This window comes from Gobius niger (assembly GCF_951799975.1).
Source record: "Gobius niger genome assembly, chromosome: 9".
In the NCBI taxonomy this organism is placed as follows: Eukaryota; Metazoa; Chordata; class Actinopteri; order Gobiiformes; family Gobiidae; genus Gobius; species Gobius niger.
Window position 1 is genome coordinate 31,611,140 of NC_136860.1, and position 109,508 is coordinate 31,720,647.

Consider the following 109,508-nt stretch of genomic DNA (forward strand, 5'->3'; position numbering starts at 1 on the left):
AATTTCAAAAAAGTGATGAAAATGTGACGAAAATACAGCAAAAGAAATGAAGACGTGACATGTGACAAAAAACGCGACTGAAAAGTGACCAAAAAGCAATGGAAAAAAAGACTTAAGATCAGTTTTGTAGGTCTTTCAAAGGGGCAATACTCCTATACTGCCTGCAGGCTGTAAGCTCTCCAATTAAGAAGCTTATAGATTTGGGTAAAGCTGAACTGGAGAAAATGTGCTCTGTTCAAGAGGCTAAGTCGAGGTGGTGACATTTTTTCTTTTGGTTAGGCAGTGAATTACATATTGCTTATTTTCTATCCTGGACTGTTCACATTGTAATTCTGTGGGGGGGGGGGGGGGGGGGGGGGGGGGTCTGAAAAGTTAGAGACCCGTGGTTCTCAGCTGGTGGGTGAATTTCATACTTTTTAATTTGTGTTACAGCTTGTTGTGAGGTGTTTAAAGTGGGCTACACCAGTGGAAAACAGCTGCATTAGACTGTACTTTATACAGTATTTACCGTTTTCCATGACTTCAGTGTCAAACGTTCAGTGCCTTCACTCTGCGGGCAACTTTAGTCGCAATATACAAGTACCAAATACAACCTGTGTGCTTTGTGTATCCCTTTAATCTAAAATCCTGAGTTAATTTACACATGTGCTGCCAACACCGGGGAAATTAATGCAAAAGCAAAAACTAGGAATGCAAAGTGCAATGTTTTAGAATTATATTTAACCAAATTTCATAGAACAGTCTACGCACTCATACATTGTGCTGTTTATTCAATGCTGCTGTCTGGCCCTATAATAATAATAATAATAATAAAATGCTGGTATAATAGAGAACGTTTCTATTGCTTTACTCTGTTAAAGTTTAATTTAAAGACGTTTAAAACTTGGCGTATTGCATAGAAAAACCCACAGAATACTCAAAATACTAGCCTTCATTCGAACAGGGACGACTAACACTCAGCCAGGAGTGGGTTTACGAATCCCCTTTTTTCTTTTTTTTTTTTTTAAATATCAATAACATTTTAACAACTATCATTAAATACTTTAGACAAACAAGCTGCGCTAAACCCGCAAATATGTACAGTTCAATCAAGAGGTGAAGATAGTCAAGTGTTTGGTAACTCGAGGTCAAAGAGATGATATATTCTTAGACATTTATCTTATTAGGAAGATCAATGCCCTTGTACGCTATCGACTTGCTAACCACGTGCTGTTGTTATAGGAAAATGTGCTAAAATGCAAACAGAGAAATCCTTGACTGTGTTTAGAGACCTATTTAACGAAACACTTGACTATCCCTAGATCATGAATGCATCTCAATGTTATCTTTGGCTGAAATGCGTAGCTTAAAACGATTATAGTGAGTAAATGGGCAGTGAGCGTCGGGCTGCTGGTTCGCACAGTCCTCATGAAACCATATAAAAGCTTAATGGATAAACCCCGTCGACTTCTCCTCGTCTCAAAAGTCCCCGTCGTCTTCCAACCTGAACCTTTTGAAGTGCGGCGACTCCAGGACGTTCTCCTTGTCCTCGGTGTCCTCGGGGGGGCTGGCCCATTTGGTGCCGCAGCTGCGCTCGCGCACGGGCCGCGGGAGGCAGGACGGGTCCGGGCTGAAGCAGGGAGGCTGCTGCCACAACCAGGGGTGGGTCATGCACTCGGCCGCGCTGGGACGGTCTCTGAGGGGAGGGGACAGAGGAGTGAGACTGATATTGTCATAATGATCAACATTACATGACCTAAAAAGGCTAAAATGCATATGTGGTTTTAATTGCACATGGGTGGAAGTGTTTTTATGGGTGGGATGGGCAGAGAGGGTCTGAGCATTAAAGGAATAGGCCACCATCTGCACAGTAAAGTGAAGATTACTGCGCAGTAAAGTGAAGATTACTGTGCGGATTTCGAACTACTCCTGGTATTATTACGCCTTACAATATAGTTCCTCCTTTTATCCGCTTAGAAAATCCACATTGTTTAATTTTGTGTAATTATAATTTGTAGTGGAACACTTCACGTAACCATATTAAAATAGGGAAAACGTGGAAGAGTTTGGTAGCTTCTATCTTGACCTGTTTTGGAGCTATAGAGGAGAGAGGGAGAGGCTAAATGCTAACGCCGTCTGCGCTGTGTTTACGTGATAGAAGGCACGGGGGAAGACCAGACAGGTCCTAAAGAACTCGTCAAAGCTAAGGTAAGAACATATCAGTATGTAAAAACGGTGGCCTATTCCTTTAAGAATGAAAGTATTCACTTTGGAAACAAGCTCTAAAAAAGTCCCCAAGTCTTTGGAACATTGAGCGTTTTCTGACCACAGTCATATTTTTTATTCAATACACAGAGTTACTATTTTATTGACAAGGTTCTTGAGCAGGACCGCGCCTCAACCCAGCAAACCACTCCTGCCTTTGCCTAACCACACATCTAATTACCTGGATGCCCTATTTAAACCAGACATGCCCATTCAACACTGTTTGTCGGAAACTGTCTTCTGAGCTCATCTATGTAAACATTTCATCCACTCTTTTCATATCGTAGCTGTTTCTTCAGTGACCAGGTCTAGCCTCTCTGACCATCAGGGGCGGATCTAGAAAAAAAATCACGGGGTGGCAAGCAGGGTCAGGGATCATTTCTGGGGTGGCAGCACATTTTACAATGTCGAATGTTTATAGCGGGGAGTACGCAAGTTTTGCTTGATCGCGAGGTAATTTTTTCCGTTTAGATGCAGACTGAGCCTCCCCAAAATTAAACAAATAGTAGCATTGTTCATAATATAAGTAGGGGGCTTCTAGCTCAGGTAAAATTGAAACTTTTGTTATAGAAAAAAAAAAATCATCATCTTTGGAGCCACAGAAGCTGCACCTGGCTCCTTATTTAGCTCTAAAGTTGTTATAATTCTTTGTCCTGTCAACAAAGTAAGAACTGAGAATGAGGCCTCTGTAAGCACCAAAGTAGCTTCTAGAACAGATGTGAGACAACACATCACAATGGGGTGGCAGCTGGGGTGGCAGGACCTTTACTAGGGGTGGCAGCTGCCCCGTGCCACCACTCTAGATCCGCCCCTGCTGACCATACAGCTCAGATGCTCGGTTGTTGGTCTTCCCAGGCCTATCTCTGTTCATTCGCCACAACCTCGATGATCTCCGTCAAGCCCATTTTGTTTTATGATCATACCTCCTTTTTTGGGAGATCCTGAAGAGCTGGGATCACGCCTGAGACGGAGCCATAGTCTCACCCAGTGATCATCATCTCACATTGAATCAATTCTTAATCACACCTTCTGCTGTGGCGGGGTCCTTGCTAGTGAAAAGCTCCTATATTGATATGCGTAATAGGGTGTTTCCACTGTTAAAGGGACCTTTTTAGGCAAGTACATTACACTCAGAACAGGAACTCTTTAGTGGCTACATAGTTAGAGATGAGTCAAGCGCAAGTACATGTGCACAACTACCATTGGCAATAACTGTAATGCAAAAACTGTAAGGCCAGTTTGACTCACGCCCTTTCATTTTTGTAATACTCTTTGGCGTGTGAAGTAACAGCAACATAAGCTCTCACGGTGTCCTCGTCTTTCTCTAAACTTCCAGACTCAATACACGCTGTGGTTCTCGCTCCATTATGGTTTTTCCGTGATGAAAAGTGTGATTTTGGCTGCTTTCCTGGAGCATGTTAAACAGTTTGTTTTGCTAAGAGTAGAGCAGCAGGTTGCTCCCTGAAGTCACACGCAGACACACACGGTGCTGATGTCTGTGAGCCACTGTGCAACGCTGACTGAAGAGAGGTTGGGGGGAACTGTAGCAAAAATGCCTCAAGTGACCAGGTCCCTTTAACCTCTTAACTCCTGCCTGAACCGAGAGCATTTTCTCCAGTTCAGCTTTACCCAAATCCTGTAGGCCAGTGTAACACCTCATTTGAAAGCTAAGCCCTACAAAACTAAATTGATCTTTTTCCTCACATTATCAGATGTCAGCTCATTTTTGTCAAATTTTCGTGACTTTTTTTTGTCACTTTTTCGATTTTTTTTGGTAACTTTTTGTCACTTTTTCGTCAAATCATTCGCATTTTTTCATCAAATTCTTATCACTTTTTTGTCCATTTTTTCTCAATTTTTAGTCAAATTTTTCTCACTTTTTTGACAATTTTTTCTCCATTTTTGGTCCGTTTTTTCTCACTTTTTTCACATTTTCATCCTTGTTTTCGTCTCAGTTTTGTTGCTATTTTCACACCTTTTTTCCAGAAGCTTTTAGATTGGGGTGCTTGGTTCAGGTGGGAGTTAAGGGGTTAACTTTTGCTACATAAAGCAGTGCTGGATAGAGAGCTTGGGACCAGTTTTATATGAGAATGTAAATTATAATACAATACAAGAGTGCAGTATATAGTTTTCCCTCCTCCACTCACTCTGGGGCTTTGACGAGCAGCTTCCTGATGAAGTCCACGGAGAGCTCGCTGACTCTGGAGAAGGTCTCGCGGCTGTAGTCCACGTTCACCTGGGACACGTTCAGATACGTCTCCTGTTTGTCGTCGCCCACAAACGGACTCTCGCCGGTCACCAGCATGTACGCGATCACCCCCACGCTCCTGGAACGAGACGTTAAATAAATGTCAAATCTAAAAGCAGCGAGGGGCGGGTTGAGTTTGGATTTGAGGTCGGTAAAAGAAATACACGGCTTAGAAAAGTTTGCCCTAATTGTGGTTTGACTCACCATAGGTCTGTGGCTGTCGTGATGGGCTCATAGTTCAAGATTTCCGGAGCTAAAAGCAAAGGATAAACTTGAATTTGCATGCTTCACTTGGACATTTTTAAACAGGGTTTCTACAGGCAGCAGCAAGTCAAAATTCAAGCTTTTTAATACCATTTTAATGCCCAAATAATATCACATTTGTAATGCCACAAAGGGAAAAATCTGTGCATATTTAAGGCGAGACACTGCAGGTGAATAGGGAAAAAATGTATATTTACAGATATCAATTTGAAACGGTTGCTGTCGATCACTGGCATAAATGTGAGAAAAAAATACATTGCAAGTTTTCTGTCATTTTATCTTTTCATATAAGAAAAAGGTGTTTTATGCCTAAAAATGCCCCAAATTTCCCATCTTTTCGGCGACGAAATCTGAATAATGGATAGAGCTACATTCAAATTGATGGCTTCATTTTATTGATGAATGAGTTACCAAGACTTTTTCAGATGGGATTTTGGATAAAATAAGCTGTTTTTTAGTGGAAAAATTTGTAAAAATGTAATTTTCGCCTTATTTTTTGACATTCAAAACTCAATAAATGGGGCTTAGGGATTAAATAATAAAAAATCCCTCTGAAAAAATCTTCCAAATATTGTTCAGTCTAAGGCTGGAAAATTTGAAGTCTTTAGGTCCGACTTATGTGGACACAGCGTCGCCACAATGACTGAAAAATGTGTTTTGAGAAAAAGGCCCTTGAAATTGCATTGTCCCATATAAGTCTTTGAATCAGCGCAATATTTAAACAATATAATATTTGAAGATTAGGCATATTTTCTGTTTCCGGGTGAAAGCTTATATGTTCAGAGACCAATTTGGCCCAAAACCTGAAAACTTAAAAAATTGAGTTTTGCCTGTAGTGTCTCCCCTTAAGATTTGAAAAGGTACATTTTGATATTCCTTAGCACAGCCGTTCCCAAAATCAAAGACATCGCAGCCAACTTGTCGATTGGAAATTATCTAGAGCCCCCAATAATAGTACACTCTATTCAAAGGAATTTTCTTAACATTTTTACAGCTAAAATTACATTGAAAGCAACATCTCGCAATGATTTTAGGCTAAAAACTGTTTTAAATTAATACGTTATATCAAATAAATGTATTTTTCCTTTCAAAATCATTTTTTTTTCAATGTACTTGTTTTGTCGACGAGCTTTGGGCCCCCTCTGTAGTGCCCCTGAGGCCCCCCAATTTGGCAAACAAAACATTGTTTCCAATTTCAGCCAAAATCGCAGCAAAATGTTTTTTTTTTTTTTGGACAATGGTGTTCATTTGCAAGAAACATCTCATTTAATACCTATGGAAATCGAATTGAATGCTCTTTAATGACATTTAAGGCCTTATATATGGCACATTTCATTTACTGACTTTTAATGCCCTGTGGAAACCCTGTTAAATACCTCAACATAACAAAGATTCCAAACCATACCCTTAAAAATGTATTTCTGCAGGTAACTATTAAATCCATAAAGTGCAATGTTTAGTCTATCGAGAAGGCCTAAACTTATGCCATGCTTAATCATGCTGACAGCAATTTGGAAAAGAGAAAAGTGATGTAGCTGCCATATGACTAATTACAAATACAGTTTCAGCTTCAGTAGAATTACATTCACAGATGCCTCACAGCTTTCACCTCTTTTTTTTTTTTTTTTTTTTAACTAGTACCACCTTTCTTCGACATATCCCAGAGTTCCGCACTCTTTCTCTCGCCCGTCGATCATTTACTCCTTACCCACGTATTCAGGTGTGCCCAGGATCTCCCTGAGTTCTCCGACCGCGCCCAGCCGCCGAGCCAAACCAAAGTCCACGATTTTAATGTCGCCCACCGGAGTCAGGCTGGTCAGGAGGATGTTCTGTGGCTGCACAAGTCACAGAGGAAAAAGAAAACGTTACAGCAGATTTACACAGGCTGCAATAAGAAAGGTCTACAGCAGTTCCTTAACAAATCAAATGCGTTACACTCTTTTTATGTTTCTGTCACTTATTAACTTGGGTCTCTGAATGGTTTACACTAAGTTAAGTCATGAGCTAGTCCTGTTTTAGACCAGGCTTTGGTGTTATTGGAGCAGCTGAATCTTTTGTGAGGTGCCAATTTGAGATTTTCTGATCTTTAAAACTTTTCTCATGGCTAAAACGCTATTCCCATACACCAGGGGTAGGCAACGCCAGGCCCGGGGGCCAAATCCGGCCCTCCAGCACAGCACCTCTGGGCCTCAAGATGATTTTGGAAAACATTATTACACAAATCTGAGAGTACTTTTAACATTATTAGAGTTAAATGGGAGAAAAAAAAGTAGAAATACTGTCAATACACCAAATTAGGTCATATATTATGTACAACACTGGCATTTGAAAGAAGTGCACAGGAAAAGAATAATCGTTAAGGTAAAAATGACATAAATCTACTTGAATTAAGAGATTAAATCGAAGGTTTGAGTAGATTTGGTCTGGTCTTAGATGAAATGAAGCCTCTAGTAGTAGTTATTCTCTTAATTCAGATATTTTTTGTGTCATTTCAAGTGTAATACAATTATTCGTCTGATTTCAAGTGGGTTTTATTCTTGTTCCATTGGCGCTACAGCATTCGTATCTTAGATTAGTTCAAACCGAGTCAAATTCAACATAAAAGAACTTTAATTCAAGCAATTTTAAGTCATTTATCTAATTTAAGATGGTCTTTTTTCCAGTGTTGTGCTTTACTTTGGGCCAATAATCAGCGGCTTTGGCCCTCAGTCTATTTACATTAAAGAAAGTCGGCCCTCCGCTAAGTAAACTTGCCTAACCCTGCCATACACGGTTGACACAGCAGATATACCATAATAATTTTATGGTTGATCCATTCCCTAAGTATCTATCCACATATCTATACTACTAGTTCATAAGATGCGTTTTTCAACTCCAATACCCAAAGAGAAGAATAATCAAGAATGGCTCGGGGACATCTCTCTGCAAAATACCTTTAATTGCTTAGCCTGGCCAGCCATACTCACCTCTTTCTCATAATATTCAAAAGAAAGTGATGGAAAAGTACAGTTTGACAGAATCATAGACAGAAAGATGAAGGCAATAGCCGCAATGACTCATAAAGATAAACAGAATCATAACAAAGCCGTTCATTCAATACTGTAATCACCATATAGTTTGCATGGTGACTATATCTCAAGGCCATAACTGGTTTGAACGGGTGACCTCATCGTTTCCTCCCACTGTCTATTGTGCAACATTAAGCACTGCGAAACATTTGCCTGGAACGGATTGTTTTAACAAATTACGCAATATCCGTTCTAGGTGGGGCGACACGTTTTGCTTTTATAGTGAAATTGCGTTTGATCCATCTTTCAGCCAGCGCATGGTGACCGCTGTAATTGAAATGGTAGTTAGTTATGAACACTGAATACTTGTCTTAAAATGTGTTTTGCCAGTATTCCACTACCTTGTCCAATCAGAGTGTGGTATTTCTCTGATCGGACGATTCTGAATACTTAAGATATTGAGTTGCAAAAGAGCACAAGCCAGGAACAAAGCACTTGACGCCCAGGGTCTGTTTTGAATTTTTATCTCGACTTGGGGAGTAGACGCAGATAATGGCTTATTGGGAAGCAAAGGAGCATTGAATGTGCCGTTGCATCATGCTATTGAACATTTGTCTGAAAAAAAAAAGTCTTTTGACCGTTACTTCCTCATTAATGCAGTGCAATAGCAAGCTAAAAATGTAATGTAACTTACACACTTGCACTGTTTTGGGGAGCTGTAGAGTGTCGACAATCCAGACCATTTTTCATGATATTTGTAGCACCACAGCGTATTCTATGTTATAGCTATGGACGCATGCTGTGGCTCGTTTGAAAGATGAGACTCTAAGCTCTCAGTGGGTGAAAACGGTTTAATTCTACGTGCCAAGGCGTTCCTGAGAAATCCTACGTTAACAGAGGCTAGTTTTGAACATAATCACCGTTTTATTTCTAGAAACAGAGATAATGCTTGTTTTATGAAACACAATCGTCTCCCTCATTTCACTCTCTTCACTGGGCTGTGATTGAAAACAGGTGCTTAAGAAAAGAACATCGACTATTGCACATGTTTCACGTTGTTTAAAGGGGGGGGTATTATGCAAAATCGACTTTTTCAAGCTTTACATCATGTTATTATGTCATTCCCTCATTAAAAACATGCCTGAAGTGTTGCCTTGGCACATTCACGTATTTTTGAGTAATCTGTAAAACTCTGATGGCGGCCATTTTAGGGATAGGTTTGCCTGAGTCCTCCTAGGAACGCCCCCACCTCCTGGAGACGCCTCCGAGCTTTCGTCACCAGCCGAGTAACCAACCACTGCTCCTCAGCAGAACCTCCTCCCCACTGATGCCACAGACAGTGTGTGGAGGGGGCGTGTCTGAAAGGGTCAGAGGTTCTTAAAGAGACAGAGGCCTATTTCAAGACATTCACTACAGCCATTTTGAGAGAGCAATTTTATACAAGGCAGTTATTCTAATTTACTGCATTTACAGACCAACAGAAGGTTTCGTCATCATTGTAGTGTGATATAGACTGGTGCTATGTGATTGAAAAAAGCATAATACCCCCTCTTTAAAGAGAACGTAGAGCTAAAATATTGAGAGAAAAATACTTTGTGAGCTGAGGATGCGGTGGTGACCTGCGGTAAACGGTGCTCGCGTCTGACACAAGGTTTATTTTTAGATCGTACAAAATTGTCGGCTTGTTGATCTCATTGGTCTTCTGATAAAAAATAAAAATCTGATCTGAAGCACAAGGTGTGGAGATTCCCTCTGCTCTCACTTCCTCCTCTCTCTCTGAGCACCGCGATGCTGCAGGACGGCTGGGCGGGGCATTGAAAACACACGATGAACTAACGAGGGGCGTTGTGAATAAATGCCCAGATGAAATGTGACTTTTCACAAGTTGTTGTTCATCTAAACGCTCCCAAAATCACGCACAAGGTGTATTAGAGTGTCTAGTTTTGTAATTGAAAAAAACCTCAGCAAAAAAACGTTTTTGGCACTCAACGCATGGGAGCGAAAAACGATGTAATGTGTTCTTGACAAAACCTGCTGAAATGTATCATTAAAGTTCTACCCCAGTTTTTAAGTGAGTTGTGACCAAATGAAAAGCTGCAAAAGCCCTGAATTATCAGTTGTTTTTCTCTGTTTAGTTCAGCCTTGGCAAAGATTTTTCCACACACGTCTGTCAGCTCAGTGCAAGGACGTAATTGACCGTGATAGTTCCCAAACCTTGAGGTCGAGGTGCACCAGGCTGCTCTGGTGGAGGTAGTGCACTCCCTCCAGCGTCTGTCGGATCAGTCGTGTGATCTGAGCCTCAGGCAGGAGCTCGTCGGAAATGCAGTGGTCGAAAATCTCTCCTCCGGCAGCGCTGAGGACAAGAGCACATTTTATTTGGTGATAACAGGCTCACTTTAATGAACTTTGACTGGGTAAAAGACCAGACGATACATACGAAAGACAGAACAGATCAAAACTACCGGTGAGGGTGAACATTTAAATAACCTTTCAAAATCTTCCACATAAACAATTTATCTTCTTGTTGTTTGACCACAATCAGTCATTGTTTATTACTCATGTTTCTGATGAACCAGTTGTGGCACATGTTTAGCGATTAAGAGCAGTTTCCTTCCTGGTTACTCACTCCTTCTTCATGATAATCAGGTTTGTATTAGGTTTATCATGGCTGTGAAGGACAAGAGTTGATAAGCTTTAACCTTTTTATCTGTTTAACTTGATATTAACTTATTACAGCGAATTCCATAGCATCAAATAAATAATAATCGAGTCATGATATAAAACTGGAAAACGTATTATCAGTGTTGTTTCTGGCAGCCCTCAGGCTCGTTTTAGTCACATTTCTAAATTTTATTGTTTTAGTCTTGTTATAATCGACAAAAACTCTAAAGGTTTTAGTCTATTTTTAGTGAAGTATTACTATCTCAACAAATGAATTCAGGTCGATAGGTACTGACAATGAATATTGGAAATTGGGATGAAGGTTGACAGGATGTACTAAGCTTTTGACCGGCAGATTACACCACAACAGGCAGAAGTGCTTTTCCCAAAAGCGGCGGCTCGCCTCAGCCTCTGATCATCGCTTCAAGATTTTTCATCAACAGCATCGTCTGCAAATCAAGATGCTTTCAGCGTTCATACTGCTAGTGTTTTCAATTTGTGGGAAAAATGTACTGAGAAAAGATACAGTCTCAGTTTGGTCACTGTCAGTCGCGCACTCAGACCCTGGAGCTATAGGAGCAGACTGTAGAGAGAGCGAGCGAGCGAGGGGGCGCAGCCTGTCATGTGAGGGCATGTGCCTTGGCAGCGCCTCTTTGTGCCCCGTGTAGCAGTGTGTTCTGCGACTCCGCGCTCAAGCCCCGGTTGCAAAAAAAATCGGATAAACCACGTTCTCCTATTTTAGTCTCGTCAACAAAAACTCAGAAACGTCTGCTTATGTTTTAGTCGCCAAAGAGCTATTTTTAGATAGTCATAGTTACGTTAGCGTCATTAAAAAAGGCACGTCAACATGATGATTTTGTTATAGTCTATTGACGAAAAAACACTGGTTCTTATTAGGGACCAGTATCGGGGCTATACCACACGCTTGTACTCATTAATGAAGTCCCGATACCAGAAACCGATACCACTTGACGTGCGGTCAGCGCTCTTATGGCGCTGAGAAAATAGCAACAAATTGGAGAATTCTTTAGTGGAAATACAATATTCCACATAGAGCTGACTTTATTACAGACGACACTCCCTAAATCAGAGTCTGTGCAGGATTTAACCAGAGCTTAATGTAGTTAGTGCTGCAGTGTAGAGTCTGCAGTGTTTACAAGACACGGGCTAATGTTGCTAACTAGCCGTTAACTCGCGGCTAACAGTTTGGCCGATTCTTACGCCGTTTTATGCCCAGGGGCAAAAACTAACCTAGAGACTAAAAAGTACTCCGAAAATCCAAATTAAAGAAATACAGCATGTCCATATTGAGCGATCTGCAGTAATAAGTAACATCTCAATACTATTGTTAAATAAAAATACATGATTGAATAAAGCACAGGCATTGAGGAGCTTTTGGACATGGGCTGTTCTGTCTATGATGGACAATGCAATAAAAATTATATTGAATGAAAATATAAATAAATAAAATGGCATCTGTACAATTTTGATATAACTTCTCTTAAACGTGTAGCTTACTCTACTTAAGGAAATGTAAATGAGTAAAAAAAAAAAAGTAAGTATGTTGAAGAAAATGCCTTGTACTCTTATCAGTATTCGGTATCGGCAAGTACTTAAATCAAAGTTATAAAAAGTGGTATCAATGCATCCCTAGTTCTTATGGGTTTAGTTTGATAAGATGATTCCTAATTACAGTATAAACGTGACTAAAAAGCAAAGTGTAATAATATACTGTAAAGATTGTTGCTAGTAAAAAGTAATTACTAATATAGCTCGTTAACAGTTACATACACAATACTTACGACAATCTCAGTATACACATTTTTAGCCTAATGGCACGTGCCTGTCTGTCCATACCAACTAATGAATGCACAATGATCTGATCTCAAAGCAAACCAAGAAGTTTAGGTGTGTTTGGGTGAGTCAGAGTGTCTGTGTCAAGCTCTACACAAATAAGATTTCATTCCTCCTGAATTTCACGAAGCACCGGAGCTGTCTGAGACGCTCGGTTAAGCCCGTCTGGTGTTTTCGGAGCAGTATGGCGTCCACATTTCAATAATCTTGTTTGTGTTTAATAGTGTTTTGTTTTTTTTTTGTTAAGAGATTTAGAAAACATAAGCCACAACAAGCTCCGAGCACGACTTAACACTAATGACGGCGCATTGACCTATTGAAGTCCCGTCTGTCAATCTGTTCCTATTGTACTTTTGAGAGACGTGATGAATTATGAGTCTGACAGGGAGAACGAGTCGATTTAAAAGCACAAAGGATTGAGAAGGGCAAGTCGGGTCAAATACAGTTCAGACTAATGGAGTGAGAAAGTTTCAGTTTTACAAAAAAGCACAGCAGGCAAAGAGTGGCGTCTCCTTTTGAACAAATAGGACTTTGGACTTTCATATTTGAGGAGAAACTGGTGAGATAAGCGTAAAGGTTAATACTATGGCTGCTTAGGTAACTGCGCACGTAATCAGCGGAGGCGGCTTTTTGTGCTTTTTCATCAGTATTGCGATAAGCTTCACGTTTGAAAATCATATTAACCTCTTAACTCCCACCTGAACCGAGAGGATCTTTTTCCTCACGTCAGATTTTTTTTCCATCATTTTTTTGTTGGGTGTTCAACTCATTTTTGTCACATTTTTGTAATTTTTTTTGTCAAATTTGATCAAATTTTTGTTATTTTTTCGTCATTTTTTTATAAATTTTTTGTCATATTTTTTGTCACATTTTGGTAATTTTTTCGGCAATTTTTTGTCAATTTCTCATGACATTTTTGTGACATTTTTGCCACTTTTTCCATACATTTTTCGTCACTTTTTTGCCAATGTTTTCTCACTTTTTTGTCACATTTCCATCATTGTTTTCGTCTCAGTTCTGTCGCTATTTTCACAGCTTTTTTCCAGAAGCTTTTGGATTGGGGTAAAGCCAAACTGGAGAAAATGTGCTCGGTTCAGGTGGGGGTTAAGGGGTTAAACATGAGAGCTCGGAGAGAAAGGGGTTGAAGCGAGGAGAAACATCCAGCATATTAGCAGCCTAAACCACTGACTAGACTATCGGCAGCACGGGAGGATTAACATTTAAGAGAAGACTGAAAAATGAACTGCTAATCACTAAATCCATATGGAGACAGAGTTTTTGTTGTTTTCAGAGGACATTTTATGAATTAAACAATCACAGTCTATTAAAATTCCAGCTTTGATTGGCATTAGTTATGCAGCCTTATTGTTTCGGTTTCATAAGCCAGACTGTGGGGGCGGTGGGCTTTATAGTAATTTGCTTTTTGATTAGCACAGTATCAGGGTTCATACAGATAGCAACAAGTCAAATGTAATGATTTTTAATGCCATGTAATCTTAATGGGGGAAAAGAGAAAAGAAAAGAGAAAAGAAACTTCTGCCAAAACTGTGGTGAACTTTAAAGAGACTAGATGCAAGTTGGTCATTTTATACTCACTACTGCCACCTCAGGTCTTACGCATAACTGCAGTCTCTATATTAAACTCGTGCAACTTTTTGAGTGACAGGCAGTTGTGGAGAACAGGTCTGGGCGCATTCTACACATTAGCACATTGCTGGAACACGTGGAGGGATGAAAATACTTAGTTTTAACATTTTCAACTCTGTATAGTCTCTTTAAGACCATATTTTTTGTATTTGTGTGTATTAAAAATAGTTATATCTTTAAATAAATTAAGTTTGAGTCAAATTGAATGCGTTTAATGACATTTAAGGACTTTTAAATGCCCAGCGGAAACTCTGAGTTTGATATTAAATGTAGAATATTACATTTTATATGATGGAAAGGTTGTTCATGTTTTCATTTTTGTGTTTCAGTTCTCAAGACATTCAATCAGAAAGCAGAATGAATCTAAGGGTTGCCAGATCCTACAGCTAAAACATGAGAGACCAAATAAAAACAAAAAAAGACCTTAACACTTCTAGAACTTCTAAAACTCAGGAAGTTCTTAGTTTTCCTATGCGTGTCCTCATATGTAGCTTTTGGCAAGTTCAGCTGTAGTGCCTTTTTTGAGAAACATCATCTTTCAAAAATATAAAATGGTGTTTTGAACTCACTACTCCAGCACCAGGACGATGTCGTGGTCGGTCTCGTAGGCCCCGTGCAGGTTGACCACACGCGCGTTGTTTCGGGTCATCTCCAGGACGGCCATCTCGTGGACCACCTCCGCTCGGCAGTCGCGCCCTCGCCTCCTCTTCTTCAGGAACTTGGCAGCAAACACTTTACCAGACGCCTTCTCCACACAGCGCTTCACCACCGCAAACTTCCCCCTGGACGAGGAGGAGGGAGAGGGGATCAGTGGTGGGGCAAAACATGACAAATGGCTTTAATATAAATGTGCTCTACTGCTGCAGCTCTCAAAAGTATCACTTAAAATTACAGCTTTGCATGGTTGCTTCTCATCCAAAAGACAACCAGCACACATGACTTTTTTTCTTTCTTTTATAGTGCTTTCCCAGACAGTACAAATCAATGTGCAAAAACCTAATATAATGATTTTCTTAGAAGCCAGATCACTAATTTTTTTCACATCATAAAATTAGCGTAACTAAAACTATCTCCAGCTTCTGAAAGTTCACACTTTCTCCAACTAAAACTGGGATCATTGTTTTTGGCCCACAGACACAAAGACAAAGTGTATCAGTCACTTTGAGTCTCTCTCTCAAAAACCAAAAAGTCAGGTTTGAAATCTAGGAGTGATCATGGACTCAGACCTGAACTTAAACAGCCACATCAAAGCAAAAACATCAGCAGCTTTTGACCATTTGAAAAACATCGCTGAGATCAGAGGAATAGTGTCAAAACCAGACTTAGAGAGACTTATCCATGCATTTGTCTCCAGCAGGTTAGACGACTGTAGCGGCCTACTCACTGGCCTCTCTAATCGAGCTATCAGACAGCTACAGTACATCCAGAACGCTGCTGCTCGAGTCCTGACAAGAACAAGGAAATATGACCATATTAGTCCAGTGCTCCGGTCTCTGCACTGGCTTCCTGTCACTCAGAGAATAGACTTTAAAACAGCTCTGCTTGTGTACAAGTCATTTCATGGTTTAGCTCCAAAGTACATCTCTGACATGTTACAGCCGTATGAACCATCTCGGGCCCTGAGAACTTCAGGGAGGGGCCTCCTGGTGGTTCCCAGAGTCAATAATAAACACGGTGAGGCTGCGTTTCAGTTTCATGCAGCTAAAATCTGGATCAGTCTTCAAGAGGATGTGAGACAGACCTCAACTCTGACAATGTTCAAATCCAGGCTGAAAACAAATATTTTTGCCCATGCATATAACTGAAAGTATTTTATCTACACTCTTGCCTTTTACTGTAATTGATCAATTTTTATGTTTTAAAAAAAATCTGTTTTCTTGTCATTTTATGCAACTGTGAAGCTCTCTGAATTGCCTTATTTATGAATTGTGCTCTACAAATAAACTTGCCTTGCTTCTTCACTATAGGCTTGGTTGAGGCCTGTCACTCACTCAGAGCAGGACAGAGCCTGATGAACAGAAGGACTGAGAAGAGAGAAAAGTGCATAGAGCTGAATCAAGATGCTAAGATCATCGTCAAATTGTTGTCACGAAAACTTTACTATATCGACTTATTGTTCAATAATACATTTTTGGGCTCAATATTTATTGTCTGAACAGATAGGTAGAAAGGTATTGAAAAGATGAAGAGGTGACAGAGTTAGAAAATATCTAACAAAGAAATCATTCCAGTACTTTCCGACACTGAGCTCTGTGAAACTGCAAGCGACTGATCAAAGCTTCAAACCATCAAGACATCAAGGCCGTGTATGTCGTATTATTAAGCCTTCGTGTCACTGCAGATATTTGGGGGTCCACACTGTGTTTGTTTTCACTGTGACATGATGAACAAAAGCTATGGCCCACATACTGCATGTATTACAGGGCCGAGGACCGAGGGGGAAGGGAACAGAACTGGGTCATGAGGACTGGTGGGTTCAATAGAGGTTTTACATGCAGCCGGCCTTCTGTGTACGGTACAAGAATACGTTTTTTAATCAGTGAGTGATAAAATGTCAGAGAAATGCCATTGAGAAATTCAGTTACAATAATATATTGGTAAGAATTAGGGCTGCACTGTATAATCATAAAGCTTTATTATTATCGTTATATTAATTTAGGGCTGGGGCGATACACTTTTGTCACATTCCGATACGTACTGCGAATCGTGACAGAGTAGGTAATTTATAAAAAGTAATATGTTTACCTTAAAAAGTGTAAAAAAAAAGTCATGTGTCCCTAGTTTACTGAAAATAACCAAATTCCTCATGAAACAGAGATGGTTATATCGCTTTTGTTTTAGTATTTAAAGCAGTATTGACTAACTCTTGCCCCTAGAGGCCAAAAGCGCAACTGCGGGTGTCGTAGCAAGTTGCGAGTTTTTAACTTATTAATTGTCTGTGAGAGTAAATATATTGTACATCCAATTACACAATGGAAATAATTTTTTTCACTCAAACTTGGCTGTAAACACTGCTTAAGTGGCGCTAGCCCGCAGTTAGCTTTGCCCATTAGCCTAATAGCTTCTTCTTCATGATTCTATTAGTGTGTATTGGTGACTCCGACCCGGTGGCAGTCAAGTTGCAATTGTGGTTTTCTGGCCAGACATGTATTACCCCCAGAGGGACTACAAAAATGATGTATTAAGGTAAACAAGATAGTATTGCTTTAATGAGATGAAAAGTTGACAAAATGCATGAAAAAAATCCTGAATGTCTGGATCATTGTAAGTTAAAGGCCCAACACCTGATTTGTTTTTATAAATACTGAAAGAGGAAGCCACTGAAAGAGGAAGCCACTAAATTAAAAAGTTGTAGTCCGGACTCAACCCGAACTTTCCTAACATATTTGCAGCATCTGATGAGTTTAGATCAGGGGTAGGCACGTTTTCTTGGCGGAAGGCCGATTTTCTTGATTGTAAACAGACCAAGGGCCGAAGCCGATGATTATTGGCCCAAAGTAAAGCACAACACTGGAAAAATTACCATCTAAAATAAGATAAATGACTTAAAATTGCTTGCTTCTCTGTTGAATTTCAGTCGGATTGAACTAATCCAAGATACAAATGCTGTAGCGCCAATGGAACAAGAGTAAAACCCACTTGAAATCAGACAAATAATTGTTTTTCACTTGAAATGACACAAAATTATCTGAATTAAGAGAATAACGACTACTAGAGGTTTTATCTCATCTAAAACCAGAACAAATCTACTCAAACCTTAGATTTAATTTCTTAATTCAAGTAGATTTATGTCACTTCTTCCTTAAAACGATTATTCTTTTTCCAGTGCACTTCCTTCAAACACGAGTGTTGTACATAATATATGACCTACTTGGGTGTATTGACAGTATTTCTACCCTTTTTTCTCCCATTTAACTCTATTATTGTTAAAAGTACTCTCTGATTTGTGTGATAATGTTTCTCAAGAGGTGCTGTGCTGAAGGGCCAGATTTTGCCTACCCCTGGTTTAGAGGCACATTTCACAACTTGCAGGGTAAATTTTCAGGGTCATTTTCACCGAATTGCAAGAAAATAACCTGCAAGTTCATAAAACTGATAATTAGACGCACTGTTTCTCCCACAAATGTCTGAATTTACAATATACTAAATGAATAAACACATTACAAAACATACAATCCAAAACACATTCTAGCAAAAATCTTTAACGGCTTGTATTACAGTACGGCTTCACCTCCATCACGTAATGTCACGTCTTGTGGCCCTTGAGCTACTGTTATACAAAGGACACGGAGGTTTTCATGGACACTCGATACAAGGACATTCCTATCAGATTATGCTGCGGTGGTTTTGTTTTCATCGAATAATAGTTAGTGTTATGGTAACGCCAAAGAGGAGACCTGCTGGAGATTAACGTGACAGAACTCAGAGCTGGCGGTAAACCAGAAAGTCCACAATCCAAATGAATGAGGCACATGTTGTTTATGATACAATATAGGCCAATTAGCATAGAGTTTATCTGAGCAGCGGTTCGCACGCAAGAGGCAGGTGATAAGATGTAAACAAGAAGACGTAATGGACAAGGTAGGGCTTCGAAAACGTCTCTGCAAGATAATCAAAAGACAAATTGACTGTGGGTATTAAACATTATCATTGATCCGTAACACTGACGCCATCACCTTCACAAGTGTCAAATCTGGTGGAAAACAAATCAATCATTTAAGCACTTTGAACTGGTCGGTAAACCTTCAGCAACAACAAGGCCGAGGAGGAAAGATCCTTGTCATAACCTCGTGACTCTTTTCCGTTTCATGACACTTTCCCAAACTCACTTCTCCCATTGGTCGGTGACTTTTCAGAAGCACCACGTGGGTCAAGGCAGTGGTTCTGAACTGGAAGACAAGCCACAACCAGCCACAAACGGGCTACAATAGGTACTCAAAGCGCTTTACAGTAAGGATCCATTCACACTCTCATTCATACACCAATGTATGCAGACACTGGAGGCAAGGTGGGTGAAGTGTCTTGCCCAAGGACCCAACGACAGTCTGCACCTTCAGGAGGCAGGATTTGAACCCCCGACCTTCCGATCATGAGACGACCCGCTAGGGCTGTGCAATTAATCGAAATTCGATTATGATTTCAATTATTACACAAAACGATTAAAAAATTAGCATAATCAAATAAAAAGTTGTTTTTTGTTTGTTTTTTTCAATTTCTTTTTTGTCAATTTAATTATTTTTTTTCTTGCATTATTTCATGGCGCTGGGATTATTTTCCCTTCGCTTTTCACCTCCCATGGCTCATGCTTTTGCCTGACATAATAAAAACAAACGGCGCTGTTTGATGATGTCATCAGGCCGCGCTGCTCAGTTTACTTGCGCAGGTGTGAGGGCTGGCCAGCAGGGGGCAGGTGTGAAACAGAGACCTCTCCTTAATCGAGGCAAACTTGAAATAATTTGTACTTTTATGACTGTTCAGAAAACAGAAAATATTCAGCATAGTTTTTTTTTTTAAATAAATATATAAATAAAATAAAGTCGTTTTTTTAAAGGCAACAAATAATCGTGATTTCAATTATGACAAAAATATTCGTGATTATTATTTTTTCAATAATCGAGCAGCCCTATGACACGCTCTACCATCTGAGCCACTGTCGCCCCAAGTCATTCATTCAATCTATGGTGGTGGTAAATGGTAAATGGTCTGAACTTATAAAGCACTTTTCTACCTTACATCAGGTAGAAATGTAAGGTAGAACATTTCTACCTGATGACCCCAAAGCGCTTTACAGTAAGGAACCAGTCACCCATTCACACTCTCATTCATACACCTTCAGGAGCTGGGATTCCTTCCAATCACGAGACGAAGCACTCTACAATCTGAGCCACTGGCCTGTTCTCAGTTGACCATTGGTTTAAGTTCCCTTTTAACCTCGTAACTCCCACCTGAACGGCTCCCATTTTCTCCAGTTTGGCTTTACCCTAATCAAAAATCTTCTTAGGAAAAAAGCACCAAAACAGCCACAAAAAATGAGAAGAAAACAAGGATGTAAACGCAACAAAAATGTGACAAAAACTCAACCAAAAAGTGACAAAAATTCAACAACAAAAATTACAAAAACTCAACAAAAATGTGACCTAAAAGAAACAAAAAAACATGAAAAAGGTGACACAACACAGCAACAACGCGAGGAGGTTAAAGGCAAAATAAAGATATTATAAGCCCTATACCTTTTCTCCTTTTTACAAACAATGGAAGAGGAAGCCACTACATTAATACGTTAGTTTTGATCCAAACTAATCCCTAACTTTTCTAACATATTTGTAATATCTCGATTCTTCACAGGGACAAGTTAATCGGCACATTCCAGGGTCACTTTTCAGGGTCATTGTCACAGAAATGCTAGAAAACTTGCCTGAGAGTTCATGAAATTGACACAAAAGCTTTGTAATTACATGGACAGTGTTTTTCCCACACGTGTCTGAGTTTACAATATTCTACAGGAGGACAAAGTAGAATGTGTTCCACTACTAGAAATAAATCAGGAATAGTGCCTTTAAATAAATTAGCAGCACTTGTTTTCTACCATGACTTTGCACAGACATATTCCTTCTTGGAATTATGCAGAAAGCGCTGACAAATATTCCTTTGAGACAATACATTTTAATAGTAATAATGGCTTACACTTGCATTGCGCTTTACAGGCCTGTATTAACCTCTTAACTCCCACCTGAACGGATCCCATTTTCTCCAGTTTGGCTTTACCCTGATCAAAAAGCTTCTTGGGAAAAAGGCACCAAAATGAGAAGAAAACAAGGATGTAAACGCAACAAAAATGTGACAAAAACTCAGCCAAAAAGTGATAAAAAATTCTACAAAAATGTCAACAAAAAATCAACAAAAATGTGACAAAAATGAAAAAACAATAAATAAAAAATTAAAAAAACATACAAAAGGTGACAAAACACAGCAATAATGCGAGGAAAAAGATCAGTTTTGTGGGTCTTAGCTTTCAAATGAGGTGTTACACAGACCTATATAATGGCCAAAGAGGACAGAATGCATTTGGTTTAGGCGGGTGGTAAGAGGTTAACCTAAATGTACAGGAATTGTGATAAAATTCCAAATTAGGAAACCGGTGATATGACATGGCAGGACCAACTTCTCTTTTACACTTTTCTTGGTTATAGTTTACAAAAATTCACACACACTTTGCAGAGGCTGATTTCGTCATTCCTTCTAAAGTTTCGACATGAGCGCACTTCCTTCCTCGTGCTTTGAAACCGTCTGAAAACCCACAGTAACAACATCACACAGTATCACATCATTGTGGTCGTGGCCATCACAGGTTCAGTCCGTGATCACGTCAGACCACACAAACCCATCTTTGTGCCGCTTCTGTGGCGCATTCAAAGACACTGGGATTACAAAGGCCTGTAATGACACTGCATGAGGTCAGGCATTACATGGAGTTCACAGTCCGATTGCTGTTTACATTTGGGTCTGTGGCGACGGGGAGACGTTAATTGTATGGGCTTGAAAAGCTGCTTAAAGGCACAGGCACCTAATAGGGCTGCGGCCTGAACCACTATGAGGAAAAAAATATAATATTCAGTAACTGTCTTGAATGTGGAAAAGTCATCATAGCAATACTTAAACAGATGGAGCTCAGGGTTTATGCTGTTGGCAGAAATTAAAATTCAAGGCTTTTCAATGACTTTTTAATCTCCAAATAGTGTTAATGCCACAAATGTAAGAAGTACATGTATTGCTTCTTGCGTTAATCAGAGGAATTAAGGAAAATGTGGATATTTAACCCCTTAACACCCACTTGAACCGAGCATATTTTCTACAGTTTGGCTTTACCCCAATCCAAAAGCTTCTGGAAAAAAAGGTGTGAAAATAGCGACAGAACTGAGACGAAAACAATGATGAAGATGTGACAAAAAAGTGAGAAAACTTTGACAAAGAAGTGCCAAAAAATGACCAAATAAAAGCAAAAAAAAAGCAAAAAACAAAAAACAAAAAATGTGACAAAAAATGTGACAAAAAATGACAAACAATGTGACAAAAAATGACAAAAAAATGACAAAAAATGTGACAAAAAATGTGACAAAAAATGACAAAAAAATGACAAAAAAAATGTGACAAAAAATGACAAAAAAAATGACAAAAAATGTGACAAAAACTGACAAAAAAATGACAAAAAATGACCAAAGAAATGACCAAAAAAGATGGAAAAAGATCCATTTAGATGAGTTGTGTAGGTCTTAGCTTTCAAATGAGGTGTTACACTGGCCTACAGGATTTGGGTAAAGCTGAACTGGAGAAAATGCTCTTGGTTCAGGTGGGAGTTAAGAGGTTAAAGGGGCTAGATGCAAGTTGGCCATTTTATACTCACTACTGCCACCTCAGGCCATATGTGTAACTGCAGTCTCTATTAAGCTCGTGCATGACGGCACTTCAGACCCAAAGTAACAAGTTTTTGAGTGACAGTGCAGGATTTTAGAGGCAGTTGTGGTGAACAGGTCTGGGCTCATTCTACACATGGCTGGAACATGTAGGGGGAGGAAAATACTACTAAACTCTGTATAGTCCCTTTAAAATTGAATTGGTCTCTAACATCTAAGCAAAAATGTGTGTTAATCTGAAAGACAATTGAGTATTATTGACAAACTTGTATGGCTTCACACACATAAATGTTTCTGGTTGGCTGCACTGGTACGTTTAAGTGTTTTCATTCAGGTCCAGGATATCAAAGTTCAATCAATCAATCAATCAAAGCACTTTACAACAGTTGGCCGACCAGAGTGCATTCCATAAAAACATACGGACAGAATTTAGAAATGTCTGATTCACAGCCAAAACTTACTTAATATTTGTTTGAACATTACACAGCTCTAAAAGGGAATGTAGAAACTATTTTATATTTTTAAAGTCACAAATGTAAAAATCTTCACATATTTTTATATTGCTTGAGATTAACAAAAAAATCCTTCAAACAGAGGAAAGAGGGTGAAGTGAAATTCAAAAGCAGTGAAACTTTGGAGTGAAACATTGTATTTTTGGACTTTCATTTTTGTCTTTTTGATTAACTTTGCCAGTATGTGGATCCAATTTAATGCTTTTTAATGACATTCAATATCCTACTTTTGGCGCAGTTAATTTAATGACTTTTATGATGATTTATAAATGATTTAAAAAGTGGAGGCATCTTAGCAAATTATGCTGAAGTAATGTATTTAAAATCAATGTGTTGAGATCAGGGCAGTCGTACCAGTGCGACCAAGGAAAATTGTCGCACCAGGGAAAGTTTTATGCGAATGTGCCACCTGGAATAAAAACTGTTGAGCAATAAAATGATTTCCAAAGAAGTACTCCCTGCTAGAATCAAATTCAATGCTTTTTAACCCCTTAACTCCCACCTGAACCGAGCACATTTTCTCCAGCTTTACCCCAAACCAAAAGCTTCTGGAAACAAGGTGTGAAAATAGCAACAAAACTGAGACGAAAACAAGGATGAAAATGTGAAAAAAGTGAGAAAAAATGTACGAAAAATGTACAAAAAATTGACAAAAGTGAGAAAAATTTGACGAAAAATTTAGAAAAAATGGACGAAAAAGTGACAAAAAATGGACGAAAAAGTGACAAAAAATGGACGAAAAAGTGACAAAAAATGGACAAAAAAGTGACAAAAAATTGACAAAAAAGTGATAAGAATTTGACAAAAAAATGCGAATAATTTGACGAAAAGGTGACGAAAAAGTGACCCAAAAAAAAAATCGATAAATTTGACCAAAATGAGATGACTCCCCAACAAAATAAGTGATGGAAAAAAATCTGATAATGTGAGGAAAAAGATCTATTTAGTTTTGTAGGTCTTGGCTTTCAAATGAGGTGTTACACTGGCCTACAGGATTTGGGTAAAGCTGAACTGGAGAAAATGCTCTCGGTTCAGGCGGGAGTTAAGAGGTTAATGAAGTAATCTATTTTGGCACAATTAATTAAATGTTTTAAGTTCCCAAGTGTTTTTGTCTGTGTTCAATTCCAGTCGGGTGAAAGACCTCAGTGATATTGCAATAACAACGTGATCATTTCTGCGACCCGGCGTTTGGGAACCACGACATTAGCATTTAAACTAACATCGCTAATATCCGTGTTGTTTTTGTAAACAGAGCTTTACAGTGAAACCATTGAACCGCTGAGATTAAGGCAAGTTTGTGTGAATTCATCAAAGGGGGCAGTATAGCACCGAGTCAATGGGGGTCTATGAGTTCTTTGGACTTATCTTTTTCCGTACACTAGTTAATTGTGCGTCTCAGTTTGAAGTAACAAACGGGGGCAGTGACACAGGCGACATGCTCTTTACAGTACGTGGATTGAAAGCGGTAATCCGTCCGAGGGTGTGTTACATATGGGGGTATTAACGTGCATTTCGCTCGACATATGACGGATTTTCCTCATAAACCCTTGAACTCAGCACTGCCCTGTACAAGCCTCTTCAACGTGGCCTGTGTTTGAAGGTTTATTCACTGCACCTTTTTGTGAACGTGGCATATGGACTGTACAACTGAATGGGAATCAAGGTGATGTGGCAAAAAAATAAACAAATGAAATTATCTACCTCCATTTTTGTGCTTTGCCTGTATATTTTTTTAGTTGGTTTAGGTCTATAGAAAAATATGGCTTCTACTAATATGGTTCATGAGAAAGATGCTTCAAAATAAACCTTAAGCTAAAAAATGAACGCTTTCCACTGCAGTACACAGATGGTTTAACATAAAATAAATAGTGTCCAACCTGGCCAAGCTGAATTAGTAAAACAGACAGAAATTTAGGAGTAGTGTTTATAACCAGGTTTCAGGGCCAAAGACTTAGACTGAGAGCAGAGGAAACCTTTGTGAAGACATGAAACTTCCTCAACAAGAAGAAACCTGTCCAGTAGGGCTGAAAGACATGTCGTTATCGTATTGATATAGAGATATAAACATTCAAAACATTAAAATCGAAAAAGCAAGATATAAACGATATAGATTTTCATCAATGAAACTGCACTCTTTTGTGTTATGTTTTGAAAATGAAATTGTGTCCACACTGTTCAGCCCTACAGTCCAGTTGTACAAAAATAGTAAAATAGGTCAGTAGCCGTCACGTACATGTTACTAAGCTAGAATTCAAAATTGAGACTGAGCGGGAAGTGATTTTGGCAACAAATCTACAACTGCAATCCAATTATGTGTGAGTCTTCACTCGCTTAACCACTGCCATGTCACACCGATACAACTAAAAGTTGGGCAAAAGCAGTAAACGGTAATATCAAAATTGGAGTTTGTTGGAAGAAATGCAATTTTACATTTTCGAGTATATCTCCAATGTCAAGAAAACAACAAAAAAGCTACAATAACGGCTGCTAGAAAATTAAATAATACAGGGCTTGTGTAATCTCTCAAAAGATGTACTTTTTTCTATACTTTTGTAGTTTAGTCAAGATTATCATTTTGATCGACAAAGCAATCTAAATTCACGATTGCTATTTATTCATTATGCTACCTCTTTTCAGTGTTAATTTTCACAACATATTTTAATTTAGTTTTAGTTTTAGTCTTTTGACGAAAATGTAATTCAATTTTAGTCAAGATTTAGTCAAAAAAATATCTTCAGTTTTAGTCTAGTTTTAATCGACTAAAATTGCATGTAAATTTAGTCGACTAAATTTAGTCGACTAAATTTAAGACATTTTTTGTTGACTTTTCCTTTATAATAATTATATAATCATATTTAATCTTGTTCCTCTGCTTCATGGAGCTTTGTTCCCACATGAACAAAGCTCAGAGCTGATCCTTTGGCAGAGAATTTACATGATATGAGGCTCTTTCAGACGCTCAATAGAAGTTTGGATGATTTTAGTCTCTCCCTTTCATTTTTATTTAGTCTTATTTTAGTCGACTAAAATATCTGGACATTTTATTCATAGTTTTAGTCTCAAGAAACACTTTTAATTTAGTTTTAGTCCAATTTTAGTCGTCAAAAATATCACTTTGACTAAAATTAAGACTAAATATTTTAGTCGACGAAATTAACACTGCCTCTTTTAAGTGCCAGTTTTTAGAAAATTGCGAGTACAAGGCAACAAAATGTCCTTCTGTGTACAATGTGCATTTGAATGAAAAATAAAGTCTATCTATCTATCTTGAACAGAAGATTTGCATATTTCCGATGGATTGCAAAAATATTGCTCCATCATTATTATCAAGACAAATGATGTCTCGATAATAATGATAAAAGTCACCGGAAAACATTGATATTTTTGTCCATATCGCGCAGCTCTAGGTACAGCAGCCATTCCTAAATCCTGACCAATACTAAATGTTCACAGCCAGCGGAAGTTATTGATGTTGCTTTGGTACTTTTCTAACCCCAGAGGATTTCCCCTGTAATCTGCTTATTGTTGTGTTGAAATATTGATTTCCTGGGATTGAAACAAAACTGATCTGATTATTTTTTTATATAATATTATGTTTACACGTTCTCAAAAAAAAAAGGTACACAGAGAAGCATGTCTGTGGAAAAGTAATCGACTCTTATGCAACGGTCACTACGCTGACGTGACATGACACGGGAAAAATAAAACGATTATCTGTCATGTGCAGGTGTATTGAGAAGGGAGCTGCTCCACACGTGAGCAAGTGTACGTAATGACAGCACGACATGGAAATATGAGCTCTGTGATATCACTGCTAAAAAAACGACGCACTTTCAAGGTTCAATTAAAGCCACACAGCGAGCGAGTTCAAGCTCAAGGGAAAGCTACAGTAACATTGCGTGGAACCTGTTTAGTTTTCATAACTTCAGAACATTAGATAATAAAACAGATTGAGAAACACTGATTTGTAGCACCAATAAAGATCTTTTATGACGTATGACTAAACAACTTTGACAGAAAAGTAAACTATATTTTTTTCAGCGGCCAACACCTTCGCTCTACAAGAACGTTTACTTTGAAATTCAAACATTTTCTGAAGACGTCATGCATAAATTTCTTGAAACGGTAACTCAAACATTAACTAGGGAGAGAGCAAACACAAGGCAAATCACATGCTATGTTCCAATACCACAAACCTACACTTTTACATTTTAAACATCCTAAGTGTTATAGTAATTTCCCTGTCTTATGGTTCAAGCAATGATTGAATGCAAGTTATTTATACGTTTCATTACGCATGGAAACTAATAGAATAGATTTTAAATAGATTTTTGCTGCTAGGATTAAGACAAGGACTAATAGGAGGGTTTACCACTGTAATTCAGAACAATAACAACTTATGATGAAACAATATTGACAGAAAGGTAAACAATACATTTTCCATGAGGTCAACACCCAAGTATGTAATGCAAGAAAGTGGTAGACTTTACTTTATAGGCAAATTCTGACTCAAACCCCCAATATATGCTATGTTGGGGCTGGGTGATATATCGATGTTTAAGATATATCGATAAAAAGAGATATGGAATTAGACCGTATCTCGTGTGTATCGGGATATTCCAAATTCGGGGTAAAATGCTTATTCTTAAACTGAGCACTTTATTTTGTTATCTCTTTATATATAACTGATGCCCTATTTTATTCCCTAGGTTATTTTTATTTCAGATTTTTTTCTTTATTTAAATGTGCACCTTACGGAGCTTTGTTATACAGCGTTTATGATATATGCTATAGTGAGTTTTCAATAAAACGACTCGCATTTGGCTTTGACTTTGACTAAACATTTCATTTCACAGCTCTCACTTTGCGGAAACAATATCGGGATATATATCGTATATCGATATTCAACCAAAAATATCTCGGGATGTGAATTTTTGTCCACATCGCCCAGCCCTACCAATACCATTAATCTACATTTTTATATTTTAAACAAAAATCCTGCGTGTTAATAGAGTTCGGGAATGTGACGTCATATCGCTAAGCATTATGGGATTAACAGCCATTGTAAACTAATTTTAAAAGTTAAAATACTGGAGTTATTGTTCACATTAAAACATGTGGAGACCACAGTGTGTTAGATGTATTTACCAGCAGTAACTCAGCAGCTAACGGAGTCGTTCCACTGGTTTTGTCTCCACTTTTTATACTGTCTTTAGCTAATGTTAGTCTATGGAAATGTATGCTAACAGCTGCAAAGATGACTGGTAACTGTGGACATTCCCGAACTCTATAGTAATTTGCCTGTCTTATGGTTCAAGGTGATGATTATAAGTTATTTATACATTTCATCAAGCGTGGAAATTAATAGAATAGATTTTAAATCGATTTTTGCTGCTAGGATTAAGACAAGGACTAGTTCGAGGGTTCACCACAGTAATTCAGAACAATAATAAAGCTAATCTTCCATCACTTATGGATAAATATTGACAGAAAAGTAAACAATACATTTTCTAAAAGGTCAACACCCAAGTATGCAATGGAAGAACATGGTACTTTATAGGCAAATTCTGACTCAAACACCAAACATATGCTTAGGGCTGTCACGATAATATATATATATATCGACTTATCGTTCAATAAATATTGCATATACGATACATTTTTGGGCTTGATATTTATCGTCTGTACATTTATTAGCGTTCCCCCTATTTTTTCATTGTAAAACTTTGATTTCTACCTGAAGCAAATTGAGTTCCATTATATTCCATGATTATTGTTGCTTGTGTGATATTTTAGGATACTTTTAGAACAAAGGTTTACTGTCATTTTTAGTTGGCAGTTTCGAGTATCGCTAGAGTCAATGATATCATTTATCGCGATACTTCCCTGCCTCAATATATCGAACTTCAAATTTGTTATCGTGACAGGCCTACATCTGCTGCTATGTTAAAATATGCCAATACTTGCATTTTTCACACGAATCCATAAGTTTTCCTTGTGACACTTTGCATGAAACCCGAAAGTACCAACGCTTGAGAACCACTACACTGCGCAAAATATCGGCTTAAGAGACAGACAGTCCATAGTCCATCTACAAACCACTTTAAACGATTATTTGATGTCTTCCACACTCACCTGCCCAGCTCTCCGGTGATTTCGTACACACTTTCGAAAGACTCCGTGCAGATGGGGGTGTGGATGTCGTTGAGGAGCCCCGTGATCGTAGCGGCTCCACTGCGACCGTGTATCCGCCTTCCAGACATCATCCTGGGCTTCGTGTGTGATCGCGCTCCCGCTGATCAGACCGACTTCCAGCAGATTTTTTTCACTCGCGAATTTAAAAAAAAAAAAAAAACACGTACACAACCTAACCTACGTGCTAACTAAATCAAACATCTCTCGTCTTTTGCAATCGTTACATATTACCGCTAACAAAGCCGGTGCTATTTGTTCGGGTTAGTTCGCCGACTACTCGGGTTAACGTTAGCTCGCCGAGTTAGCACGAAGGTCAGCGATCCAAAAGTGGCTAAAAACAAACTTCAAAAGCTGCAGAACGCGATAGCTGCCGGGCTTAAAACTCCCGAACCTATACAAGAAGCCGGTGAGTTAATTTCCAGAGTCGTAGCATGGAGAGGGTCGCAAGTTTAGTAAGTTTTTGCGGAGACTTTTCGCTCATCTTCTCGCATCTATCTCCTCCGCTGTTTGACACTTTCTGGGACACGTCACGCGCCGCGCATGCGCAGAGGGCGGTGCCGGTTTGAAAAGATTTGAAAGTGTGATGTTTTGTTTGGACCTCCTCTGACTGGAGGCAGGATGAGGAGCCTCACTGGGCAGGGTGAGGATCATGAGGGCAGGACTGCGCTGCTGCTAATGCACGATGACTGTCTACAATGCGACCGTGACCTATATACGGCCCGCTGAAGTGGCTTTAGGCGATAACAAAGGATCTACTGTAAACACGGGAGAAGCAAGATTAAATCTGCACATAGACAGTGGCCTATGTCATTGTAGAGTAATAAGAGAATAATTATTACAATAAGCCCGCAAGGGTGTAAGAAAAAAAAAAAAAAAAAAGTGTAATAACCAGTGTTAATTTCGTCGACTATAATATTTTGTCTTAATTTTAGTCAAAGTGATATTTTTGATGACTAAAATTGGACTTAAACTAAATTAAAAGTTTTTCATGAGACTAAAACTATGACTAAAATGTCCACATATTTTAGTCGACTAAAATAAGACTAAATACAAATGAAAAGGAGAGACTAAAATCATCCAAACTTCTATTGAGCGTCTGAAAGAGCCTCATATCATGTAAATTCACTGTCAAAGGATCAGCTCTGAGCTTTGTTCATGTGGGAACAAAGCTCCATGAAGCAGAGGAACAAGATTAAATATGATTATAATGAATATTATAAATGCAAAGTTGACTAAATTAGTCTTAAATTTAGTCGACTAAATTGACATGCGATTTTAGTCGACTAAAACTAGACTAAAATTGAAAAGTTTTTTTTTGACTAAATCTCGACTAAAATTAAATTACATTTTAGTCAAAAGGCTAAGACTAAAACTAAATCAAAATATGTTGTCAAAACTAACACTGGTAATAACATTATCAAATACCAAATCCCAAATGATTCAGTGTAATGCAGTCTACAAATGTATTACTTATTAGAGTAGTTATATCATCCAGTGGCTACTTTCTACTTCTACTTGAGTAGCCTAATATCCATCCATCCATTTTCTTCCGCTTTATCCGGGGCCGGGTCTCGGGGGCAGCAGTCTCAGCAGAGATGCCCAAACTTACCGGTCCACACACACCTCCTCCAGCTGTTCTGGGGGGACCCCGAGGCGACACCAGGCCAGCTCGGAGACATAGTCCCACCACCGTGTCCTGGGCCTTCCACGAGGCCTTGTCCCACTAGGACATGCCTGGAACACCTCCCGCGGGAGGCGACCAGGAGGCATCCGAAACAGATGCCCGAGCCACCTCAGCTGGCTCCTTTCGACGTGAAGGAGCAGCGACTCTACTCCGAGCTCCTCCCGGGTAACTGAGCTCCTCACCCGATCTCGGAGGGTGCGCCCAGCCACCCTGCGAAGGAAACTCATTTCGGCCGCTTGTATTCGCGATCTCGTCCTTTCGGTCATGACCCAAATCTCATGACCATAGGTGAGGGTGGGAACGTAGATCGATCGGTAAATCGAGAGCTTTGCCCCGACTCAGCTCCCTCTTCACCACGACAGACCGATACAGCGACCGCATCACTGCTGACGCTCGATCTCACGCTCTGGTAATAACATAATCAAATCCCAAATGATTCAGTCCACAAATGTATTACTTATTAGAGTAGTTATATCATCCAGTGGCGACTTTTTACTTCTACTTGAGTAGCCTAATATTGCAATGTTTAATTTTGATTTAAAGGGACACTGCGTAACATTTTGGACTATACTGTTGCCATCAGTATAAAAAGATACTCCTATGACCAGCTCAACGCAGAAAACGCTATTGCTGCAGTGAGTAAATCAAAGAATGGATCTGGATGAGGACCTAGCCGCTTTACATCTTCAAATCCGCTGACTTTAGTCGACATCTCCATGGCAACAGGCTGGAGACGTACGCACTCCCAGGAAAGGTACAGTCGTGTCTTCGGAGAGGTGAGTCGCTCACAGCAAAAAAAGTGAATAGTGAAAGTGAAAAAGTGGCAAAAATGTGATAAAATGTGACCAAAAAAATGACCAAAAATTTACAAAAATGTGATAAAAATTTGACCAAAAAGTGACAAAAATGTGACAAAAAATGACTAAAAATTGATTTAAAAAATGGTCGAAAAAATGACAGAAATGTGACAAAAAATGACAAATAAATGTGACAAAATATGAAAAAAAAAGACAAAAATGTGGAAAAAAAAATGACGAAAAATGGAAAAAAAATCTGATGACTTGAGGAAAAAGATCCTCTCGGTTCTGGCGAGAGTTAAGAGGTCAAGACTCACAATGAAATAAACACACAGCCAAGTGGTTCATTAAAATTAGCCATTTGTTCTCTTTTATTACAATCATCTGGGTGAAATGAAGACACATGTACAGGAGCTTTGCATAGAGTGGAAATCTGGCGTGGATCCTGGTCAAATGCACGAGAAAAGAAAACGAGGTGGTGCAACTTTGTTCTTTTTTTTGTGTGTGTGTGGGTGTGATTTTAAGTAACCGATTTGATCATTTGCAGCAGAGAGGCAGAGACGTGGAAAAATGCGCTGTTCGCTGTAGTTATTGTGGACTTTTTGAATAGTGGTATGTGTTTTGAAGAGTGAAAATCGATCTAAATACGGTTGCAAGCCCCAAACTTTGGTACATTCGGTGCAAAATATAGTTATATCATCGACACACGACGTGAGAAGCAAGATTAAATCTGCACATAGACAGTAGCCTATGTCATTGTAGAATAATGAGAGAATAATTATTACAATAAGCCCGTAAGGGTGTAAAAAAAAAAAAAAAAAGTGTAATAACCAGTGTTAATTTCGTCAACTATAATATTTTGTCTTAATTTTAGTCAAAGTGATATTTTTGACGACTAAAATTGGACTAAAACTAAATTAAAAGTTTTTCATGAGACTAAAACTATGACTAATATGTCCACATATTTTAGTCGACTAAAATAAGACTAAATAAAAATGAAAAGGAGAGACTAAAATCAGCCAAACTTCTATTGACCGTCTGAAAGAGCCTCATTTCATGTAAATTCACTGCCAAAGGATCAGCTCTGAGCTCCATGAAGCAGAGGAACAAGATTAAATATGATTATAATGAATATTATAAATACAAAGTCGACTAAATTGACATGCAATTTTAGTCGACTAAAACTAGACTAAAATTGGAGAGATTTTTTTTGACTAAATCTCGACTAAAATTAAATTACATTTTCATCAAAAGACTAAGACTAAAACTAAAATAAAATATGTTGTCAAAATTAACACTGGTAATACCATAATCAAATACCAAATCCCAAATGATTCAGTCCACAAATGTATTACATATTAGAGTAGTTCTATCATCCAGTGGCTACTTTCTACTTCTACTTGAGTAGCCTAATATTGCAATGTTTAATTTTGATTTAAAGGGACACTGCGTAACATTTTGGACTACACTGTTGCCATCAGTATAAAACATACTCCTATGACCAGCTCAACGCAGAAAACGCTATTGCTGCAGTGGGTAAATCAAAGAATGGATCTGGATGAGGACCTAACCACTTTAAATCTTCAACTCCGCTGACTTTAGTCGACATCTCCATGGCAACGAGCTGGAGACGTACGCACTCCCAGGAAAGGTACAGTCGTGTCTTCGGAGAGGTGAGCGGCTCACAGCAAAAAAAGTGAATAGTGAAAGTGAAAAAGTGGCAAAAATGTGATAAAATGTGACCAAAAAAATGACAAAAATGTTACAAAAATGTGATAAAAATTTGACCAAAAAGTGACAAAAATGTGACAAAAAATGGACGAAAAAGTGGCAAAAATGTGACAAAAAAAGGACAAAAAATTGATTAAAAAAATGGACGAAAAAATGACAGAAATGTGACAAAAAATGACCAAAAATGTGACAAAATGTGAAGAAAAAAGAAGACAAAAATGTGGCAAAAAATGACAAAAAAATGTGACAAAATGTGAAAAAAAAAGACAAAAATGTGACAAAAAAATGACGAAAAATGGAAAAAAAAAACTGATAACTTGAGGAAAAAGATCCTCTCGGTTCAGGCGGGAGTTAAGAGGTCAAGACTCACAATGAAATAAACACACAGCCAAGTGGTTCATTAAAATTAGCCATTTGTTCTCTTTTATTACAATCATCTGGGTGAAATGAAGACACATGTACAGGAGCTTTGCATAGAGTGGAAATCTGGCGTGGATCCTGGTCAAATGCACGAGAAAAGAAAACGAGGTGGTGCAACTTTGTTCTTTTTTTTGTGTGTGTGTGTGTGTGATTTTAAGTAACCGATTTGATCATTTGCAGCAGAGAGGCAGAGACGTGGAAAAATGCGCTGTTCGCTGTAGTTATTGTGGACTTTTCGAATAGTGGTATGTGTTTTGAAGAGTGAAAATCGATCTAAATACGGTTGCAAGCCCCAAACTTTGGTACATTCGGTGCAAAATATAGTTATATCATCGACACACGACGCGACGGACATGTACAGTTATATACACAGAGACAAACAGGACTGCACTCAACGTACACGGACATGTGCTCTTGCAAGGATCAGAACAGCCCTATACTTTTAGCATCAGCCCATTCCAGAGATATGGACAGTACCTTCACCTATTACTAAGATAGGCAGACTTGCACATGTAAAACTAATATCAAGCGTGCTGCCATGGCAACTCACCCGTACACGGCCGAAAGTATTACATCACGCCGTTTAGGTTTAAAAATATTTCAATATCTTCCATCTTTGTGTCGTTATCTGAAGAGGTGGGTAATGGCCGAGAGAGCCTTAAAAAAATATTAGCCGACTGAGTAATAAACCCCTCCACACAAAAAAATCATTACAAATAAATACATAAATAAATAACAGAATATAGAAAGAAAAAAAAATGAAATAAAACAAACTTAAAAGAGCTGTACCTGATTGTACAAAGAAACAGGGTCACTCAAATTTAAAATTGTTATTATCTGGTCCAAACTCATCTCAAACGTTCCTAATGCATTTACAACATCAGAATTCATCACAGGGACTGAGTTTAAACCAGGTTTCACAACTTTCAGGAGGAAAACTGTCACTTCACTGTAAAGTATACTGATATTTTATGTTTAAAAGGCTTTAAAACCAGTGTTTTTTGGATAAATGTCTAAATGTATAATAAAGCAGTGGTTCTCAACATTTTTTGTCTCGCGTACCCCTTGGGTCGTTCCTTTATACTCTGAGTACCCCCTGCCTTGAGGATCTTACCAGTGTTATTACATTGTGACCAACGAAACTAAGATAATTTGGTATTTAATAATAATAATAATAATGTCTTGTGTTCAAAATAAGGCACAAATCCACTCAAGTTCAAACCTGTTACTGAAAAACATCATTAAAACTTTTGAAATTTCACTTTATTGTTTAATCTGAAATTATTCCAAGTACCCCTGCTAAATGCTCAAGTACCCCCAGGGCTCCCTGTACCCCTGGTTTGGAAACACTGTACTAAAGGACAAAAGAAATTGTATTCCAATAACAGAAAATTTAAAAAAAATCAAGGATAGCTCCTTTAAGATGCTGTCTGGAGGCCTGGTGGTTCTAAGACACCACCAGACAGAATTCATTGTTTGACCCTATTAAAATAAAATATAGAAACTATAAATTTAGCTCAACTAAATTGCTTTTTATAAAATGTATGACTTTTGTTTTCCACTTGTCGTAGATAATGAATAATGTTAAATAGCAGGTGCCAATAAAAGTTTCATTCAGGGACCGTTTCCGTAAACCAAGAACTTTTAAAGTACTGGTGCTGAAAATAGAATTGAAAGAGACTGTGCCATAAGTACTTCCTGATTATATGGTAAATTATCAGAATAAAAGATACACTTCAAATAAAACTAGGCCACAGTGGCTGAGGCTTGCGCTCTCCCTCACAAATAGAACGTCTTGGGTTCAATTCCAGGACTGTGTTTCTTCTGAGTGCTCCAGTTATATCCCAATCTAAAACATGCACGATAGGCTAAATCACTGGTTCTCAGACTGTGGTATTTGAGCTTCATCTGCAATTTTAGTATGTATTCATTTCAAATAGACAATTGGACAAGCAAGTCAGTTGTTTTTCTGGTTTACACCCAGTTTAGACACAATGTAGATTTATTTTTGGACTTTTAAGAGCCCAGTGGTACTTGGAAGGTCAGTTATTTCACGACATGTTTGCTTTGTGTCGAGCCAATTTTCTTCCTTTTCAAAAGATCAGGGACGAACTTCCCAATTTAAGCCAAAGTAAAGCATTGCCGTCTCCAAATCCCAGTGTTGTAAATCATGTATAACCTAACAGGCTTTTTTTTTTGTGAGACTTCTTGTAGAAATGTGTAAAGGAAATGGCAATATTGGAGTATTACTTTACTACTTTTACTTTTACTTAGTATTTTCACATCATAATTGCATAACGATGCCAAAGGAAGAGTCCCAAAAGAACCATGTGCAGTGTTGCATTTGTCATGTCACGTAAGAAACGAAAGAGAACTCGTGTGAGCGAGTGGAAATCAGCTTATTCATTTGTTTAGGAACTCTTTTGTTGTTAGAATTTTATATTTTTTTACACAAGGGTGAACTCATGAAAGTAAAACATAACACAGGCTGAATGTTTTCCAATTAAAACAAACCTTAGATTTTTTTTAAAAAGTGCATTTTAAATAGTCTTGTTTATTTTTTGGCAAACATTTAGTTTAGAAGTTTGGAGAAATGTTCTGTATTTTCTTTCCTTAAAGTGGCTAGATGCAAGTTGCCCATTTTATACTCACTACTGCCACTTCAGGTCATACATGTAACTGCACCGACCCGAAGCAACAACTTTTTGAGTGCAGGATCTTAGAGGCAGTTGTGGTGAACAGGTCTGGGCTCATTCTACACCTTAGAACATTGCTAGAACATGTAGGGGGAGGAAAACACATACTTTTTAAACATTTTTAAACTGTAAAATCGCAATATTTTTCTTCACAATAATCGTGATTGAATCGTGACATCCCTTGACCTCGGGCGCTGCACTGATGTGGGTCACGTGCAGAGAACAAATTTCCCTTTGGGACAAAAAAGTACCCACAACCTTACTTAAAAAAGACGGGACTAATAACAGTATGACACGTTTTAAGTAAATTAAACTCAACATCACCCACCTCTTCTACGACAGCGTACGGTTGGGCACGAGGCGGCACGCTTCAGTGTAAGTAAAAGTGACACAATATGACCAGCTCGACTGTTTTTGAACGGACGGCGATATCCTCATGCAAAAAGCTAGTAAGGACACTATTTCAGCATGCAAATACCGAGCTATAGCACAACGCCACCTAGGGGAGAGTCTCTGCCTTAGGTCAACTCACGGAGCTGACCAGGCAGACCCCCCGTCGCATGCAGTTAGTTAGTTTTGGGCAATAAAAAAAAGGGGTTGGAAATGATTAACCAGAGTCTCGCGAGGCTTTAGTTAGCGATTCCCCAACCCCTTTCTGTGGTCTTAGCTCAGATAGACTTTGTACAGAAGGTGTAACCTTGCATGCACCTCATAGAAAACACTGTGTCTGTGTCGTGTGTGTGGAAGTCTGAGTGAGACTGTACTTGGGTTGTGCACTCTGTTCATATTGTAACATAACGGGTGGACGATTATTCACTCACTACAATTATAGTTTGTTAAAGGCAAGTGAATAAGGAGCGCAACAGTAAGTGGACATGATTATATTTCTTGTAGACTTTTCAGAAATTAATAAAACAGGCTATGTTGTGCCCGATCGGCCATGGAGTTTCACAATAAAAACTCCAATTAACCTCTTACCACCCGCCTAAACCAAATGCATTCTGTCCTCTTTGGCTATTATATAGGCCTGTGTAACGCCTCATTTTGGTCACATTTGTGTTCGAATTTTTGTCTTTTTTTTGTTGAATTTTTGTCACTTTTTGGTTTAATTTTTGTCACATTTTTGTCACATTTTTGTTGAATTTTTGTCACTTTTTGGTTGAATTTTTGTCACATTTTTGTTGAATTTTTGTCACATTTTTGTTGAATTTTTGTCACTTTTTGGTTGATTTTTTGTCACATTTTTGTCACATTTTTGTCATTTTTTTGCTGACTTTTTGTCAAATTTTTGTTGATTTGTTGTCACATTTTTGTCACATTTTTGTCTTTTTTTTGCTGAGTTTTTGTCACATTTTTGTCAAATTATTGTCACATTTTTGTTGATTTTTTGTCACATTTTTGTTGACTTTACATCCTTGTTTTCTTTTCATATTTTGTAGCTGTTTTGGTGCTATTTTCCGAAGAAGCTTTTTGATTAGGGTAAAGCCAAACTGGATAAAAAGGGTTCCGTTCAGGTGGGAGTTAAGAGGTTAACATGTATGGGAAATGCTATGAATAAAAGCTTGTGTCGTATTTTATCTAACTAAATCCCCACCCAGTGTTGCGCTCCACTGTTGAAAACTTTACACTCTTTTTGTGCACTGTAACATACAACTCTGGTGCCCCCACATGGTTAAACAGTACAATAATGCAGACACATTTCAGTTCGCCGTCATTCACAATACATACATAAATAATGAGCTTTCTCCATTTGAGCATGTAATAAAAATATCAAATTCACACATTCAGACCCTGCTTTGGTACTTTCAACTTCACCAATCACCAATGAAGTGAGGAGGCCCAAGTAGTGAGTTATTTATGAGTTGGGCATTCATAAATACATCTTGCATTGTTTTTATCTTAAACTATACCTTTGATAAAGTGTTTTAAGCTAACAGAGTGATATGACTTAAGTACATCAAAACTCACTACGTTCATGTAAACAACTAGATCCGTGGTTCTCAAACTATGGTACTCAGAGTCATCTGCAATCTCAGACTTAGTTTGTTTTAATTAGAGGTCAATCAATCTATAGATACAGCCGGCATCTCGTAATAGGAGGGCCGTGGCTTTGCCGAGGGGGAAAATAGAATCTTTTGGGAAACAGTTTTTCACTCTTTTTAGCCATTTTCTGGCGAAATACAAACTTATTTTTCACATATAAATAAAGTCAAGTCTAAATTGGGTCCATATGGATATTTATTCACAGCAGATTGTTCAGTAGAAGCGTCAGTCATAGCAAGCACTAGCTAGCGTTAGCGTTATCATTAGCACAACGCTAACCTGCTGCATCATGTTAGGATTCTCTGTTTTTTTTATGTAGGCTATCTATGGGCTGTTGAACCACTTTGCTCCTTCCCATGTCTTTTTATCTTTATTTAGTAGAAAACTATATAGAGTTCGGGACTGTGATGTCATATCGCTAAGCATTATGGGAATAGCAGCAATTGTAAACTAATGGAGATATTGAAAGTTAAAATACTGGAGTTATTGTTCACATTAAAACACTTGAACACCACAGTGAGTTGGATGTATCTACCAACTGTAACTCAGCAGCTAACGGAGCTGTTCCACGGCTATTTTCTCCACTTTTTATACCAATATTAGCAAATGTTAGTCAATGGAATTGTACGCTAACAGCTGCAAAGATGGCGGATCTCCATGGTAACTGTGGAATTTCCCAAACTCTATTCATAATTCAGCATTTGTTAAAAAAAAAAACTACTTAACAAATGCTGAATTAAGAACATAGTTTGCAACTAAATAAAGATACAAAGACATGGAGAGGAGCTAAGTGGTTCAACTGCCCATAAATACATAAATAACGGAGAATGCTGCATCGTGCTAATGCTAACGACTAGCCAGCGCTAGCTACGACTGCCATTTTTTCACTTATACTGAATAATCTGCTGTGAGAAAATATCCATATGGACCCGATTTACACTTGACTTTATTTATGTGTGATAAATAAGTTCATATTCCACCAGAAAATGGCTAAAAAGAGTGTTATGTTTCCCAAAAGATTGTATTTTCCCCCTCTGCCAGGGTTGCCAGGGTTGCCAGGTATGGGCGCAACGGCGCAACTAGAATTTTCAATATTGTTTACTAGTTAACAGAGCCCATGTGCTCCTACGATGATGAGAAACCGCCCCTACTCCCCTCCCTTATTGAAAAAGCAGCTTACAGAGCCTTGGATTTGCCTTCGAAATAGTGATTTTGATCAATTCAACATTGATTACAGCAAGGCAAAAACCGCGGACAGTTTTTTTCACCCGCGGAATGGCTTTAAAAACCGCCCAATTCCGCGGTTTAACCACGGACCTGGCAAGCCTGCCCTCTGCGAAGTCACGCCCCTTTTATGACGCGATGCCGTCTGTATGCTATGCTTTAGCCTTGCATTTAAAGGCACACTGCGTAACATTTCACCCAAAAACTAGAAAAATAAACCTATTTATTTACTGTATTATATTATTACAGATATTTCTGTCGTTGAAAAAATCCCTGAAAAAAATCAACGAACAAATGTATCTTTGCTGTGAGCGACTCCCTCTCCTGAGACCTGACTGTAGCTTTACCGGGTAGGTTTGGTCCTCATCCAAATCCATTCTTTGTTTATACACAGGAAAAATAGCATTTTCTGTGTCTAGCAGCAGGAGCATTTTTTTTTATATTGCTGGCAACAGTACAGTCCTAAATGTTACATAGTGTACCTTTAAGTAAGTGGTTATTCTGGTGAAAACACCCAGTTTGAGAACCACTGGACTAGATCATAGAAAGAATGTAAAACCACTACAGATTTTAAAGGATATTTGGGGGCATGGAGTAGTCCTTTGAAACGTCACTACAATAACAGTCTTGACCAAATCTTGCGATCACAAAGTTAAAGCAAAACAACGTTGTATTTAAACATCTCTAAAACTTCGGTATTTTGATTTGACCTTCTCAAAGTGACTACTACTGCTAATGCTGGACCTTTGTCTTTAAAGTTCTTGTAATCATTGGTTTAAATTCAGTTTAGTCACGATTTGGTCCACATTGAGGCCCATTTTAGTCATGAAACAGTCCAGATCAAGTTTGGTATAGTCCACCAATATTATATGGAAATCATCACAATACATAATCTTTATTACCAATCCCAAGTAGTTAGTAAGAGTTGCTTTACTAGTAACAAATGTGTGGTTCTGTTTCATGAAATTCACTTAAAAAAAACCAAGCAATAAACCCGTTTTACTCCAATCCTCCTCCGTGTTTGACGCACTGGGGGCGACACTGTGTAACTAAATGCTCATGATGAGAGTTGGTTGACTTGTTCGTCGTGTTCAGTGTATGCTCGTGTGTACTGTAGGTCGTTTTACATCACTGCAGCCCAAATGCAGCAAGGACACAGTTTTCAGGTCCAAAAGAAAAGGAGAAAGAGGGAGGAGTTTGTGAAAAAAACGATCAGTCTTTTTCCGATGACGAGGAAGGAAACGTAGTGCCGTGAATCCAAGGCCGAAAACTCAAAGCACGTGTGAGGGCAGGAGGGGAGGGACAGAGAAGACAAAACAAAAATAGAAAATTGCACCGTCTTTCTTTCAGTGAGCGTTCAGAAAGAAAAAAAGAAAAAAAGGCATAAAACGTGAAGAGATTTTGGTGCCGTCGGCTGAAAAAAAGTCAGTCTTATATGTCCTGCTTCGTTCGTTACTCTCCTCCCGAGGATTTACTCGAGGCCAAAAGTGCTCGTCTCCTCCACAGCGGTGACCAGCTTCTCGTACAGCATCGAAAAGGATGGATACGGAGGGAGGTCCAGGCGGTTAAAGCAAGTGTGTGCCCTGAGGAGAGAGAGAGAGAGAGATGATCAAGATTAATGTCCAGCAAGAGCAGCATCAAGACAAACAGTAATAGCTCTGTGGTTAATGTGCATTTTGAGCATCTTACAGCAAAGACTTCAATAGGACATCGACAGAGCTTAGCAGCGAAATGTTGCCATTATCATTGTAAGTTAAGCAGCTGTGGGAATCACTGAACACATTGAGTGCCGCGCTGTTTTGGGGATTTAGCTGTTGAATGCCATCAATCCAGACTGTTTTTCATGATATTTGTAGCACCACAGTGTATTCTGTGTTATTGTTATGGACACACGTTATGGCTTGTTTGAAAGACGAAACTCTAAGCTCTCCACAGGTGAAAACAGTTTATTTTTAGGTGCCTGAGAAATCTAAGCTAAACAGAGGCCAAGTTGTTTCTAGATTCGGAGATAACGTTTTTTTTTTTGCAACACTCTCCTTTCTGATTAACTCCTCTCTCCAACTTTCTCCTCCTCTATATTCTCTGGACAGACACTAACGTTATGGGAAGAGGCAAATGCCTAAATATATTAGATTCAAGTAAATTTTCAACAACAACATTGTTGTTTGAAACACCGCATGTTATCAAGCGCTTGTGCATTTAAACAGCCTGGTTCTCGGATTAAAGACTTTAACAGGATGTTTCTCAGTCGTCCTTGGATTGATTTTGACCATTTGAAAACTCAGAGAAACGTTAAAATCTCAACTGTTTCGATCTTTCCAGGGGAAGCTGCTCTGCTTTGTCAAATACACTCCAGAGAGTGAGAGAGAAGTGTCAGGTTTACAGCTGTTCACTACGCAACATCACGCCCCCGCGGACAAAAAAAAGAAAGAAAAAAAAACCCATAATATATATGTATAAAATGTCCAGATTTTGACTCTTCACAAGTTTTTGATTGTCATTTATTTCACTTCTGTTCACCCCAGAGCTACCAAAATCACACATAAGGTGTATTAGTTTCGCTATTTAAAAACAAACAAACAAACAGCAAAAACAAGTTTTTCCGTTTTGGCACTCAGTGTGTTAATCTGATCAACGTTACCTGCTTCATTGCACTTACACTTACATATCTGCTCTTTCTTTCTACTAAATATGCTTCTAACATCAGATTTACTAAACTCAATATTGAAATATCCACACCAAAATACCTGGGTAATGAGGTTATTTTGCCCCACTTTTCCACACAGAATCTGCGAGGTCCGTTGCTCCCGCGAAGAGAAGCAAAGCCCTCATAGGGAATACTGGATGTGCCTGTCACAAACTGGAAAGAACAAGATTTATTCCACACAATTAAAGCCTTACTGTCACATTTATCTGATAAATTTAATAAAAGAATAGACTACAGGTGATGGAACATTGTGGAAAATATATTAGATCATCTTTCAGTTGTTCTGCACTGCAAATATAACTTTGCATCTTCTGAGCTTTAGGGCACATTTGGTATCAGTCAAATAAACAAACATGTTGCCATTGTGGAGGGTGCCGATATCAACACACACGATTGATATACTGTGGTATCAATCGTGAGTGTTGATCCACATGTTGATCCACCATGGCGATGTGTTGTCTTTTGACTGATTGCTTTTAGTTTCTCCTCTGGCACAGCGGCACAGACACAGGCTGCATTACATCATGCTAGGGGGCCCAGCCAAGCCAGGGGGGAGAAAGGTTCACGATTTTACGCTCTTTTCAGACATTCTCTTTAACCACTTAACCCCCACCTGAACCGAGCACATTTTCTCCAGTTTGGCAAATCTAAAAGCTTCTGAAAAAAGCATCAAAATAGCAACAAAACAAGAAGAAAACGAGGATGACAACGCGGCAAAAAAAGAGGCAAAATTAAATGGAAACAACATGGCAACAACGCGAAGAAAAATATCCTATAATCTGCAAGCTCCAATCCAGACGCTTCTAGATTTGGGTAAAGGTGAACTGGAGAAAATGCACTTAAGGCAGGTGGTGAGCAGTTAAGCATAATGAGGTGGCGTTAAAATCAGGCCTATATGAAGGTTTTGTCTTATTCCTAAAATAAAAAATTAGTAGACAGTTCAGTAGAAGTGAAAAAACAGCACTTGAAGCTAGCGGGTAGCATGTAGCATAAAGCTAACATTAAAATTCCTGCTATATTACATTCTCCATTATTTCACCATGGAGCTGCTGAACCGCTTTGCTACTATCCATGTCTCTGTATCTCTACAGCCCCTTAGCCTGCTTAGTATATTTTTCCTATAGCCGTTAGCATTTAGCCATCAAACATAGGAAATTATAAACGATCTAGATGTTTTCAGCTGTTGTCAACCACATCGACTACATTTAGATGATGCCAGAGGCTTCAGAAATCATTTATGAATATATGGACCTTTTCAGATTTAGCTCACGGGACACTTTAGTAGTGTCCCGTCACTGGGTCCATGATCTCTCTGTACAAGACCAAAATGTCCTCAAAAACAAACTTATTTTTCCTCTATATAACAGTGTAGGCTTTTAGAATGCAGTGATGTCACCTGCAACCCAGCAATTTAGTAATGTCTTCTTTTTGTGGGGTCAAATAAACATCCAGTGGCCACTAAACATCATTTTATGTGTAAATGATAGAGAAACCACAGAAATTATATAAAAGCCATACAATGCCATACTTTGTTTTACAGGGCTTCACTATTCATCTGTATGAACGTCCAAGTATCTTTATCAGAAGAGATAAACACCTTAACCCCCAACTTAACTGAGCACGTTTTCTCCAATTTGGCTTTACCCAAATCCAGTGTTAATTTTGACAACATATTCTAATTTAGTTTTAGTCTTAGTCTTTTGACGAAAATGTAATTTAGTAAAAAAAATATCTTCAATTTTAGTCTAGTTTTAGTCGACTAAAATTTCAGGTAACTTTAGTCGACTAAATTTAAGACGAATTTAGTCAACTTTGCATTGATAATATTTATTATAATCATATTTAATCTTGTTCCTCTGCTTCATGGAGCTGCTCCACATGAACAAAGCTCAGAGCTGATCCTTTGGCAGTGAATTTAAATGATCTGAGGCTCTTTCAGACGGTCAATAGAAGTTTGGATGATTTCTCCTCCTTTTCATTTTTATTTAGTCTTATTTTAGTCGACTAAAATATCTGGACATTTTAGTCATAGTTTTAGTCTCATAAAAAACTTTTAATTTAGTTTTAGTCCAATTTTAGTCGTCAAAAATAACACTTTGACTAAAATTAAGACTAAATATTTTAGTCGACGAAATTAACACTAAATCTAAAAGCTTCCTGGAGAAACTAGTAACATAATAGCAACAAAAATTGGACAAAAATGTGAAAAAAGCGACAAATACACGCAAGGAAAATGATCTGTAAGCTTGTAGATTTTGGTAAAGCTGAACTGGAGAAAATGCACTTGGTTAACCTCTTAACTCCCAGCTAAACGGATCCCATTTTCTCCAGTTTGGCTTTACCCTAATCAAAAAGCTTCTTGGGGAAAAGCACCAAAACAGCCACAAAAAATGAGAAGAAACAAGGATGTAAACGCAACAAAAAAATGACAAAAACTGAACAAATATTTGACAAAAACTCAACCAACAAGTGACCAAAAATGTAAAAAAAAATGTGAGAAAAACTCAACCAAAATGTGACAAAAGCTCAACAAAAAATGACAAAAACTCAACAAAAATGTGACAAAAATTTGAAAAAAATGTGACAAAAAATCAACCTAAAAGTGACAAAAATTGAACAAAGATGTGACAAAAAGTCAACCAACAAGTGACCAAAAATTTATAATAAATGTGAGAAAAACTCAACCAAAAATGTGACAAAAAAGGTGACACAACACAGCAACAACACGAGGAATAATATAAATTTTGTGGGTCTTAACTTTCAAATGAGGTGTTACACAGACCTATAGCCAAAGAGGGCAGCATGCATTCGGTTTAGGCGGGTGGTAAGAGGTTAAGGTGGGGTTAAGGGGTCAATTAAAGCAGACTTCTATGTAGAGAAAGGTTTTAGTTCTAGCCTCCTGTTATGCTCACAAGTGGCTAAACTTCGACCCTCCTTCAGTCCAGAGCAGGCCCGGCGGACGGCAACACCTTTGCACAGTCTCAGATAAGAAAAACAAACTCCTAACGACTGAGCCGGGAGGACCTACTACAGTTCCCTCTGCCACCACACGATGGCAGCCCCCGTCCACAGTCGGAGCGCGCTTTACCTGCAGCAGCCTCAGCCTCTGCTCGTTGTTGAAGCGCTCCACCGCCGCCCAGAACCAGCGGATCACTATGTGGTTGTCATGGTAACCTGCGGAGAGGAGGAAGAGGAGGGAGGAGATGAAGGAGCATGAGTCAGAAGAATAACAAATCAGGGCACTGTGTCTCCATCCTCTCGGCCCAAGGCACCGATTTCTGAAGCGTGATTTTTTTTTTGAATGGGCCCATGATGTTCGATGTTTAACGAGTAGAGTTAGTTTGAGACTGAGATGCACGACAAGTGAGAATCCTTTGGAAGAAACTGATACAACAGGTGCATATCGAGCATTTAACCAAACTGCTTCCTTCACTGGATGGCGGAGTTGGTGGACGAAATACGAAAATAGTGCAAATGTGTTAAAATACTCACAAGCACCACACTGCAAAAAGTAATTAACTGGATCAGTATAAACATCTCAATTTGAGCATAATAATCCAAATTTTAGTTGTTTTGAATAGTTAAGAAGTTCTTGGGCATTTGTCCTAGATTATTTCACTTGTTCTGAGATGTTTCTGACTCGTTTCGATACATTTCGTCCTTATTTCAGGTAATTTTCTTTGCCAATGGTGTAAGAAAATTGGTCTTATCTCATTGGCAATTTTACTTTCTTATTTCAAGCGAGATTTACCCTAGAACTGGTCTGAAATGTCCTCAAACAAGCAAACTAAACTTGGTTCGATCATTTAAGCCAATGCTTGATATTTACTTTTTGTAGTGCAGGAAAAACTTGCTGAATTTGAGATTTTGAAATCTGATGTTATAGTGTGCTATAGTGTGTTATAGTGTGTAAGCCAAATAAGAAGAAATAAGAAGAGCTCGGGTACTTGCGTTTGTCTACTTCAAGTAAAGACTTCAATTAATCAAAAATGTATCAATAAGTAATGTCCTTTAATGCTTCTTTAATTCTCAAATACTATCATTTTAGTGCCTTAAACATTCCACTGGATACAATGATCAAACGTTTGTGGAAAGTTGACAAAAAATGGACAGAATCAAAATCAACAAAACAGCGGATTTGGCCATAATAGTCAGTTTATAATCCATCTATCTATCCATCCTTCACATTGCACCAGCCCCTTATGGCTCCTCCTGCAGGTGGTGGGTCCACAGAAGGACGGCCTCATGGTTCTAACCGGGCCTGTTGGTTTCTCACGAGGGGCTTCTGAACCGCTCTTTGTCTGACCCGTCTCCTCGAACCTGTTTGCCCTGGGAGACCCTACCCCGGGGGAAGGAAGGCCCCGACAACAGAGCTTCCAGGATCATTCAGGCTCTCAAACCCCTCAACCACGTTAAGGTGGCGGTTCCAGGAGGGACAGTTTATAATGATCCATTTCAAACTTTCTACAGGCTGAAAGAATGCAGTGACAAATAAAACCCATCAATAGTCTGGTCTTGTTGCGGAGATTAGAAACAAAAAGGTGCCAGTACATAAATAAATTCTTTTCAGGTAGTTTTTCCCCCAAAGATGAACAATATCAGAGCCTACACACTGAGCCAAATCTGAAACTAAGGCGCTCCATGATTTTTGAATGGACCCTGGTCTTTAATGTTTAATGGCAGCATGAGCAGCCGTGTCTCAGTCGATTCGTCAAATAAAACCCTCTCCGGCCGGGCCCAGACCAGTCGTGAGCGAGAGTCCTCTGTGTCTACATTCTGGCGGTGGTTCAATCGCCGGAGCATTGGCCGAAGCCTCACAAATCCTTTTAAAATGATCTACGGGAAATGGCTCTATTGTTGTGACTGAGGCTTTGATTTTTGCATCAAGCACAGAGCCATTGCCCGGACTCCCCTGTTACTGCTTTACAGTCTTACACGACGAGGGAATGAATTAAGCTGAGTGGCTAAAAAAAAAGTCACCACCTGGATTTAAAGTGGACATATCGAGCAAATTCCTGGGTTATTCACAATATTCACGCAGTTTTGAGTAATCCTCGGACAAAGCTGTTGAATTTAGCTGTTTCTTCTTCTATGGTGTCAGCGCCTCGTTCTGTACTTCCTGGTTGCCAAACTGTTCTTCACCTTTTTAAAGCCCATAGCCCAACATGATCGATTTTGCGCCATTCTGTGCTTGAAGTGGAGTTTCTAACCACGCCATATTCAACCTGGAAGTTTTATTTTTATTATTATTCCTATAGCTGCCAGCAGGAGGAGCCCCAGCCAAGATTTTCACCAGCTCTTTCTCCGAGTAGGGGAAAGCTGCAGACCCAGAGCCCAGACAGATCTACCATGAAGCGAATCCACTGTGATAGTGCGCCCTCTGCTGGATAACACGGATCTAGCCCGATCAGCGTTTAATATTCTAAAAATAAAAAATCTTATGAACAAATTCGGAAAGTGTGACTAGATGCTTCTGTTGATGGATAAAGATAATCCCTAATCCTAGCCTAAACCTAACCCTTAAAATTATTGTAAAACATAAAATATCAATAAATAATACCCTCATGGATCCGCCCCTACCAGCAGAGGGCGCACTATCACAGTGAATCCGCCTCACTGTCCTTGATCTGCCTCTGCGGGGCCTGCAGCTTTCTATTATTGCTTTCTCCTGCAGTTCATTGTTACTATTTAATTCTTACAGAGACAAATTTTCTAATTATTAACTTAAAATATCAAAGCTCAGGCTCCAAAATAAGGTTTCTAAGTCTATTTTTCAGCTCCATATGCATGACATGTCCACTTTAACAAACTTTCATGATCTGCAGCTGGTCACGTCTAGGTTCAACAACACTATGAGCCCAAAGAATGAGATCAGCTGAACATCATGAATGACCAGGTTGTTCTATCAATGGATTTCTTTTTCCCTGATGGCACGGGAATATTCCATGATGACAACTCCAGGATTCATTGGTGCTCACATTGTGAAAAAGTGGTTCGGGGAGCATGAGACATCATTTTCACACATGGATTGACCACCAAAGATTGAGAATCTTTGGGATGTGTTTGAGAAGAGTTCATTCTCAGGTACCTCCTCTGTATTCAGTGTTGTTTCTCCAGTCCGACAGGTCGATCTCTGCCGTTCCAGCGATCACCAGCTCCAGCTCCCGAGCGTCGAACACCGACACCAACCGGACATCCACTACCTACGCACACAAGACATGCACAACAAGATCAGGAATCAAGCATGAGGGTATAAGCTGAATGCCCATCTCGGGTCGCCCGTTGCATTATGGGTAGTGGAATTTATTTCGGCTACCAAACAGTATTGATAGTTAGCGTAAAGCAACGTAGAAAGCTCTGATTAGGACCGTTTTAACCGCTGGAAAGTTGATGATATAAAGTGCTTTTGTCGTCACCGTGGAGCTTGTTAAGCATAAAGTCTATTTTTACAACCAGGGCTGCTACGGAGATAGACAGAAACTGAAAGAACTGAACGGCCGTTCATATGTAGAGATGCTTCAAAGTGACGACCAGTCCTTGTTCACATAGTTGGAATAACTATGTGAGAAAAACATTTCTGACCCTCGAAAGCGACAAAGTTGGACAAAGTGCAGGGTCTGAAACTGTGGCCTCAAGTCGCCGATATTTAGAACATTTAAATTGGAATGAGAAATAAACACGTAGAGTTCTTTTTTTTTTTTTGTCAATAAGGAGGTGGACAGTAAATGAAATCTTTTATATTAGTATTGTGACCAGAGAGATCCACGTACACATACAGGCTAGGCCATCTAAATTCACTTTATCTGTATTTTTTACGAGTGATCGGATGGAACAACATGGCTAATCGATCACTAATTTGACAGACGGAAATGTACCCACTATATTTAACATCAACACCGTTTTGAAACCTTTCCCTGCAATTTCAAGACGAATTTAAATGATTTAAAAAGTGGCGGTGTCTGTGTCGGGCTGATCCCAGGTCCTGTTGTCCCCCTGTCCACTATGGTCCGCTATGGTCCGCTATGGTCCGCTCCTGTATACGGAGCCGCCGTCCTGACTTTTCCCTCGCTTTCAAGATATTGACAACATAAATATTTGCAAGAAATGTCACTTCACTACGGGCATTTAAACCAATGCCCGTAAGCCTTATGGGTCAAGGTTATGGCTCAATATACTTCAGTGTTCACGCTCTGCTACCTGAACTCGCTCACACATTTCAATGGCTGAGTGGTTTGTTTGGGCTGAAATTAGGAGCCTGATTGACCCACGCATGCGCAGTTGAGATGGGCATTCGGCTTGTTAAGTGTTTGAAGATCAGCACAGTGTGGTAAAGCTCTACGGTACTTTTTAAATCAAATATCTGCACATAAGTATATCATAATTTGCTGTACCTCATAGAAACCCCTGACCAGGCTCTCTGTTTGTTGGGCAACTCCTCTCTCGATCCTCCACTTCACCATCCGCTCGATGTACTCCTTCTTGTTCTTCTCGGCGACAGGAATCCCAGCTCCGCCCGGCTTCAACTCCCGCTCTGTGATCTGAAAAATAGCACATATTTTTAAGTCAAGATGCTTTAGATTATTTGATAATTGGGTTCATTCCACCCCCAATCTCCTTTTGATCTTCCATTTGATTATGTTGAAGCTTGAGCGGCGTTCCAAGGCGTTTTTCCAAGTGAGCAGTCGGATATTTACCAGTCACCATTTGCCTGCGACGAACCATTAGCTGCACCAACTACAGGCTGTTTATAATGTTGTGACGTCATGTGAATGCAAATTATTTTTCTTTAAATGAGAAAAAAAGTATTTCTTTCGTACCTATGTTCCCAGGGTCCTATGTTCCCTCACTGCGGACCCGACCACATTCTGTTAATTTAGAGAAAAAACACCAACTAGGCTATTTAATTTTCTCTTTCCCTGTCTCTCTCTCTATATATATAAGGGTTAGGGTTTTTAAATGTCATTGATTTAACGCTTTAACCCCCACCTGAACCGAGAACATTTTCTCCAGTTTTCTTCAAATCTAAAAGCTTCTTGAAAAAAGCGACAAAATACAAAATATGAGACAAAAATGAGGATGAAAAAGCAGCAGAGAAGTGACAAAAATGTGACCAAAAAAAGTGATGAAAAAAATGTGAAAAAAATGACGACAACGCGGCAACAATGCGAGGAAAAAGATCCTTCTAGATCAGTGACAGTATGTTGGTCTTAGCTTTGAAATTAGGCGTTACTCTGGCCTATGGGCTGTGATCTCCAGTCAAGAAGCTTTGAGATTTAGGTAAACTGAACCGGAGAAAATGCACTTGGATGGGTTAGGAGGTCAAAAGCAATTCCACATACGCTAAACCAGGGGTCCTCAAACTACGGCTTGCGGGCCGGATTTGGCCCAGCCCCTGACTTGTAGAGCACAAATCCCTGAGTATGTCAAAAAAAAGTCTATAGCCCATTCCTGTGTGGAGTTATGATTTGTTGATCAGGATATAAACAACACATTACAGCCACGTGGTAAATGAAGCTTATCACCACAGAGTGTGGAGTGAATGAAAAATGACTGCAGAACTTTGAGAAAATTGTGACACAGGCTTGGTGGAAGCAGTTATTACTTTGTTCATATTACACAATTATGTTTTATTTGAAAATAAAAATAAATGTAATACCTGTGGTTTATAAAATTAAAACAAAGTGTGAAGACTTGATTACTATTTTTGCAAATCACTACAGCAAAACAAATATGTGCCTGGAATCAAGTGTTTATCTTGTGGATATAGTAGTGGGGATGACTGTACCAGGCAAGTAATCTCTACTTCACAATGAGGCCTGCTGCATTATGGTCTGGGTCAAACAATTCTATGTTATAGCCAACCAGGCCCGGCCCCCATCACAGTCAGGAATGATAATGTGGCCCCCAGAGAAAAAAGTTTGAGGACCCCTGCGCTAAACCATAGGCTAAAACCCTATAACCACTGCCGAACATTGAGCCTAATTGCCTTATTATGGAAACCTATGCTATAGTCTACTCTTTTTAATTCGTATTTGTAATCTTGTGCATAATCTTCTCGTATAGAAACAATTAAGCCTCTCGTTTGTCACTAACTCTCTGCTGAACAATTAAACAATACCGCATATTGTCTTTTCGGCCGTGCTCTGTGTCATGTCTGATATGTTTATTCTTTCACTTTGACGGAACACCCAACCTTGGGAACATAGGTACCGGGGAACATAGGGTTGACCCCTTTCTGGAGCACCTGTCCAAAGACCTCCTCGTTGACAGTGAATGTGAGGTCCAGCATGTCTTCGATGTCGTTGTCCTTCATCCACTGCAGACTCTGGTGAAACTCCTCGTCCAGGAACTCCAGGTCGCTCAGGTCACACGGGCTGAACCAGAGAGAGAGAGAGAGAGCGACATCACTAGAGGTTTTTTCTTATTAGCTTCAAACCGTTAAAGACATTGCCAGAGGATTACATCATGTTGTACATCGGGTTATTGCGCCAAGCTTTTTTCCTTTATGGAAGATAAGCATAACAGGCTCACAGAAAATTGATTGGATCGGATTTCGGATGGGAATTTCTGCAACGTCATTGTTAGCGAAGAAGCACGAATAAGCGACTCTTTCTTACATGCGCAGGAGTCCTTTGTAAAACGGTCGAGTGAAAAAGGCATCCAGCAAGTACTGATGGACAAGAGCCAGGCCCAGGATCCTCCCACTGAATCGAAACCTGGAGAGAGGACAGGCGAGCAGAGAGGGGAAGGATATAGGGGGAGTTAAGGATAGAGCGTGATAACATAACATTTACTACATGCCGAGGCTAACGGAGCCGTGTGCAAACAGGCAGAACATAAACCTCCATAAACAGACATTAAAATTGACTTCCTGGTTTTATTACCTTTACAAAGCTGGATTTATTACAAGGCTCTGGTAATTAAGAGATATTTTTAGACACATCACTTACTCAAAGGACCGGCTTTGCTTTATTGGCTTGTAGTAGGGCCGCGACACGAGATTAACCTCTTAACTCCCGCCTGAACCGAGAGCACTTGTCACTTTGTCACTTTTTCGTCAAATTTTTCGTTTTTTTTTTGCTCAATTTTTTTGTCACTTTTTTGTCACTTTTTCATCAAATTATTCACATTTTTTGGTCAAATTCTTATCCCTTTTTCGTCATTTTTTTCTCAATTTTTCGTCAATTTTTTCTCACTTTTTTGTCAAATTTTTGTCAATTTTTGTCAATTTTTTAATCATTTTTTTGTATATTTTTTGTCACTTTTTCGTCAATTTTTTGTCACTTTTTTGTCACTTTTTCGTCAAATTATTCACATTTTTTTTGTCAAATTCTTATCACTTTTTCGTCCATTTTTCGTCCATTTTTTCTCACTTTTTTGTCAATTTTTTGTCCATTTATGTCATTTTTTTGTCATTTTTTGTCATTTTTTGGTAAATTTTTTGTCACTTTTTCGTCCATTTTTTTGTCACTTTTTCGTCACTTTTTCCCACATTATTCGCATTTTTTTGTCAAATTCTTATCACTTTTTCATCTATTTTTTCTCAATTTTTCATCAAATTTTTCTCACTTTTTGGTCAAAATTTTGTCCATTTTTGTCATTTTTTTGTACATTTTTTGTCACTTTTTCGTCAATTTTTTTGTCACTTTTTTGTCACTTTTTTGTCAAATTATTCACATTTTTTTTGTCAAATTCTTATCCCTTTTTCGTCCATTTTTTCTCCATTTTTCGTCAAATTTTTCTCACTTTTTTGTCAATTTTTTTAAAGTTTTTTTGTACATTTTTTGTCACTTTTTTGTCACTTTTTTGTACATTTTTTGTCACTTTTTCGTCCATTTTTTGTCACTTTTTCGTCAAATTATTCGCATTATTTTGTCAAGTTGTTATCACTTTTTTTTCCATTTTTTTTCCATTTTTTTGTACATTTTTTGTACATTTTTTGTCACTTTTTCGTCCATTTTTTCTCACCTTTTTCACATTTTCATCCTTGTTTTCGTCTCAGTTTTGTTGCTATTTTCACACCTCTTTTCCATAAGCTTTTGGATTGGGGTAAAGCTGGAGAAAATGTGCTCGGTTCAGGTGGGAGTTAAGAGGTTAATAAAGAATTTACCCCTGAACTAGTTCTGGTCTATTTGATCTGGGTTGGGTGATGAGCAAGAGGATTTCTTGCTCATCTCGCTGTTGTTATAAAAATGGAACCTCTGGGTACCTCACGATTCAATACGATACATGGCTCATGATAACAATACACCAATACTGCGATACTTCAAGATTTTTAAAGAAATGTGTGATTTTCAACCATTTTTAACATACTGCATATTATTCATGATTTACATTTGTCCTCATGTGCCTTGTACCCCTTAGTCCTCAATAAATAAGTGAATAAATGATCCCTGACCCCCACACTGAAAATGGGTCCATAGATCTGTCAGTGGCATCACATCATTTGCATTTAAATTAAAAAGAAACCACAGCCCTGTTTCAAAAGGAAAAAAATCAACCACAAATTCATCTTATTTATAGTTATGCGACGTGATTTTTGATTTTTATTGTGCCACATATGTTATGATGAACTTAATTCTTAAATGGACTCGCAATGTAAAAATCGCTATTAGATATTTTTCCAAAATTGTGCACCCCTATCAGGATGTGTGGCCGTGAACAAAAAAATGATTGACAGTGTTTGGTCCAAGTGCTTAAACTGTAGTGCTGCCCTCTAATGTTCTGACTGAAGTCTTGATTGTTATTGGCATCTATATCGACTGTGACAACAGTGGAGACCTGCTGCCTCATTAATATGCATGATGTTGATCTTCAATGAAGGTATTCAAATCGTCTTCTGTACTACGATTTGAATACCTTCATTGAAGATGGACAACTCCTGTACGAGTGAGAGCTTACCCGGACATCATGCATGATGTTGGTCATTAATATGCATGATGTAGGCGCATCGAGTTGCCTTGTGTACAAAATGCGCGGTATAAATAAAGTTGCCTTGCCATCTGTGTTAATTTCGTCGACTAAAATATTTAGTCTTAATTTTAGTCAAAGTGATATTTTTGACGACTAAAATTGGACTAAAACGAAATTAAACGTTTTTCATGAGACTAAAACTATGACTAAAATGTCCAGATATTTTAGTCGACTAAAACAAGACTAAATAAAAATGAAAAGGAGAGACTAAAATCATCCAAACTTCTATTGACAGTCTGAAAGAGCCTCAGATCATTTAAATTCTCTGCCAAAGGATCAGCTCTGAGCTTTGTTCATGAGGAGCTGCTCCATGAAGCAGAGGAACAAGATTAAATATAATTACAATGAATATTATCAATGCAAAGTTGACTAAATTCGTCTTAAATTTAGTCGACTAAATTTACTTGCAATTTTAGTCGGCTAAAACTAGACTAAAATTGAAGATATTTTTTTGACTAAAACTAGACTAAAATTGTTGTCAAAATTAACACCATGTAATCAAAAGTATGATATCAGAATAAAAAGGTATCGTATCATCCCACGAAATATCGCGGTATATTTAGCAAAGTCAATATATTGTCACACCCCTAACCTAAACTCAAACCTATCCTATACCAAATTGTGTTTTCAAAATCAAATCAAATTCACTTTATTTATCCGTTAGGAACTTCATTTGCAGACGAAGTGCCAGTACGATAAAAACAGCACATCCACAGACTTACAACACAATCAACAATGCAATAACGGACGGAGGTCGGGAGGGAAGTGGAGGTCGCCCTCTTTGTCCCCAGAGGGAGGGACCTGAACCTACGCCCTATGCAGACAATAAAACCCCTAATAATCACATTTATGTCATCTTTCATGCCTAAGGAGAATCAAGCAGCATAAGTCACAGTGCACAGACTTTGTTTAATATACATAATGAGCCATGTGCTATAGGTTTTGGCATATTTTAACAGGCTTTGCTATTGTTTTTATTCACTTCCTATGGTATCAGACTGGTACTCGGTATCGGCGACTACTCTGACCCCAAGTGTCGGATCAGAAAAAAAAACTGGCATGGGATAAACACTACAACTAACAACTACAATATTTATAATCTGTCCAACGATTTACAGCCTGTAGATTTGATATTTCCTTTCAGTGCTCATTTATTCTGTTAACTGGTACACATCCTGATACTTTGGAAAAATATCTATCTTTATTTAAAACACACAGCACATCTTTTTCAGACCCGAATAATCAATATGGAGACAGACTTCTCACCACTCATGATGGTTGTCCACGAAGGCGGACATGGGGCTGATCTGGACGGTGTAAGTGTCGTTGGCTGAATACTCGAACAGGCCGTAGTACGGGTTGAACAGCTCCCGAGACACGAGGAAGAAAAACTCCCTGGAGGGGCCGCTGTAGTCCAGACTGAGAGACACGAGAGGAAGACAAGAAACAACAAATTCAGCCAAATTAACAGAGCTGTTCTGCTGTTTACAAAATATAAGTTAACCCCCACCTTAACCAAGCACTTTTTCTCCAGTTTGGCTTTACCCAAATTTAAACACTTAAGAAAAGGCATCAAAATAGTGACGAAAATGTGACAAAAAAGTGACAAAAACACGAGAAAAAAAGTGACGAAAAAGTGACGAAAACAGGAGAAAAAAGTGACAAAAAAGTGACGAAAACAGGAGAAAAAAGTGACAAAAACAGGAGAAAAAAAGTGACGAAAATGTGACGAAAAAGTGACGAAAAAGTGACAAAAACACGACAAAAAAGTGACAAAAACACGACAAAAAAGTGACAAAAAAGTGACAAAAATATGACAAAAAAGTGACAAAAAAGTGACAAAAAAGTGACAAAAATATGACGAAAAAGTGACAAAAACACGACAAAAATACGACAAAAAAGTGACAAAAATGTGACGAAAAAGTGAAAATAACAAAAGTGCCGAAAACACGACAAAAAAGTGACAAAAACACGACAAAAAAGTGACAAAAAAACGACAAAAAAGTGACAAAAATATGACAAAAAAGTGACAAAAAAGTGACAAAAAAGTGACAAAAATATGACAAAAAAGTGACAAAAAAGTGACGAAAAAGTGACAAAAATGTGACAAAAATGTGACAAAATGTGACGAAAACACAACAAAAAAGTGACAAAAAAAGTAATGCAAAGGCCACAAAAAGTGGCATAAACATGACAACATTTTTTATAAAAAAGTGACAAAACCACAACAAAAAAAGCCACAAAAAGTTACAATCACGTGTGTGGATCATAGCTTTCAAAAGAGGTATTACACTGCTGCTCTCTAGTTGAGAAACTTTTAGATTTGGGTAAAGCCAAACAGGAGAAAATGCACTCGGTTACGGCGCGGGTTAAGTGGTTAATATGGACGTTGTTATTATTTACAAACGAAATGAAAGATATTGGCCATAACTTTCAACTCAATCTCAATCTCTCAATACCTTATATCACATTTTCTGTCCGTTATTTCCCACAGAAAAGCAAATAAATAACTAACAATCCCCAAATGTGGCGCTGAAGCTTTTGTTTGCTTTGGCGTTGAAAGTATTTCTCCCTATCACAGTATTATGTAAGAGTAAATTAACTTTGGGAGCGTTGGCATTTTCGGTCGATAAGTGACTCACCCGTCCTCTCCCACGAAGCTGACGTACAGTTTACTCCTCTGTAGATCCTTCCGTGAGTAACACATGATCTGATTAAAGGCGTCCTCCAAAAGATGATCTCTGCGAATAATTAATCTGGAGAATGAAGGAACAATCATTAGTCACAAGCCTAATGTACGCATGTGTCTATTTTAAAATTCTTTGTGTGTGAAACTTACTTGACTTTCCCCGGGCCCTGGCCATAACCCTTCGTCTCCAACTTCCGATAAAAGTTTCTCAGTTTGGCCTCGAAGTCTCTCTTGTACGGGGCCGGAGCGCGGGCGTTCGCTCTCTGGGTACCTGTAAACACAAAACCAAAAAGGGAAAAGGACAGAAGAATGCTGTGTTAATAGAGTACTGATGTTATCTTTGTGCAGGAATATACTTTAGGGTGAGGGTTTCCAGCCTTTACCCCGTGGAATGAATTGAGTTTCATCTTATCACCAGACTAATATGAGCCTAAATGTCATCAAGCTCATGTGGGGATGAAGAAAGCCTTTGGGGGGCTGCTTTGGAACCCCTGCTTTAGGGTCATGTAGCAATGGTGTTAATGGACATGGTATTTCCTGTGATTTCTATGCACTATGATGGGGTTTTTGCACAGCACACAGTGACCTTATTGAAGACACACAGACAGACAGGATTACCAGGGGAGCTTTGAGGAGACGAGAGGCAGTAACCTGGGTGAAGTAACGGCGGCACATAGGACATGACCTCCTCTTCAAACAAACTGAAAGGAGAAACAAAAACACAACATACTGTAACACATGTAGCATAGAAGTTGTGGAGAAAAATAAATAAATAAATAAAGCCTATTGACAAGATTTTCCCCGCTGTCCTAAGAAATCCCTAAAGGCTTCACTGATCAGTAAAAAAATGTCCATGGGAATAAACAGGGAATTAACACAACTGAAGGTAGAAAAGGGCTTTTGAAAATAATGATGTATATTCACCAAGTGTATGTATTATTAGGGCTGTCACGATAAATACTGTGTTGTATACTGTACTGTGGTCATACCGCCTTTGTGATGCCCAATCCCGTCAGACCTTAGAAGCTAAGCAGGGAAGGGCCTGGCAGGACTTGGATGGGAGACCGTTTAGGAACACCAGGAAGCCTAGCGAATGTAGTGCGTGAGTGAGTGGTTGGTGGTGGTCGGAGGGGCCGATGGCGCAGACTGGTTGCCTCGCTTCCGTCAGTCTACCCCAGGGCAGCTGTGGCTACAATAGTAGCTTACCACCACCGGGTATGGAGTGAATGAATAATGCAATGTAAAGCGTCTGAGTGTCCAGAAAAGCGCTATATAAAACCAATGCATTATATTGATCGACTTATCGTTCGGTAAATAAGAGGAAAAACGATACATTTTTGGGCTCGATATTTATCGTCTGTACATTTATTAGCATCCCCCCCCTTTCTTTGTAAAACTTTGATTTTTAACTGAAGCAAATTGAGTTTCATAACATTTCATGTGTATTGCGGCGTGTGTGGTATTTTAGGATGTGAAAATGCTCTGTACTCTTCACGCAGTAAATATTCTCTACTCCACGTTACGGGTCTCGGGTCTTCCTTCGTACCAATGATTTCAAGTATTGATCACGTTTGTCATGATCTGAGTTAGAAACAGGTGAAATTAACTAGCCACAGTGTAAAACTGTGCTGTTTGCCCCACCCCTTAATTAGAAAGAGTATTAGGCAGAATGTAGGTTTGTGAAAGGAGTTTGTATGTTTTGACATGACAATATGGAGCCTCACACTTGGGGTCAGGGGTGTGGCATTACTCAAATACATGATTGATGATTGGTTAAAAAATATAATTAACTTATAACATATTCACTTATTGTTCATTCAACAAATAAAATGTAAAAATATCATGTTCATTTAAGTGTTTGGACAGTTTTAAATTTTGTTCCTACGTACCACTCACCTCAACAACATGACAAGATCTGCATCACTGGAGAGTCGAGCCAGCCCGTTAGCGCCTTCGCTGCGAATGAACTGCACCTTCTCCCTAAAAAAAATAAAACACACACGTAAACGCGAACACAGTGGATTAAATATATCTCACAACAGAGAAAGTAAATAACAGCAGTACTTGAGTGAATGGTTTCTGGCGAGCTCCGGCTGTCTTTCTTGCAGGATCTCCAAGATGTTGGGTTGCCGTAGAAACGCGACTATCTTGTCGTTGTAGGCTGAGGGAGAGAGAGAAAAAAGATGAGAGCGCTGCATAACATTATCACTTTCTGTGAGAGACCGAAACTTTTCACATCGAGCACCGAGTAATTGTGAAGCAAATATTTGACGCTGAATGTTGTAGCACTAATCTACATTTGTGCCTGTGTGTCTGGTAAAGCCCGGATCGAGGCTAAACCAGGACAAATGCGGAACTTTTGAGGTTATATGTTGCAATGTCACTCACTAAACTAACAAAAAACTATGACTTTGCACAGACAATGCTACTTTTGAAGTGGGTTTTCAAAATATAAAGCATATGGAAAAGGATCGGGAGTTTGTAAATCTAATGTTTGGCTGCCTGATGTCAAGGCAAAGCAGAAACATCACCATGGAAACAAGATGATGATGTCCCGCTTCCAGCAAAGTTATGAGTTTGTCTTTTTTTTTTTGGGCTTCTTTTACCAACTAACGTTTGCCATGTTTGAATCTATTTACTGGGTGAAATGTTCCTCAGTTTAACCCCTTAACTCCCACCTGAACCGAGCACATTTTCTCCAGTTTGGCTTTACCCCAGTCCAAAAGCTTCTGGAAAAAGGTGTGAAAATAGCAACAAAACTGAGACGAAAACAATGATGGAAATGTGACAAAAAAGTGAGAAAACATTGACAAAAAAGTGCCGAAAAATTTATGAAAAAGTGGCAAAAATGTCACAAAAATGCCAGAAGAAATTGACAAAAAAATTGACGAAAAATGACAAAAACGTGACAAAATGTGACAAAAAATTACAAAAAATGTGATAAAAATGTGACAAAAAAGACAAAAAATTGATAAAAAACTGAAGAAAAAATTGACGAAAAAATGACAAAAATGTGACAAAAAATTGACGAAAAAATGACAAAAATGTGACAAAAAAATTACCAAAATGTGATAAAAAATGACAAAAAAAAAATGACAAAAAAGTTACAAAAATAACCCAACCCAACAAAAAAATTATGGAAAAAAATCTGATGACGTGAGGAAAAAGATCCTCTCGGTTCAGGCGGGAGTTAGGTTAACAACATAAAAAACATACTGACCGACAGGCACCAGATCGTGGTACTGGTTGCGACTGGACCCGCTGAAGGTGCTGGAGGGCCGGGGCAGGAGCGGAGCGCTCGTCTGCCGGGAGTCATCCACCACCTGAGACGACAGGACGGACTACAGTTCAGGTCGTAGTTCTGCCACTGACACGCACTCCGCCAAACTGATTGAAATCCATGTTTTGTCAGGTAACGCATGTATGTTAAAGGAATAGGCCACCGTTTTAACAAACTGAGATAAGTTCTTAGACGAGTTCTTTAAGACCAGTCTGGTCTTCACGCGTGCCTTCAGTCACGTAAACACAGCACAGACGGCGTTAGCATTTAGCCTCTCCTCCTCTCCTCTATAGCTCCAAACGAGGTCAAGATAAAAGCTACCAAGCTCTTCCACGTTTCCCCTATTTAACCTCTTAAGTCCCGCCTGAACCAAGAGCATTTTCTCCAGTTTAGCTTTACCCAAATCCTGTAGGCCAGTGTAACACCTCATTTGAAAGCTAAGATCTACAAAACTCGTCTAAAAGGATCTTTTCCTCACGTCATCAGATTTTTTTCCATCTTTTTTGGGGGGGGGGGGGATTCAACTAATTTTATAGCATTTTTGTCAATTTTTTAAATCAATATTTTGTCATTTTTTGATCACATTTTTGTCACACTTTTTGTTAGATTTTTGTCATTTTTTCAATCACTTTTTTTTGTCAAAGTTTTCTCACTTTTTTGTCACATCTTAATCATCTGTTGCTATTTTCACACCTTTTTTCCAGAAACTTGTGGATTGGGGTAAAGCCAAACTGGAGAAAATGTGCTCGGTTCAGGTGGGAGTTAAGGGGTTAAATATGGTTACATGAAGTGTTACACTATAAAGTATAATTACACAAAAGGGGAACTATATTGTAAGGCGTAATAATACGTAAATAAAGGAGTAGTTCGACATCCGTGCAGTAATATCTTCACTTCACTGTGCAGACGCCCAACTATTCCTGGTATTATTACGCCTTACAATATAGTTCCCCCTTTTATCCGCTTAGAAAATCCACATTGTTTAATTTTGTGTAATTATACTTTGTAGTGTAACACTTCAAGTAACCATATTTAAATAGGGAAAACGTGGAAGAACTTCATCTATGCTGTGTTTACATGATTGAAGGCAGGTGTGAAGACCAGACAGGTACTAAAGAACTCGAAGGTAACCACTTCATCATCATCATTGCAATATCCTGAGTAAGTACAAACTGCTCAGTTTTGACAATCTCATTTTATACAATAATCTAAGAACTATATTCAAAATCACCAATAATGCAGCTCCACCACCACTGAAGAGCTTTGTCAGACTTTGTTCTGAGCAAAATACAAGAACTACTCGATCCACTGCAAACAAAAACTGTGCCAAAAAGATCCTCGGCCTTTGCACAATGTGCCTTCTCGTTTCGCTCCATTAAACAGTGGAACGAACTTCCAGACAGTTTGAAACTGTCTGTGGATTTTAATAGTTTTACTAGAAATTTGAAAACTTACATTTTAGATCATCAGTCGTGTCAGCATTAATGAATGTATTGTAAACTATAGAGATTGTTTAGTTTTGTTGTTGTTGTGTGTACACTTTTAGGAAAAGCATAGAATGTATTTTATACAGTGATTTTATTATAGATTGGATTTATAGATTGTAATTGTAATGCTTTATGTTCACACCTGTCCAGGGACTGCGGATGGAAAATAGCTGCTGAGCTAAATCTGGTACAAACCATCTCCTCTTGTAAAGACTAATGGTTCTGTACATTGTCCCTGTTTCAATAAATAAAATATTGAAATGAAATAAGAACATACCTCAGTATGTAAAAACAGTGGCCTATTCCTTTAACAGATCACATTCTGTCTGTAAAAACTGCTAAAATGTTATCAAAACTCTTAGGGCTTGATCTTCTGCCTGGCACAAGAAGGGGTCGACTGAGATGCCTTTTCTCTGTTCATCTTTAACATGGTGTGCTGCCTTATGTAGCTACTTCTTTCAGCAATTAGGCTACACATGTTTGAAGCTCCAACAGAACAAACTGTAAACTTTATTCCACTGTGAGTTAAACAATGGCCGTGTCCCGAGAGAAAGAGAAAATACCGCTGGCTGTGGTATTGAAGAGCGTCGAGCGGGGCTCTACACGCTGCAGAAACGTGAGCGAAACACCAGCACGTGTGAACCCCACACCCCTGCTCCGCAGCAAACATCGGTCATGGTTGTCTGTCCAGCCTATGTTCAACGCCTGTTCAACCCACTTACACAAAAGCCTAGTCTAAAGCCTGTGTTGAGATACACAAAATCAGGCCCCTTATATCCACATATAGATATAAGGCATGGAGTGAATGAACCCCCCTCCCTTTCATGTGTGAAGGGCTTTGGGTGTGACTTGTGTCATATGAAAAGCGCTATACAAATAACATTCCCTTTCCTTCCCCCCTTCCCACATATGGATCCATTATCTCCAGAGAAGGAAGAATTTGCAGCATTGTATATTTCAAATAGCCAATCCCACACTCTTTTATGCCTTTACTATATGTCTTGTCATGTTAAGCAAACAACTGTGATCTGTAAGAGTAACAATGAGCAGAAAGAAATGGGAAAGCGACTTGGCATGGCAGCTGTGACTCCTCGGCCTCACAACTGTTTGTTGTTTTAAACTGGGTATTGATTTTGTGGCTGCAGCGCGGTAATATGTTGTGTGTCTAAACATAGTGTGCAGAAAGCGTTGTATCACGGCTAGTCAGATTAGCATTGACCACTCCCTGCCGGTGCACACTTTGTTCTGCGCTGCAAACATCTGAGTGGCTCCGCAGTGGGTCATACAGCGTGGGAATTACTTTGCTTCCCATTAACTCGTGTGACTTCCCTGTGGACTGACGCCTGCGTTTAGGGCGAGGAGGAGTGTGGGGCTCACCTCTCCGGCGCTGTGGCTGCGCTGCCGGCTCAGGTGTTGGCGATGGGCCAGGAGTCCGGTGGAGCGCGAGCTCTGGAGGGGCAGCCGCGGGTCGATGAAGGTCGTGGAGCGACAGTTGTGATCCACGAAAAAAGGCTGGGTAACGGGACAAGTCATTAAGTCTTATATAAATGTTAATGTGAGCATAAAAGACTGGTTGTTAGCATGATCACCTTAAAAGCCAGAGGTGGGAGACTCGACTTGAGACAGACTTGAGGCCAGTGACTCTCAATGACTTGCTGTGACTTTATAGTTATTATTTATTTGAGTGAAACTGTCGAAAAATCAGGATTCATTTCGTAAAAGCGGCGCATCTATGTTTACATTATGGTAATTAGCCACATGCGTGTTCGGTTTCCAGACGGAGCTCGTCTAATCAATACAGCGCGAAAAGGCAGGAGGAAAATACGACGTGTTTCTTTGGATGCATTAAAAGTTTTCTCAAGACAGTGAAGAGGAGGAGATTTATGGACAGGAAAACGTTTGAAACAATGGCGCAGACGGGCGGCCTCCAGAACGACGATGCGTAAGAGCTGATTAATCAACAGAAATCTTGGGGCTTTTCGATGTTTTAAGGCGTTCACACAAAGTTTACAGCATTTAGTGACTATTTTACGCATCCGCACACAGCCCAGTGACAGCGGGACTGAAGGCTACGCGGAATCTACTTTGAGCAGGGGCGAATCCGAGTATACATGGGCTGGGGCAGTACAGGGGAACCACTGCCAGAAAAACTGCCAGAAACTAACAAAAATAAAAATATTGTTTGATATTTATATTTCACACTACAAGGAAAAGCAGCTCATGTTTAAAAGACTCCTTTTTTTTTAAGTCGCCCCCCCGGGCCCCCTCCCTTAAAATGCTGTCCCGGTAATTTTGTACATAGACTGGAGCATTTAAAATATATATAGTTTGAATTTTTTGGTGATTAAATATTATCCATGAGATTTTTAAAAGTTTGATTTTAGCCTAAATGTTAAATGTTAATCGCTATCTTGAGAAAGCACTTGTTATTTTCAAGATTAAACACATTTTGAAAAGTAGACACACTGGCGTTTGTGACTTGAGGTGACTTGCCGTCTTTAGCAAGACTTGACAAAAGCTATGACTTTACTTGACTTGACTTGACTTGAGCGCATGACCGATTGACTTGGGCTTGCTTGAGACTTGGACCTTCACGACTTGGACTTGACTCGAGACTTGCATTTAGTGACTTACTCCCACCTCTGTTAAAAGCCCCAGCTGTCGTACTGCTACACAACTTTATGAACCCGGACAAAAGCGCTGAGCTGCCTGTCGCCTGAGTCAAAACATAAATGCCTGTACTGTGTGATTATATTCAAATGAGACTGATTTTTTTGGATTTCCGTGTCTGAAATATCACTGACAATAACTATATGCAGATTATGAGCTCATTAACTGAGCAGCAGACAGTTAAAGGAACAGGCCATCGTTTTTCCATACTGAGATATGTTCTTACCTGAGCTTAGAAGAGTAGATGCGTACCTGTCTGGTCTTTTTGTGTGCCCTCAGTCACACACAAAGACCAAATATGTGGTTAGCATTTACCCTCTCCCAGTGTACTCCTATAGCTCCAAACGGTTAGAAAGTTGGAAGCTACCACGCTCTTCCAATTGAACTCATAAAGACTAGACAGGTACACATCAACTCGTCTAATCTCAGGTAAGATTATATCACAGTATGGAAGAACTGTGTGCCCTCAGTCACGCAAAAAGACCAAAGATGTTGCTAGCGTTTGGCCCCACCCAGTACATTCCTATGGCTCCAAACGGGGTGAAGTTGGAAGCTACCACGCTCTTCCAAGGGCACGCACAAAGACCAGACAGGTACGTATCAACTCGTCTAAGCTCAGGTAAGAAAATATCTCAGTATGAAAAACGGTGGCCTGTTCCTTTAAGGCCAGGGCTTTACAGAGACAAACTGCAGATCATTTGACAACATTAGGTTTCATGAACAAAATCAAGATGGGAAGTAGTATAGTAAACTGGGAATATAGTATTGATTGACCACATCAACAACTTTTCTAAAACTGATCTACGATTTTGTAAAAACTCAGGTGTGAGTTCGGTCATTAGGACTTAGAACTACAAAGTTGTTTACCCACAAGTGAGAGTAATCGTTAATAGAGGGGAGGGACTTCAAGCTTAACTCCTCCCAGTGATCTATATCTAGTCTGTGGGCTGAGCTGAGACTTTAGTGTCGCTGATGAAGCCTTTTGGATGAGAGGCGAAACGTTCAACACTTCAACGACAGAGAACTGAGGCTGAATCAAGAACCTGTGCGACTGAGAGCCTAGATATTTTGTAAAAAAGTAAATGCTGTTTCTTTAAGTCTTCCCTGTCAGTGCAAGGTCTACGTTTTAGAAGCAGTGATATAATTAAAGAAAACGCTCTGAAGTCAGTCTTAATTAAGATGGACACCCTATTTGTCATAGCCTCTGTGACATTCATTAATTAGTCCACTCTTCCAGTTACACATCAGAGCGAACAGACTTCAGAGCAGCGGATTGAGGTTAAATAGACGTCTTGACACTTAAATCTTCAGCACGCACACACACACACACACAGATAGACACACTCTTACCTTGCCCGTGTGGTCGTGCTTCATCTCCCAGCCGCGGGGGAGCTCCAGCTGCTTGTTGGAGAACATATTGAGGAAGGTGACCAGGTCTCTGTTGTGCTGGTAGCGCTCGAAGTAGTGAGCGTCGCGCCGCACCTTGCTGATCATGTGCTTCAGACAGGTGTTGCTCGTAAACATGCGGTAGGCACTCTGCGACGAGAGAGGAGAGACATGTATAAAGGTAAGAACATGAGCGTGACATTGGTGCTGGTCAGAGGAGGTTTGTCAGCCATGTTCCCATCAGACAGGCCCAGAGGCAGCAGTGGCTTCGGTAGAGTGTGACAAAGGAGAGGCTGAATGTAGTTACGTGAAGGCATTTGGGTATTTTGAAAGGTTATAGCCATATCTTTTATTGTTTTGATCATTATTAATTACACTGTCTAACGTAGAATCTATGACATAAGTGACACTCTATGATTAAAAGTGTAGAGCCGTGATTTCCAACCTTCACAACCTTTTCCTGAATGAAGTAGTTTGTCAGGTTGGATTTTCCCATTTATTCACTGGTAGAACTGAGGTCACTGAGAGAAAACCTTGGGGAAAAAAAACATTGGAGTTGAGCGGGAGTAGGTAGTTTGCTTTTTGGAGTTCCCATTTTCTTCACTGTCAAAACACCAGGGGCTGAAGTTACCAGTTGTTTCCCAAATTAAAGCACCTCTTTAAAAAAAAAAAGGCAGTTGTGTAGTTTTGTACATCATAGTTGACCTAATGGAATGCGTTGTCTGGGAATATTTTAACTTCTTAACCCCCGCCTTAAAGGGACTATACAGAGTTTTAAAGTATCATCCTCCCCCTACTTGTTCCGGCCATGTCCTAATGTGTAGAAAGACCTGTTCATCACATCTGCCTCTAAAATCCTGCACTGTCACTCAAAAAGGTGTTACGTCGGGTCTGAAGTACCGTCATGCCCGAGCTTAATATAGAAGGACCTGAGGTGGCAGTAGTGAGCATAAAATGACCAACTTGCATCTAGTCTCTTTAACCGAGCACATTTTCTCTAGTTAGACTCTAACCAAATCTAAAAGCTCCTTGAAAAAAATCATCAAAAGACAATAAAAATGTAATAAAACAGGCAACAAAAAAGTGATGAGAAAACAACAAAAAGGCGACAAAAATGCAACCAAAACGTGACAAAAAACTCAACTGTTTACCCTCTGAAAATCTACTTTAATATATTCTTATAATATATTATTTTGTACATAGATGCGACTTTAGTGCTGAGAAATCCTGTTCAATAATCTGAGCTTGTTTTAACCTCTTCACTCCCACATGAACTGAGCGCATTTTCTCCAGTTTACCCAAATCTAACAGCAAAAAAGTGGCAAAGGAGCAACAAAAACATATCGTAAAAACAACATTAATGGAATAAAAAAGCAACAAAAAAACACGGCTAAAGAGTGATGAAAAAGCAAAAACAAAGTGACAAAAACGTGACCAAAACGCCCATATTAAACCTCCATTTGATAAAAAATATAACTCAGTTCCTCCTGGGATGTCACTCGGGGTCTTTAGCGCTCAGTCCCCGAAATAGAAGGGACATTTTTGGTAATTACACTGTGAATTATATATCAAAGTGATGAAATATTCAAAAGCACTGACGGGGTTTGAATGCAGCACAGTAAAGAAGTCGGGGCTGCACAGGAACTTGGCGCTGGGCGACTGGAGCAGGAGCGAGAGACGAGAGCGGGTGGTGCTGGAGTGAGCCACACTGCTGTCCCGTCTGAATTCTGTGACACAAATCAACACGTGAATGAGCGTAAAACACACCCTCATGTTTGTAAATACTGTAGTAATAGATCATTCACCCCCCCCAGCTTTTCATACCTGAGAGGGAATGAGGCAACAGTTCGGTTTCTGGTTCAGGAAGTAGATCCACAGGGCTCTCCTCCGTTCGGTCACTATTGGTTATGGTTCTCCTGATGCTCTGGTATCTGAACGAGGAAAGAGGAAATACAACTCAAAAATATGAACCGTGGTCTCTCCCCGAAATATCAAGTCAAGCTGGACAAAAGAAACCATCAAAACCATCAATTTCTAGCCTCTAGAAAGTACCACTATAGCAACTAATCCTCAACATTTCATGGGGTCAACTGTTAGATCTCTATGCAGTCAGTGAACTAGAGCTTCAGCAGCATTTGTCCAATTCGACCGTCCTTACCCAGGGGAAGGGGAAGTGACATCACCAACAGCTGTTTTACTTCTTCTTTCTTTGTTTGGACAACATAGTGTCCAAACAAAGATATTTAAGGAGAAAAAAAAAATCCAAATCCTTTAGTGTTATTTCATCTCAACAGCTGTTTCATAAAGCTACGGTAGCAAATTAGCCATGTGGCTCTAGTTTCTACTAAATAAAAGCAAAAGCATATGGCAAGGAAAGGCAAATTTATTTGTAGAGCACAATTCATACACAAGGCAATTCAAAGGGCTTCGCAGTTGCTTAAATACAAGAAAACAAGTAGAATCAATAAAAACATAAAAGCACAAACTGCCTTCATTTAAGCCATTTACTGAGTCCTCTCTTTAACACACTGACATGTGACTGAGCTGTGGTGACGACAACATGTATTTTGTCACTTTTATAAAGTTTGGCTTGTGCAGAATCTTATTTTTTTTGTGTGGTTGCGCATTAGGGATGGGCGATACCACATTTTTTTGGAATCGATAACAAAACCAATACTTTTGATACATTTAAAATTAATACTTAAATGACAAACAGAACCTAAACCAGAATGATATGACTGGCTCAGTTCAATCCTTTGCTGTTGTGACTGTTTAGGCTCAGAACAAAGAAATAAATCATCCTTTTGTGTTGATAATTGCTGTCCCTCCTTTTTACATATGCAAATTAGTATCGATACTTCTTGCCCAATATCGATACTTAAAAAGATCGATAAATCAATACTTTGGTATCGATCCGCCCATCCCTATTGCACATGAAACACTCGAAGGTGGGGGTAGGGGGTTTGGCGCAGTGGCTTATGGGATGGCACATAGCTCCTAATCACTGGTTAGTTAGCACCAGAGGTCCCTATGCTGAAGTGGCTATGATAGTTAGCATTGAGGCTTCTTTTTCTAACTCCTTCCTAACTGACAGCCCAATTCGGAAGCTTCTTGTCATGGCGGACGCTGACTCACATCCGGGTTTGGCGTAAGACCTCACACCAATTTACTGGTTTCGGAAAGGGGCCACAGTAAAAAGAACACAGATTCTGAAAAGATACCCGTGCATACCTGCGATTGAGCTGCTCCATCTGCTGTATGGAGTTGGACCGGGTCAGGCCCTGTGGAGCGGGGGGTCCAGTGGGGCGCTGCCACGTGGTCGTCCTGTTCACGTGGTCCACAAAGAAGATGCGGCCGTGGCTGTCGATCCGCGCCTCCCAGTCTGAGAGCACAGGCGTCAGTCACAGAGAAGCTTGAAGTTAGAGCGTTAGACGGGATTTTCAGATGCTCCTTTTATCCTTCATCTATTTTGAGCAGTTATTGATGTCAAAATTAAGTTCATCTCTTTTCTCTCTTCCTCTTCGAATCTCTATCACTTTAGAAAACAGACCAAAGGTTTCTTATATCTCATATATAATGTTTGAATATTAGTAAAGTCAGAACACATCGAGGTTATCTGTAGATATCCAAGTCAGACCAGCGGGGGAAAATTGGGGAACTATGTCCAAGTGACTTAACCTCTTAACCCCCACCTGAACCGAGCACATTTTCTCCAGTTTGGCTTTACCCATAAGTAAAAGCTTAAAAAGAGAAAGCATCAAAATAGTGACAAAAACGAGGATGAAAACATGACAAAAAAGCAATGGAAATGAAGCTATGAAAAAGCAACAAAATTAACACAAAAAGTGATAAAAAAGCGATAAAAAAGCAATGAAAAACCGACAAAAACATGCAGAGACAATGTGACAAAACGTTACGATCACTTTTGTGACATTACACTGTTGTTCTCCAGCTGAGAAGCTTTTAGATTTGAATAAAGCCAAACTGGAGAAAGTGCACTCCGTTCAGGTTAAAGGGCAGCTTCATCCACCAGGGTTTCAGATAAATTTAAATCTCCCCTTCACTCCCTCTGCTGCCCCCTGTACTTGGTACTGCTCTGTATGGACTTTTTTTTGTCAGTAAGTATAATAGTGAACCCGTCTGCACCTCCACCGCCACACCCACCACCCCCTCACCTGCCCAATGACCCACCTACCAATGCCCCTCACTCCCCCTCCGCATGATGATGCATTCAAAGGGGAAAGGAAATCTCATCAATCAAATGTACTACTCACATCTAATAAGATATGAAGCAAACTAAAACTTTTTGGGGGGTCATTTATCAAGGTGCAAGGCAGGTGCTAAACAGCAGGTGCAAGTGGAAAAGTCAAATAATGTTGGATATGGCCAATATTACTGCATTAGGGCCTCAAATCTGATATGTAAATCAAACAATCCTGCATGAGTATAACAATGCACCAGTGAATCAGCTGCTGATCAACTTCTCTACCCATTTTGCACATGAGCAAACGCTTGGTAAATGACCCCCATTGATGCTCACATTTAATTGCTAAGCTGTGACTATCCTGGCGGTCTGTGATTTTGGGGATTTAGAACACAATAGCTCCATTTGGAACTAAATTTACAGTGCAGAAGTTTAATTTTTTATTTCCCGCAACCCTTGAATGCCTCAAACACTTCCCGATGGTGCCCGCTTCACAGAAAAATTAACTGAAGGTTCCCCATTGGATTATTAAAGGGGGGGTATTATGCAAAATCGACTTTTTCAAGCTTTACATCATGTTATTATGTCATTCCCTCATTAAAAACATGCCTGAAGTGTTGCCTTGGCACATTCACGTATTTTTGAGTAATCTGTAAAAACTCTGATGGCGGCCATTTTAGGGATAGGTTTGCCTGAGTCCTCCTAGGAACGCCCCCACCTCCTGGAGACGCCTCCGAGCTTTGGTCACCAGCCGAGCAACCAACCACTGCTCCTCAGCAGAACCCCCTCCCCACTGATGCCACAGACAGCGTGTGGAGGGGGCGTGTCGGAAAGGCTCAGAGGTTCTTAAAGAGACAGAGGCCTATTTCAAGACATTCACTACAGCCATTTTGAAAGACCAATTTTATACAAGGCAGTTAATCTAATTTACTGCATTTACAGACCAACAAAAGGTTTGGTCATCATTGTAATGTGCTATAGACTGGTGTTATGTGATTGAAAAAAGCATAATACCCCCTCTTTAAATACACCACATGGATATTATAGGAGGATTTCAGTTGCTTCAGAACAGTTTGGCTTTGGTACATTTCTATCATAATGCTAAACCAGTCACATTTCCCCTGCACGTGTCTCTGTCTACATAAAACAGGTGAGGGGTATGAGGCGGGGGCGGCAGATGGATTAGCTTAAAGCAATTCTGATTCTTTGCATGTCCCTTTGCTTGTGGTGGAGATGACAGTAAAGCTGAGTGAACTGAGCTGAACTGAAGATGCTGCCCTAGTCTGGGAGCATATGCATATTTTACACGCAGCAGTTGTTTAATGCCGTGGGGAGCCATTAGTTTAAGTAAACCACAGGACACTAATGTGACAGACAGCAGAAAAACAGAGAGCTCCCAGGTTGACTTTTCCCACTGCAATGATTAATCACTATTTTAATTCTGAGCACAAACTAGAGCTGCACAAAATAAGAAATTGGACCAACACAAGGCTGAAATAAAATGAAACTAAATCAGGAAAATCATGACTAAGCTTTTACTTTGTGTTTTTGTTCTTCTTGTCTCAATAATGTAAAAAGAACAAATCTATGAATAAGAATTACATTGATTATATTGTGATAAATGTTCAACACAGACACAGACAAATCTGTTAAAGTTAAAGCAGTACTAAGTAACTTGTTTACCTTAATAAATCCTTTTCGTGGTCCCTCTGGGGTTAATACAAGTGTTAATGGTATGATTGGGGGGTCTTTCATCTCCCCCTGGTGTCTCTGGCCAGAAAACCACAATTGCAACTTCTCTGCCTACAGGTCGGAGGCCCCAATCCACATGAATGCAATCATGAAGAAGAGGCTAACAGGCTAACGGGCAATGCTAACTGTGGGCTAGCACCACTTAAACAGTATTTACAGCCAAGTTTGAGTGAAAAAAAAAACATTTCCATTGTGTAATTGGATGTACAATATCCCTCTCTCCCATTGCCTTTTCTGTCACCGTAGTATTTCCTCTCACGGACAATTAATGAGTGAAACACTACAACATGCTAAGACAAATGCGGTGGCGCTTATGGCCTCAAGGGGCATGAGTTACTTAGTTCTGCTTTAAATAAAATGGACACAAAAAAACAGAGGCTTGTATAGTAACAGGACGGCGCATGCAGACACACACACTCACTGGGAGGCAGCGGCTCGTCCACGCGCTGGTATCGGTGGATGTCCTGTCGAACTGAGGGGAGGGACCTCACCGGGTGCCCATTCACGGGGGAATCTATGGGAGAACAGTACACAATTAAACAACAGAATCTAGCAAACGATCACTAAAACTCGTGTCTAATAAACCCACCCTCATCTCCGTCTCCCTCCGCGACACCCTCGGTCTCTGCAGATTGTCCCTCTTCGTTTGCCGTGTTCGCCTGCGACGCCTGTGCCTCGCCGGCGCCCCCTGTGGCCTGTAGACTCAGCCTCCTCACAGTGATGATCTCCACCTCCTCCAGGTGCCCCGTCACAGCGGCCTCTCCTTCTGCCCCTGGGACCGTCCCGGACCCACCGCCCTCATCGTCCACGGCCGGAGGGTCCCCCCCATGTCCCCCCGGGTCGATAGCTGCCTCTGCTTCCTCCTCTAGCTCCTATAGAATGAGATCAATCAGCCACATTGGAGGCAACATTTTAAAAGCTTGTATTGATTTATCAATGATGATTGTAATGCTGATTAATTCACAATCAAATAATGGAGAGCTAGATCCACATGTCCAATAAATAGTACCAAAAGTACTATCTTGACTCAAAACATATTTTCTCCGGCGGTTTAGTCAGACTTTGGCAGAGATTGTCTTGTGCTGTGACTGAGGTCATTTTAAAAAACCCTGTCACAGCTACATGTTTTGTGGTGAAACTTCAGCTTTTATTGCAAGTAGATCCAATTGCATTTGCTTTGTTGGACTTTTCAAACTTTAAAAGCTACGCACGTGTACAAATAACGTTAAAGGCACACAGTGTCAACCTTTTAGATTATTCTGTTGCCAGAAAATGTTTTTGGTTTTTTTTTTAATCAGAGAATGCATTTGGATGTGGCTCAATGGGCCCACCTATTCCATTAGAATCTCAGATTTGGCTGCCATACATCAACATCTCCATGGAGATGAGCTGGAAACGGCCCACTTCCTGTAAAGTTGCATTCAGGTCTTATATATTGGGTGAAATGTTACGTGGTTATGGTTTTGATGTTGAAAATCCAATGGCTAAAAGCAGCCTGCAGCAAACCTAAAAGAATATTCTCTGCTTGCTTCCTGTCCAAATTGGTGCCAGGGCAGACCTCCTTTATGTGGCCTTTGAATGAGGAAAGGCATGTCCACATATACTGAGAATAAATAGGTAAAGACGACCTGGAAAAACCCTGCCTTTTAAAACCATTTCAAACACTTACTCCTAATTTGTACAATAAACGTGTTGTGTGATTTTGCGATAACCTACACTAACATCTGCATGAACTTTAAATGTAAAATAGTCTCTAACTGTACAATGGGAAGATCGTGGATTAACAAATGTCAGATATACCTTCCTGTCAGGCTCTGAGATAAACTAAAGTCACTGCTGAATTGTTTCCAAATACTTAATATTTGAAAACAGCGGGGGAACTCTTCCAACAGAGACGCCCCGCGGGGACCGTGTTATCTCTAATAACATCAAACGCTGAATAATCACAACAAAGATGAGTGTGCCTGCATTTTGAATAACAGGCTATGTAGAAATGGAAACATATTCATATACAGCTCCATCATAGCAGCTTACAAGTCTGGAAAAGCTCAAGAGCGACTTATTTTGAATTACATTGTTTTGACATTCAGATAGTGTTTTGTGTAATTAAAGCTGTAGTAATGTATGGCAAGAATTTCCCTCTTTGCATTGGAAGCTGCAATGCAATGACACAGCACAGCAGGCTCAGAGGGTCAAAACTCAAACACCCCAATGGGTATACAAAAGGGCAAACCGTGACGCCTTATCGTTTATCAAACAACCACAGTCACAAACTAAATGCTCACAATGGACGTTTTGTTCATTAAGGGACTCTTGATAACCTTCAAGATACACAGCGCTGCAGGCCCAGGGCAGGCAAGAGTGTTTAATGACGAGCCCATTTATTACATGGGCAAAAGACCAGGAGCAAAGCATTTCTTACAACTAATATTAATCCTATTGATGAAGTGGGGGGTCTGATGTTGGAAAGGAATTCACAATACTTTTTGGAATTGAACTAAGTAACTTGTTTACCTTAATAAATCCTTTTCGTAGTCCCTCTGGGGATAATACAAGTGTTAATGGGATGATTGGTGGGTCTTTCATCCCCCCCTGGTGTCGCTGGTCAGTAAACCACAATTGCAACTTTCCCTGCATCGGGTTGGAGGCGCAATACACACGAATGGAATCACGTAGAAGAAGCTAACTGGCTAATGGGCAAAGCTAACTCCGGGCTAGCACCACTTAAACAGTATATACAGCCAAGTTTGAGTGAAAAAATGATCTCCATTGTGTCCCTTTGTCTTTTCTGTCAGCGTAGTATTTACTCTCACGGACAATTAATGACAAATATTTTTATAACTAAAAAAATAATGTTGAAAACAATAAGGATCGTTTTCCTGCCCACAGACCGGATGCCCATTTATAGAACATCCAGACAGATCGTGCCTCTGGGGGCAGTGACAACCCTGTTAGCTTCTTCTTTGTGATTCTATTAGTGTGTATTGGTGATTCCTACCCGGAGGCAGCAAAGTTGCAATTGTGGTTTTCTGGCTGGAGACACCAGGGGGAGATGAAAGCCTCCAATCATCCCATTAACATTTGTATTACCCCCAGAGGAACTACGGAAAGGATTTATTAAGGTAAACAAGTTACTTAGTACTGCTTTAAGATCTTTGTTTTTACAAAATCAACTCGGGAACCAAAGAATAATTGCTGGAGGGCCAGATGTGGTCCTGGACTGACGTTGCCTCCCCCTGCTACAGGCTATGCAACTTTTGTCAAGTAGTTATTCTTAAAAAACATAGCTCTAAAGGAAATAATAATGACTAGGTAACAAACCAGTGGTCGCAAACTTTTGGAGCCGTATTTATTCCCATGTTGGGTCACACCTTTGGAACATTAGCCAAAATAATTCTTAAAAAACAAAGGAAAAGACCAACTGGCAAAACAAAATAAATCAAATTAAGAACAAAGGTAAAATCGCACACACATGCTATATAATAATGATAATAGTTTTTTCTTTTTATCTACATGATCTAGCAACTGAACTAAACAACTAAGTATTGTTCTTAACAACACAAACCATTTTTCCTATTTCCTTAATTGTAAATTGAGTCGATAAATAGTATACATCATTTTTTCAACAGCCATAAATTCAATTATTTGTTAAAAAAATTATAAAAACTCCTTGCCTAGAAAATGTATTGGTGGGCATTCTTTTTGCGATAGGAACAGGTAATCTTCAGATATTGTAGTGTGGTTGGATAAACATAAAACATGGCTATTTTACAATGGAAATACCGCATAATCAATACAGAAAATGATCTTCTGCCACTATTTAATTAACTAAACTCACCACAGCCGTCGTCAGCGTCACTGGACAACTGTCGGAAGTTGAGAAAACCGTCTGGTGCGCCGTTTCCATGGAGTCCATCTCTGAAGACTGGTCCTCCATTGGCCCCCTCACTTCCTCTTGAGTTCCCGCGCCCTGTGGCAAAGCATCCTGGGAAACCGCCTCTACGAACGGCGCTTCCTCCACTTCGGAAAACACATCTGCGTCGAGCGCATCGTCAACGTCTAGATCCCCTATGTCCGGGATGACTCCCAGCATCGGGCTAATGCTGCCCATCACTATCCCAGGACTAAGCGCTCCATCTTGGGGTATAGAGATCTCCAAATGCTCGTCCGGAAACGGGTCATCCTCCTCTGGGATTGTTATTTCAGGCCGAACCCCGTTTAGCAGCAAAGGCGACAGCGGGACGGGGGGTATATCGTTCGCTCCCGATCTCTCCTCATCCTCGTCTGAATCGATATGCATCATAGCGCTGAGTCTCGTGTGTGTGGGGAAACTGGAGTGGAATTTGGGCGACGCCGCACCCATGGGCCTCTCTCCGGGCCCTTTCGGCGCTTCGATCGCATCTAAGCCTTCGGTAAACGATCGCTGCAGAACTTCTGGGGTGGACAGCGTCGCTGAAGGTAAGTATCTACAATGGGCTCCTAGAAAAGGTGTGTCTTTTTCGGAAAAGGCCGCAGCCCCGCCGCTGTCCCAAGGCCCCGGAGAGCCCTGGGAGCCCGTCGGGGACAGAGCGACAGAGGAGATGCCCGGAAGCGGGTGCGGTAAGTCTTCGTCGTCGGAGGGCGTCCCGGGAGCTCCATTCAAAGCCGATATACCGATAATAGACTCCGGAGAGGCACCTGGATACAAAGAAGACCATAACTGAACATTGGACACTAACAGACGGCTAAGAAAAGTCACAAAGAGAATTTTGTTTGGTCACAATTATCAAAGTCACAGAAAAAAACAGCTTCTTAGTGCCGCGCCCACTGTTTCTTAAACATTGCGTTAAAAGAGAGAGAATGCCAATAATAAGCTCCAATTTGCATTTGTATTAGTCTAATATGAGCCTTGATATTAATGAGCAGATAATGCCCTAATTAGTCGTCCTTCTTTGATACTTTTATGCCCAAACTTTCTGTTTCAAAATTTGTGTTCCATGACTCTGTTTAGATTATGTTTAGTTTAGCACAGGGGTGTCAAACACACGGCCCGCGGGCCTGCGGGTCCCGCGAGATGATTTAATCCGGCCCCTGCCCTGTAGAGCATAGATTCTAGAGTATGTAAAAAGAAAAAGTGCCCATTCCTGTGCGGAGTCATGAATTTTTAAAGAATAAACAAAATACTCATTCTAGCCACCATTACTCCTTTATTATTCATCCTAGACAAGTCATTTTGGTGTCCAACCCTAGGAATCCAATGGGCTTGTTCCAATTGGAGTCACATGATCACATAATTGTATAATAGAAATCATGGACAAATACTCTATATATTAACATTAGAGAGTTTGTCACGGCAAACGCAAATGCTAATTAATCAAATGCTAAGATAACAGAGAGGCTAAAACCCTTCCAGGTCCACCATGTCAGGGCCGACGTGGTCGCTCACCTCGCAGACTTTAGTGAATATCTCCGTGAGTAAATGTCGCAGAGACTTGCCTTTTATTGCGTTGGGAAGAAGAGGGTTGGGGCTTTAAAACCATCCCTGTCCCGCTAAGCCTCTGGGAAGTTATGTAAGGTTGCGTTGAAAATGAGTGCCGTTGCCGTGACAAACTCGCTAATGTTAATATATAGAGTGTTTGTCCACGATATCTATTTCACAATTATGTGATCATGTCACTACAATTTGAACAAGCCCATTGGATTCCTAGATACCCAAAAACATGGGGTTAGACACCAAAATGACTTGTCTAGGATGAATAATAAAGGAGTAATGGGCATTTTAAGTATCTTGCCACACTCTTGGACGCCATCTTGAAAATTAGACCTTTCCAGTGGTCAGATTTTGGTAGACTTTTAGTATGTTAATAAGCACACCTGATGCTACAGAAAACCATTGAAAAACCTTTTGTAGCAATTTTTTGGGGGTTAGGTGTTTTTTTTTTCCATATATGCAGCCGCCTATTTATATGGCATCAAAGGTGTATTACAACATTATTTTGTACCTGTAGTCGTAAGCTCCACTTTGAATTGAAGTTGACCGCTCACATGTTCAGTGGGTAAACGGCGACACAGGGAGAAACTGACAGGCTGGACTCTGTGAACACCGAACAGGAGGTGATTATCCGAAACAATAGGTGTAAAACTATGAGTAGCCTGAAACAGCAAAGCTACTTACCCAGGTATTTTCTCAATAAGGCGTTGCACTGGTATAGTCAGTTGACCCAGGAAGCGTTTGATGATCGGTCGACTTTTGGCAAACTTGTCTTTTACTTCAATGTACAGAATATCCGTCATAAGAGCCACAAAGGTGTATTTCTACAAAACCAGACATGGATGAGAAGAATGTAATGCCTTTTTCGTTGCACACATTACATTTGTCATAAGTAGGGCTGGGCACCGTTAAACAATACCAGTCTAGTGTCAAAAAAAGGTTATAAATGAAAGTATCTGAAGCAGGTACCAAAAAACATATACAATCTTTATATTCAAGTTTTGATGCAGTTGGACATAAAAAAAAATAAAATAAAAAAAAATAAAATCAAACATTGGGTGAATTTGGGAAAAATGCGGGGGGAAAAACATGGATAAAAACTGGGAAAATTTGGGGAAAAACATGAAAAAAATTGGGGGGAAAAATAAAAATGTTGGGAAAATTTTGGAAAAAACATGTAGAAAAATAGAGGAAAATTGGGGAAAATTTAGGGAAAAAATATGAAAAATTTGAGGGGAAATTTTTTTTTGAAAAATTGGTTAAAAGTGGGGGAAAGTGTTTTTCTGAGGATAAAAGGATTTAGCAGAGATATTAGGGCTGAACGATATGGCCAAAGTTTCATATCTCGATATTCAAGCCAGATATCTCGATATCTATACGATGCGATATAACTATGGGTTAGGTGAAAACCAAGCATTTTTCAGAAAAATAAAAACATAATAATAAAAGGTGCAGTTTTATTGCTGAAAATCTATATTGTTTATATCTTGCTTTTTCAATTTTAATGTTTTGAATGTTCATATCTTGATATCAATACGATAACGATATATCGTTGCTTGTTCGATACTAATATCTTGAATGTTCATATCTCGATATCGATAAGATAACGATATATCTTTCAGCCCTAATAGGTATCAAAAAATCGTTCAGGTATCGGTATCGAAAACTAAGTTAAAGTACTGGCATCAATTTTCTTTTTTTACGGTACTCAGCCCTAGTCATATGTTGACGTAAGAAAATGTAATTAAGTGACATTTATAAATTAAAATCCTGACCTCTCCGTGCCACACAGGGTTGGTGGTGTTGGCGATAATGGCCGATCGTCGCTCCTGCCCGTGATGACTAAATACAGGAAACACGCTTCTCTTCCCGGGATGAATGGACATTTTTAGATACGGATCGGGGTTAAAAAACATGCCCTTCTTCAGCCCTGTGGCCCGGAGATCTAGAGCAAAGAGGTGAAAAGGTCAGTACATTAGCGGAAGTAATTGCAGAGTCATGTATGATGATTTGTGAACAACGGCGCCAATTAGAGAGTAACGTTTTTCTTCTGACCTGTCAAAGTGAAGCTGATCAGTTTCCGGGGGTGCTCTATGCCGACCTGCTCCGCCAAACCCTCCACCTGGAAGACAGACAGATATGATCAGAAGCTAGAGTTACTGTGGGTAAATATTAAAATGTTTGTTGCATTAATCAAAATGTTTTATTGAAACACGTACGAATGCGGGCACCGATGGGTTCTTGACCGTGATGCAGGGAGTGGTGGCTCTTAAGGCTCCACTTACTCCATGATAGTATTTGAAACAGATCTTTGTCTCAGCTAGAAAAGAGAAAAAACACACAGGATAAGAGGTTATGAAGCAAAAATAATGTACAGCAGACTTTACGGTCCAACAAACTCTTGATGAGCCACTCTTTGGGCCTGGACATATTAAGCACTATCTGCAAACCTTTAGGTAGTAATAGTGTTGCATACAGAGGAAAATCAAGTTGTGTATTGTGCAAAAATATTATCTTCTCCAGCTACATGTGTGTTTGATCTTAGCAGGGGTGCCCAAAGTGGGACCCGCGGGCCAAATTTTGCACTGCGTACGGTTAATACTTACTCTCTCCCATTCCTTCTCAATGGTAAATATGGATGCAGTACACTGTTTGGCCACCAGCGTCAAATTGGGGGCGCTGTTTCTTTCCTTTAGCCATGTTAAGGAAACACAGTTATAGTGTCTCTGTATTTATCAATCACAGAGCGTTGTAGCATCAACTTTCCCATTTTTCCAACTTTTATTGCAAAGGTTGTTGACATCAACAAAGGTTTATGTTAAAACTTATAAAATAATTTATGCTGAACTGAAACTTTCAAAATGATCCAATGTGGCATTTTCTTTGAGTTAACAAATGAATGGGGTAAAGTCACTGTAGGTGCTGTACAGGTGTTGTATTTGTTTACATTTTGCACTATATTGCTACAATTGTTGATTTTGTTCTACTAAAACTAGGCTTTTGCCATAGTTAACATTTGTTTTAATGTAGTTATTTGCATGGATAGAATCAAATGTATACTGAAAATAAAGTAAATATTATTATTTGCATTATGGCCCTCGGAGACAAAAGGTTTGGGCAGCCCTATCTTAGAGAAAACAAGCCCATATATAACGGGAACATGCAAACTGAACAGTGAAAGCTGAGAATTAAAGTGAGGATCTTTGTGTTGTCAGGCCACAGTGCTATATCACTGTGTCACTGTGGACAAAGTTTAGTTACTGTAATGCTGACTTACGCTCCATAAAGTAAGGTCCGGCCTCGAGTCTCCAAACGATCTGTCCTTTCTGAGTCCCATTGACGCCTCTGTTTTTACAGTCCCACACATTGGACGGGCTGGTCTCATCTGGAAAACAAAGTTAACATCTGACAGTCTTCTTTGGGAATATTGAGATACATCCAGTATGTCCAGAATCTTTTAATGGTATTTTTTAATCAGGATTGTTTCGAAACACTGGTCATATACAGTAGGGAAAGTGCCATTTGTTATTGACAGTTAAACCTCTTCCAATGGACCAATGATTGCAACCTCAGCATGTCAAAATACTCAAACTATAACACCCTCTAGGGGTCAAAAAGCTACAAACACAATCCATGAACTTTGTGGTTAAAGCCAATAGGGCAATAAGGTTTGTTGCTTCATATTTACAGCAGTAACGCTTATGTAAGATTTCATTTTGCTGGCTTTCCTTGATTTTTGGAAACATTGCAACTAAAACAACTCGAAAAATTTGGAAAAGTTCTTTGTTGCATGACTTTCATAGCTAATTAAGGAACAGTACAATGGTTGCCACTGAATTATCCAAATTACACCAAGTAACAATGGCAACAGCTGGGGCGTACTCCCTGAGGAAGGCTCAGATGACCGCTATGCATAGGAAGAATTAACAGCTTTTAAAAGGCTTTTCTCAGAACCTGAATGCTTTATATATTTTTCTTTTTTACATGACCAAGTAATTCCAAATGAAAACTCAACAAATGTTTCAACCCCAAAACAAAAAACAGCCTCAACAACACACTGCTGTAGAATGTAGCTTTCCTTCAATACGCACTCACTTAAGGTTTACTCTGCTGACTCTAAAATACAAGTTCTCCTTTATTCAGTGAAATCCTTTCCCAAAATAGCCTCCACAGCAGCACAACCTTTCAGGCGAAGGACGGGCACAAACTTCCTGAGTTAAATCGGGGAGGGGGAATCCGCTGCGCGTGGCACTTTCACATTGACAGAGGTGTGTGGTGCTGAAGGGGAGGGCAGCCTGCTTATCATTGAATGTCTGCTTAGTCAAGGAAAGCACAGGCCTCTCTGGGGTATAAGACCCAGGAGCGGGTAATAAAGTCCCGGCAGCTCAATAATCAATAACAGTGACCCTGTCCTGACTGGCACCGGCCCTCACTGTCACCTCCCCTTTAATAGACCTGGTAAGTCACACAGATGGTTTAGTCCTGGAGGTCACCGTTGTCATGTGATATTTAGTGAATTAAACACTATAACTACTAGGGCTGGGACGCTCCACTTTTGTCACGACCCGATACGCATCACGATACTCACGGGCCGATATGTATCACGATACTCAGGGGCCGATACGTATTGCGATGCAGTAAGTAATTATGATAAGTCATATGTTTACCTCAAAATGTGTAAAAACTCCTTGACATTTGAAGAGTTAAGATTGAAAAGTGCATAAGTGCTGTTACTGGAAAACAAAGGAGTGCAGGATATAAATTCCTCCAAACACAAGTATTGAATATTGTGATACTTGATAAAGTATCGATACTTTATGCCACATGATACATACGAGAACTTGTTAACATGTTGTTGTTACTTTGAAGATTAAACTTTTCCATTGCTATCAGCAGAAGAAATAGAACTAAACAGAAATCAATTTGACTGTTGATAAATTAAGCTATCATAATAAACTGTATTTTCTATTATTTACATCATATGATATTTATTGTTTCCACTAGCTTCCCATTTAATGGCCGCTCGTCTTCCTGGGGTCCTTTTAAAGGATTACAATGACATAAGTTACAATAACATAATTTACAGCAAAAGTGGGCAAACTGTTGCCCGGGGGCCAAATGCGGCCCTTCAAGTGCTTTTATAGCAAACATGACCATACTACAAATGCATCGGCTAAAAAGGGTGAGGAACACGGTTATTTTCACTGTAAGACAAAGAAAGGTAATGTATAACTCCTATTTTGAATGTGTTTATGGGATGACGGTCTAATTGCCAAGTGTTCTTGTTTAAAGCCCCTGTTAAAGAGTAAAAATAAATCTCTGTTCAACACATTGGCTCATGCAGTACAGCTGTACAGTCTCTATAGCATCATCTGCTCTCAGGCACAGTATGTTTTGACTTTCATTTGCATATCAGTATGACGCACAAGGAGGTTATTTAGGTTATTAATACCTCTTCACGTGGAAGCATAGTCGGACTTGAATGGTCAGACGAGCCTGATGTCTGGAGTTCGTGTCCCCGGATCTTGCACTGAGGGTAAATAAACTTCAAAAGACATCCCGACCTCTCCCTACTTTACATTTATCCGCTTAGACAGCATTGTTTTTTCTCTACCTTTCCCAAACTGCGACTGAACCGGGTGGAAAGTTCAAAAACCCAACCCTTGCATCAAAAAGTTTGCCTGTGAACAAACTTCTAACACGGGTTGTGTTAGAAGTTAGTTCTTGAACAGATTATCAATAAACAGTGACCCTGACGCACTGGCCCTGTCTGTCTCCTCCTCTGTTTGATAGACCTTGTAATAACTCATCTAGACGGGTTTAGTCCTGGAGGCCACTGTTCTGATGATCGTAAATATTGTGGACATGTTTGAGAATAAATAATTAATTTACTAAACAGTTTCTGCATGAATGATGAGTGATGAATGCAGTCTAATCCTGTACAGGTTTGATTATACCTGAAATCCAGACAGTGTTTGATGTGTGCCGACATTCTACAGAAGAAAGCAACACACTTTTTCTCAAAAATGGAAGTCAATAATTCATCCGTAAATCCATTTTCTTACTCTTATCCGTTTTCTGGGTCATGGGAGCAGCAGTCGAAGCGGCCTGGATCACTCTGTACCACTTCCTTAGCCGCTTGTAACTGAACTTGTTGACCGGCTCTGACCCATTACATATACATGCCTTTCAGTCATGTGACCTGTGTTGTTATGGCAGCCATTTTGAATACCGAAGCAGCATTATGTAGTACTACCACGTGTAACAATATCTCTACACAGGATGAAAATGAACTGATTGACCTTGATCACGGCCTCAGAGACGCATGTTTATGTGAAGAAACCAGTGAGTCAGTGTTTAAGAAGCTAGCATGCTACCGGTTAGCATTTAGCTTCAAAAGCTCAGCTCTGACCTCTCCAAGAGAAAGCCCTGAACCCCAAACATCTTGGGCCCGATCTTGTGCATCAAAACGGAGACGATAGCGCGACATTTTGCGCTCAGTCGGAGCGCACTTTGTGATCTTGCCACTCCAGACTTAGCGCATTTAAGTGGGTGGAGACACACATTTTCCTCCAACCAGATCGACTCTGCGTCCAGGAGAGTGGTTGTGTGGGCTGAACATGTGCTTTTGTTTTGCTTCGCGTTCAAACCCAGCGCGGGCCGATCCGTGCCACAGCGGACGCTTTAGCTCTTTTTCTCTCGAGACGTGAACATGGTTTAGCTCACGATGGGGTAAATAAAGTTTTTAGTTTGACCTGTGAGAGCCTAAGGCTTAAGAAAGAACGCAAGACAGCGCAATGTAAACAAGGAAGTGAATGTCAGCCGTGTTTCCATCAGTGCAGTCACCTCCTCTTGTGACGCCCCCTCACAGGTGGCGGAGGCAAATGGCACATATAGCGCCGCCACTCGGAAAATAATTCGCCAAGAGCCTGCGCTGCCCCGTGCGCTGCCACAAGCTCTGGCCTCTAGTCTTGGATACAACATGCTATTACTGTAGTATTTCCTCAGTGTTCATAGATGTGAGCCACACATGTGCTTGTTGTGTTCAACTGTCAATGGTTGACAGTTGCTAAGCGGTAGCATGCTAACGTCTTGAGCAGCTTCAACGCTGACTCAGACAGAGACTCTGTTGATATGATGAATTGCAAAAATCACAGAGAAAGGTTTTCAGTTTCCTCTTTGACGTGTTAATTCAGTCTGAGGAGTGAAGTAGATTTTTAGTAAATCCTGCTGTAGCTCGACAGACAGAGCTGCTACGCCTGTGCCACATTTGCTGGTTTCTTCACATAAACGTGCATCTCTGGGGCCGTATTTTTACTATTATCTTCTTCAGCAATGATTACGAGTACATAAAAATGCCACTGTCAATCAGTTGTCTTTCATTTTCATCTTGAGGAGAGATATTGTTACATTTTGTAGTACTGGATAATGCTAATTCGGTGTTCAATATGGCCACCGGAACTATGCGTGATGTCATTGGAAACGCATGTATATAGGACCTGTTTGCCATGAGAGGCTCTACCTGGGACACAAAGCCCCCAACAACCTAGATCCTAGATTCATTCAGGCGCTGAAATCCACAAAAAAAAGGTCACACTCTCATATTTCATGGACCGTCTTTGGTTTTGATTACAGCTGTGAAATCAGGCTTTAATTTTCAGCATTAAAAAGTTGAAGTTATGCAACTCTGATATTGGAGCGGCCGTATTAAGTAAAACTTTTAATAACAACAGCATCAATCTCCATATAGACTGCTCCTTTGTGGCCGCTCTTGAATGGAATAATCAATACATTTGGATATATTTTGATGGATGTGCAGAGACGCACTGATATTAGTGTTGACTGGTGTATTACTTTTCAGCCTGATGGACAGTTTGGTGGCCGGAGCCGGTCAGTGTCTCTAAGCAGGATGTGCACGTATTATTGTAGAGCACCACAGTTTCTCCTGGAGGGGCCCGTCTTTGTGATGGCTGTGTGTTATCGTACACCGGGGCAGAGCGGCTTCAGTCGACTCAGCTCTGCGTAAAAGGCTCCAGTTTCAGGGTTCACTTTGAGACACTGGCACTACCTGGATGGAGATATACTTAGCTTTGGATACGAGAGCACGGTTTAAAGATAGGGCTTGGATAAAGTGCGAGAAATCATCGTCTTTTGACTTTGAAACTGCAGTAACAGCGTGCTCACAGTCGCAGCTTATCTCAATCAATGTGGCAATGATAATGTACTCTAAAAACAAAACAAAAACTGTCTACTTGAGGATTAATCATGTTTAAAAGCTGATAAGATAATAGACCTCTGTAAAAAAAAAAAAAAAAAAGTTTGTTTATTCACAATTCAGATATCTTTTTATGTGAAAAAAAAGTTGATATTTCTGTGTATTTGACCTTGTGGTGACCCAGCGGCTGTATGATTGGTCAGCATGGCACCTTTACTTTCCATCACAGTGGTCTCTATGAAGCTCCAGGTTCAACCACTCAAACAGACCACTCATACAGACCAGTCATACAGCCGCTGGGTCACTACAAGGTCAAATACCCTCAAATGTTAACTTTTTTTTCCCACATAAAAAGTTGCATAATGCACCTTTAACTCAAGCATATTATTCACATGACAGAATAGAACTATGCCATTTTAAATGCCATAATACACAGATCTGTATACAATAATGAAGTACTGAAGCTATAAAAAACAGCCACGATGACTCTTATTTCACTGTTCCTTTTCCCTGTCCCTGTCTCTTAACACTCACAGTGTGAAGTTTCCAGTTATGTGCCACAGCTAAGGTTTTACTGTATTAGAAAGCCACAGTTTCAATGCTGTGAGGATGGGCAGTCTGACTCAAGGCTTCTGCAGGCAGCAGCTCGTTAAATGTAGTGGATTTTAATATCTTAATGCCACAATCGCAAAAAGTCTATGCGTATTTTACGTCTTAAGATTTGTAAACATTCCATCAAACAGAGGAATGAGGGGAGATTTTGATATTTAAAAGCAATTTGGACACAACAAGCAGCTTTTGAGAAAAGATTGTGGACAATTTCTGCCAAAACTGCAGCTGGATGTGTTTGACCAGAACCTCTGGATTTTCAACTATGCAAATATACAATAGTAGAGATTTTGTGAATTTTCTGCCCGTTTAAGTGTAATTTAATGCCTTTTAATAACTTTTAAGGCCTTATTTGTGGCACAATTAATTATATGACTTGAAATGCTCTTTAAAGGGACTATACAGAGTTTAAAAAATAAAATTAGTTAAAATTATGTATTTTCCTCCCCCTACATGTTCCAGCAATGTCCTAGTGTAGTAGGTGTAGGTGTAGTATGAGCCCAGACCTATTCACCTATATAAAATGGTTTGACTTGAATCTAGCCCCTTTAAAGGGACTAGATGCAAGTTGCCATTTTTATACTCACTACTGCCACCTCAGGTTTTGAGGTAGTTGTGGTGAACAGGTCTGGACTCAGTCTACACATTAGGACATGGCTGGAACATATAGGGGGAGGAAAATACATAATTTTAACATTTTTAAACTCTGTCTAGTCCCTTTAATGCCCTTCCTTAACTTTATTTTATTTTTTACTGTCTCCTAATCAGATCTGATCTTCTATTTGAAAAGACATTATTGTTTAACTTTAAAAGGCAAAAATAATATACTTTCAAGTATTTTTTAAAAAGCACATGTGTTTTTAAGCATACTATTATTATACCGTCATACAGTCATGTTTTTGGATACTGTACTATACTTTACAACCAGCACCCATTCACTCATTCACACATGTACACAAGGTCGGTAAAGTGCCTTACTCAAGGACACAATGACTGTGCACCTGCAGGAGCCGGGATTCGAACCCCCGACCTTCCGATCATGAGTCCCCAAAATCTCACACAGTCCTGTCCCTTATCACAACTATACATATAAACCTCATCTACTCCATCTCTCCATCGTAGCAGCAGAAACAGCAGCCTCCTCAGCCTCTCATTCTCTTCACCACCAGCTTTATCATTAGCTTCATTCATCATCATAACTAAACTAACTATAACACACTTTCCTCGCATCACAAACTGAAATCTTTGCAGCGGCAGAGTTTGTCCACTGAATAACCTATTTGTCTGTGTAAGTGTTTTGTTGAATTATTCAGCGACTTTACATAAAAGCATATCTCACCGATGTGGTAGAGTCCGATCCAGTCCGTCGCGTCCACCTCCTCCTTGATGTCCCAGGATATGACCAGGTTTTGCCCTCGGTTCAGCGTAAACTCGAGCGTGGACGCCGTCAGAGAGGAGCGGCTCTGCGACGTGACCAGGTCCGTGTCACTGTTGGCTCTCGTTAGTCCAATGGGCCCGCTCACGATCGACGCACTGTCCGCGGCCACCGTGGTCGGCACCCTCTCCGTCAAAGTCCGCAGGTTTTCGGGGCTGAGGGTGTGGCGGAGGTGAGGGCTGCGTCTCCTCGGGGCCGATAAATGTTCGCGTCCCCCGACTGCGAGGTTGGGGGCGTTGTGCGTTGTCCGCGTGCGGGCGGGCAGCACCGCGGTGGCGAGCGATGGCCGCATGGTGAGGTGTAGCGTGAGAGCAACTATTGGAGGGGAAAAAGCAGCTAGAAAATCCGCCGAAGCATGTTGTTGCTGCTACGTTTTGGGTTTTCCCTGAAGAAGACGGCCTCTTCCAGGTTTCAAACAGTCCAGGAGCAAGAGGAGTCTAAGAGAAGAGAAGAAAGGAAGTAATTAGTGAATGACAATGTGATTAAATAAGTAAAAGCAAACCAAAGAGTGGCGCAGGAGGAGTGAAGAAGTAAAGAAAAGCTAGTAAAAGCTATTTCACAGAATACTGATTGAATGATTCAATTATTGACAAAAATGTTGCCTAAACTTTAACCTCTTAACTCCCGCCTGAACCGAGAGGATCTTTTTCCTCACGGCATCAGATTTTTTTCTCCATCATTTTTTGCTGGGTAGTCAACTCAATTTTGTAACTTTTTTCGTAAGTTTTTCATCATTTTTTAATCCCATTTTTGTCATTTTTTTGTCCATTTCTTATAAATTTTTTGTTATTTTTTTGTCACATTTCCATCATTGTTTTCGTCTCAGTTCTGTTGCTTTTTTCCAGAAGCTTTTGGACTGGGGTAAACTGGAGAAAATGTGCTCGGTTCAGGTGGGAGTTAAGGGGTTAAAGACTTGGGTTGGTCCCCGGTGCTATACCTTAGAAAAAACGAAGTGCCATCCCAGTAAAAGAAACACACCTTTGCAAGTAAAATTAGTTGAGGGGCTAGATGCAAGTTGGCCATTTTATACTCACTACTGCCACCTCAGGTCAAACGTGTACCTGCACCTTCTATATTAAGCTCGGGCAACAACTTTTTTGAGTGACAGTGCAGGATTTAGAAGCAGTTGTGGTGAATAGGTCTGAGCTCATAGGAAAATACATAATTTTTAAACATTTTTAAACTCCATAGTCCCTTTAAGGAACATGTCTGGTCTTCTGAGAATTTGCAATACGAGTGATCGCGATGTCGTCACATCCGGGGGCCGTGGTAGGCATTTAACTTTTAAACAAACGATAAGAATCCTATGATGGGCAAAAACAATGTTCATAAACAGGGCATTGCTTCTCTTGCACAGTAACAGATCGATCATTTTATAAAACTGCGCGAAAATAGTGATGGCTCGTATTTGTAACACTTTTTAACATTATTAGGACCTTTAAGCACAGATGATGACTCAACACCCTTCGTCGAGGAATGACAACTCCTGGGCAACTGAGAGCTTACACAGACATAAATCTAGAACAAAAAAAAAGTATGTTACATCAAAAGTATCTGGCGCAACAACAGCTCAAGACAAAGTGGGTATCTTGTGTGCAAACAACGGTGCGCCAGTGCTTTCGCCGGTTGCCTGAGGGAGTCGCTTAGAGAAAAAAGAGGTCGGCTGAGGTGCAGTGTGCTACGAACAGAGCTTCCTCCTCTTCTCTACATTAACATTGAGCGCAGCCTCGAGCATCTTATTAAGCACTCGCAGGACAGACTATTTCTCCCACTGTGAGTTAAACACTGTCCAGCTCCTGAATATATCGATGGCCCTGCTCTATCGCTAGTATTTAAGACTGCGGGGCAAACTCCACGCTGTAGAAACATTCTCAAAACACCAGCATGTGCACCCCCCACACCTGTAGCCACACACAGTAGTGGAACATATTCCAGTCTAGTACAGTCTGCCAGGTATGAGGCTGAAGATTGCACAGAGCGCCCCCGTCTAGACTACACTAGTCTACACTACAGTATGCGTTGGGCCCTAAAACATCGTTATGTAACACAGTGTTGACCATCTATAGTAGCAGTGGTTCCCAAAGTGGAGTCCAGGGCCAAAGCTTGTCTACAAAACAATTGATTTTGAAAGGAAATGTACATGTATTTGCTAAAATGTACTACTTTAAAGGGGCTGGACGCACGTTAGTCATTTTATACTCACTGCTGCCACCTCAGGTCATATGTGTAACTGCAGCTTCTATATTAAGCTCATGCATGACGGCAATTCGGACCCGAAGTAACACCGTTTTTAGTGACAGTGCAGGATTTTAGAGGCAGTTGTGGTGAACAGGTCTGGGCTCACATTGTTGGAACATGTAGGGGGAGGACAATACTTAATTTTAACATTTTTAAACTTCGTATAGTCCCTTTAAATCAGTGTTTATCCTACTGTCATTGCAGAGAGACTTTCGGATCGATAAAGGGGGGCGTGATGATCCGGACTTTGAGAATGACTGATCTATAGTAAACTGTATAGTCCTCAGTAGAGTTACTTGTATATAACAAACAGAAGCAAAAGGTTAAATCAATACGAACAATTTTAATCTCTGCAGGAAAATGTCAAAAACCCAGATGATAACATTTTTTATTTCACATTCAAAACTCCCACTCTGTTAGTCAGCGTATTCATTTCAATTATCTTTGTGGGACATAACTCACCCGTGATAACCGTCTAACGCTAAAAGACTTCCATTTATCACGTCCAAGCGGCAACCTTCATAAATTCATTCAAACATGCAGTATTTTTGTCTTGCAGGTTTGCAAATCGATACTCTTTGCATTTTGAGCAGGCGGAGCAGAAATGACGAACCGCTCTCTCCCCTCCGCCGCCGCCGCCGCCGCCGCAGCTGCTGCCAGTGCTGACACACGGGGCCTGGCAGTATTTCTGAACAAGCCCTCGCCTCATATTAAAAAGAAAAATCTGCAGCTTTTGACATGACTGGGGCCACGTCTCTGAGTGGACGAGATTAGCGGAGCGCGAGCCGATCACGCACGCCGCGTACGGGATTTACGGCAGAATAAAACCTTCATCACAGGAATACATAAATCCCCCAGTGGCCGCCTCACGTGTGCGCCGGCCCCCCGCAGTCCCGGCGCAGCAGCTGGAGAGGCCGCTTTCTACAACAGGGCTCGTTTAAGATGGCAATAAATAGAAAAGTGCTGAGTAACACGCATGCAGTAGGTGTTATTTTGGAACAGTCTGAGTCTACACAACTTGACGAAGCAACAACGATGTATTTACAGCTTCTGCAACTAATGTTTTCCTTGTCGTAGAGTGAAATGAATCCCCCATAGTAGAGTGAAAAAAGTGGAGACTTTGGACTTGAGTGGTGCTGGGTACCGTTAAACGAAACCAGTATGGTATTGGAAAAAAGGTTTAGGTAAATAAAAGTAATAAAAATATGTTATATCTTTAGAGACCAAATTTTGATACTGTAGTTCCAGGGACGGCAAGAAAGTTATTTGGTTGGTCCTGATTTCAGCACCTAATCAGAAACCCCGGGATACCACTTTGACCAATGAGACGAGCTTTCCAGTGAACCGGCCTGTCGGGTCCAATCAGGAGGGGGCGGGAGCTTGATCGTTTACTTTTGACAATTCTGTTCCTGCTCGACTCATTTTGCAAACGAGGGCTGCGTCTGAAACCGTACGAACACTAGCAACGAATCCCTAACCTTTCATGGGGTCAACTGTTAGATCTATGCAGTTAGTGAACAAGAGCTTCAGAGCTATTAGCCCAATTCGACCGTCCTTACCCAGGGGAAGGGGATGTGACATCACCAACAGCTGTTTTACTTCTTCTTCAAGGTTATTGGTGGGGCAAACAAAAGCACATCCCGCCACCTACTGTACAGTGTCAAACAACAACACAGTGTCCAAACAAAGACATTTAAAGCAAAAAAAAAAAAAAGAAGAAAAATCCAAATGATCTTTCACATTTCCCTTTAGCCTTGTTTTTTCTCAACAGCTGTTTCATAAAGCTACAGTAGCAAATTAGCCATGCGGCCTAAGTTTACTGATGATTTAACAGTACTTGGCCCTAAACTTAAGTCAATAATTTGACTAAGACTTCTGACTCACACTTGGGTCGTGTTATGTAAACAATTTCTTGAACTCACATTTACATAAACAAGGCTGCATAAGCGATATCTGCCTGAATCAACCAAACTTGAAGCATCACCAACACATTAAGAATGCTTGAGCTTCTGCCTACTCCTTTTGAGCATCATACCCACATTATTTATTTATTTACTTATTCAAATGCGCATGTATCTTTCTTTGGCTTTTCTTACTGTGCTGAACTTAGTGGATCTCAGATGCTCAAAAAAAAAAAAGATGATAATGAATGTACAGCAGGAGAAAAAGATTACATATACAGTCGTCTACAAACACAAATTACATGAACTGGACCTGGACTTGGACTATCAAAACAAGGATAACAACCTGATAACAAGAGTCCTGGAGGTCAGGGATTTGTTGGTGTTTCCAAGAAAGTAAATCACACTTCACTGTCTGAATGTTACAGCTATAAACATGCATATAATATAAATCTGACGATGAGATGTGCAGAGGTAGTTTCTGAGGGCCATGGCTCACAACAATCTAAAACCTCCTCCCTCTGTTGCTGAAATCATGTGGCGAAATAGACAAAATATATAGATTTTTTTCATTCTCCCTTGTACTATGACCAGTCTGTTAGTAGTAGTAGAAGTAGATGTAGAAGGAGAAGAAGTAGTAGAAGAGGAAGTAGAAGAAGTAAAAGAAGAAGCTGTAGTAGAAGAAGAAGAAGAAGAAGAAGAAGCAGTAGAAGAGAAGAAGAAGAAGAAGAAGGAGGAGAAGGAGAAGTAGTAGAAGAGGAAGTAGAAGGAGGAGAAGAGGAAGTAGAAGAAGTAAAAGGAGAAGCAGTAGTAGAAGAAGCAGTAGAAGAAGAAGAAGAAGAAGAAGAAGAAGAAGAAGGAGGAGGAGGAGAAGTAGTAGAAGATGAAGTAGAAGAAGATGAAGTAGAAGAAGAAGAAGAAGAAGAAGAAGAAGAAGAAGAAGAAGACAAAGAAGAAATAGTAGAAGAGGAAATAGAAGAAGTAGTAGAAGAAGAAAATCAAATCAAATCAATCAAAACAACTTTATTCATCCCAATGGGCAATTCTGTTCACTGAAGAAGAAGAAGAAGAAGAAGGAGAAGAAGTAGTAGTAGTAGTAGTAGAAGCAGAAGAGGTAGAAGAAGGAGGAGAAGAAGAAGTAGTAGTAGAAGAGGAAGTAGAAGAAGTAGAAGACGTAGAAGTAGTAGTAGAAGAAGAAGAAGAAGAAGTAGTAGAAGAGGAAGTAGAAGAAGTAGAAGACGTAGAAATAGTAGAAGAAGAAGAAGAAGAAGAAGAAGAAGAAGAAGAAGGAGAAGAAGAAGAAGAAGAAGAAGGAGAAGAAGTAGAAAAAGACAAAGAAGAAGCAGAGGAAGAAGGAGAAGAAGAAATATTGCAGGGACACAATTTTCACAGCTTCTTTTTTAGTAAGTAAGAATTTCCCCTCATTTTATTTTTACAGGATTTAGTTCCTTCACCTCTGATGCTGCAGGTTTGTCTGCCTGTGAAACAGCAACTCAAGTCGGCAACTTTTTCCACGACAACCAATGTTTCTTTGATCGCTTGTACAGTTTAATCTGTGCGTTAGTTGCCTTTTGGAAACCCATCACAAATCCAAACAGACTAGCTCTTTGCTTTGCATGAAAGCAATTACAGCTGCGGACCAGAGCCTAGAAAACAACTATGACCAAAACATGACCTTTGATCACTGACAATGAAAACTATATTTACTCTGATTCCTGAACACGCAATCCCATTTTAACGGCAGCGTGGGGCATGACCTGAAGCAGGATTACTGATTGATTCTTGGACGATGAACAGGAAGGATTGATGGGTAAAAAGAATGTTACGTAAAAATAAAAGGATGACGCAAAGTTCAGCCATTTTTGGAGACGGCGTTAAACCTGACTCTCAACTTTTTTGGAACAGACTGGATTTCTGGGGTAATATCTTGGCTATTGAACTTTGCTCTATATTTCTTTTTCTTTCAGACCGGGACAAAAGTTAATCATATCACACATTTGGTGTCATAAATAATTTCTTAATTATAGCAACACAGCACTGGCATCAGGTCATTGTAAGGTCACTGCAATTCTGAGTATGTAAGTATAGATTACAGCAGCTACTGTGCCCATTGTGTTCGATAAGTCAATGATGAGATAATGCGATTGCCTGAGTCTCATTTGTGATGAGCTTCTTCTGTCAAGTTTTGGTCTAAACTGTACATGAGGAGCAGCAAGTGCAGAGGACAGGAGAGGCTCAGTTTGGTTGTGCTCAGATTATAGACCAGGAGTCTCCATCCTTTTTTACCTGACAAGCAACTTTGATGTAACAAAAACGTCAAGGATAGAGTTGGGTACCATTAGTGTTAACGGTACTTTAACTTTTTTCAATACTGATACTAAAATATTTCTCATATAGAGATATAAAACCGAAAAATAATGTTCATTTATTCCAAAATAATTATTTGAGGGGGGACAAAAAGGCCAACAGGCATCAAAACTTGGTCTCTAAAGATGCAAAATTCTTTCTTTTCGATACCTGTAGTACCAAACCCTTTTTCCCTGATACCAAACTGGTATCGACTGGTATCGGAGTTCACCCTGGAGAGGTAGAAGCCAAGATGATATTTAAACATAACTGAAGAAAATTAATTAAATTATATCCTTATACTTGACTTTATATACTTAAATTCTGTTCAACATGTTCAGAACAAACAAGAAAATATGAAATGTGCTCTATCAAGCATGTGTAGAAATGTAGAAAGTGTTATCAGTCACCTCGAGTCTCTCTCTCTCTTTAAAACCAAAAAATCTGGTTAGAAATCTGGTTGTTATCATGGACTCAGCCCTGAACTTAAACAGCCACATCAAAGCAATAACATCAGCAGCTTTTTACCATCTGAAAAACATGGCTGAGATCAGAGGAATAAAGTCAAAACCAGACTTAGAGACACTTATCCATGTGTTTGTCTCCAGCAGGTTAGACGACTGTTACGGCTGCTCACTGTTACAGCTGCAGAACATCCAGAACACTGCTGCTCGAGTCCTGACAAGAACCAGGAAATACGAGCATATTAGTCCAGTGCTCCGGTCTCTGCACCGGCTTCCTGTCGCTCAGAGAATAGAATTTAAAACAGCTCTGCCTGTGTACAGGTCCTTTCATGGTTTAGCACCGCAGTACATCTCTGACATGTTACAGAACCTCAGGTCTCCTGGTGGTTCCCAGAGTCAGGACTAAACACGGTGAGGCTGCCTTTCAGTTTCATGCAGCTAAAATCTGGAACAGTCTTCATGAGGATGTGAGACAGGCCTCAACTCAGACAATGTTCAAATCCAGTCTGAAAACAGTTCTTTTTACCCGCGCATACGACAACTAAAAGTATTTTATCTGCACTCTTGCCTTTTACTGTAATTGATTAATGTTTTATTGATTTTATCTGTTTTCTTGTGTGTGAATTGTGCTCTACAAATAAGCTTGCCTTGCCAATAAAGATCCCTTGACTACACACACAAACCACGCTTTTAAGGCACTAATTGATCCTAAAATTCTTGAAACATTGTATGTTTTTTCTCAGCCTGTTAGACAAAAAGGTATATGCTACCAAAAAGGCATTTCGCTTTCCGCTTCAAGGCAATATGATTCAAATGTCTATTTTTCACATACACAAAAAAGTAAAAGCAAAAGCAGTGACTCAGTGACCAAACCATCGCTGCTCAGTTTTAAAGATGGAGTGGGAGTATATGATGCAAATGTATGTTATCGAGCTTTTCGATGTTGTTCTCTCATCAAAAACATACCTGGAGCTGTGTATAAACCCACTCACGCATCTTTGAGTAATCTTTTGAGTCCTTGTGTCCTTTTATCGCAAAGTAAAAGCACTCGCCATAGTTCACTACAGCTGTCAGGAAGTGAAACTGGATATTCTGTTTTAGCTGCTTTAGATCAATATGATTTTCTAACCAACAAAGTGTACGATAATAAAAAGGGTGTGGTTGACATTATCACGAAATACCTGCAAAAAACAATATACATGTATGCCTCTTTAACTTGAGGGTTATGGGCCAATAGTATTACAGATCATTCATTAAAGAAGCCTTTAGTCGGGGTGTTTTGGCTGAAAATGGAGTCGAAAAATGATATTAAATGAAACAAACTGTATTTTAAACAGTATTACTTCTTATTAAACAGTATTTCTTCTCATCAAAATCAAGTTAGAAATGTGCTTCTGTGCTCGGGTTGAGATGGACAACAGTGGCTGTAACCTAAACCAGGGCTAATACAGGACTAAACCGGGATTTGTCCGCATGGAAGAGGGTCAATCGAGTACAAGAAGCCGTGACATCCCTGTTCATTTATCAATAGGCACATAGGGAATCCTGGCATCCTCTCTGCCCGCTGCCTGTGTGTGTGTGTGTGTGTGTGTGTGTGTGTGCGTCTATGGGCCCCTGTGGTCAGGTGACTGCAGCAGTTTAAAAGCCTGACAGATCGGGGCACCTTGGGATCTGGCACAGGCCCATCCGCTCACACGCGCCGCTCCTGAAGTGGCTTACTGACACACAAAGTAAAAATAAGGGCATGAATGAGGCTGCCACTCAATCACTTATGACGACTACACTGTGAGTTTTTGTACAGTGTTGATCGGTTAAGAGCGACTGTTAATGGATTCTTTAGAGATGCGGGATTAGTCGGAATTTCTTGCTATTACATCCTCTGCAGAGAAATACACATGCATGCTTCCAAAAATGTTCAGTCCAATTAAAAATCTCAATATTCTCAAGCAAAATACCATAGAAAACACTAATTGGTAATAGGTGTCGAGTCTAAAGAAAGACTAATGCGTCTTAGGGGAATAAAGCACGCAGGTCTAATCAGGATCATACTATGAATTGAATTGAAAAGATATTGTGATGAAACATTGGATTTTAAAGAAGAGGTATAATGCTAAATTTACTTTTTTCTCTTTGCTTTAGCATGTTACAAAGTTGTTGTTCTCATCAAAAACACACCTGGAGTTGTGTTTCGAGCCGCTAGCGCATCTGTCAGTAATGTTTGGATCTTTTCCAGTGGCTATTCTTAGCACCGCGGCGGCAGATCCTAAAAAAAACCTCCTCCATTCCCAAAAAGCTCCCCCTGAAATCAAGTGAAAACGCTCGCCGTCGCTTCACTGCAGCCAAACGGACTTTCTTTTCGCAGCGAAGGGGAGTAAGAGGGGGGGGGGCTTATGTGGAGATCATTTGTTTTAGATCTTCTTTAAGTGAAGATAATCCGCTTGGTTAAAGGATTGGATTTATAATTTTTGTTGATGCTTTATTCTTTTTAAGCCTTTTCCAGATTTTGAGAGTCTTGGTAAAGACTACGCTGCAAAAAGTAATTCACTTAATTAGTTTAAATGTCTCAATTTGAGCAGAATAATCTGAGTTGTTTTGACTAGTTAAAGCAGAGCTAAGTAACTTGTTCACCGTAATAAATCCTTTCCACAGTCCCTCTGGGGGTAATACAAGAGTTAATGCGATGATTGGGGAGGGTCTTTCATCTGCCCCCGGTGTCTCTGGCCAGAAAACCACACTTGCAACTTGACTGCCACCGGACCGGAGCCACCAATACACACTTATGGAATCACGAAGAAGAAGCTAACAGGCTAATGGGCAAAGCTAACTGCGGGCTAGCGCCACTTTAACAGTATTTACAGCCAAATTGGATGTACAATATCCCCCTCTCCCTTTGTCTTTTCTGTCAGTGTAGCATTTACTCTATTTATTAATGAGTAAAAAAACGCAACTCGCTACAACACTTGCAGTGACGCTTATGGCCTCTAGGGGCATGAGTTACTTAATACTGCTTTAAAGGCTTAGATGGGCATTTGACCAAGATTATTTCACTTGTTCTGAGATGTTTCTAACTCGTTTCAATACATTTCGTCTTTATTTTAGGTCATTTCCGTTGCCAATGGGATAAGAAAATTCATCTAACATCATTGGCAGTTTTACTTTCTTATTTCTTACCTTAAAAACACTCTAAAATGTCAGAACAAAAGTCTAGTTGAGTGAAAACTGCTCAAATCAAGATACATTTTCTCAATTCAAGTCATTTGAGTCCATGCTTGATATTCACTTTTTGTAGTGTAGGTAGGGAGACTTATTGGTAACGCAAAACATATCAATTTCACAAAGAGAGGCAAAAAAAAAATGCTCATGATTTTTATTTGGGTGAGTAAACGGTCAAGGGCTTGTAAAAAGCTTCTTTCTTTCCTTTTTTTTTTGCTGTCACAGCCTGTGAAACAGTTTGTCCAAGATTGCAGTGACTCACAGACTGCAGTGTAAACTCAAGGTCCACAGTCCCAACGCCGGCGAACAGCGTTTTCAGCGGGTTTAGGAAGTATTCTCACCAATATATTTAATACTATGCTGGTGTGATATAGGCTTAAATAGACGCAGCACCACAGATCTATCAGCTTAAAAGTTCAAACACAGCAATGGGCTAATCTTCCTGTTATTATTGTGAAGTCTGATACTGGGAAAGATCTAATTCCAGGGGCTGCGGTTTAAACCATCAACCCAAAACATGCGCAATACGTCCATCCTCCATCGGGGTAGTCCTGACCGGTGTAATAATTGGGACGAGTATTTGGGATGAGTCACTCCTCAGAAGGTATCCCTGACACGTCTCACCAGCAGCAGTCCGATCACTATCACCCGCTGCTCGTTTGTAATGCAGACGGATCAGTGAATGGGAATTTCAATGGGTTTTAAAGCATAGCCACAGATAAGAGTTTGAGAGGTTCGTGATACTGCTATGAGTCATTCACTACCGCCGGCCCGCTGCCTTGAAATGGTCTACAATACGTGCCGGGGTGGATGGGTCTTTATAGTGAAATAAGACAAAAACATGAAATAGAAAAAAAATGCTACATAATGCAGTGTTTTTCAACCTTTTTTGAGCCAAGGTGCAATTTTTTCATTGAAAAAATCACGAGGCACCCCACCAGCAGAAAATGTAAAAAAAAAAAAAAAGTAGCTCTGTAGCCTATATTCACAATATAAAGTTGTATATAAAGTCAACACTGTATAGTCCCGCTAGCCACAATGACACTGTCAGTGCTGATATGGAAGAGTATTACCGATACATGGAGACTCAACAACAGCACAATATTTGCGGATAATAATTAATTTTTTTTTTTAATTAACATCTTTTTTCAGAACAACTAGGTGAAATTGAATAATTTCCCGAGGCACAGTGGTTGAAAAACACTGACATAATGTATATAATGTGATTGACAAATGAGTGTGTGGCAGATAAAAATGATGTGTACAAACTTGTTGATATAAAATGTCCTGTACAGCGACACTAAGCCGATGGTTAACAGTTAATCGATCATCGTTTGATAAAGTAACCAGTTAATCGATTCATGAAATTGAGCAGAATGTGCATCCCTACTACAAACCGGCGCAATTCTCCTTCTTTGGCAACTGGAAAAAAATGCCATCTTATCTTATTAATGTTGATTTTGAATAGGTATGGAATAAGGTCGCCAATGGAATAAGCATTCATTTGCTTAAAACAAGAGACATTTTGTAAACTTAAAGCAGTACTAAGTAACTTGCTTGCCTTAATAAATCCTCTCCGTAGTCCCTCTGGGGGTAATACAAGTGTTAATGGGATGATTGGAGGGTCTTTCATCTCCCCCTGGTGTCTCTGGCCAGAAAACCACACTTGCAACTTGACTGCCACCAGACCGGAGCCACCAATACACACTAATGGAATCTCGAAGAAGAAGCTAGCATGCTAACAGGCAAAGCGCCACTTTAAACAGTATTTACAGCCAAGTTTGAGTGAAAAAATATTTCCATTGTGTAATTGGATGTACAATATCCCTCTCTCCCTTCGCCTTTTCTGTCAGCGTAGTATTTACTCTCACGGACAATTAATAACTTAAAAAAATCGCAACTTGCTACGACACTTGCAGTTGCACTTATGGCCTCTAGGGGCAAGAGCTAGTACTGCTTTAAAGGCACACTGTGTAACATTTTGGACGATACTGTTGCCATCAGTACAAAACATGCTCCCAATGACCAGCTCAACACAGAAAATTGTATTCCTGCAGTGGGTAAGGATTCAGACGTGAACCATTAACCTATTTCAATCTCATATTCTGCCAACTCTAGTCACATCTCCATGGAGACGAGCTGGAGATGGACCCACTCCAGGTAAAGCTACAGTCGTGTCTTAGGAGAGCTGAGCCGCTCACAGCAGAAGCACATGTTTGTTTATGAGGTCTCTTTCAATGATAAAAATATCTATCATAAAATAAATGCTTGTATTTCAATTTTGTTTATTGGGTGAAATGTTACGCAGTGTGGCTTTAAAATAAGGCAAAAACACTTGAAATGAGACAAAAAAGTCAAAGGCAAGTAAATCATTCTTCCATTGGCAATAAGACGGTCCAAACCCACTCAAAATGAACACAAATCCTGATATTTCAAGCAATTTAAAGTCATTTTTGTCTAAGATAAGATAGCATTAATATGGGGGTTAGTAGACATCCCACTAAACAAAAAGTCCAAAAAGTAGGGCTGTGCAATTAATCGAAATTCGATTCCGATTTCGATTATTACACTAAACGATTACAAAATTAGCATAACCGAGGAAAAAAAACAAAAATTCAATTTTTTTTTCCAATTTTTTCAATTTTTTCTCTACATTTTCTTCTGGCAAAGCAGACTTGCATTATTCCATGGCACTGGGATTATTTCCCCTCCACATTTCACGTGCCGTGGCTCATACGAGCGATCGCGATGTCGTCACATCCGTTGGCCGTGGTAGGCATTTTACATTTTCATATTTGTTAAACATTTTATTAAAATCCTATAATCAGCAAAAACATTGTCTATAAACAGGGCATTGCTTCTCTTGCGCTGTAACAGATCTATCATTTTATAAAACCGAGTTCGAGGCCTGGATGCATCAGCTGCCTACCAAACATCCAGCGAAAATTGCGGAAGTAAACAATAACAGCGATCGCTCGTATGCTTTTGCCTGACATAAAAACAAATGGCGCTGTGTGATGATGTCATCAGGCCGCGCTGCTCAGTTTACTTGCGCAGGTGTGAGGCCTGGCCAGCAGGGGGCAGGTGTGAAACAGAGACCTCTCCTTAATCGAGGCGTACATGAAATTATTTGTACTTTTATGACTGTTCAGAAAACAGAAAATATTCGGCATCATTTTTTTTAAATTAATAAATATATAAATAAAAATAACAAAATAACAAATAATCGTTTGAATAATCGTGATTGCAATTATGACAAAAATAATCGTGATTACTATTTTTTCAATAATGGAGCAGCCCTACCAAAAAGGGCAACATATTCGGTCCAAACCAGGAATGAAAGATCTGTTCCCATCCTGTGTCGATGACTGCTGGGCATAAACAAAGTGTTTGTCAAAAGGGTTACAAATGTGTGAGGGATGACGTACAAACAAAACCTGCTCTGACCCGGGCTGCTTCCATCTAAATCCTGTCAAATGTAACCAATAAAATTCTATATGGCTTTTATTTGTGATATTTTGTTCGATCGCTACATGTGAAGCTTCTGCGACGGATTGAACAGCAGGAATTGGAGTCTAAACGCCATCACACGACTAGTTTTGACCAAAAAAAAAAGTCAAATACGTCTGACTGAAATACCTGAATTAAGAAAAGGGATGAGGAATAGGCCTTTATGTGAAAAATATTGTTAAATCGACTCCAAGCACAATAGGCTCATCACATTATGCAGACAGACCTAGTAGAGACTATTAATTGTGGCGAGAGGCATGTTGAATAAAGTCACAAATATCCACATAAATGTCTGCGAAAGAAGATGAATACAATAACCGGTTCGTTTTCCCAACTCTCTCTAGGCAATTCTTAAGACAGTCCCCATGTATATACCGCTTCAAATCTCCTGTTAGTGGAGTAAATAAGTGCAAGTAATAGGTACTGCACAACTCAGCTGTGCCTTGTAAGCAGCAGCCAACAGCAAAGAGGGGAAAGGGTGGAATAAGCAGGTTTCTCTGTGGAAGATTTGGCGCGACGTGCGTTCCCACACGATCCCTGTCGCAGTCATCAGGCCAACATTTCTCAAAGTCCTCTTTATGTAAACACCTCGAGCACTTTTCTCTTTCTTTCTTCCTTTCTCTTTTTTTGTATAACACAGCAGCAGCAGCCGTCTCAGCATCTTTTGGGCAACACAGCCGTGAAGGTAACCCCCGCTCGCGAGCCCGATCACGTCAGCAAAAATCGCGTTACATAACAGTTTTCTTCCCAAGTTTAATCGCTCCAGAGAAATCTGCGTTGGCGCTTCTTGCGCACATGGCACTGGCACTGGCACGGCACGGCACACGCACGCACACACACAAAAAACTGTCCAGGTGTCAACTGCGCGCCTGCTATTGGATTACTGTGGGAATTCCCTACGTCATTTTCTATATGCTCTCACGCATGAAGCGAAATGATCGATCCGGCGCGCGCACTTTCAGACGCAGCAGCGAATCCGCCTGGTTAATTAGATTTGCGTGTCAATATTTAGGGAGCGCTGTCATACTGTATTTCTTGGGAAGCCAGATGAGGCGGTGCGCGTGTGTGTGTACAAGCCCATACGTGCGGCAGGAGATCGAGGCAGGCTGCGCTTACCTTCTTTCTTTTCTTTTTTTTCCGTTTTGCTGCAGCAGCGGTGAAAAATGCGGACGGCGTAGACGGCACCTGCTCCGTCCGTATAGCTGCTCCTCCGGGCTCGTTATCCCGCAGTCCAAACGCAGGCGAGACGGGCGGGGTGTCGCGTTATGGGGCCCCCCTTTTTTTTTCTTTTCCCTTCACCGCACCTCTCTCCACCCCATCGCCGCCTTCACTGTCAAAACCCACAGCATGTGCAGTTTCCCCGAGGCGCACGGATACGGATAGGCGGGCTGCAGCACGCGGGGGGATGCGCATAGGCTCGCCGCTCGCGTCGCTTCTTTGCCGCTGCGATACGCTCTCTCTCGCGCGCCGCAGTCCAACACCACCACCACCACCACCACCTCTGCTCCTGGTGTCTTATGGCGTGCAGCTCCTCGCAGAGACAGTCACAACATCCTCACCCTTCCAGCTCTGCAGTCACTCCCGTATAGGCTGCCGTCCTCCCACCGCCAGTCCCAGATGTAGCGCGCAAACAAATCCGACTGCAGGCTTCAGTTCAGCAGCAGCAGCAGCAGCAGCGGCGGCGCAAATCACCTCTGGCAGCTTTTTTACCTATGCCTGCTGGAGGATGGCGTCATGATATTTTGCATGCACAGGCAGCGGCGCTCGTAATTGACTCTCGAAGACGCGCCTATAGGGGCCGAGATGTGGCGTTCCGTTACATATTACGGTGCATATTAATGTGGGAAAATGCCAAAGTGGGCGGCGACTCGGCGCGCGGAGACTGCAGTGGACAGCGTGATCAACCTGTGGCACACACACACAGGAGAAAGTGGACAGTTTTGAAAAGCGCTGGATGAGTATGGCTTTTTTCCATCATTTTTTTGTTGGGTGTTCAACTCATTTTTGTAACTTTTTTGTCGTTTTATTGTCATTTTTTGTCACATTTTTATCATTTTTTGGTATTTTTTTTTTTATCACATTTTTGTCAAATTTTTATCACATTTTTATCATTTTTTGGTCATTTTTTTAATCACATTTTTGTCAAATTTTTATCAAATTTTTGTCATTTTTTGGTCTTTTTTATCACATTTTTGTCAAATTTTTATCACATTTTTGTCAAAAAAAATTTGTCACATTTTGTCACATTTTGGTCAATTTTTTGTCTTTTTTTGTCGCATTTTTTCGTAATTTTTTATTATCACATTTTTATCATTTTTTGGTCATTTTTTTATCACATTTTTGTCAAATTTTTATCAAATTTTTGTTATTTTTTTGGTCACATTTTGGTCAATTTTTTGTAATTTTTTGGTAAAATTTTATCACATTTTTGTCACATTTTTGTAATTTTTTTGTCACATTTTTGAGTCTGGATGAGTATGGCTTTGAAGTTGTTTTTTTGACAAAGTTTTTTTTTTTTTTTAATGATGATGAAGAAAAATGGAATAAGACCACCCACTGTAAATAAAAGCAATGATGCGACATGATTGTTATCAAAGTGATAAATAAATACAGATTTGTTTATGAGCCACTTTTTCCTCCTCCATTTTGGATTTTAACCTCTTAACTCCCACCTGAACCGAGAGCATTTTCTCCAGTTCAGCTTTACCCAAATCCTGTAGGCCAGTGTAACACCTCATTTGAAAGCTAAGACCTACAAAACTAAATTGATCTTTTTCCTCACATCATCAGATTTTTTTTCATCACTTTTTTTGTTGGGCAGTCATCTCATTTTTGTCAAATTAATCGAATTTTTTTGTCAAATTCTTTTCACTTTTATGTCAATTTTTCTCTCAATTTTTCGTCAAATTTTTCTCACTTTTTGTACATTTTTTCTCACTTTTTCGTCCATTTTTTCTCAATTTTTCGTCAAATTTTTGTCACTTTTTTGTCCAATTTTTGTCACTTTTTGTACATTTTTTCTCACTTTTTTCACATTTTCATCCTTGTTTTCGTCTCAGTTTTGTTGCTATTTTCACACCTTTTTTCCAGATGCTTTTGGATTGGGGTAAAGCTGGAGAAAATGTGCTCGGTTCAGGTGGGAGTTAAGGGGTTAATAGTCTAAATAACCCTACTGAGTAACATAAACCAGCAAAAGGCACATACTACTAACATATAAACACAACATATGTTTAATTTAGCTGCCTTTTCTTGGTATGGATAAAACAAATACAATAATATTTGAACAAGAAGGCTAAATTGAGAGTTACCTACGGTTATACAGCTTTTGTAGATGATTTTTTGGCATTTTTTGTGTCCTACTGTCGCAGACTCTGTCCATGGTCCTGATGAGACGTGGCGCCCTCTGGTGGAACATCAGAGGAAGCGCAGCCTCGTGTCTTCTGCGTAAAATCAAATAATAGACTTTAAATCTAATGTTAAAAACGCATGCATTTTATATCTTCGAATATCAAAACGAATGCTTTCAAGCAACAGCATAATTAAATAAGGTAGATATGGCAACTTTGAATTTTCGTCAACTTTGAAGTTCAGAGTTACCATGGAGATCCGCCATATTTGCAGCTGTTAGCATACGTTAGCTAAAAACAGGATAAAAATAAGTGGAGAAAATAGCCGTGGAACAACTCCATTAGCGGGTTACTGCTGGTAACTACATCTAACACACTGTGGTGTCCAAGTGTTTTAATGTGAACAATAACTCCAGTATTTATTTATTTTATTTTTTTTGTAAAAGGTATGTTTTTTTTTTTTTTTTTTTTTTTTTTTATTAAAGTCAATTTACAACAATCGTCAAAGACGAGACATCTGAAAATTGAAAAAGAGAGCTCATGTCAAAACAACACAACACAAATAATTACAATATAATAAGAAAATAAATGAAAAACAGAAAGTTCATTTAGTTCACTTCAGGGGATTTCATTGAAGAAGTCTTTGTAACAGTCTTGGAGTCGTGAGCTTTTCTTATTCATTACATACAACATTGAGTTCATAATTTTTTTTACATCACTTAAAAACAGGGAGAGATACAATCGTGACTTCAAAAACTTTTGTTTGTGAATAAAAGATTTACCAAACAGAATGAAAAAATTAACTACATATTGAAATGATTTCGTGGTTGTGTTGTCTTCAAAATAGCAAATAATATCTTTTAATGTAAAACAATGACTCTTTTGACAATTCTTGAAAATATAGTTACTCAATTCAGCCCAAAATGTTTGAACAATTTTACAAAAGAAAAACAAGTGCTCAAGCGTCTCTTCCTGTGTTTGACAGAAAGTACAGAATTTATCAACATCTGCATACCTTGAGACCAGGATAGACAGGATAGATTTTGTGAATGATCTTAAAATGAACTTCCTTCATTTTGTTTGTTATACAGTATTTATAAGGCTTTTAAATCTGCATTAGTTTACGATTGCTGCTAATCCCATAATGCTTAGCGATATGACATCATATTCCCGAACAAAAAGAAATGAAGGTGAGTCGAATCTACAATTATTCAACGAGCAACAGATATAAATATATATATATATATATATTTGACCAAGTGGCAGTGAATAATTCAAAACAGAAAGTTAAATTCGGCAAGCTAGCATTAGCCAGCCATGCACACGAGATAACTCTAGACTACTGTGATGTAAATTGAAGTCGTCTCCGGGGCATTTAATAAATAAATAAATAAATAAATAAACAAATACATATCTATCAATTGTCTCCCGCTTTATCTGGGGCCAGAGGTCGCGGAGGCAGAAGTCTGAGCAGAGATGCCCAGACTTCCCTCTCTATCCGCGCTCCTCTGTTCCGGGGGGATCCCGCGGCACGAGGCCAGCTCAGGTCCCTCCAGCGTCCCGCCTGGAAAGGTTTGAACCATGGATCTATTATAAACTGGATAAGGCATGCTGTCCCAGCTCCTATCTCTTTACATAGAGGTGCTCAGTGGCGCATGAAACCAGTTTCGTCCGCCATTGCGGCCCAAAGTACCCGTATGACGCGTCACCTGTATCTATGCTCCCTACGGCCCAAGTGGGTGAAAGCAGCGTGAGCGCGCACGGCTGCCGACGAAGCCTCAGAGCGGAGCGGACGCCATTACGCAAAAAGTCAAATCTCTTAATATCATCGTTCTTTAAATACAAAATGTTTTTTAAGGCCATTTCAGGCGAGTAAGCTACCATGCTACGATGACTTTGGGGGTTAGTTTGTCAGTGCGGGGCTTAAAAAGCTCGTTTAGCCGCTCTTTGAACAACCGGGCGCTTAGCGGCCCTTCGGACGTACGTAGCCGCGCTCATGAACTTCCGCTCGGTCACTTTTCTGGGAAGTTTCGTAAGTGCTGGAAGTCTTGATAGTGGGTGTGTTTGAGATGAGCCAGACGGACGCAGTTTTGACAGCCGACTGCAGACGCACGGTGCATGCCGGTTAGATTTCTGTCCGACTTGCTCCAGACGGGCTCTGATGTCACGGGCACGTGGGGCACGGAAAGATCGTGAGACCCCAACGAGAGCAGCCGACTGGATCAGCCGCTGCATCTCTCCAGAGGAACTGCAGCGGCTCCACGGCCCCGTGCATGACGGGAAAACGCCCACCTGTCCGCGGCTCACGCTCAGGTGATTGGATAAGAGTCTGCTGTGATCAGAAACATGCTCCTCGCCCCCTCCCCTCTCTCCTCTTTAGATCTAAACAAATAAACTATGGCTGAAACTATTAAAGTTATGCATCGCCCCTGAAATCGAGCTCATGTTTGATGCTTTTCAGAACAAACTCATGATGTAAAAGGACGTGTTTTATCTCACAAACTTGAACAAACAAACGAATGGGAAAGTTTCCTCTGATGAAGAATGATGTCACTGGAGTAAAGGAAACAGAGCAGGAGGTGAAGGACTTTTATTTAGGATAAACTTTAAATGAACGCGATATCTGAACGAGACGCTGCGTGATCTGAGGCCGCTCTCGTTGTTCTCTGCATGTGGAGGGTCGGATTGGCTTCAGACTTTTTTTCTCCGCCCCGTTGCGCCGGCTACTCTCGCCGATCATCCAGGCGAGCCGCAACGGCATCTTAAACACACCTACTGTGATAGAATTGATAAAAATCGAGTTGTTACTTCACTGTATTTGCTAGTATAACATCACAACTAGAATTGTTTGGCTGAAATACAAAGAATGAGCTCTGCAAAAGTGTTTTATATTACATTTTCATTGGTAAAATGTGATAAATTGTTTTTTACATAGCATTTATCTGTCCTGTACTGTACTGTACTGGATCCACGACAGATGCAGAAATCATGCATTTTTTTGTGTTTCATTCTACTTACACAAATAATGGTGTAAGTACATAAGTACATTAAATGCTGCTAGTATTTTTTTAATTAATAAAACAGTTACAGGTTATTAGTGCCATTATTTAATTTTCAGAAATGAGTTTAATAACATGTAGACTAGTTGTTTCTTATTAACCATAATCCAATGCTATAAACACATGCTATATTCATCATACATTTCGTATTTAGTTTTTGGCTAAACTTACTTGAGATGTTCGTTATTTCGCGTTTATCCTTGTTTTTAGTCCAGTCCGTTCATTTGTTTTGCTCAGACTTCAGCCGCTAAATCACACGAGGGAGAATCTGCTCGTTCATGAGTCATCACGCACACGCTCGCGCACGTCTGCGGCCCTGGTGACGTCACGTCATTAGAACACTTTTAAAAATGTATTTTTGATGCTTTACAATTTTTTTACGAAGAAAAAAAGTCCATGTCCTAAAAATAGTAATTTTAAAGAAATATATTTGCCTCAGTCTGAAACTCCAGATGCCTGTGGACCATTTTACAGGCTGCTCCTTTTACATGAGTGTCTATGACAAAAAGGGCTTTTTGGGCTGCTGGCTGCAATATCACGGCCTGCCACTAGCACGCACTCATTTCAGAGTGAAGGGGGCGGACCCCCCCACTGGTTTGAACTCACATGAACACATTTTAAAAGTCTCCTCTATTGATTAACCCCTTAACTCCCACCTGAACCGAGCACATTTTCTCCAGTTTGGCTTTACCCCAATCCAAAAGCTTCTGCAAAAAAAGGTGCGAAAATAGCGACAGAACTGAGACGAAAACAATGATGAAAATGTGACAAAAAAGTGAGAAAACTTTGAAAAAAAAGTGACCAAAAAATGACAAAAAATTGATAAAAAATTGACAAAAAATGACGAAAAAATGACAAAAATGTGACAAAAACGACTTGAATACAAAAAAAAAGATGGAAAAAAAATCTGATGACGTGAGGAAAAAGATCCATTTAGATGAGTTTTGCAGATCTTAGCTTTCAAATGAGGTGTTACACTGGCCTACAGGATTTGGGTAAAGCTGAACTGGAGAAAATGCTCTCAGTTCAGGCGGGAGTTAAGAGGTTAAACCCATGAGCACCAAAACAGATCTTTTTTTTTTTTGAGAGAGAGAAATAAGTTGAATATCTTGAAATATTGCGGATTCGGAACCGTTTCTGATACGATACGCGTATCACAACAAAGACGCCTTACGACATATTGCAAAATGATATTGTCATCCAACAGGCTAGCCCTACTTATTATATAGTAATTATTGTTACATGTCTAGGCTATTTATTTCAACAAAGATACAAAGGACTCTGTATAAATAAATGAGGACTGGCACTGAGCATCCTGTTGCTATGACATTTCGGGTCTGGCTGCAGCTGATGGAGAGTCTCGTGGGAGTCGAGCTCCACAGGGAAATGCCTCCATTTTTCTTCTGCAAAAACTGAAAGGATTAAATGCAGAGACGAAACAAATAATAACACGTAATTCATTTTAGAAATATATTTTAATAGTGGTAAAGCTAAAGTTGAGATGAGGTCAGAAAAAAATAGGCTGTACGCTATTTATCAGATTACGTGGCAGTACTTAACCTCTTAACTCCCATCTGAACCGAGAGGATCTTTTTCCTCACGTCATCAGATTTTTTTTCCATAATTTTTTTGTTGGGTGTTGAACTCTTAACTCAACTTTTTTGTCATTTTATTGTCATTTTTTGTCACATTTTTGTCATTTTTTTGTACATTTTTTATCACATTTTTTATCACATTTTTTATCACATTTTTGTAAATTTTTTATCACATTTTAGTTATTTTTTTGTCACATTTTAGTCATTTTTTGGTAAAATTTGTATCACATTTTTGTCATTTTTTTGTCACATTTCTGTAATTTTTTTGTCATTTTTTGTCACATTTCTGTCATTTTTTTTGTCATTTTCTGTCACATTT

The 109,508-nt window shown here is 39.7% G+C and overlaps 2 protein-coding genes across 2 annotated transcripts; both read right to left on the reverse strand.

Moving 5' to 3' along the window:
- Positions 1 to 1,229: 1,229 nt before the first annotated feature.
- Positions 1,230 to 29,161, reverse strand: stk17b (serine/threonine kinase 17b (apoptosis-inducing)). Its single transcript, XM_079563468.1, has 7 exons — positions 28,985 to 29,161; positions 14,496 to 14,708; positions 9,979 to 10,117; positions 6,465 to 6,591; positions 4,697 to 4,745; positions 4,392 to 4,571; positions 1,230 to 1,675 (listed from the first exon to the last, which is right to left on the reverse strand). The coding sequence occupies exons 1-7, from the start codon at positions 29,113 to 29,115 to the stop codon at positions 1,459 to 1,461; spliced, it is 1,056 nt and encodes a 351-aa protein (XP_079419594.1). The 5' UTR covers positions 29,116 to 29,161; the 3' UTR covers positions 1,230 to 1,458.
- Positions 29,162 to 40,532: 11,371 nt separating this feature from the next.
- hecw2a (HECT, C2 and WW domain containing E3 ubiquitin protein ligase 2a) lies at positions 40,533 to 87,949 on the reverse strand. Its single transcript, XM_079563347.1, has 29 exons — positions 87,421 to 87,949; positions 80,535 to 80,642; positions 79,477 to 79,577; positions 79,313 to 79,379; positions 79,033 to 79,202; positions 77,942 to 78,081; positions 77,769 to 77,860; positions 75,626 to 76,464; positions 72,377 to 72,659; positions 72,209 to 72,301; positions 69,063 to 69,213; positions 67,656 to 67,762; positions 67,431 to 67,558; positions 65,796 to 65,981; positions 63,153 to 63,287; positions 60,229 to 60,331; positions 59,073 to 59,169; positions 58,905 to 58,988; positions 57,627 to 57,709; positions 57,159 to 57,279; positions 56,962 to 57,075; positions 55,586 to 55,738; positions 51,964 to 52,062; positions 51,591 to 51,720; positions 49,738 to 49,884; positions 48,435 to 48,549; positions 45,435 to 45,520; positions 42,387 to 42,499; positions 40,533 to 41,222 (listed from the first exon to the last, which is right to left on the reverse strand). Exons 1-29 carry the CDS (start codon positions 87,806 to 87,808, stop codon positions 41,111 to 41,113), a joined length of 4,545 nt encoding a protein of 1,514 aa, XP_079419473.1. The 5' UTR covers positions 87,809 to 87,949; the 3' UTR covers positions 40,533 to 41,110.
- Positions 87,950 to 109,508: the final 21,559 nt, after the last annotated feature.

What these genes read in the sequence shown, in the direction of transcription:
- stk17b (XM_079563468.1), bottom strand. Translation starts at nt 29,115, where the DNA reads ATGATGTCTGGAAGGCGGATACACGGTCGCAGTGGAGCCGCTACGATC. An exon ending in ATCGTCCTGGTGCTGGAGTA is followed by an intron (nt 10,118 to 14,495) that starts GTGAGTTCAAAA and finishes TCTTGTCCTCAG; the next exon opens with CGCTGCCGGAGGAGAGATTT. An exon ending in TGGTGCACCTCGACCTCAAG is followed by an intron (nt 6,592 to 9,978) that starts GTTTGGGAACTA and finishes TGACTTGTGCAG; the next exon opens with CCACAGAACATCCTCCTGAC.
- hecw2a (XM_079563347.1), bottom strand. Translation starts at nt 87,808, where the DNA reads ATGCGGCCATCGCTCGCCACCGCGGTGCTGCCCGCCCGCACGCGGACA. An exon ending in ATGGAGCAGCTCAATCGCAG is followed by an intron (nt 67,763 to 69,062) that starts GTATGCACGGGT and finishes TTCCTCGTTCAG; the next exon opens with ATACCAGAGCATCAGGAGAA. An exon ending in AGAGGCTGAGGCTGCTGCAG is followed by an intron (nt 42,500 to 45,434) that starts GTAAAGCGCGCT and finishes TGTTCTTTCCAG; the next exon opens with TTTGTGACAGGCACATCCAG.